We start from the raw sequence: 144,179 nt of genomic DNA on the forward strand, positions 1-144,179 counted from the left end.
GAGTCAATAAGGGCAGGGGCTGGGAGGGGGTGCTCTTTTGAGGCCAAGACCCAGCCATGAAGCCCTCTGACTCTGGAGCCAGTGTCTAGCTCCCTCGAGTTCCTCAACCTGCCGGTAGAGGACCTTCCTGTGTTGTTGGTGTGTGGTGAGGATACGGAAAGCCACCCCACACCCAGTCACCTCATCAGCTACAAAGCTGTGGGAAAGATGGATGTGACCAAAGTGCAGTGAATGCTGGATGCTGGGAAACATGGTGTGAATGGTACTGATTGGAAGAATAGGTAACAGGTCCTGGGAATGAATGCAGGGTCATCCACGGGAGGAAGGGAAAGGGTCGGTGTGACTTCAACCAGGATGCTACACTGTCTTCCCAATACAGGCTTCTAGGCACCTGGGACCTGTACAACTTGTAGAAGTCCAGTGGCACTGCCATTGTTATGAGCAGCAAGGAAATCCACTCATAATTTCCCCTCTAGAATTTTATTGATCATTGAAAAGTTATTTTACTAAAACAATTAAGTATATGCAGCATTTTATTTCTGTGCACATTTAAAAATAATTTTATTGAGTATATTGCAGAAAACTGCATAATGATGCAAATATTTCCCACAATATATCAGCTGTTGAGCTGAAGAACTCATCAGATAAAATCCAATATCCACCTTATGTTATTTCAGTATATACCCACGTATATACGAATGGATTTATCTCATTTAAAAACAAGTAATTTATGAAACATGTGGAATGCTTCTCTTGAATTTCTGGAATTTAATTTTTTTATTATTAACTTTTATGGTCGTACATGGGGTACATTGTGATATTTACCTAAGTGTTTACAATACATTTTAATTAGATTCCTTCTTCCATCTTTTTCTTTTCCCCCTCTGTCATTCTTAGAACAATTTTTCCAGGTTCATTTTTTGGGAACAATACCCACAGGCCTCACAATGCCAACAAGAGTTATATGTGACTACTCTTTCAGAAAATGGGACTGATTGGAACGTGATGGACTCTAGCAGCAACACTGCTCTCCACTACTCTGTGTGCAGTGAACAGACTTCAATAGTTGCCAAACTCCTCACACACAGGCAAAAATTGAATCACAAACCAAGGTAAAGTTCACCCAAGATTATTTCCAAAATATTTTGAGTACAGTTGTTTTCACAGTGACGTGGGTGCCTGTTTTCTTTCTGGCCAATTGTTTGTGATCACTGTGAGGAGAGCACTCTCTAGTCTGCCTCTCCTTGTGCCTTATTCTGTGTGGGTCACACTGACTCTAGCACATAGAGTTATGGCTATATTTCTGAGTTTGTCTTTTTCTACTTCACTAGTGGGACGAGAGACTGATATTCTGCTTTTGGAAAATGATTGCAATTGATAAATCTAATTTGTGCCTTCAAGGAATTTAGTCTTTTCTAGGAAGAAAAATACTGGTATTTGAACTCAGGGTCTTGTTCTTCTAGGCAGGTACTCTACTACTTCAGTCATGCCCCAACACAGAATTTAATTGTAAGAGGACAGGTGGATTGGGGCAACTTAATTTTAGACAAATATAATTAAGAAACAGAGAGAAGAGAACTCTATTGCTACATTAAATTCTTTGCAGAATAAATTACACATGAAAAATTCAAAGTGCTGATTGATGAGTTCAAATGGACAGATTTATGCAAACAAGTCCTGTGGGAGTTTTTTCTATAATTAAAAATGGAAGACCTATTATGGAAGGCAGATAAAGGAGGCAGATGGGGTATAAGATAGAACAAGGGTGGGTGACAGGAGGATGGAACAGGACCCCACATCAGAGTAAAGAATATGGTGCAGAGATGCTTTTATTCATGTAACAAGCACTCCTGAAACATCTACCAAGAGACAGGCAGTGTGCTAGCTCCTTTGAGTGAAATCAATAAATAGTTTCTGAAAAGAGCTAAGAATTGTCCATATGTACAATTAAGAAGAAATTGTTGATCAGTGATGTGGAGGAGTTTCTTTCAATGGGATCTCTGTTGATCAGCAGGATTATAAGAATTGTAGGAAGAAATGAGAGAGAACAGATTTAGATAAAAGTACAATGGTAGCTTATGTGAAAAGTAAAAGATTTATGTTGAGTTATTGTGATCAGCATTTTAAAATTGAAATCTCTTCCTTTTGAAGTCATGATTGCCTGGAGGAATGTCACACGGTTGCTGGTGTTTTCTATAGATGCCAGGTTTCACTTTGCTGGAGATGGGAATCTTGGTGGCATTGTTCTACCAAATGATGGTCAGTGTCACCAGGAACACAATGTATACACAATGATCCATTATTACGTAAATACTTAAGTCCTAACCTAGCAGATGGGTTAATGTTGAATTTGAGTGTCTAACGTTAACAGTATTGTGGGTAAGTGGTTGGGTGTTGTTCAAGGTTGAGGGTTTGTTATCTTGTAGCATAGACCATAATCTAATGCCAAGCTATTATGCTGTTGGTGAAGGTGTGTGATGTGCTTGTTGCTTGCAACCCAACAAGGGTGAAGGGTGGAAGGGGTGCCTCAGGCAACAAGCTACTTCTGCCTTGAACTAGGGGTATCCTCTCTTGCATACACATTTGGTAGCAACCATGCTATTATTTTTAAACAAATTTTCTCAGGTTACACTGTTGCACTGCAGTCCTCCTGCTTTTGACTCCTACATAACTGAAATTACAGATACACACCACCATGCATGGCTTCTTTGTGGAAGTGAGGTCTCCAAATTTTTGGCTGTGTGCCTCCAATCACAATCTTCCCAAGGTGGGATTTCACAGGCATGAGCCAGTGAGCCCAGCCCTAATCTTGTTCTTTTTCTTAAATGATAGATCATAGAACCTTTAATAATGAGCGGTTCTTTAATTTTGTTGTCCTAACATTTATCATGCATAGAATATCTTACTATTTAAGACCATTTTAATATGGAGATTCTTACACATGCATAAAAGTAGAAGAATAGAACCCAAGAATACACTACCTACCATAGCAATTATTTGCATTTGTTATTATTTGAAAGCAGTCTTGTCTTAGAAATCCATTTATATATGCAAATCATTATTGTTTTCATAAAGTACTGAACAGTTCAAATCCTGTAACCCCAGCACTCAGAATGTGAAGGCTGGAAAATCACAAGTTCAAGACCAGCCTGGGTTATGTAGTGATCCCTGTCTCAATAATACAAAAGCTCAGAACACATTAGAAGGGTGTTTTACATTCTGAATTGTATTACTTCATTTCTTAAGACTACCTTTTTATTGCTTACATTGTTTAGAAACTCAGTGAAAATAACATTTGGACAATTTTTGCAGTTACTGAAAAATTTCAACCCATTTATAAGGTAAATATATGTGAGATAAAAGGAACAAAGCTTAGTTTTTTTGTTTAGTCTTTTGAAGCAAAATTACATGTCTGTATTGAATAGGAAATGGCTTTGGGTAGGCAGACTGAATTTTATAAAGTGATTTATGTTCATTTTTATTCACATGATATAAAACTAGTTTTCTTTCTACTGGTTTGATTCCTAAAGTTGTTTAAGAAATACTTCAAGCTAAATATTTCTTGCTCAGTAGATTGGCTAAATAAACATATTTTTATTTAACCAAATAAAAGTGTTTATTTGGTAAAATTAAAAATTTATAAAAATGTTTTATCTTTTAATTGTAGGAACTGAAAAACTTGATCCCTAATTCAGCAGTGGAAACATTAACTGGAAATTCTAGCAATGTAATTCAGCTGATCTTCAGTGCATACAAGGTGAGTACATTTTCAGTTAAATCAATTTTGGAAAGACATTGTTCAAAGGCAGTAAAACATTATTTACACACAGTTAGCAAGACTAGAGAGCAATAAAATTTTAAATTGTCCATCTGGAAGAAGAAATTTATAGTCTCATAAAATCATGGCCCAGGCAAAACATTGTGTACAAATACCACATTTTCTTAATCCACTCGTCAGCAGTGGGGCATCTTGGCTGTTTCCATAACTTGGCTGTTGTGACTAGCACTGCAATAAACATGGGTGTGCAGGTGCCTCTGGAGTAACCTCTGTCACATTACTTTGGCGATATCCCCGTGAGTGGGATTGCTGGATCATATGGCAGATGTATGTTTAGATTTTCAAGAAGCCACCAAATTTTTTGCCAGAGTGGTTGTACTAGGTTTCGTTCCCACCAGCAGTGTACTAGGGTTCCTTTTTACTCATATCCTCCCCAACACCTGTTGTTTGTCATGTTTCTAAAGATGGCTAGTTTAATAGTGGTGAGGTGGAATCTTAGTGTGGTTTTGATTTGCATTTCCTTTATGGCTAGAGATGGTGAGCATTTTTTCATGTGTTTTTTGGCCATTTGAATTTCTTCTTTTGAGAAATTTCTGTTTAGTTCAATTGCCCATTTCTTTATTGGTTCATTCATTTTTGGAGAGTTTAGTTTTTTGAGTTCCCTGTATATTCTGGCAATCATTCCTTTATCTGATGTATAACTTGCAAATATTTTCTCCCACTCTGTGGGTGGTCTCTTCAGTTGAGAGACCATTTCTTTTGCTGTGCAGAAGCTTTTTAGTTTCATGAAGTACCATTGTCCATTCTTTCTCTTAGTTGCTGAGATTCTGTGGTTCTATTGAGGAAGTCCTTGCCTATACCTATTACTTCCAAAGTGTTTCCTACTCTTTCCTGCACAACTTTAGAGTTTGGGGACTGATATTAAGGTCCTTTATCCATTGTGAGTTGATACTACTACAGGGTGATAAACATGGATCTAGTTTCAGTTTTTTATAGACAGCTAACCAGTTTTCCCAACAACATTTGTTGAAGAGGCTGTCTTTTCTCCATAGTATATTTTTCAAGCCTTTGTCAATAATATGGTGAGTATAGTTGTGTGGATTCATATCTGGGTCCTCTACTCTGTTCCACTGTTCTTCATATCTATGTTTGTGCCAGTACCATGCTATTTTTATTGCTATTGGTTTGTAATATAGTTTGAAATTGGGTATTGTGATACTTCCAGCATTGTTCTCTTTGGTGACTATTGCCTTGGCTGTTTGCAGTCTCTTGTGTTTCAAAATGAGTTTTAGGGTAGATTTCCCATGTTTTGATTATGATCATTGTGATTCTGATGGAAATTGCATTAAACATGTAGATTGCTTTTGCTAGTATAGCCATTTTTACTATGTTGATTCTATCAATCCATGAGCATAAGAGATCTCTCCAGATTCTGTAGTCTTCCTCTATCACTTTCTTCAGGGGTTTGTATTTCTCCTTGTAGAGTTCATTCACATCCTTTGTTAAGTTTACTCCTAGGTATTTGATTTTTTTGAGGCTATTGTAAATGGAATTCTTTTTATATATTCTTTCTCAGTTTGTTCGTTTTTGTTGTATAGCAAAGCTAATGATTTTCGTAAGCTGATTTTATATCCTGCTATCTTGCTGTAGAAATTAACAGTGTCTAGGGGTATTTGGGTACAGTTTTTTGGGTCTGTAAGGTATACGATGTTATCATCTGCAAACAGGGATACTTTGACAGTTTCTTTATCTGTTTGTTTTCCTTTTATTTCTTCTTCTTGCCTAATTGCTCTGGCTACAAATTCCACTACTATGTTGAATAGGAGTGGGGACAGTGGACATTCTTGTCTCATTCCTGTATTTGGGGAAATGATTTCAGTTTTTCACCATTAACTATGAAGTTAGCTGTAGGTTTATCATACATAGCTTTATAATGTTGATGTACGTTCCTTCTATTCCTAGTTTTCTTAGAGCTTTTATCATGAAATGGTGATGATGTTGTTGCAAGCTTTTTCTGCATCTATTGAGATGATAAAGTGTTTTTTTTTTCTTTGTGTCTATTAATGTGCTGTATTACATTTTTTGTTTTGCATATATTGAACAACCCCTAAATTTCTAGGATAAAGCCATCTTGGTCATGGTGAATGATCTTTCTGATATGTTGTTGAACTCGGTTTGCCATTATTTTACTGAAAATTTTTGCATCAATATTCATGAAGGAGATTGGCCCATAGTTCTCCTTTTTGGAGTTGTCTTTGCCTGGTTTTGGGATGAGTGTAATTTTGGCTTCATAAAGTAGGTTAGGCAGTGTTCCTTCCCTTTCTATTTCATGGAACAGTTTAAGGAGGGTTGGTATTTGTTCTTTTTAATGGTCTGTTAGAATTCAGCAGTGAATCCATCAGGTCCTGAACTTTTCATTTTTGGGAGACTCTTTATGGCTGCTTCAATTTCATTTTGTTTTATAGATCTATTCAGGTGATTAATGTCCTCTTGGTTCAATTTTGGGTGGTCACTAGTATATAGAAATCTCTCCATTTCTTGAAGATTTTCAAATTTATTAGAATAGAGGTTCTCAGTGTAGTTTCTGAGGATTTCCTGGATTACTGTGTTTTTTGTTGTTATCTCCCCTTTTGCATTTCTGATTTTACTGATTTAGGCTTTTTCTCTCCTAATTTTAGTCAGGTTCATGAGGGGTTTGTCAATCTTATTTATTTTTTGAAAGAACCAGCTTTTTGATTCTTTGTATGTTTTTTTTGTTCCTATTTCATTGATTTCAGCCCTTATGTTAATTATTTCTTTCCTTCTGCTTGTGTTGGGATTTTCTTGTTCTTGTTTTTCTAGGAGTTTGAGCTACAGGAAGAGGATATTGATTTGAAATCTTTCTGTCTTTTAAATATATGCACTCATGGCTATAAACTTTCCTCTTAGGACTGCCTTTGCTGTGTCCCATAGATTCTGATATGTCATGTTTTCATTTTCATTAACTTCCAGGAATCTTTTAATTTCTTCTTTTATTACATCAATGACCCATTTATCATTGAGCAATGTGTTGTTCAGCTTCCAGCTGTTTCCATGTTTTTTTACTGTTGCTTTTGTTGTTGATTTCTAGTTTTCATGCATTGTTGTCAGATATAATGCATGGGACTCTTTTTATTTCTTATATTTGCTGAGGCTTGCTTTGTGTCCTAAGATATGATAAATGTTGAAGAAGGTTCCCTGAGGTTTGGTGTTGCCTGCCCTTTCATGGCTTTCTTTGCTTTCATTACTTGTGTGCAGAATTCCTTGGAAAATATTTTGTAGTGGTTGCTTGGTGGTCATATTTTATTAGAAGAGCATTGAGTAAGGTTTTCCAAGCACTGAATGAAAATAAATTCAATCCTAGGATACTCTGCCCAGCAAAACTATCATTCAAAATAGATGGAACAATAAAATTCTTCCATGATAAGCAGAAACTAAAACCATATATGATTAGCAAGCCACCACTACAAAAGAATCACAGTTTACAACATCCTGGAACACTAGCCCATGGAAAGCCTCCCTATATGGTGCTACACTGAGAAAAGCAGTGCCCTTTCTGACTGTCAGCCAACTCCAATGCTGCTTGAGTGAATCTGGAGAAAAAACAGGTGAGCATCACACACCATGTGTGACTCCCCTACCCAGACCCTGGGAACATAATCCAGTGCAGTCCCTGGGCAGACTGAATTCCTGCAACAAAACTGAAAAACATAAAAAGTGAACTTTAATCTAACACAAATGGAAGAGGTGGGGGTGGTATGCTGAACCTTCCCTGGAGAATGGGGGTGGGGCAAGGAGCCAAAATCACAGTGCTGAATTCTCAGTGAACTAAAGTGGGAAAAGCAACAAAGGTTGAAAGCAGAAGTGGGGCAACAAGCCAAGTTTCCAGAGGAGCCGCTAGCATCCAACAAAGGTTGGGAGAGGCACAAAGGCTGAGAGTGGACATAGGGTGACAGGCCAAACTCCCAAAGCAGAACAGGTGGTGGCTCCTGGAGCTGATCTCATGGGACAAAGGGCAGCATTCAAAAGTGAATTGCCCCACCTTGCTGGGGGAGGAGCAGACCAAATAGAGTTGCAGCTGAAGCACAACACAGCTGCTGCCTGGTTAAAACAATAAGAGCTCTGACCACCCTGCATAAAAACTGGCAGACTTACCTTACCTCAAAATTGTTAAGTACCCTGTGGACAGATGACCAAATACTACTCACAAGCCATTCACTTGGTGAGACCACATCAGAGATTCTGCTTGTGTGCCAGTACCAGGATTGGACACCTAAGGAGTAACTCCAGAACTTTTACCAAAAGACTGAACTTTTTGTTGCTCCTGAACCTGGTGTTCTATACTTTTTTTCCTGTATTATTAACTTCACCATAAATATTTTCTTATCCCTTTCCCTCCTTCTCCTGTGCTACAATCCATTGTTCTCCCTCCCTCTAGTATTTATACCCCTTATCATCCAGTCTCTTTGGTGGTCTTCACCTACCCCCTCTATCCTTCCCCCGACCTGACACAGCACTACCCTTCCCTCACACACATTCACCACCTGCTGACTATCCCACTGTACCAACTGTACACAACCCTAGCCCCCTGCAGTCCGTGACACAAGCACCCTCCATTGCAATGGCAGAAATACACCCAAACACATGCAAGGTCCACAAAACCCAGCAGCCCCCATACCTATTACCTACCAACTCACTCCTTTCCCTACTCCCCCTTTTAGTCCCACCTTTATCAATTTCCCAAATTTCTATATCTAGCCTAATACCCATTACCCATCCAACTCCCTCTGTTTATAGATATTATCAACAAGGGTGTTTCTATACAATATGTAAACAACTGGTTTGGCATTCAAATTATGAAAGTGTTATTGTTAAGTTACACCACCAGGCCAGGGACAGAAAGAGTATACCAACCTAGCTAACAACCAAGTTAACCACAACACAAAAATTAAAATGAGAAAGAAAACCACCAGCTAGCCTATGAAGAATACAGTTGCATAGCACCATGTGAAGTGATGGGAAGAAGAAAAAGGAATGGAAATCACTCTCTTTTTAAAAAATAATACCATACAGGATTCAATGGGAAAAGAAGAAAATGGATACCCAGTTCCTGACTCCAACAGAACAATGATAAATGTCAGTAAGAATCTCAATGAAACTCACAAAAAATATACTCAAAGAAAAAATCTTGGAAGAAATCACTGAGAAATTCATGGAAAAGGTTCTAGACATGGTTAAACAGAATGTACAATATGCATTCAACTAATTTCAAGACACCGAAAACAAAGAACATGAGAAAACACAGAAACAAATAAATGAACTCAGAGAGGACTTCAAAAAATACCCTAGTGAAACAAAGGACACTGAAAAGAGAGATACATAAATTAAAGATGACAACACAAAATATAAAAGAGGAGTTGAACAAAGATATGAGAAATCTCAGAAAAATGAACCAAGCAGAAATCCTGGAAATGAAAATTCCCTTTAGTCAAACAAAAAACACAGTGGAAGGCCAGTGCAGTAGACTAGAACAAGTGGAAGACAGAATCTCAGAGCTTGAAGGAAAACATAAATTAAAGAAAAAGAGAAGAAATTTTAATCAAACAACTCAAGAGCTGTGAAAGGAATATGGAAGAACTTATTTAATCCATCAAAAGACCAAACCTGAGAATCATGAGTATTGATGAAGAAAAAGAGGTTTAAACCAAAAGGATACATAATATATTCAACAAAACAATAACAGAAAATTTCCCAAATCTCAAGAAAGTTTGGCCAATTCAGGTACAGGGGATATTCTTGTTAAAAAACAAACACAGACAATAGAGAAAGAATATTGAAGGTATAAGAGAGAAAAAACAAATAATGTATAAAGGTAAACCCATGAAAACAACAGCAGATTTCTCAGTGGAAACCTTAAAATCAAGAAGGGCATGGAGTGAGGTATTTTGGGCACTGAAAGAAAATAATTTCAGCCCTAGGATACTCTACCCAGCAAAACTATCACTCGAAATTGATGAAGAAATAAATAGAAACTAAAACAATATATGATGACCAAGCCACCACTACAGAAGATTCTACAAGGATTTCTGCTCTCAGAAGATGAAATCAAACAAAATCACAAGAGGATAGGAAGTCTCAAATCACAAGAGAAAAAAAGACAGAGATTAGCAATAGATTAACTGCACACAATCAAATCCTTAAATGACCAAAACAAGTGAATTGCAAGAATCACCACATATCTATCAATATTAACAGTGAATGTCAATGGACTCAACTCCCTCATGAAAAGCCACCATTAGGCAAACATGATTAAAAAGGAAGATCCGACAATTTGTTGTTCACTAAAGGCCATCTTATTGACAGAAATAAACACTGGCTTAGGGCAAAAGGCTGGAAGAAGATTTACCAATCCAATGGCCCCTGAAAACAGGCATGAGTAGCAATACTTATACAAGGTAAACTTCAAACTTACATTGGTCAAATGAGATAAAGAAGGTCACTTCATACTAATAAAAGGAGAAATACAAAAAGGGAAATAACAATTATCAACCTATATGCACCCATTTTCAGTGCACCCAATTTCATCAAACATTCTTTAAAGGATTTAAAATCACATATAGACCCCAGCACAGTGGTAGTGGGAGACTTTAATACTGCTCTATCACCAATAGATAGATCATCCAAACAAAAAATCAAAAAATGAAACCCTAGAACTAAATGACACCACCGATGAAATGAACTTAACTGACGTCTACAGAATATTGCATCCAACATCAGCACAATATACATTCTTCTCAGCCTATAGAACATTCTCAAAATTGGCCATATCTTAGGGCACAAAGCAAGCCTCAGCAAATCTAAGAAAATAGAAATAACCACTTGCATTCTATGTGATCACAATGCAATAAAAGTAGAAATCAATAACAAAAACAGCAGCAGAAAATATACAAACAATTGGAGGTTGAATAACACATTGCCCAACCATTAGTGCATATAGAAGAAATGAGAGGAAATCAAAAGGTTCCTGGAAGTTAATGAAAATGAAAATACAACATACAAGAACCTGAGGGACATAGCAAATGCAGTCCTAAGTGGAAAGTTTATAGCCATGAGTGTACTTATTTAAAGGACCAAAAGATCACTAATAAATGACCTAATGCTACATCTCAAACTCCTAGAAAAGCAAGAACAAGCAAAACCCAAAACAAGTATATGGAGAGAAATAATAAATATAAGGGCTGAAGTTGATGAAATAGAGACAAAAGAAAACAAAATAAAACAAAACCCAAATAATCAATGAAATAAGAAGGTGGTTCTTGGAACAAATAAATAAAATTGACAGACTCCTGTCTAAAATGAGGAGAGAAAAAACCCAAATCAGTAAAATCAGAAAGGAAAAAAGGGAGATAACAAGAAACACCAAGGAAATCCAGGGAATCATCAGAGACTACATTGAGAACCTATATTGCATTAAACCAGAAAATCTTGAAGAAATGGAAAATTTCTAGTTATTTATGACCATTCAATACTGAACCAAGAGGATATTAACCACCTAAACAGATCTGTAACAAATAATGAAACTGATGCAGCAATAAAGAGTCTCCCAAAAAAGAAAAGTCCAGGACCTGATGGATTCTCTGCTGAATTCTACTAGACCTTTAAAGAAGAATTAATACCAACCCTTCTTAAACTTTTCCATGAAGTAGAAAGGAACAGAACAATGCCCAACTCATTCTATGAAGCCAGTATTACAGTTATCCCAAAACCAGACAAAGACACATGCAAAAAGGAGAACTTCAGGCAAACTCCTTAATAACATTAACACAAAAATCCTCAGTGAATTAATGGCAAACCTAATTCAACAATGTATCAGAATAATCATTCAGCATGACCATGTTGGCTTCATCACAGGATGCGGGGATGGTACAACATACACAAATCAATAAATGTAGTAAAGCACATAATTAGAAGCAAAGACAAAATCACTTGGCTCTCTCAATAGATGCAGAAAAATCCTTTGATAAGATTCAACATCACTTCATGATAAAAGCTCTCAGAAAACTAGGAATAGAAGGAATTTTCCTCAACATTATAAACCTTGTTTTTGACAAACCTTTATCCAACATCATACTCAATGGAGAAAAAATCAGGAATGAGACAGGATATCCACTCTCCCCACTCCTATCCAATGTAGTCCTAGAATTCCTAGCCAGAGCAATAAGGAAAGAGGAAGAAATAAAAGGAATACAGGTAGGTAAAGAAATAGTCAAAGTATCCCTATTTGCATATGACATGATCCTATACCTCAAGGATTATGAGTCAGCTTGCAACAAAGCACTTGTACACCCATGTTTATTGCAGCACTATTCACAATAGCCAAGCTATGGAAACAGCCAAGATGCCCCACTACTGACAAATGGATTTTAAAAATATGGTATTTATACACAATAGAATTTTACTCATCCACAAAGGACAATGAATTTTTGTCATTTGTAGGTAAATCGATGCAACTGGAAAACATCAGCTTAAATGAAGTTGGTCAGAGTCAAACAGCCAAAAGCCACATGTTCTCTCTCATATGCAGAATCTCAACCCAATACAAATGCAGTAGTGTTAGGAAACACTGTTCACACTACGTGGAGGTAATACAAGGGGGAAAAGGGAAACTAAGAGCTTGAGTACAGCTGCTATACTTTCTATACAAGAATGAATATAGAAACCTTAAACTGAAACTACTATAAGGAAGGGACTACTGTAGAATGAAGAAAATTAGAGGAAATAAACCAATTGTGGTTAAAATACATACATGGAAATATCACAAGGAAGCTCCCAGTGCAGCTACCTTTATCTCAAACAAGCTACAATGTCATGTTTTTCATTTTATCTTTTTTCCTTTTCCTTCAACAAAATTGGAGAACAGGACAAAAAGTCCTGCTCATGGGGAATGGTCTGCTTCAGTGGGAGGGGAAGAGATGTTGGGGAAAGGGAATAGCAGGATGAATATGGTGCAAAAATATGTACATATGTATGTAAATGCAAAAATGATACCTTTTAAAACTACTCCAGGAATTGGGGGAAGGTGATATAAAGGTAAATGGCAGAGGTAGTGAATTCATGTATGATATATTTGATACATTATAAGTACCTGTGTAAATGCTACAATGTACCCTCATGCAGCACAACAATAGGAGAAAAAAAATCACTAATTTTAGAGGTATAAATAACACCTGTGATTTGGGTTATGATATTTTGGGCTGGTGAAGTTTGATTATGCATGCACAAACCACTGGTTGCTTCCTAATCACTTTTCCCGTACTTCAGCCAATGTCCTCAGCCATAAACTTCCCCTATCCTCAGGGAGGTGAATTTGGGACTTGTTCCCCCTTCTCCACATGTGGCCATCTTGTGAATAAAGTGGTTCTCCTAAAAAACACAACAAAAGCAAACTCATTTCAGTGACTGGCATACTGCACAGTGGGCAAAACATCCTAGTTCAGTAATCATAACAGATACTTACAGTCACAGTCCTGGGTAAACGGTGAAAAGAAAAGGAGGAAATATATAACATGCTCATCTTTGAGTTCTGGGATGATGGATATATTAAATTTCTTCCTTAATTCCCTTTCCAAATATTCTATAAGAAATATTTAGTGATTTAAGATTTAAAAAGCTATGGCCACTTGAGAAATTGTAAGTATCCAACTGATGTCTGGAAATAGTGACAAGCACTGCAGTGGACTTGTCTTTTATTAAAGAATGCAAAACCGGAAACACGTATATTGAGTTGAGATTGCATGTGTCTCAACCCAGGGCTTCTGTTGGATGTTAAAAAGAGACAGTCAGTGGGAAAAGGCTGGATTTTATAATAAATTGTGCTGGAATAATTGGCTATCCATCTGGTGAGATAAAAATTAGATTTTCTCTACCTTAAGCTATATTAAAAATAAGTTTCGGATGTACTAATGACCGGAACTTAAGGAATAAAACACTAAATGAAAATTTAGGAGACTGTGTAATTTTTAGTGGGTGATACTAATGAAGACCAAAATATTTGACAGAGATTTATAGACATTCACATACAGGGAGAAAACAATGAACAAAGTCATTGCACAAATAATCTACTGTGAGGCACATGAGATGAACTAAGAGCTATGGTGCCTAATACACAAAGGGCTGCCCAAGTTGACAAAAAAGACAAGCTCACTACATATTTGAGTAAATGTTACTAACCCCCTTTCCAACCTGAATTCAGAACAAATTGAGGTGTGTGACAAAGAGAAAGGCAGATGGGAGTCAACATATCATAGTTAATATGGATATGTAGATAGCATAAAGGATGCAGTACAAGAGATGACTGTGTTCCCAATACTGGATATGAGATTTGTACAATGGGCTGACCAGTCATGACACTGTAGCTACAGAACAGACTCTTCACAGACAAGGTCACCCACATGAAAGAAAGGGAGAAGATGTGTTAATAAGACCAGGGGTCATTTAATCCATCAGCAGGTCACATGTCCACTCCTGGGGCACAGGCAGTGAAGGGGCAGAGTGCAGGATGTTCACAAACTCTTTCATGTGGACACACCATTGGGTGTGCAGAGGATATAGTCTATGCCAAAATCCAATAGAAAAACCAGGCAAAGGATATGAACAAGGAATTACATCAAGTGAGAGGAGGATAAAAGAGGAAGAGAGCAAGTAGGGAGGAAGAGAAAAGAAAAGGGTGAAAGAAAAAAAAAACTCCTCTCTTGGGTGTGTATATATGGTGCAGAAATACCTCACAAGGGAATGTCCAAAACCCAAGGGCTTGCCTTGTTTTTCTTAGATAGCTGTGTTGCTTAATTCATTATATAGATTATCTGTAACTTTAAAAATTCCCTATGAGTGAAAAGATGCAGAGATTATTTCCTCAAGAGAAAAGAACTGTGTGAATTTTCTCAAATGTAAATGCTACGGAGAAGGTAAAGTGTACAACTTTGACATGGATCATGAACTAAGAGTTTCTTGTAGATACCAACAATGGCAGTTTGGGGTATCATTGTGGCCCCAAGTCAGGTTTTGACAAAGCGAGGAAATGTTGATGTGAACATGAAGCATTCAAAGAATTTGGCTAAGGAAAAGATGAGATGGTAGCTTGAGGGAACCCAGTAGTGATGGACAGATTTTGTTTTATTATTGTATAAATGTGAGCCTATTTATATGCATTGATGATGGTGGCAGTGGAGGAGAGCAAAGGCATTCTGTGAGCAATGCCTCAGACAACACATAAGGTGGGATGGATGTAGGGATGTGTAAGTCTGTGGGTGAAAAGGGAAAATGGCTTATGGTCAGGTAGAGGGTAAGATTATATTTCCTGATCACGAAGTGTGGGAAAATTGAGAACACAGTTCAATTTTCATAATTGTCAATGATAATCTGGATGAAGTTGGAGACCAGACATTTCACCAATCTGATAGTATCCAGTAATAAATTTAGCAGATATTAGCCTCAGTTTACAAGGCTTTCAAGGCAACTATGCTAGGGTGCAAAAGATTTGTGGGAGTCAAGAATCTTTGAGTGCTGGGTATGGTGTTACCCATCTGTAATCCCAGCATTTGGGAGACTGAGGCAAGAGGATTGTGAAGTTGAGGTCAGCCTGGACTACATATCAAGACCTTGTCCTAAAAAACAAAAATAAAAATAAAGGGTGAATAAGGTATTGTGGGTGGTACAGTCTTGTGATCTCAGAACTCAGGAGTCAGGAGGGTGATATAGTCTTGAAAAAAAAGCAAAAGATTACTTCTTCATCTCCTGAGCATTTTATATACCTCATAAACTCACAATAACTGCCATTTATTTTCTGCTACCAATCCCACTAAGGTACAAGGAATTGTCTGCATCCTCCAGTCCTCAGCAATTTGGTTTAACAAGGGTATCCTTTGTGTCTCGAGGCTAACAATTATTGAATAGATTCTTTTAAAACATTGTATTATGCATTTTGTTGCTTTATTTACTTTTCAAAGAGGAATAACAAACAGTGTTAGAAGAAAAAGAAGGTGACAAAGCTATTGCTTCAATATTCAAGAACATTTCCTGTGTTTTGAGGTGAGAGCACGGTTAAGTTTGCTTAGAGCTTAGTAGATTCTGAATTCATAATTGTTATTCATCTTTCAGGAAGAATGAGTGCAGTCAGTGAACTCTTTAAGTCCACCCAAAATGTGTTTCACTTCTTTGTGTTTCTGAAGAATACATACTCAAATTAAAATGGACTAAAGACTCATTACAGTAAATTGATGTTGTTGCCACTAATATTTATCCCATACACCTGATGCAAAGGACTTGGTAGTGAGTTATAACACATAGGAATAGATGAACCTTACCTTGAAGATAAAACTGGATCTATTTGCCAATGAATATGGGTTTCAGAACAACATGTTCTGTCATGTTTTAGGATCATTCTCTTAATGTTCTAACATTTATTTAAATCTTCCTAATAAAGGATGTTTGTTTAAAGCTCTTTAGAAATATAAATGCAGTGGTCTGTGGCTTTAATTTTTAATTTTTGTTGCAATGTTTATCATTCCAGCCAATAGTTATGTACAGAAAAATAGAGCATGCATTGTTCTTCATGTACAAGAAATATTCCCCCTTCAAATCTTAGTCACCTTTAACTGACCTAAGATTATTTGTAAGAATTGAAATTCAGTGATTAAAGAGAGGCTAGTATTTAAAATACAGGAACTGTCCAGTCCCAAATATCAATTGTGCCAAAGTTGAGAAACTGTAGTCTAACACTTGCAGATAAATAGGTTTAATGGACTGGAGATGTGGCTCAAGTGGCAAAGCAGCTGCATAGCAAGCATGCAGCTCTGAGTTCAACCTCCAGTACTATCAGAGAAGAAAAAGAAAAACTATTTTTAATAATACCTTTCAGTTGCCTCATGAGTGTCAACTCATATATACAAAGCACCTGCCACATAAGATAAGAATAAAAATAAGAAAAAATAGAGGTGGAATATTAAGATTTAGAGAGGAAAATGCTAAAGTCTGAATTTCCCTTGGCAACTTTGGATTGAGTATTTATTTTCAGGACATGGAAAACTATGTTTTGTTTTGATTGTTGATATTTAAGGAATAAATTCATAATACAACCAGGTGATGATTTTCCTGTATATCTGAAGTAGAACCTTCAGGAGAAGCTGATATCAGCTACATTCATAAAATCACCCATGTTGGGAAGCTGGATCCAAGAGAAAAAAAGAGGAAATTTTTCAGTGTTACAGTTGCAAGAGAGGTGGGTTGTAGCAAGTCCAGTTGTACCTGGATGTAGCAAAGTAGAGTTTATTTGCCCTTAATGCTTGGGTTGGGGAGAAGGGAAGGTGACACTAGTTCTTTTCTTTTCCTCTCCTCTCCTCTCCTTTTCTATCCTCTGTTATCTCTTTTCTTCTTTTTTCTTTTCCTTGCTGTGTGGACAAATGCCTAGCCCTCAGAGACAATTGCTGCTAGAAGCTTATTTCTGGCTCTTTCCCATCCTGCTCTGGGACTGATGTTTGGCCTTATAATGGGAAAAAGGGCCTCATATGGAGCCTTCCAGATCTCTTCTCTTGCCAACTCAAACCCTATTTCTTGTCCCTCCAAAGTGAGAAGTATTAGTAGGATTGTTCAGAAAGTCAGCCATTTGTCTCTATATTGTACAGCTTACTCCCAGAAAGGAGCTATGAATTGGTTCCCAGAATTTTATGTCACTTTAGATATAATTTTTTTGTATTTGCTTATACTGTTTTTGGAGCAGGATTTCTTGCAGTCTGTGCTATGAGGTTGGGAAAAGTTCCTAGATTCATGGTTTGATGACATTGTCTTTGGTGTATCTTGTTTCATTCATTCCAATCTGTTTTGGAAGGAGATTGAATAAATGTGTTAATTTATTGCTGCATTTTCCAGATGTCCCAACACCTCTCTTAGTGGTTATGTAGCATTCCATAACCAGGATGAAGCTTAGTGTACTGAACTAATTGCAACTGACATCGTCCAAATGATTTCTAATTTTTCATCGTTATAAAAATGCTGTGAAAATTTTGTAACTAAATGTCTATGCACATTCCTGATCATCTTCTTTTTCAGCACCTTCTTTTTCCACCAGATCATATATGGACCCAGATAAACTAATCCCTGGATTCAGCTGCATGATGTTCCAAAAGGGATGTTCTTTACCTTCATTGCTGTTCTTCCTCTGTGCCCTCCTATGCTTCTTGAATCCTATATAGCTTCTTGCACAACACCTTCTACCTATTCTCTTTCACTTCAACAAAACTGCTTTTTTTTTTTACAGAATTCTGTGGTTCAGGGATTCATTTCCCTCAGGGCTTTCATTGTTTGACAATCAGTGTGACAGTCATTCAACTAACATACAGATTGCACATTTTGTGTATAATGTGCTACAATTTGAATGCAGTTCTTTATGGACTTACCTTGGTTTCTTATTATAGGTTTTGACCTTAATACAGAAGTTTTTTTTCTTTTATGATGGTTCAGGGTTTGAACTCATGGCTTCACACTTGGTACAGAAGCACTCTACTACTTTAAGTAATGCATCCAGCCCTTTAGGGACTTACTTTTGATGTGAAATTATTGAAAGTGTAATCTTCTTTCTAAAAGAATAATAACACACTGACTTTGGATGAAATATTTGATATGAATGCAGACCTTTTTATTGGTATTTTATTCTCCATAGCAAACCAATTCAGACTTCCTGTCTACACATGTAAATACATAAATGCTAAGCATGAAATGACAAAATAAGGATAAGTTGTTGCCTTCTTTTTTGGATCAGTCTTTGCTTTCTGGATCAGTCTTTGTATTAAGTCTACCACTGAAGTACTCCATAACAAGGTACTTTTTTAACCAAGTATCCCAAAGTACTTTCACTTTGGGGATAAAGACTGCAGCTTCTGTCTTAGGTGAGTGTGGTTTTCTGTCTTGTCTCTCTGTCTTATCACTCACTCTGGGAAATATCACCTGCTCTCTATGGGAAAGCCCAGGGGAGAGGTGGGAAAGGCCTGGGGAGAGGTGAGACAGCTGCCATGTTGTGAGTACACTCAGGCAGTTGGTGGAGAGTCCATGCACTGAAGAACTGAGGCCTTGCCATGAGCCACAGGAGCCTTCAAAAGATCCTGTACTAGTCAGCTTGAGATGTCGGCAGGTTTGTGAGAGGTCCCAAGTCAGAATTATCCAGTTAAGCTGTTCCCAGATTCCTGAGCTCTAAACACTACAAGATAATAAATGCTTGTTCTTTTAAGATGCTAAGTTTGGGGGTAATTTGTTAAGTAGTAACATATAACTACTAAGAAAGCAGGAATTTATTCACTAATTTATTGTACAATTTCAAAAATATTTACTGAGTTTCTCTAGGTACTACTTTAGGCATCGAGGACACCACACTGAACAAAAGGGAAAGTTCTCCTTCCATGAAAATTACATTCAAATGTACCATGTCATTTTTCTCCAATTTCTGAGTATTTATTTTAATCAGTTTCAGTTTCAGAGAGCAATGACTTTAGCACATACTTTAAATAGAAAGGAACATACACAGGGAATTAATTGCAATATCATTGCCATGGCAGGAATAACAGATGTAAGCTGAATGAACCCCACGAATAACATAAAAAATTAGCCCTACTAAGGAGCTACCTGTTCAGTAAACACATTGAAGCCAGAGAATCCATAAGCTGCCACATTATTCTGGGCTCCTGGACAATACTGCTATAGCTGTGATCCACACTAGTAAAGTCAGCCTTCACCCTGTCTCAGAAAAGTTAGGTGGCTCTAGAAGCAGCAGAAAAACTGCATATTGCACATATTGTATAGGTGCAGTTGCTTGGCGGGAGCTGGTTGATGCAGAAACCAAGCAGTATATGAGTCAGGAGATAGGGTCTCCATGTTGTTAGTCTCCAATACATAGAGTAAGACCCACTCAAAGACATAGAATGGGTAAGAGTGAGCCATCTACATGTTGTCCAACATGACCACAGCTGTCAAGAAATATTCAAAGGGGAAAAGGCTAATGTAAAAGAATAACAAGAATAAAGTCACTGTATTGATGACTATGCTTTGAAGAGAACTCAAGCCAAGGAGCTAAGTTGTATTGAGTACCTACTGTGTGTATGGTACTAGATTATGAATCTTTGTACTGGTATTTAATACTCATAACCTTGCAAGATAATTATTTTATTTTCAGGTATGGAAACTGAAGCTCAGCAGCATTAAATAACTTAGCCAAGGTCCCCCAAGAATCAGATAAGAAGATTTGAACCAGGTACTTCCTTCAAAGCTCAAGAAACGAACATTGCATTCTTAGTGCCACACAACATTATAATAGCTTAGAAAGCTCAGGGAGGAAAACCAGAGAAGGAAGAGAAGGAGGAAAAAAATGATGAGGAGGAGCCAAAGGAAAAGGAGGAGGCTGAGGAGGAGGAGAAAGTGGAAGAGCAGAGGATTAAGACTAGGAGGACTGATAGAAGAAAGGGATAGAGGAAGAGGAGGATAAGATGGAAGAGGGGGAGGACAAAGAGGAAGAGGAAGGAGGAAAAAGAAGTAAGAAAAAGAGGAGTAGATGCAGGAGAAGAAGAGGAGGAGGATGAGGAAGTAGAGGAAAAGGAGAAAGATCATGATCACAGAACTGCATCTGAGACTGGGATGCTGTGATACAGAGAATGAATGTACTGGCACTTTAACTATAAAGAAAAGAAAGAATATTGGACTAGTAAATGGCCAATTTAAAAATGTTCCTTTGTTGCCTCATGATTCAAAATAAAACATTAATTCATTATAGATTTAATGGGGGAAAATAAAAGAGAACATAGGCTGAACTCTGGGACAATGACCAGGGTTAGGAGGCATGCAGAAATGGATTTGTGGGACAGCTGGTGTTACATCACAAAACAGGTCCAGTCCAAGATAAACATACATAAGAAAGAGAATGCAGTATATCTGAAAAGATCATCAGTGCACACTCCACACCACAGGGCTGTTCCTTAACATTTAACATCATCTAAGAGAGTTTGCATAAGGAGGCAAAGAACATGAAAGTGGCTGGTGAACATCCTGTAGACCTTGAAGATCCTGGCTTATAAAAACTTGGCAGAAAATCTAATTGGTAAGGAACTCATAACCTGGAGCATGTGAAGCAGGGTACAAAGATGAAAATCACTGTCTACTCACTGCAGGACCTTATTCTGTACAACTTTGAGAGGGCCATCATGGTGGAGGATGTTATGAAGTTCTGGTAAAAGTCTGAACAAGGGATCATGAAAAACATTTAGGAAACCCATGAGACCAGTGTGCCCATCATGAACCTAAAGACTCACCTAGTACCTGGTCTCAACCTGGCTGCTTTGGTCTTTTCCAGCCTAATCTAGTGCAGCCCCATCATCATTCTTTAGTGTTAACAATGCTGCTCCCTACCTCTCTTTTATGCAGGCTCCAGACCAGGAGATGTTGCAGGTGTTTATTCCTGCCAAGGCAATAGGTGCCATGATTGGCAAGAGGAATTGGCACATAAAGCACTCTCTGAGGCTTGCCAGGGCCTCCATCAAGATTACTCTGCTTGAAGCACAAGAGTCCAAAGTTCAAAAGGTAATCATCACCAGACTCCCATATCCTCAATTCATGTCTCAGGGTAGAATCTCTGGCAAACTTGAGAGGAGAACTTTTTTCGTACAGGGGAGGAAATAAAGATGGAGACCCACATAAAGATGCTGGCCTTGGCAACTGGCCAGATCTTCAGAAAAGACAGCAAAATATGGTGAATGAGTTAGTTGTGGAATTTGAGAGCAGCTGATGTGGTAGTTCTAAGGTACCAGACTCCAGATGAGAACAATCAAATCATTCTTTTATGATCATCAGGCATTTCTATGCCAGCCAGATGGCTCATCAGAAGATCTGAGACATATGTGACCAGGTAAAGCAGCAAAACCAGAAGGGATAGAATGACCTCACACAGGCACTGAGGAAGTGACCAGCCCCTTAGTATTCCATTGTGTCTACAGCAACTGACAAACTGCAGAGCCAGCTCTATAAGCATGCATGAGAATGAATGGGAATCAAAGACCCTTAGGCCTACTTGGAAATCAGGTTTGTGTACTGCCTTGCAAAAGATGTTCCAATGAGGAACAATGATCTCTGGATCCCAAACACCAGATCAATTGGACCAACATGACCCACATCTCAAAATGTCACCATTGACCCTAGCTCAGAGTATTTTTACACTTGGATTGTTTAGGTTAAATCTCCTGTCCCAAGCAAGAGTACAAGTCAGACCCCAAAGGAGAACAGAAATAAAATTTCATTCATGTTTTTAACATTTCCAAGAAGGGTAAGGGACAGGGCAGTGGATTCGAAGCATTCTCTGATTTTACTGCAGGAATTAGAAGAGTCAGATAGCAATGATGAGACTGTAATTTGAAGCGACAACATTAGAAATCATGAGCAAAGTTACAGGATGGAAGAACAGACAGGGGGAACGAAGACAACAAAGAAAAGTGCCAAACAGTTCCAAGCACATTCCTGTTCTCTGGGAGGTGTATTGGAAGGTGACATGGCAATCACAGGGTAATTAAGACAGCCATGGTGACAGACTGGCAAATCTAGATGCCGGATAATCCCACATTCCTGAAAACCTAATACACATTGTTAGGTTTTGGTGAAAGTGAGTGCTCCAGTATAGAAAGCGAGCCTTGGTAAAGAAAGAGATTTTGTCACACCCCTCACCTCTGAGAACTGTAGCAAGACTATATTTTGAGAGAGGGCCTATTGTTTGAGACTCTGGTAGCATACAGTTTTAAGAACATGGAGCAATCATGGCTCAGGGAGCTTTGGTACACACTGCCAAAGCATCTGGGTAGGAAACAGCTGTAAGAGGTGGTCACTGAGAATGTGATAGTCTGATGTGCCAAAGAAAATTTGAAGCAGTGATGTCTCTGGCACCTGAAGGGCTCAATTGTCTGAGGTTCGGCTCACGCTGGCAAGGATCTAGACTTGCCTGAGGGTTGTAGCATAAACAAAACCCTGAGCATGTGGCTGCATTGTACTCAGACTATAGATCCTGCCTGGCTGTTTGTGTTGGCTTTTATGTGCATCAGAGGGTATTGAGCCCAACTCTGTGAAATTACATTATATCTCCTACTTCTTCCCTTACTCAGAGAGATGCAATACTGATCATAGTCTGAGAGGACAAAGGCCAATCTCCTGGGAAGTGCATCTCTAAAAGATGAGATGAACTTTTGATCAGAGTCTGAAAGCACAAAGGCCAATCTTTGAGAAATGCCTCCTGGTGTATATCTGCTGTCAAGTGGGTCTAATCTCCCTAGCATATGATTGCCGAATACCACAATTTCCATAGCCTCTACCACAAAACAGGGAGGTGAACCCCTTGTTGGGTCTGGGAACCTGAAGAGCAAATGAGTGTGTTAGTATCCCATCACCCATAGAGAGCACTATGAGCTCTTCACCCTGAGAAGGAGATACTGATAAATCTGTGAAGGGGCTGATAACAAAATGATTTCAAAGTTGTTTCCCCCCATAAAGGGCAAAGAGACAAGCTCATCAAAGAGAGCCCACATGCAAGATTCCATGGCAATGGGAAGAACCCACCTAACCTTTACCCTAACCCAGATTTAAAGCATCTGTAAAAGTCACCAGCCTTCACCTGATTCTGGCTCTCCTGCACTGCTCTAGGTGCAGTCTTTTCTTTCTCTAATAAATCCTATTTTATGTGCCAACCTTGTTGTCTCATAAGTCAATCAGCTGTCTCATGAGTCAATTCTTTACCAGTGAAGGCAAGATCCCTTGACACCAGCCTGCAATACCCTGGGCAACATCTGAAAATACTGAGGCCCACCTCCATGAATCACATGTTGTTGTGTGTTACCTTCTAGAGGAGTCTTAGGGACTCTTAGGTCCTTAAGTCTTAGGTCCCAGACCCTCCAATTCACACGAATTTCATAGTCTCCTTCAACACAAGGAGGTGAACTAGAGTTGGACCTCAAAGCACTGAGACATGTGTGTGTTTGCTTACAGGCAGTACTAAGTCCAGATCCTCTGAGTTTTGAATCTTCCATGGCATCCTCTTACACACATGAAAGTAAACTGTTCTCAAGGGTCTGTAAGCAACCTTACAGGCGAGAGCTTTGTCCCCTCAGTCCTATCCCAGTCAGTGCAGAACACAGTGATTTATTTGTTCCCTAAACTCTCTGCCACATTCTGGCATCACTCTGGGCATGAACAAATGCAGCCATAATCTAGGGGACCTTTGCCAGAGGGAACCTGCCCAGCACAAGTGTGTAAAGCTTTCTGTGGTCAGTAGCAGGTCCCAATAGCCAAAAAGAAAGCTTTATATTAAAACAGCCCAGAAACTGAAAATCAACCTCTCTACAAGAGACTTCAGCTACTTTCCCTTGTTCTGAGCTTAGCTGGGCTGAAGCACAATACCCTTCCATGAGAACATGGAAGAATGCTTGTCTGCTGAGCCATAAACCTGGCTCAGTGGTGAGAATTAGCAAGTCAACCAAGCCACTACACCATCCTGCCTGAGCATTCAGAATACATCAAATGAAAGATTAAGGCTGAATAAAACTCTCAATTAAAGACTTAGCCTCTCCTGAGGTGCAGCTCTCATGTCAGAGCACCTGCCTAGCAGCCCAAGTTCCTGAGTTATAATCCCAGTCCAAAAGAAAAAGTCCTAACCTCAGATTTGCAAACATCAAGCCAGAAACACAGGAAATATGGGAAAGCAGGTGCCAGAACTCAATTAAATCTGAACAACTCCACAGTAATAAACAACAATGAATTGAAATCTCAGATAAACAATTCAAAAATTATTATAACAATGATCAAGGAAATTAAAGAGGAAATAAATAAATGCTTAAATGACATCCAAAAAACACAATGAGTTGAATGAAATAAAAATGCAATACATGTCATGAAAAAGTAATTCAATGTAGATTCATAGATTCCGAAAGAAGGTTAATTTCAGAGGTTTGAAATGAAAAGCTAAATAAATCAAATAAAAAGTTCAGTTGGACCGGATCAAAAAGAAGAAAGAGTATCAGGGTTTGAAAGCAAGTTAGATTTGTTAGAACATACAAGTGAATATATGGAAAAAAACTAAAGATTCATGAAGAGAACATGCAAGAATTCTGGTAAACCATTAAAAGAAAAAATCTAAGAATCATGCACATAGAAGAAGGAGATCAGGGGAAAGCTAAAGTACTCGAATATTATTCAATAAAATAATAGCAGGAAATTTCTCAAATTCATGAGAAAGAGATGGTATCCAAGTACTGAGGGCATTTAGGTTTTTAACCTGTAAGATTTGAAAAGCATCTCACTAGGTCATACAATAAACATTAGGTATAGAGAATGGGAAAGAACACTGAAATCTGCAAGAGCAAAGTGTTAAATCACTTACAAAGGCAAGCCCTTCTGAATAAGAACAGATTTCTCAGCAAATATTAGAAGTAAGGAGAGCATGGAATGATGCATTTAAACCCTGGAAAAATAACTACCTACCTAGATTACTGTATCCAGCAAAACTATCATACATAATTGAAGAAGAAATAAAAACTTTCCTTAATAAACAAATCAAAAGCAATTCATGACCACTAAATAGTTGCTGAAGAAGACAGTTAAAAAAACACTAATACAGAAGAGGAAAATAAATACAACTATAAAAATACAGAAAATAAAACATAGGAGGAGTAAAAAGAATCAAGCACCAAAAAACCAATAAAAGAAGGAATTACTACATATCTTTTAATAATAAAACTGAATGTTAATCTTCTCTATTTTCCAATCAAAGGACAAAGACCGGGGAGACTAGATTAAAAAATAAGAACTGATCATTTGTTGCATTTAAGAAATATATCTCAATGGGTGAAGGGAAGATAATGGAGATAGATGTGGGGGTGAATTCAGCTATGATATATTGTAAAACATTTGTAAATGTCACAGTATACCCCCAGCATCACAGTAATAACAATAAAAAACTAATTTATCTCACTGGCAAAGAAAAACATAGGCTTAGGTTAGAAAGGATGGAAAAATATTTTCTAAGCAATGTAGACTGAAAGCACACTGGAGTACATATATTCAAATCTGGAAAGGCAGACTTCAAACCAATTTAATCAGAAGAGACAAGGAATGTCACTTCACATTGATAAAAGCGATGATCTAGGAGTTGGAAATAACAATTGTGAATATATACAAACTGAATGACATCTCACCAAACATTATAAAGCAATACTTCTGGACATAGAAACACAGATATATCCATAAACAATATTAGTAGATGACTTTAATACCTCACTCTTACTAATAGGTCATCAAAAATACAATCAACCAGGAAACTTTGGAATTAAACCACACTATCAGTCAAGAGGGCCTAAGAGCTAATTACAGAATATTTCACCCAGTATTCCCAGAACACACATGCTTCTCAGGAGTTCATGGAAATTTCCCTCAATTATACTGGATCTTAAGACATAAAGCAAGTCTTAACAAACACAAATAAACTGAAATGATATATTTTATCAAACCACAATTAAATTGGAATCAAACCACAATGAGAAAGTACATAATATATTTAAATACATGGAAACTGAACAGTTTACTCTAGAGTAATAAGTGAGTCATCCATGAAATAGGGTATATTAAAACGGTCCTAAAGCCAAATGAAATTAAAACACAATTTACTTGAAAGTTTGGGAGACAGTTAAGGGAGGGCTAAGATGAAAGGTGATTCCTGTAAGTGTCCTTATTAAAAAATCAGAGAGGTCACCAAAATTATTGTAATGATGAACCTTCATCCCTAGTAAAATAAGAACAAGCCAAACCCAAAAGCAGTAGCTGAAAAGAAGTAATAAAGACTAAGGCAATGAAACAAACACTTGGTTCTTTGAAAAGATTAACAAAATGGAAAAACCCTCAGAAACCTCACCAAAACAAAGAAAGAAGACCAAAAATCAAGAATCATACATGAGATAAGGGATTATAAGAAACAACAAGGAATTTGGAGGTATTTTAGGGCATATCTCAAAAACTTATGTTCTAATGAGGGAAAATTTAGAAGGAAATTGGTAAGCTACTTAATACATATGACTTAATAAAATTGACAGGGAGGACATAAACTGCCTAGACTGATCAATAACAAGCAATGAAATTTAAGAAGTAATAAAGACTTTCCCACTGGGGTGGTGACTCATACTTATAATGCTTGCTACTTGAGAGATAGAGCTCAGAAGGATCATGGTCCACAGACAGGCTAAAAAGTTAGAGAGACTACATCTCAACCAATAAATATGCTCAGTGTGATGGCATGTGATTCTCATTCTAAGCTAGAAGGGAATTGTAAATATGGTAATCGTGGACCAGGCCATCTTGGACATAAATATGAGCCCCTATATCAAAAGTAACTAAAGCAAAAAGGGTTGGAGCTGTAGAGCTCTTGCCTAGCAAAGGCAAGGTCCTGAGTTCAAACCTCTGTCTTGCTAATAAAAGTGTCTCCCAATGAAGAAAAAAAACAAGTACCAGATTGATTCACTGCTGGATTCTATCATATCTTTAAAGAAATTATACTAATGCTTCTCAAACTTTCTCAGAAAATAGAAAGGGAAGGAAAGGTGTCAAAGTCATTGGTGGTGAGGATGCAGGTAAAAACGGAATCCTTGTACACCTATGTTTGATATGTAAATTAGTGCAGACAATACGGAAATCTCTATGGTGTTTAATGAAATTATTTCACTTGCAGGAATGTGTATGAGATTAGAAATCATCCTATTACCTGAAATAACCTTGACTGAGAAAGATAAATTTCACATATTCCCTTTAATTTTCAGAATGCAGCCTTAGAGAGTGCGAAGTGGGAGGACTGTATAATGGTGGGAAGCAATGGAAGGAGCTGGGTTGGAAGTGATTGGAGGGAATACTTCATTCCAATACGATGGAATGAAGAAGGGGAAGACGAGGATAACCATTAAAATCTATAGCAGTGCACGTTTAAAAGGTGTGCCCTTCGGTTGAGGATATAGCTCAGCAGTACAATGTTTACCACACATGTGCAAGGCCTTCCCTGTGTGAGATGACAATCATTTCCAATTAAAAAAATTAATTAAGGGCCCCATATGTGAGTGACCAATTCCAGATAACCTTCTTGAAAAATTGGCAAAATTGAAATTTTCCCCTTCTCCAGGGGATTCTCCACCACATTTATGTCCTTCTAACTCTGTGTGCCCTGAATCACCATCACTTGCACAGGGAGGCACCAATGCTTAGCTGGGTTTGGGCTGACCACTGTCTCTGATTTCCATCATTCCCAGGCAGATTTTTTTTCATTGGTTTTTTTGGAGGTACTGGAGTTTAAACTCAGGGCGTGGTGCTTGACAGGCAGGCACTTTTACTGCTTGGGTCACTCTGCCAGTCCGAGATTTTATATTTGTACAGTCTATTTTAGTGATTTAGATATCAGCACTAGGTAGGGGACATGAAATCCCCTTAAAATCTCAGCTCCATGAAAGACTTGAGGGTCTCAAAGATACCCTGTCCCATCCCATGTTCTCCTATAAAGGCCGGCTTCCAGACGCAAGGGTTTCAGGGCATTGCCCACTGTTTCCTGAGGGGTGGTGGGCATGGAAGTCAACTTTGAGTTCCTGATAAACTAAAGACTGTCATCTGGCAAAACCAATAAATTGGAAAGGTTATGCTTCTGAGGAAAAAACAAAAGAAATAAATTTGCATATTTCAAATGGAGGATGTGCACTAGTTTCTTCTAAAAAATTCTCCCTTTTGAGAAATCACTCAAAAACCTCTCTTCCTGCATCTGCTAGTTGTTCATGGACACCCCGTGCAGCCCAGCGGATGTGGAAGGGGAATAAGCTGAGGGACAGGAAGATTTAGAATTTAGTTGAGTTTTCTTGGAGACTCCTGCTTCAGCATTCTGATTTTCCACTCTATTTTAAATCCAGTCATGTACTAACACTACTTTCCCACAGGCACGAGTCTGCCTTTTTTGCAAATGACATGAACACGCAGCTAATTTCCAGCATTTGACATTTGAAGGGAAAACAGCTCTCTCCTTCAGCTGAGACGTGACAGGCTGGCTCTACACATGCGCACTGTGCACCTTGGACTAGAGCCAGGTGTTGTCTCTGCTGTTGGAAGGCAGGCTCTGCATGTGCACAAGCATGTGCTTCTGTTTAGAGGCGTTGCTTGGCAATGAGAAGGCAGTTAACTGACATAACTGCTATGCTACAACATTGGAAAGCTGCTCAGTGTCTTCCCTGAATTGCTACATGAACTTGGAGCTAATTTCCAACAGTTGAAGGGAATGTAGCTCCGCCCTTGAGCTTTGACAGTGGACTCTGCACATGCGCACTGCGCACCCTTGCCTCTAGCCAGTTGAGGTCACTGTTGTCAGGAGGCAAGTGAGCAAGTGCACGCACAAGCCAGTTCTGGCGTTTATTTGTGTTACTTGGCAACGTGCACGTGCCAGTTGACAGCTGCCAAATAGCTGTACTGCCCTGTCGGGAAACTGCTGAGAGACTTGGTTCTTTCACTATTATCGCTGTATTGGTCTGACTGCGATTATCGCCATATTATTCGGATCTCTATAATCACTCTTCTGTTCACTCTAAGTGCTGTCTTGTGTTCAGGAGGAGGCAAGAAGCCGAGGAAGAAGAAGGGAAGGAAGGAGGAGAATGGGAGACAGGGAGGGTAGGAGCGAGGGGGATGAGAGCCCTGGAGAAGAAGCCATGAAGATCTTCGGCCTTAGGAGAAAGGGCCAGGAGTCCTAGCGTTCCTCCACAGTCCGCAGAGTTCCTTCCTGGGTTTTGGAAAACAGATCCGGAGTGCTGATATTCTCCCTGTACCCAAATACCTCGTTGGATACAAACCTGGAAAGATCTACAAGGCTGCACGCGAAAGCAATGTAGCCAAATTGCCGAAAGTGCTCCTTTATGGGAAAAATGGTGTAAAGGGCAGAGACAGGAAGAGCAGGTAAGGGCTGGTGGAGAGGCTCGACTGGTAAAGCACCTGCCTATCAAGCATGAGGCCCTGCTTTCAAACCCCAGTACCAAAAAAAAAAAATACCAGGAAGAACAGGGAGGGCAGGGTCCTGCTTTCTGCATGGATGTTGGACTTTCTTCCCATCACAGGGTGCTCAGCACCTAAGTCCTGTTTACCTGGGCTGGACTATAACCAAGCAGCAACCCAAGACCAAAACTTTATCTGCTTTCAGATCCCCACTAGTTACCTTAGAGAGTAGTGTATTTATTATTTAAAAGTGATGACACAACAACAGCATTTCACCATTTATTTTTAATGTACAATTTAAAAAGCCTAATGCTGTGTACACTGCAGAAAAAATGCATAAGGAGAAGAATATTTCCTGTCACGTTTCAGTATCAAAACTCAAAATTCTTCATGTAAAATCCACGATCCATTTTACATCAAGGCATACTTTTGTATGTTTGTTGTTTATATAGGGACCTTACTCAAATTTTTAAGACTGCTCTGTGTTTTGTTTTCTTTAAGTTATGGGAAACTGAATTATTTTGAGGTGTCATTTTCACTGTTCCTTAGATTTCTCATGTTTCTCAGATCCATTTCATCACAATTGGTTTAGTTCTGAAGTGTTACTCAGGTTGATCTTGGTTAGAAAACCATCTTGGCTAGCATGAGTAGGTCCATCCAGCTCACTCTCAACTGCCAGGAAGACAGTGGGTAGATAAGCCAAGGTTACCTGCAAGCTGTGACAGTGACCCAAAGGGTCCTTTTCACTGCTACTGCTATGTTCACTGGGTATTCAATTGCAAGTCTCATTTCCCCCAGTGTGAGCCCTTTTTAGGTTGGTCAACTTTGGTTAGGAGGACACAGAGAAACTATCTCTAGATAACACACACTAGTCTTCGAACCAAAGTTAAGCCACTAATTTTGAAAATATAACGCTTCATTAGCCAAAAAATAGACAAATGAGGGTAATGTAATAGAAAACCTAGAAGTACCCAATTATATATAAGACTTTAGAATTTGGTACTGCTGATATTCCATACTACTTAGAAAATATGAGTTATTCATGAATGAAAAGTACTTTAGCAGTTTGGAATAAAGCATCTAGGATGGTTTTTGTTTGTTTATTAGTTTAGGGCATTTCTGGGGATGGAAGTCAAAGCTAGGTGCATGCTATGCAACTGCTCTACCATTAAGCTACATATGCCATAGTCTGTCAAACTAGCTATGTTCTTATGTGGCAACAATACATTTCTGATGAACTATAGACTAAAATTTGTAACTAATCCAAAATAAGAAGAGAACTGGAATAAACAATGGAGTGTTTATAGACTTTAGTGGTGGTGAAGAGCACCATACTTTGGGTAGCTCAAAATTTTGCATTCTTTTTGGTGGTTGCTCTGTGGCTGAAGCCATGGCCTGGGGTTTGCCATGTACAGATTCTAACACTGAGCTTCACTGTCACATCAAAAGCATACATTCTGTATGTCAATTTTTTGAAACAGAAATTGAAGCCACTGCTCTGGATGTGGTGTACAGGCCTGTAATCTCAGCACCAGGGACAGTGATTTGGGAGGATCAGGAACTCAAGGTGAGATTGAACTACACAGTGAGGCATGGTCTCAGTAAAAACAAGAAAAATGAAAAAAATTAAAAACATTGTTTATGAAAAATTGAGGAAAAATGGATATTATACTTCTACATGTCTCTAATATACATATATGTCACATAATGTATCCTTATTTTACACAAAATTCTTTCATCTTTTATTCTCTACTAATAATTTTTTGAAATGTTTTCAATTATAGCTGTAATAATCATTTAAACTTATCTGCAAAGTGGGTACAATCATATTTTGCTTAGTAGAAATATGATATTTGTTTAATAGTACTAATGCTATTTAATTATATCTTAAAGGTGTCAAGGTGTTATGTGCTAAAAACTGGTCTAAATACATTGCATATTTTTTAATGTCAGCAATGGTTCCTTTGAAATGGCTTATTCTTTTCCTTAATCATCATTTTTGAATGAGCAAATTGAGGCACAGAAAAACTAACTGATATGTAGTAAGCAACACAGCTTAAATAGGATTCAAATCCAAGTTAAGTTAAATTCAATGGACATGCTCTTTGTTTTCACACAGGCTGTTCTTGGCCTGGGATGTAGCCCAGTGGTATAAGGATTCCCTAGTATCCAGGAGGTCTTGATTCTTTTCTAACAACCACATCTCACTCACACACACACACACACACACACACACACACACACACACACACATTGCCTGTCTTTTTTTTTTTTTCCTTTTTCTTTTATTATTCATATGTGCATACAAGGCTTGGTTTATTTCTCCCCCCTGCCCCCACCCCCTCCCTTACCACCCACTCCACCCCCTCCCGCTCCCCCCCTCAATACCCAGCAGAAACTATTTTGCCCTTATCTCTAATTTTGTTGTAGAGAGAGTATAAGCAATAATAGGAAGGAACAAGGGGTTTTGCTGGTTGAGATAAGGATAGCTATACAGGGCATTGACTCACATTGATTTCCTGTGCGTGGGTGTTACCTTCTAGGTTAATTCTTTTTAATCTAACCTTTTCTCTAGTTCCTGGTCTCCTTTTCCTATTGGCCTCAGTTGCTTTAAGGTATCTGCTTTAGTTTCTCTGCATTAAGGGCAACAAATGCTAGCTAGTTTTTTAGGTGTCTTACCTATCCTCACCCCTCCCTTGTGTGCTCTCGCTTTTATCATGTGCTCATAATCCAATCCCCTTGTTGTGTTTGCCCTTGATCTAATGTCCACATATGAGGGAGAACATACGATTTTTGGTCTTTTGAGCCAGGCTAACCTCACTCAGAATGATGTTCTCCAATTCCATCCATTTACCAGCGAATGATAACATTTCGTTCTTCTTCATGGCTGCATAAAATTCCATTGTGTATAGATACCACATTTTCTTAATCCATTCGTCAGTGCTGGGGCATCTTGGCTGTTTCCATAACTTGGCTATTGTGAATAGTGCCGCAATAAACATGGATGTGCAGGTGCCTCTGGAGTAACAGTCTTTTGGGTATATCCCCAAGAGTGGTATTGCTGGATCAAATGGTAGATCGATGTCCAGCTTTTTAAGTAGCCTCCAAATTTTTTTCCAGAGTGGTTGTCCTAGTCTACATTCCCACCAACAGTGTAAGAGGGTTCCTTTTTCCCCACATCCTCGCCAACACCTGTTGTTGGTGGTGTTGCTGATGATGGCTATTCTAACAGGGGTGAGGTGGAATCTTAGTGTGGTTTTAATTTGCATTTCCTTTATTGCTAGAGATGGTGAGCATTTTTTCATGTGTTTTCTGGCCATTTGAATTTCTTCTTTTGAGAAAGTTCTGTTTAGTTCACCTGCCCATTTCTTTATTGGTTCATTAGTTTTGGGAGAATTTAGTTTTTTAAGTTCCCTGTATATTCTGGTTATCAGTCCTTTGTCTGATGTATAGTTGGCAAATATTTTCTCCCACTCTGTGGGTGTTCCCTTCAGTTTAGAGACCATTTCTTTTGATGAACAGAAGATTTTTAGTTTTATGAGGTCCCATTTATCTATGCTATCTCTTAGTTGCTGTGCTGCTGGGGTTTCATTGAGAAAGTTCTTACCTATACCTACTAACTCCAGAGTATTTCCTACTCTTTCTTGTATCAACTTAAGAGTTTGGGGTCTGATATTAAGATCCTTGATCCATTTTGAGTTAATCTTGGTATAGGGTGATATACATGGATCTAGTTTCAGTTTTTTGCAGACTGCTAACCAGTTTTCCCAGCAGTTTTTGTTGAAGAGGCTGCTATTTCTCCATCGTATATTTTTAGCTCCTTTGTCAAAGATAAGTTGCTTATAGTTGTGTGGCTTCATATCTGGATCCTCTATTCTGTTCCACTGGTCTTCATGTCTGTTTTTGTGCCAGTACCATGCTGTTTTTATTATTATTGCTTTGTAATATAGTTTGAAGTCAGGTATTGTGATACCTTCTGCGTTGTTCTTTTGACTGAGTATTGCCTTGGCTATTCGTGGCCTCTTGTGTTTCCATATAAATTTAACAGTAGATTTTTCAATCTCTTTGATGAATATCATTGGAATTTTGATGGGAATTGCATTAAACATGTAGATTACTTTTGGGAGTATAGACATTTTTACTATGTTGATTCTACCAATCCATGAGCATGGGAGATCTCTCCACTTTCTATAGTCTTCCTCAATCTCTTTCTTCAGAAGTGTATAGTTTTCCTTGTAGAGGTCTTTCACATCTTTTGTTAGGTTTACACCTAGGTATTTGATTTTTTTTGAGGCTATTGTAAATGGAATTGTTTTCATACATTCTTTTTCCGTTTGCTCATTGTTAGTGTATAGAAATGCTAATGATTTTTCTATGTTGATTTTATATCCTGCTACCTTGCTATAGCTATTGATGATGTCTAGAAGCTTCTGAGTAGAGTTTTTTGGGTCTTTAAGGTATAGGATCATGTCGTCTGCAAATAGGGATATTTTGACAGTTTCTTTACCTATTTGTATTCCTTTTATTCCTTCTTCTTGCCTAATTGCTCTGGCTAGGAATTCCAGTACTATGTTGAATAGGAGTGGAGATAGTGGGCATCCTTGTCTGGTTCCTGATTTTAGAGGGAATGGTTTTAATTTTTCTCCGTTAAGTATAATGCTGGCTGTAGGTTTGTCATATATAGCTTTTATAATGTTGAGGAACTTTCCTTCTATTCCTAGTTTTCTTAGAGCTTTTATCATGAAATGATGTTGGATCTTATCAAAGGCTTTTTCTGCATCTATTGAGATGATCAAGTGGTTTTTGTCTTTGCTTCTGTTAATGTGGTTTATTACGTTTATTGATTTTTGTATGTTGAACCACCCCTGCATCCCTGGGATGAAGCCTACCTGGTCGTGGTGAATAATCTTTTTGATGTGTTGCTGAATTCGATTTGCCATTATTTTGTTGAGGATTTTTGCATCAATGTTCATTAAGGAGATTGGCCTATAGTTCTCCTTTTTGGAGGTGTCTTTGCCTGGTTTTGGGATAAGTGTAATAGTGGCTTCATAAAATGTGTTTGGCAGTTTTCCTTCCCTTTCTATTTCATGGAACAGTTTAAGGAGGGTTGGTGTCAGTTCTTCTTTAAAGGTCTGATAGAATTCAGCAGAGAATCCATCAGGTCCTGGACTTTTCTTTTTGGGGAGACTCTTGATTGCTGCTTCAATTTCATTTTGTGTTATAGGTCTATTCAGGTGATTAATTTCCTCTTGGTTCAGTTTTGGATGATCATATGTATCTAGAAATCTGTCCGTTTCTTTTAGATTTTCAAATTTATTTGAATATAGGTTCTCAAAGTAGTCTCTGATGATTTCCTGGACTTCCATGGTGTTTGTTGTTATCTCCCCTTTTGCATTCCTGATTCTACTAATTTGGGTTTTTTCTCTCCTCATTTTAGTCAGGTTTGCCAGGGGTCTATCGATCTTGTTTATTTTTTCAAAGAACCAACTTTTTGTTTCATTAATTCTTTGTATGGTTTTTTTGGTTTCTATTTCGTTGATTTCAGCTCTTATTTTTATTATTTCTCTCCTTCTATTTGTTTTGGGATTTGCTTGTTCTTGTTTTTCTAGGAGTTTGAGATGTATCATTAGGTCATTGATTTGGGATCTTTCAATCTTTTTAATATATGCACTCATGGCTATAAACTTTCCTCTCAAGACTGCCTTAGCTGTGTCCCATAGGTTCTGGTAGGTTGTGTTTTCATTTTCATTGACTTCTAGGAACTTTTTAATTTCCTCTTTTATTGCATCGATGATCCATTCTTCATTAAGTAATGAGTTATTTAGTTTCCAGCTGTTTGCATGTTTTTTGTCTTTACTTTTGTTGTTGAGTTCTACTTTTACTGCATTGTGGTCAGATAGTATGCACGGTATTATTTCTATTTTCTTATATTTGCTGAGGCTTGCTTTGTGCCCTAGGATATGATCTATTTTGGAGAAGGTTCCATGGGCTGCTGAGAAGAATGTATATTGTGTAGAGGTTGGATGAAATGTTCTGTAGACATCTACTAGGTCCACTTGATCTATTGCATATTTTAGATCTTGGATTTGTTTATTGAGTTTTTGTTTGGATGACCTATCTATTGATGATAATGGAGTGTTAAAGTCTCCTACAACCACTGTGTTGGCGTTTATATATGCTTTTAGGTCTTTCAGGGTATGTTTGATGAAATTGGGTGCGTTGACATTGGGTGCATACAGATTGATGATTATTATTTCCTTTTGGTCTATTTCCCCTTTTATTAGTATGGAATGTCCTTCTTTATCTCATTTGATCAATGTAGGTTTGAAGTCTACTTTGTCAGAGATAAGTATTGCTACTCCTGCTTGTTTTCGGGGGCCATTGGTTTGGTAAATCTTCTTCCAGCCTTTCATCCTAAGCATGTGCTTATTTCTGTCGGTGAGATGAGTCTCCTGTAAGCAACAAATTGTTGGATCTTCTTTTTTAATCCATTTTGTCAAACGGTGTCTTTTGATGGGTGAATTAAGTCCATTAACATTAAGTGTTAGTACTGATAGGTATGTGGTGATTCCTGCCATTTAGTTGTCTTAGTTGTTTGAAGGTTTGATTGTTTGTACCTAACTTGATGTTACTCTCTACTGTCTTGCTTTTTCTTATCCTGTGGTTTGGTGCTGCCTGCCTTTTCATGGTTAAGTTGGGTGTCACTTTCTGTGTGCAGGATCCCTTGCAGAATCTTTTGTAATGGTGGCTTTGTGGTCACATATTGTTTTAGTTTCTGCTTATCATGGAAGACTTTTATTGCTCCATGTATTTTGAATGATAGCTTTGCTGGGTAGAGTATCCTGGGGTTGAAGTTATTTTCATTCAGTGCCCGGAAGATCTCACCCCACGCTCTTCTTGCTTTTAATGTTTCTGTTGAGAAGTCTGCTGTGATTTTGATGGGTTTACCTTTGTATGTTACTTGTTTTTTCTCTCTTGCAGCCTTCAATATTCTTTCCTTAGTTTCTGAACTTGTTGTTTTAATGATGATATGTCGTGGAGTAGTTCTATTTTGATCTGGTCTGTTTGGTGTCCTGGAGGCCTCTTGCATTTGTATGGGAATATCTTTCTCTAGATTTGGGAAATTTTCCGTTATTATTTTGTTGAATATATTACGCATTCCCTTCACTTGCACCTCTTCTCCTTCTTCGATGCCCATGATTCTCAAGTTTGGTCTTTTGATGGAGTCGGTGAGTTCTTGCATTTTCTTTTCACAGGTCTTGAGTTGTTTAATTAGTAGTTCTTCAGTTTTTCCTTTAATTACCATTTCATCTTCAAGTTCTGAGATTCTGTCTTCTGTTTGTTCTATTCTGCTGGATTGGCCTTCCGTTTTGTTTTGCAGTTCTGTTTCGTTCTTTTTTCTGAGGTTTTCCATATCCTGGCAGTTTTCTTCTTTATTGTTGTCTATTTTTGTCCTGAGTTCATTTATCCATTTATTCATTGTGTTCTCTCTTTCATTTTGGTGTTTATACAGTGCTTCTATGGTTTCCTTTATTTCTTCTTTTGCTTTTTCAAATTCTCTATTTTTATTGTCTTGGAATTTCTTGAGTGTCTCCTGTACATTTTGGTTGACCCTATCCAGTATCATCTCTATAAAATTCTCATTGAGTACTTGTAGTATGTCTTCTTTTAAATTATTCTTGTAGGCTTCATTGGGTCCTTTGGCATAGTTTATCTTCATTTTGTTGGAGTCTGGCTCTGAGTTTCTGTTCTCTTCATTCCCCTCTGGTTCCTGTACTAATTTTTTGCTGTGGGGAAACTGGTTTCCTTGTTTTTTCTGTCTTCCTGTCATTGTCCTTGGTGTTGTTACTGTCCCTGTACTGTGTGTAATTAAGTATTTTCTAGCTTGTAATAATAACAATGGTAATATTGAGAATGGAAGAGTGAGCTGAGATGGAAAGCAAGAAGTTAAAGAAAAGGGGAAAACAAATATACAGAAAAGAGGGAGAAAGCAGAACAAGGTATCAGACAAGAGAGTTTCAAAGGTATAAACAGGGAGTGTTAGTGTACTAATCGACAGTAAGCTGAACAGACAATAGAGTGACAGAGAGAGGATTGAAAATCCAAGATAAAAAAAATAAAAAATAAGTATATGAAAGTAATATCTATTTATAAAAATGAATTAAAATAAAATGGAAAATAGAAAATTAAAAAAAACAAAAAAAAACCAAAAAACCAAAAAACTTCCAAGTTTATATGCAATGCAATTTCAGTCTTAATAATTTGGATGTCCGTCTCAATCTCCAGTCCTGGAGTTGGTGCCTCAGATGTTGTTCTGTAGTTGTCTCATCAAAGGGGATGCACAAAGTAGAACAAAACTACACTCACACACACACAGAAGAAAAAAAAAAAAAAAGCCCCACCAAGTGTCCCCAGTTCAAATGCAATACAGTTTCAGTAAGTTTTTCGGCTTGCAGGTGTAATTCGGTTGTTCTCTCATCAAAGGTAGGGAGAAAAAGAAAAAAAAAGCGTCCGGAGGCAGTTCTGAGAGTGGTATCTGCAGCTGTGGCTTGCCTGCCTGCTGCTCTCAGCCTGTAGCTGGTGGCGTTATTTATGCAGATCTCTGGGGTGAGCTTAGCACTCACCTGGTCCCACAGGCTTTGTTTGCTCAGAGTTCTCCTGTGCGGGGGAGGGGGGCCTCTGCTACAGGCTTTTCCCTTTCCAAGCACTGGGAAAGGCGACACTGCCCCGCGTTGTCAGGCCTGCGTGTTTGTTTACAGTTCACGTGGGAAGTGGGTCTTCCCTCCTCTCACAAGCTGTCCCGCTCCTGGTTGCTGGCGCGCCCCGCTCCCGCCAGAGCCTCTCTGGCCCGCCCGGCTCGTTTATTTACAGTCCCGGGAAGGGCTCCCTTCCCCCAATCTTCAGCGCTCAGGGCGCCCCACCCTCTTTCCAGCGTGTCTTAACTGTTCTTATTGCTTAGTACTCAGTTTCTCTTTTTTTCCCGGGTGGATGTCAGTCTGTCCAGGGGGCTATGCTGCTCTGGCCCAGGCTTGTCTGTGGGGGAACCGCGGTACCGCGAAGCTCACCTGGTCCGCGTCTTCCCAAGCCGTATGGGTGCCGGCCACTGGCGGCCCGGGGGCCTCCTCGGTTCTCCGTTTAACGTGAAGTGGAGATTCTCTGCGCCGGCTGGAGATGTGGAGGAGTCAAAGTTATGCCTTTTCTCAGTGATTATGCCTGCAAAGTGTGTCTCCAGCGTCTCTCCAAGATTTCACTATAGGAGGGTCGCTTTCTGCTTCCTCCCTCTAGCCGCCATCTTGGAATTCCCCTGTCTTTTTTGTAATAAGGAATACTAATACACTAATACGAATTGTCCTTTTTCAGAAGAAAATATTTATTTTGGTGGTAGAGGATTTGTATGCTATTCAATGTTTACAATGACATGAACAATGTATGATTTGAGATCATGCTGTGTAATTTCTTTACAATCATCTCATTTTTGCAGGACTGCTCTTCATTACGCTTATGCCTATGGCCATCCAGAAGTTGTCACTGTCTTGGTAGAGAGGAAGTGTGATATTGACTCACTTGGCAATGCTTTGATAAAGTTGGTGGACGCCAACAATTTCAGCGGGAGATGGATTTGATTTAAACACTTAAAAATGAAAAGAATTCATTTATGTAGAACTAAATGGTGAAACATGTAGAATGTTTATCTTAAATGTTTTCAACTTACAACCATTTCTTGGTTCAATACCATCAGGCCTCACAATATGAGCAGGAGGAATGTCTATTCTGTTCTGATCAAACCTGGTGCGGATCCAAATGTGAAAGTCTCCAGGGGCAACACTGCCCTCTACCATGCTGTTTCTATGGGAAACACCTCAATGACTGCCAAACTGCTTGCATATAAAGCAAATAAAGATGAGAAATCCAAGGTATAGATTTCCCATCCTTATTCCCCAAATTTTTAAATGTATTTAAATGTATACATTTAATACACGATTAAAATGTATTTTAATCGTGGGATACACATATTTAACAGAGAGGATGTATCATATAGAATGCTCAAGCATTTGAATGAAAATTATTTTGAAATAACTTATTTGTGAAAGATTTTTATTTTAAGTATTGACAGTTTGAAAATAGTATTTGAGGACACAGTTTTCTTATATATATTCATGGAAAATATTTTTGAAAACCCTGAGTTTGTAAAAGGTAAAGCTTTTGTTATTTTTGAATTATTTTTACTCCAGCGTGCTTTTTACTAATTAGAAGATTTTTTTTCCTGATTAGCATAGTACAATATAGAAAGCCTAACTTTGTCTTGGAAATCAGCTTAATCTTAAAACTCAACAATGCAAAAGTAGTTTTAGTACATGGAAATTTTGTTGCTGGGGAAAGCTGGATCAAAAGGATCCAGTTTGGGTGGTCAAGCTGAAAAGAACAAATGGAAAGGGAAACAGATAAAAATATGCAGGCAAATTTGGAAAAGAGGTAATTGAGGGAAAATATCAATAAGAGTTGTCTGTATGTTTTTGGAAACAAATTCTCACATTGTGTGTATTGATGTAGTGGTGTTCTTTACTTTGTTGGATGATGATTCTTAGTTTGAGAAAGAAAAAACTTCAATCACAAACTTTCAGGGACATTAATTTTAGGAGTATTCTGAGGAAAGCAGACTCAATCTGTAGTTGGTAATTTTAATGTATAGCCCAAGAGAAGATAAAACACTTTACTAATGTCTGTTACTGGCAGAAACAACCAATTAGGTAAGAGCCGAAAACAACTCTTATTTCTACAATGTCTTGCTGTGAGGTGGAACATATTTTATATTGTATCTTTGAGTAGTGAATTGAGGATGTATTTTGAATTGAATGATCCATGTTCTGATCCTACCAAGAAAATGAAATGCAGTTGTCTGTAGATGAAGAGTGTTAAGTAAGTCTTCTCAACTTTTCAAGTAAAATGGTGCAATTCATTGACTCAGGGATTGTTTGAAAATTTGCAAGTGCACATTTCCCCTGGAGAGTGTGACTCAGTAAATTTAATTTGGACTAGATATGGTGATTTTAAAATATTTCCTTGAGATTCTGGCACACCTCCTTGCTAAACAATACTGAATAAATTTTTGTCATATATGATCTTAGAGATCTCAAAACTTTAAGAAATCTTTAGAAGTGGTGTTTGATTGGATACTACTCCTTCCAATGTTTTAAATCCCAAAATGTTAGCTTAGATTTCATCTGTCTTCCTCTACTTCTGCAGTTTAATGAAAAGTTAAAGGAGAATTACTGGCTTTATCTCTTGGCTTACAGAATGATACCCCTTTTCTTCCAACCTTTAGTCATTCACTACTGTTCAGAAAGTCTTGAGAAATATGCTTTTAGTTGTATTGTCATAAATAAAAGTATATCTCATATAGATTTCATATCCCCTTTTTGTCATTCAGCTCACCAGCTCACTTGATGACAATTATAAGCAGGGATTGTTTTTCCTCCTGCAGAAGAGTAGCAATCAAAATTTTTTTGTCATTTTAAGCTGTGTAGTAGTTGACCTCAGAGTGTCTGTTAAGTTCATAGTCCCCTGGAATCATCAGTCTGGGAGCAATAGTCATTGACAACCATAAGCTTCATGAGAATAGATAAGAGTCCTTTTAATAGTTCAGTTTCAACTATCCTGTGAAAATAATTATTTATTTAATTAACAGTGTTGGAGAGTTAAATACAAATGGAGTATAAAATTATAGGTGTTGGAAAATTCATGAAGTTGTTATGAGGCTTTTAAATTGCATTTTGGATTGATGTTAGGCAAAGGTAAAGACACTGACATTGGATATGTCATACCCAGTTTGGTCGTGTTTCTGAAAGGGATGATTGGAATCTCTGTTGAATCATTACTTCAGGAAAAGTAAATATTAGTTGGAATATGGATGGAGAAACCCTGCTCTACAGAAGAGAATTTAGTTAATTCACTCAATAATAATACTGAATACTATTACACTGTGTTTTAGGATTTGAGGCTGTTGACATAAAACATACAGCCCTGCCATTAGGATTAGATGGGCACAATAACATGACTCCCAAACACCTGATAAAGGACACAGGATACACAATGCATGAGAAATTCTGTGACAGAAGGAAATGTCTGTGGATCCAATTAATGTTTGAGTGAGTTTTGGAGAGTACTGGGGTTCATGTGGAGGAACATTTCACATGGAAGGAGTGGCACATGTGAAAGCCAAGCGAGGTGAGAAGGAAGAGGCTACTGTGTATTTGCTCTTGTCATTATAGGTATACCTACACTGGATCCTTTAAGACTTTCAGTTCTTTTGAGAAATATAGAAAAATAATAAATTGAAACTGTTGTTTTGCAGGGTGTCCTCACACAGCTTATGCCTGCTGTAAGGGAAAACAGTCAAAGATGGCAGAATTCCTGTTTTACATTGATGAAAGTCTATATGGAATTGATAGGATGGGAAGATACAGACATTTTTCACTTTCTCAAAACCTTATTGGTGTTTCAGAGTGGGAAAAGTGACTTAAGTAGGAAATATTATATTAGTACAAAAAGATTAAGTTGTACTTATTGGAATATGGTGCAACCAGACTTCAGGTAGAAAAGCCTTTATTTAGGTTCACTAATGGAAACAATAGTGTATGATAAGATTTAATTCCACTATAGAATGGACTGTTGTTTGTTTTTCATAATCTGATTTTTTGGTTATATGTTCTTATGTTAGCTAAAGGGGTCTCATATTAGTTTTATAAATTTTAAACTTATAGTTTACTTCTTTACTCACAGTGAAATTCATCACCATTTTTTATAGTGTTTTTCACCTCTGTTTCTTTTCCCTGCTGCCTTTCAAATTCTACATGAAGTATGAGCTGGAATTGAAAACCATTTTGTATGTTAGATAATTTTTATTTTTAAATTGCTTTTGTTGAAGAATACTGATGTTATGTCATCCCTTAGTGACTGTCAATTGTATTAGCCACATATTGTTCATTTTTTCTTCTTTTACTTATGATAGGTTTTGCTGTTCTTATTTTAACTCACATGAGCGTAGGGAAGAAAATAGTTCATCATGGAAAAGCATTGCTCTTTATATTTCTGCATGAAAGCCTGGAATAGGCAGATGTTTCCTGGCCAGTCTGGGTTACATAGAACATTTAAAAAAAAATAAAAGAGCAAAAAATGTGGGAGGCATGTCTTAATTTGTAGAGTGCGTACCTAGCAAACATAAGAATTGGACATCGAAGCCCAATACTGCCAAATCTAACAACCATGAATTCTATTTAATTTTATGATAAATGGACTTCATTTGAAAATAATTTATTAGAATTATTTGTCACAAAAATATAATTTTTGTCACTAGAACAATATAAAGTATTTTATTTTTCTTAATTATTTTCTTTCCTATGTATACAATTGAAATTATGTGTTTTATGTGTTTTCAAATTCTTTAATTACAGAGATAATGCCCATATTGTTACCCTGATTTTAATTGCTTCATATGTTTAAGTGAATGACTATATATTGTTATAATATGTGGTCATAGAAGGATCAATGAGTATCTTTTAAAAATTTAATATCATTCATTTGTGGTTCTAGGGATTCCACATAGAATCTTACTCTTTGTACAAAGATAATTCAAGTTTATCCCCTCTCATCTAGAAGCAAAAAAAGTAGATATGTGAAGAGACAATTTCTCCTTCAATTAAGAAGGATAGTTTTGCTGGGTAGACTAGTCTATGTTGACAGCTGTCTTCTTTCAGGGCAGGCATTATGTCTTTCTATGACCTTCTTGCGTTTAGAATTTGTGTTGAGAAATCTGATGCTATTTTAATGGGTTTGACTTTATTTAGAAACTGCCTTATCTGTTTTGCAGCTTTCAGTATTCTTTCCTTGTTTTGATTGTGATGTATCTGGGGGTGTTTATTGTTTGTCCTGATAGTTTGGTGTTTTGTAAGCTTCTTGTACCTGGATGTTTTTCTCTTTTTCAAGGTTGGGGAAGTCTGCAGCTATTATTTTATTGAATAGGTTATCTATGACTTTACTTTGCATCTGTCCTTCTTCTATACATATGGTTCATAGGTTTGTTCTTTTCATGTTGTCTAAGATGTCTTGCATGTTCCATTCAGGTTTTTCCTTTGGAAATTTTCCTGTTCTTTGATGGATCTAATTCTTCTACTTTGTCTTCTGTTCCTGGTACTCTGTTTTCAACTTGTTCCATTCTATTTGGCATGCTTTCAGTTGAGATTTTTATTTGGGATGTTGGATGTTCATTTTAGACTGATTCTTTTTCAGGATTTCTATATCTTTATTGAGTTCCTCTTTCATATCCTGCAAGGTCTTCTTAACTTCATTCATCTGTTTGTGTGAATTCTTTTTGAGCTCTTTTAGTTGCTTATACATGTACTCTTTGGGATCAGACTCTTGTTTTTTTAATTGTTTATACATTTATTCATATGTGTACACATTGTTTAGACCATCTCTCTCCCCATCCCTACATCTCCTCCCCTCACTTCTAGGCAGAACTGTTCTGCCCTCTACTCCAATTTTGTTGAAGAGAAAACATAAGAGGTAATAAGAAAGACACAGCATTTTTGCTAGCTTGAGATAAAGATGGGTGTTCAGAGAGATTCCTAGCATTGTTTCAGTGCACTTGTGTATTACAACCTGAAGTGGTTCATCTTTCCCAGACTTCTTCGCTACTTCCTGGTCACCTTCCCATAGTGGCTTCTGTCAGTTTAAGATTACTTTATTAGCTCCTCTACAGTGGTCCTCTCAAACATTTTCAAGTTTTTGGGTTTTTTCCCTTTCTTTGTTTCTCCTGTGTGCATTCTCCCCTTAGTGTGTGACTCATGTCTTATAACATTACTGCATTTGTTTTAGGTGTATAATCTGCATATGAGGGAGGACATAGGATTTTTGACCTTTTGAACCTGGCTAATTTTGCTTAAGATGATGTTCTCCAGTTCCATTCATTTACTTGTGAATGACAAGATTTCATTCTTCTTTGTGGCTGAGTAAAATTCTATTGTGTATCAATACCACATTTTCTTAACCCATTCATTGGTAGTAGCATGTTGGCTGTTTACATAACAATATTATGAATAGTGTTGCAACAAACATGGGTGTGCAGTGCATTTGGAATAACCTGACTTGCATTCCTTTGAGTATATCCCTAAGAGTGATATTGCTGGATTATATTGCAGACCTATGTTAATTTTTTAGGAAGCCTCCATATTGTTTTCCAAAGTAGTTGTACTAGCTTACATTCCCACTAACAGTGTATGAGGGTTCCTTTTTTCTAGCATCTTCACCAACATTTGTTGTTGGTGGTGTTTTTGATGATAAGTCTTCTAACAGGAATAAGGTAGAATCTTAATGTGGTTTTTATTTGCATTTCTTTTATGGCCAGATATGGTAAGCATTTTTTCATGTGTTTTTTGGCCATTTGGACTTGTTCCTTTGGGAAGGTGCTGTTTAGTTCAGTTGCCCACTTCATTATTGGATCATTAATTTTGGGCGAGTTTAGGTTTTTGAGTGCCCTGTATTTTCTGGTTATCAGTCGTTTGTCTGATGTATAGCCAGTGAATATTTTCTTCCACTCAGTGGGTGGTCTCTTTAATTTAGAGACCATTTCTTTTGTTGTACAGAGCTTTTAAATTTCATGTAGTCCCATTTGTCCATTCTTTCTCTTAGTTGCTGGGCAACTAGTGTTCTACTGAGGAATTACCTTCCTGTACCTATTGCTTCCAGAGTATTCCCTGCTCTTTCCTGTATTAACTTCAGAGTTCCAGGTTCTTGATCCATTTTGAGTTAATACTAGTGAAGAGTGATAGGCATGGATCTAGTTTTAGTTTTCTGCCACAGATAACCACTTTTCCCAGCAACATTTGTTGAAGAGACTACACTTTTGTGTTTCCTGTTTGAGCTCATTAATCATTCTTTCTATTATTTTTTAGAATTACAAATTTAGTGTTTCCTTTTGTTCACTGTTGTTTAGATCCTTAGTGGTAGAGTTAGTTTTTGAGGGGGAACAGTTTTGTTCTTCATATTTTTGTGGTGTTGAGATTTATTCATCTGAGCTTTTTTTCTTTTTTCTTTTTTTTTGTTTTGGTGTTCTAGTCCCTTGTGTTCCCTTAGTTGGGGATTTATGAAGCATTGTACAGGACTGGGTGCTGCTTGAGCTCTGGTGTGTTTTCTTGTCTCAAAATGGGGTAATAATTGCTCAATATCAGTCCTTTTAGCTTCTTACTCTCAAGATGTTGAATTTTTTCCCCTGTTCCACACAGGGAAAAAAAGGCTCAGCTACTAAAGCTTCCTCAGGAATTGAACTGCAGCCTTGAGGATGCAGTAATCCCTGATGAAGAGCAGTTACTGTTACTGTTCCAGTATGTTTGGCTTCCAATTAGAGCAAAGATGAATCTTTGTGGTACTAGAAGCTTAAATGTAATTGGAGTGTGGTAGATCAGAGACAGAGGGAAAGTTCTTGAGGTTAATAAGAGGTGAAAATTTTATTTGGTAAGAGAGGATGGTGATTAAACTAATCTGAGGCATTAATTAACAGACAGGTGAGAGTTGTTAGAAGAGATCAGGTGAGTAATATATACATGGGAAAATGTTGGAGAAGTAGACAAACAAATATAAAGTACTCAGAGCTGAAGAACAAAGAGGATGAAGAAAAACTGGGATTCCCTTCATCTATTGGAATTCTTAGTAGTGAAGGGGAGTTGTGGAAGGGAAGAAAAAGAGAGGGATCATTGATATTTAAGGCATTGTTCTGGTGATTGATAGGTGGTTTGAATTGGGGAGAGTGGAAGAAAGGAGAGGAGAAGAGAGGTTTGGGGTCACAAACTTGCAGACATTTCTCCATGTATTCTGTTGCTTCCATCTGTTCAGGTTCCTGTAGAGTTCTGCTCACTGCCTTTTGGTCTTGGGATGTGACTTTTCAGGGCTCATAGTTTCCAGTACCTTTAGGTTTGTGGAGTTCAGCCCAGAGTTTGGAGCTATCAGCAAACCACCACCTTGAATCAGATTCCAGTGTGTATCAACTAAACAGTTGTTTAGGTCATTGAGAAAATGGCAGATTTTTGTTATGTAAACTAGAAAAGTAAAACATTGACTGTGTAGCAGATATTATTAGTTTTGGATTATAAAGTTTTAAAGTATTGAAAATGTTGCTTCCTTGTAACAACAGTATCATTGATATGTATTGTGCGGTCAATAAGTTCTTGATGAATGCAAGAATGACTAGTTGAATAGATGAATGATGCCTGTTGAGGAAGTTCTTTAGAAAAATTAAATCTCTAATTGTTAAAGTAGGTTGCCGCAATTTCTTAGGTCTTTAATTTTTATTTTTATTTAAAAATATTTGCAAGCTGGGCGTGGTGGTCATTCCTGTAATTCCAGCACTGGGAAGGCTAAAGCAAGAGGATTTTGAGTTCTAAACCACTGTGGGCTACATTTTGAGATGATACATTATAATATGCAGAAATTATTCTTAATTATAAAGAAACATAAATGATAGTGTGGGTTCATCTTCTATTAAGTCACTTTTAAAAACTTGAAGATAAATATTACTTTCCACAGCATGTTGTGAACCATGTATTGTGGAGCCAGAATTCCTGAACCTGGAGTCTGGGTTTGCCACCAACCAGGTGTCTGGGCTTGGGCAAGTTCCTTGGCCTTCCTATGCCTAATTTCTGCCTCTTTAAAATACTACAGGTTGTCAATCTCACAGTAGTGTTCTGAACATTAAAATGAGATTTACATATGTGCAATGTTTACAGTAATGTGTAATAATTCCATAGTAGGCCCTGTAGCATCCTAACTGCTATTATCCTTAAGAGAGAGTTTGTATCAAATTATCATATGTGAACTAAAGAAATATTTTGCAAATGGGTTATATAGGAATAGAAGAAAAAATGCTGGTATATTTTTGACTGCCAAATAATGTTATGCTTTTCCTTTTGCTTTGAGTGACAGAAAGTTGGATCTGAATTTCTTCTTTATTATGTTATTAAGAGCAGTATTATATTTGTCCCTTATATTATTCTTTTTGTTTATAGTTGAATCCTCCTCAAGAAAATTATCTCATTTGGAATAGATTATGAATCATTTGAATAGGATGAAGGAAATAAAATGTAGATATTTAATATTTAGTTATTCTTTATATTTGGCATAGTTAATATTTGTCTAAACACATTTTATGTTTTTCCAGGCTTGCAAAGAAAACTTCTAGTGCAGAAAACAAGGTACAGTAAAAATAATAAAAAACAGTACTTATTTTAAAAGTGAAGTATAATAGTCATTATTATATTATAAAAATAAATAGAAAGTATAGTGAAAGAAATAAAAATTAAAATAGGCTATTTTATATGTAGAGGCATTTATTTTGAATATGTGAGAAAGTGATTAAGAGACAAGTTAACCTTTTACTTAAACGAGCTCTTTACAGAAGTACCCGCATTTCAGTTTATAAGAGGATGAATAATTGCCAGTTTTATACATATTTAGTACATGGAATAATATTTAGGACACATCTGAAAATAGTATTATATATTGTACAGGACCAAAAAAAGTAATTTCTATGTAGGATTATCATGCATAACTGAGCCATCAGAAATAACATCAGAGGTTAGTGAAGAGCCTGACTGTGAGGAAACATTGCTGCCAATCAAGCTGCTTGGCATGCAGAGTAAAGGTAGGATCACTGTATAAATATAAGTCCTTTTGATGCATATTATAATGTGTGTACATAGCATAGTGGTGTGCAATAGAACACTGATATCTTATAGTGCTGATCATGTCACAAATGTGCTTTACATGAAATTAGAATGAGATCTACTGTCCATTCTCAGTGAAAGAACTATGATCATCCTCATTTACTTTTCTGAAAATTGAAGCCTCCAGGTCTGTTATGTTAATTATCCTCATCTATGCCTTTATCATTATTGGATCAGGTAACAATTGTTACTACTTGGAGTACTGCAGCAACCTTAGCACTGTTTTTCCTGCTACCCACCCACATCCTGTGATTATGGTCTGCTCTGCAACCATCATGATATCATTTGAAAATTCAGGACTCACTGTTTTTATCCCTTGCTTAAAGCCTTCTATTAGTCCTCATGCCTTAGTTTTAAAAATCTCACTGCTCTAAGTTTATCTTGCATCTCTCTTCATCCCAACCACTGTCTTAGATGTCTGTACTTTCAAGAAAGATTGTTTTAAATAATTTTAGTGAGGTATGTTTTTATTTGATTAAATATATATATATATATATATATATATATATATATATATATATATATATATATAGTAAGGTTTGATATATCTATCACACTTGTTTAATCACCACAATCCAGATATTTAACTAATCCAAAGCATCATCCATGAAAGTCTCTTCATGACACTGTGTTCCATTATGTAGAGACTATCAATTTGTTTTCCAAAGTATTTGTAACATTTTCTATTCCTATTAGACATATATGAGGCTGTCAGTGACAAGACATAAATGACATGTTCATTTGAGGCAAAAATAAAGGAAGAGTTAATTGAAAAAGAAGAGCCATATAATAAAGAACTCAAAGTGAGAAAAAAAAGTGAAATCTGTCTTAGGAGAGCAAATATGAGATTGATGTCATCAAGAGGAAACTTGAATGAGCTAAATTAGTCTTGTGTAAAAACTTCCTATTTCTAACTATATTTCATCAATATTACTTAAACTATCATATATATCATTATATATGTATATTCAGTCATTTTTTCACATAAAACAGGGATATCATCTGAGAAATGTGATGTTTGGCTCTTTGATCCTGTGAAATATCATAATAATGTACTTATACAACCTAAGATATCCACCATGTCCCTAGGCCATGCAGTCTCCTGGACCAGCATTGCACATGCTGTCCATGGTTGACTGACACATTGTTGAGCAGCACATGGCCATTATGTACACAGAGCTGAAAGTGTTTATTGTTAGTCTCTATGCCTAATTGATGTTCTGAATTCCTTTCTGAATGAAGCAATAGAAGATAAATTGTATTTAATCACTAAACTATATATTAGTTGGCCATTTATGTTCAAATACAGATTTACTTGCTTTTAAAATATAATGAAGGTAGTCAAATGTGATTTTGTCATTTTTATTAGCATATATTCACTGTATGGGGAGGATTGATTTTGATAATTCTGAATAACCTTACATTGTACATTGTTTTGATCACCCTCTCCATGTCCCCCTCAGCCCCCTTCCTGCCCCACTTGAAACAATTGCAAAAGATTTCATTTTCTATTTTGTATAAGTATATGAACTACATCAACCATATTCCCTCACCTTCATATCTTCCATTCACCCTTACCACTCCTACAAGTACCACCCCTCCTTAAGGTACCTATTTTAATGTCATGTCCTTCATTTTTTTATGTCATTCAATGCTTATTTTAATTCCATCATGATCCAAACAAACTTATTAATACTCATTATTATTATTGTTGTACTGGGTGTGCATTGTGACATTTACAAAAGTTGTTACAATATATCATAGTCAAATTCACCCCCTCCATCATTCTCCTTTGTTCTCCCCTCCCTCCATTTCTGGAATAGTTTCAGCAGGTCTCATTTTTCCATTTACATGCATGTGTACAGCCTTTTTACATACATGTGTTACCAACCCCCCAGACAGGACCTGTTCTTTCTTCCTGTTCTCCATTTTTATATTAAAAAATTGTGTTTGTTTAACATAGGGTGTTTCATTGTGACATTTCCATGCATGAATGTATCATAACCTGAATTGGTTCATCCCTTCTGTTTTTTTCCTTTCTACCTTAGTGCCCTTTTCTTGGTGATTTCAACAGGTTTAAACATTCTACATTCTTGTATAGGAAGTACATCAAAGTCAGTTCCCCATGGGCTTTCTTGATGTATCTCAGCTATGAATATACTATATTTGATCAGTTCAATATCCTCTATTACTCTCTCTTACACTTTCCCTCCCGACCCTATTACTCAATAGCATTCAGTATGTGCTCTTATTATACCATCTACTTGCACAGATGCAATGTTTCTTAATACTGTTGACTGTCTATCATTCTCATATCTTTTACCTCTTTCCCTGAGTAAACATATTGTCACTTAAAAAATATATATATTTTTTTTTTGGTTGGTAGTATGCATTTGAATTCAGGGCTTCATGCCTACTAGGTAGGTGAAGGGGTCACTGTTTCTTATGCTCCCTCCATTGCTGGGTGAAGCTTTTCTTTCTCACTACTTGGTTATTGCTGGACCTAACTGGACTGAACTGGGGGCAGGGGGTGACTAGAGATGTAGAAAAGACACAGGATAGACAGACAGACAGATAGAAAGTTGGGGTCAGGTGTGTTGGGCATCTGGGTGGAGACACCCGACCCTAATTGCTTCTTTTCTCTATCTTGATTCTTTAAGGCATTTCTCCTTGTAGTTCTTTAAAACCTTGCTTAAAACCTCTTTCCTTAGGCTCCCACTGTCCCATTTGCCCTTAGCTTATCTTTTGCTTAACTGCTCTTAAAGTCTTTTGCCCCCAGGCTTGCATTGTCTCATCTGCTCTTTAGCCTTCATTTTTTTATTATAATTCATTTATTCACATATGCATACATTCTTTGGATCATTTCTACCCCCTCGTTCCCCACCCTCTTCCCCCCTCCCCCCTCGCTTCAAGGCAGAACCTGTTTTGCACTTTTCTCCACTTCTATTTAAGAGTGGAAATAAGCAATAATAAGAAAGACATAGAATTTTTGCTAGTTGAGATAAGGGCAGCTAAACAGAGAGATTCCTAGCATTGCTTTCATGAACAAATGTGTTACAACCAAGGTTGATTCATCTCTAACATATCTTTACACTGGTTCCTGATCCCCTTCTCATGTTGACCTCTGTCGCTTTAAGGTTTCTGTATTAGTTCCTCTGGAGAGGAGACATCAAATTCTTTCATGTTTTGGGTTTTCTACGTATCTACATACCTGCCATATGTGTTCTCCCCTTTCATATGACCCAAGTCCAGCGACATTGCTTCATTTGCACTTGATCTAACATCTGCATATGAGGGAGAACATATCATTTTTGGTCTTCTGAGTCTGGCTAACCTCGCTCAGCATTATGTTCTCCAGTTCCAACCATTTACTTGCAAATGATAAGATTTCATTCTTCTTCATGGCTGAGTAAAATTCCATTGTGTATAAATACCACATTTTCCTGATCCATTCGTCAGTAGTGGGTCATCTTTGTTGTTTCCATAACTTGGCTATTGTGAATAGTGCTGCAGTAAACATGGGTGTGTAGGGGCCTTTGGAGTAACCTGTGTCACATTCTTTTGGGTATATCCACAGGAGTGAGATTGCTGGATCAAATGGCAAATCTATGTTTAAATTTTTAAGAAGCCTCCAAACTTTTTTCCAGAGAGGTTGCACCAGCTTGCATTCCCACCAGCAGTGTATAAGGGTTCTTTTTCCCCACATCCTCACCAACACATGGTGGTGGTGTTTTCAATGATGGCTATTCAAACAGGGGTGAGGTGGAATCTTAGTGTACTTTTGATTTGCATTTCCTTTATGGCTAGAGATGGTGAGCATTTTTTCATGTGTTTATTGGCCATTTGAGTTTCTTCATTTGAGAAAGTTCTATTTAGTTCATTTGCCCATTTCTTTATTTGTTCATTGATTTTGGGAGAGTTTAGTTTCTTAAGTTCTCTGTATATTCTGGTTTTCAGTCCTTTGTCTGATGTATAGCTGGAAAATATTTACTCCCAATCTGTGGGTGGTCTCTTCAGTTTAGAGACCATTTCTTTAGTTGTGCAGAAGCTTTTTAATTTTATGTAGTCCCATTTGTCCAGGAAGTCCTTGCCTATACCTATTACTTCCAGATTGTTTCCTGCTCCTTCCTGTATTAACTTCAGAGTTTTGGGTCTGATATTAAGGTCCTTGATCCATTTGGAGGTGTTAGTACTACAGGGTGATAAACATGGATCTAGTTTCAGTTTCTGGTAGATGGATAACCACTTTTCCAAGCAATATTTGTTGAAGAGGCTGTCTTTTCTCCATTGTATATTTTGGGCACCTTTGTCAAAAATAAGGTGTGTATAGTTGTGTGGATTCATGTCCAGGTCCTTTATTCTGTTCCCTGGTCTTCATGTCTGTTTTTGTGCCAGTACCATGCTTTTTTATCACTACTTCTTTGTGATATAATTTGAAGTCAGGTATTCTGATACCTCCATCATTGCTCTTTTTGCTGATTATTGCCTTGGCTATTTGTTGTCTCTTGTGTTTCCAAATGAACTTTAGGGTTGATTTTTCAATCTTTGTGATGAAAGTCATTGGGATTTTGATGGGAATTGCATTGAAAATGTAGATTGCTTTTGGTAGTATAGCAATTTTTACTATGCTGATTGTACCAATCCATGAGCACAGGAGATCTTTCCATCTTCTGTAGTCTTCCTTAATCTCTTTCTTCAGGGGTTTGTAGTTCTCCTTATACAGGTCATTTACATCCTTTGTTATGTTTACTCATAGGTATTTGATTTTTTTGAGGCTATTGTAAATGGAATTGTTTCCATATACTCCTTCTCAGTTTGTTGTTGGTCCATAGAAAAGCTAAAGCCTTGGTGCTAAAACTTGCAAACAGCTGCCTACAACCTGCATAGGCATACCTCTTAAAGTCATGCACTAGTCGCATGTTCTCTTTGGTTGTTCTTTAGTTTTAGCTTTCTTAAGGCCTATGTATGAAGTTCTTTCTCAGCTTTGCTTTCTGAATCCTATGTTAAAGTTCTCAGTGCAGACTTTCTATCAACCCCTCTTTAGCATTTTCCCTTCAACAATTCTTTTCCCTTCAGCAATTTTTCCCTTCAATAATTCTTTTTCCTTCCAAAAGATTCCCACATCAAAAGGCCCAAAGTAAAATCTTCTTTCCAATATTCAAAGGCAAAAAGCTCCCCAAATCAAAAAGCCAAATGCCAATCAAAAATTCCAAAGGCCCAAAAGCCCAATGTAAAGCCCCAAAAGGCAAAAGCCCTTAAAGGGCCCTCGCCCTCCTTCACTGGGCTTTTTATAAAAGTGGCAAACAGGGTGGAGCAGAGGCTCTTGGTGGGGGCATGATATTGTAACAGGAGAAGCCTGCATTCCTGATTCTCTGAACACAAGCCCAGGAGACACAGCTGTTCTTCCTTTCCCTGTTTTATGCCTGAGGGCTGTGCCTATCTGGGCCTACAGGTAAAAGCAATTAACTGCATCTCACCTTGCTTGTGTGTAGTTCTAATAGGCTTTAATCCTCTCCCCACACGTAGGCACTGTAGCATTTCAGCCACTCCAGCAGCCTTTCTTCTGTTGGGTAATTTCGAGATATGGTCTCTTGACCTATTTGCTCATGCTAGCTTTGAACAATATCCTCCTGATCTCTGGCTACTGAGTAGGAAGGATACAGGCAAGAGCCACAACATATTTTATATGTAAATATGTATAAGATCATGTTTGTTTTGGTTTAGATGTTTCTCTTTTGGATCTATCTTCTACATATGAGAGAAAATATGTGGCCATTGTCTTTCTGAATCTGGCTTACTTCACTTAAAATACTATTTTCTAATTTCATCCATTTACCCACAAATGACATAACTTCATTCTTACTTATGGCCAAATAAAGTTCCATTGTGTATATATACCACATTTTGTTAATCTATTCATGGGTTTTAGGGCATCTGGTCTGTCCCCGTATCTTGGCTATCAGTTACATGCTACTTAGTACAGGAGCTGCCATTTGCATTGGGCTACATGATCATTATCCACTGAGCTGTCCTGAGAGAAATTAAACTATAAATTATTATGGGTGAATGAAAATACTCTTGGCTAGAGGGATTAGTGAGAAATTCATGAACTAGTGAGGATGAATTCCGGATCTCATGTTCTCCATTTGCTGCCACATTCTAAAGTGTGAGAAATGATCGAGTGCACCTTGAATGGGAGACCTCTTCCATTGGCATGTCCCCTGCCTAAAAGATCCATTTTTTTAGAACATAGACTAGAATCCTAATACTAATGTTATTATAAAGTATTACATATAGCTCTCTCTTTGTATTGAAAACTTCTCAGTGCTTTATGCAAGTTTTCTAATTTAATCTTCCAAACAGTTCTATAAGATAGAAACTATTATCACTACTGCAAAAATGATGACACCAAGACCGAGAAAATCAGGCTGCTCATGACCCCACAGCTAGTAACCTTGGAGCTTGTATTCAGACCATGCATACTGGTCCCTGCACAGATATAGACTCTTATTGCATGAGATATCAAACTGTCACTAATTCATCCTTTTACTTTTTATCACTAGTTTCAGAGTAACAATTATATGTAGTAATACTTTAATTCACAATTAATATGGCGGTGAGTTGAATACAAAAACATAAATCACACCATAGGTATTTTTTCTTTTATACCCTTTTACAATTTTTTTCAGTGTGAAGGTATCTGATAAAATATACTTAAAAATAATACGTTTTGGTCCAAGACTAGGGCTCCACAAATATTTCTGTAAAGGGTCGCATGGTATGATAAGGTACTCATGGGCCATGGGATCCCTACTAAAAGAGATCACTGAATTCTGTATCACAAGAGAAACTACAAACAACATGCATATGATGCATGCAGAAAAAGAAACAGGATGGGAAGATTTGTGCTAGATTATTAGTAGTGATTTTTTCCTATTTGTTTTAGTTGCAGAAAACAGAGGGTGAACACACGAAGACTGGAGAATGTGCTGAGGAGTGGCACGATAACCTTCAAAGTATAATTTAAAGCAGCATACAAAGTAACTTGAATGTTTATAAAGCAATTAAAATTTGTATAGCAGTATATGAATTAAATCATTTGTGATGAAAAGTATACCTGTGTGAAGCCAGGGAGAAATTTCTGCTTGACTTTGTCTGAAATGCATAATTTATTGCTAGGGACACAGCTCCAGGGTAAATTGCATATATTGTATTATTATGATATTCACCAACTGTCACTCTCACCTACTGGTGTCAACCCTAAAACACAGTCCCTATTTGAAAATCATGTCATATTGTACTTTTGTTCAGTGTAGATTCCACATATAAGCAAAAACATGGAATTTTTTCTTTCTGAGCTTGGCTTATATTGCTTAACATCATGTTCTCCAGTTCCATCCATTTTCCTGCAAAGGACATAATTTAATTTTCTTTATGGTTGAATAATGCTCCATAATATATATGTACACATTTTATTTATGTAATCAGTGGTTGTTGGGCAGTTAGGCTGTATCCATATCTTCTCTATTATAAATAGCGCTGCATTAAATATGGGGGTGCAGATATCTCATCTGTGTACTTACTGCCATTTTGACTGGGGTAATAGGAACTCTCAGTGTTGTTTTGATTTGCATTTCCTTTAAGGCTAATTATTTTACATTGCCCATTGATACTTCTTTTTTTCTGAAAACTACCTGTTCAAGTCAATTAACCATTTCTTCATTGGATTATTTGTTCATTTGGTGTTTAATTTTTTGAGCTTTTTATATGTTCTGAATATTATTCCTTTGTCTGAAGAATAGTTTGCAAGGATTTTTCCCCATTCTTTAAGTTGTCTTTTGAGTCTGGAAATTGTTTTCTTTGATGTGTAGAAGCTTTTTATTTGATGTAAGCACATTTGTTAATTCTTATTCTTACTTGTTGAGCTATTGGAGTCCTATTCATGAGGTTGTTTCTTACATCTGTGTATTCCAGGGTTTTCTCTGTGCTGTTCTATAGTACTTTCAGTTTTTAGGTCTTACATTAAAGGTCTTGATCCACTTTGAATTGATTTTATTCCAGGGCAACCGAGGGATCTAGTTTCAGTCTTCTACATGTGGATATCCAATTGTCCCAATATCATTTGTTTTACAGATGCTCTATTCTTCAATACATGGTTTTTGTTTCCTTGTCAAAGATAAGATGACTGTAGCTGTGTTGCTTTACTCTGGCCCTTCTGTTCTGTTCCACTGGCCTTCATGGCTATTTTTGTGTCAATATCATATTGTTTTGTTTAGTAAGGGTCTATCATAAAATTTAAAGTTAAATATTTTGTTACTTCCAAGATAACTCATTTTTGCCAGGGTTGCTTTCACTTTTTCAGCAATTTTATGCTTCCATATGAATTTTATTTTAGTTTTTTTATTTTAATTTTCTGTGGCACTAGAGTTTGAACTCAGAGCATCATGCTTACAAGGCAGGTGTTCTGCCACTTGAGCCATTCTGCCAGTCCAGTGAAAAATGTAATTGTTATTTTCATGAGAATTGATTGACTCTCTAGAGTGATCTTGGTAGTGTAGCCATGTTCACAATATTAATTCTGCCATCAACATGGAATGTCATTCACCTTCTAATGTCTTCAGTTTCCTTTTCAATGTTTTATAGTTTTCACTGTAGAGGTCTTTCATCTCCTTAGTTTATTCTTAAGCCACTTTTGAGGCTACAGTGAGGGGAATAGTTTTCCTGATTTCTTTAGCTCCCTGTACAATGTTTCTATACAGAAGAACTGCAGATTTTTGTATGTTGATTTTTATATCCTGCTACTCTGCCAAACGTGTTATCAGGTCATAAGATTTTATGGAGTCCTTAAGTTCTTTAAAATATAGAGTCAAATCATCTGAAAATGGGGATAATTGGAGTTCTTCACTTCCTATTTGTATCCCTTATATTTCTTTTTTTCCCTTAGTTCTCTGGCTGTGAGTTTCTCCAAATATTTTGAGGAGTATTGGTCTTTGTTCTTCTTTAAAATTCTGGTAGAATTTGTCAGTGAATTCATCTGGGCTTATGCTCTTTTTTGTTGGTACCTTTCTTTTAGGGCACTGTAAGCAACTGATAGCCTCTTGAGTAAATATAGACAGTCAGATGCGTCTACAAATTTATCCACTTTTTCTAGATTTTCCATTTATTAAACATAAACTTTGCAAATATTCACTAATGGTCCACTGGATTTTCATTGCTATTTGTTGTGATATTCCTTTTCTCATCTTTGTGCATTATCCTTAAAACAGAATTAAAAACATGATGCAGTCATCAGATAGTCTACATTTCATATTTTCAGAATTTGTAATTATCTTTGAGCATTTATTTTGACATTATGTGGAATTTTCAAATGTGATCTGAAAATAATTTTGAAGTATATACATATTTACATGTGTATAAATGTATATATATGTGTATAAATGTACATATATGTATATATATATATATATACACATCATTGGCTGACTTTAGAAGACCCTTAGTTAATACATACAGTAAGACAGCAAAAAATGAATACGGAGCAAAATTTCTCTTTGTGTAGTGTGAAAATATAGGAATATTTTAGGAAATACAAAAAGTATCTGTTACTATTTGTTTCAGTAGTGAAACAGTTTAAGAACAGGGTGACTTAATTCACAAGCACTCTACCATTGAGCTACCTTCCAGCCCTCAACTTCTTTATATTCAAAGGACACTACGTTGTCTTATGGCTGAGAAGTTGAAAATTACTCCATAATGTTCTCTGTTTCCTTACTGAGGAAAGGAAAATTAAGATTTAATACTAAACTGATTTAAAAATACTCAAAGCTACCACTCTCAGAATCAGCTAATTGAAATCAGGTAAAATTTCTCATTTTGATGATCATATCAAATATTTCCAGTGGTTTTTCAGGTATTACACTTCACATCCTATATGTCTCCTTCCTTCAATTCATCTCCATTCCCTAACACGAGGGAAAATTCTAAAGTGGCACACTTGAGGACTTGTGAGAATTTGGAATTGAAGGAAATTTAAAAAATCTTCTTCCTTAACATTTGCAATATCTGTATTTAAGTCATATTGCTGCTTTCCATTCATATTGCTGGTAATTAAAAAATCAGTGTTGATATTTATTAGATTCTTACTTAAAATAGTCTTTTTTCTGTCACATAATTTGTTGTTTCTTACTATCTCTTTATAAAATGCATTTTTCTCCATACTGTTCTCTAAATAGTGTCCAAAATTGAGGGATTTCCAACAACATTTACTTTCTTCATGAATCTGTGTCTTGAATAGTGGCTGGTGAGGAAAGTTTAATTTTGTGACCCTCCTCTTTCTTAGGGATAGGTTAAAGGTTAGGGAGCTGGAGTCATCTGAAAGTTTGTGTTCCCCATGTCTGCTTTTTGCAGTGGATATTGCTGGCCTTGCAAAATAGTTTCTGCCAGGTATCGAGGGGGGTGAGGGAAAGAGGGAGGGGGCAGAGTGGGTGGTAAGGGAGGGGGTGGTGGCAGGGGGGAGAAATGACCCAAGCCTTGTATGCACATATGAATAATAAAACCATAAAAATTTTAAAAATAAATAAATAAATAAATAACAAAAAAAAAAGATATTGCTGGCCTTGTTTGATAGCTGTTTGCTAGGCAGCTGTTCACTTGGCTCTCTTTCTGATCTGAGCATTAACACACTTGACATTAACACACTTGGCTCTCTTTCTGATCTGAGATTCTTTACAACACATGTATTGGGTTCCAAGTGCAAAGGTAAGGAATCATGTGGCATTCCTTATATCACAATGTATTCATTATATTGAACCAAAGATGGGCCTATATTCTACCATATTATGCTATTAAAGGATGACATGTCCTAAAACCACCACATTCTCACTTTTAGCCAGAAAGTTTTCTATTCAGCCATTTGAAAAGTGCATTTGTAGTTTACAATTCTCATTTATTATGGCTTCAGTATCAAACTTTAAGAGTGAGCAAAGGGAGAAGAGTGGGCGAATGGGGGTAGGGGGTGAGAAATGGCCCAAACAATGTAGACACATATGAATAAATGAATAAATAAAAAAGAGCAAGGTGTTAAATCCTTAACACTTCAGTTAGGGATGGGGATACTTAGGTTGAGGTTACTACAGTATGGAACCCTGAATGCAGTTTCTCCATATATGAAGAAAAAAGAAATTAGGAACCAAGTTATCAACCACTCATACACACACAAAATTCTGCTAAACAGTAAAACCCTCCTATCCTAGGAATGAAAAGGGGAGGTATCCAAGGAGGTACTGATATTTGGGTCCTCCATATGGAACTGATACTCCATGGATCTTTCTTTTACACTTTGGACACTTTGTTTTATTCTTTTCCTAAGAAATAATATTTCTTAGAGACTGAATAGTTTTCTCAGTCTATTTCCTCCCTGCAAAATGTCCAAAGTCTAATGGCATCTTTCATTTTTTTTACTGTATTATTTCTTTTAAGTTGAAGCTAAGAAGCAGTATTTTTATTACTACAATTTCCTTAAGAACTTTGAGTCTTCTGTGAATTTCATTGGGATTCATACCACTAAAAAAGCCATTTTCCCCAAACCCTAAGAAATAGCTTTTTCCTGCTTTACTAGGACAAGATCTTTATGAATTTTGTCCTCACAAGATCCTTCTGGGAATACGTAGAACCACCTTAAAGTTTGTGAAGTGTTTACCATGAACACTTGATCCTTTGATCATGTCTTCCCTTCTGGACCCTGGATTTGTCCAGAGATATATTTATTGCTTCTTATGCCAGAAGCAATATATTTTAATTATTTTGCATTCTGATATGTGGTGAGCTACACATGAGAAAGAGATGTTTGAACACAATCAATCCTGATTCATTTATATTTAATCATTTTTGTTTACCTCATACATCAATTTTACCCACTGCTGCGGTATAGCGAGAATTCCCTTTCACCAGGCTTTACTATCATCTTCACTGGCTTTGATGTCCTTGTCAGTGTCTTTGATGGCTGCAGGTTTCCACTGATATCCATGTGAAGCTCTTTTGGCTTTCTTTTCTAGGTCCTTTATTCTTCTGCCTACCTTCTGGTCTAAAGACATCCAACAAGATTCAGATTTCCATTTTTAAATGGCAGGAATTCATATTTCCTACCAGTATTTATACCAGTTATTCACATGTAATGAATGACACACATCCAAAGTTGGTGTCTCAAAGCCACATTTACTGTGTTCACAATCTGTATTGTGACTCTGAGGAAGCCCATTTCTTCTGCCTTTTCATCATCTGAGGACTGGAAATATCAAAGTCATGTTTATTCACTAGTCTGGCCATTGAAGCAGGATTTTGACCTGGTCTTTACCAGAGGAAGTCAGATGGATCAGCTAGTGGGAGATTCACCATGTTGCTTGGGTTTCCTCACAATGTCATTTCTGGATTCTAGTGACAAGCTTCCTTGCAAAAATCAGGTAGAAACTATGTAACATTTTCTAATCTGCCTTAGAAATAAAACAGCAGATTCACCATATTCTATTGACTAGAAAGCAGTTACTTAGGCTGGTTCACACTCATGGCAGGCAATTTCATAGTAGAAATGTCAAAGAATATGCAGTCATGTTTTATAATCTTCCCTCTATATTCTTATTATATTTTAAGGAACCTAATTCAGTACAAGTTAGTACTTTGAATTACCACCAAATTTTTGATGTTGTTACTTTTTCTTGGTAAACTCCTTAATTTTGTGGAATCATGTAATTAAAACCTACTGATATTAACTCATTTTTGTTCAAAAATGAAGGGATCACATTACAAAACTTTTGTACTGCCACATGTCATCGTTCCTCACTGAGACTAATTATTTTTGGCAGATTCATATAAAACACTTGCAGTTCACAAAAAGGATTATCACATCAAAATCTCCACTTTGAAATTTCTTTAATTAGAGTTATTTTTCTAAGAGGGGAGTTAGAATCATTTTAAGAAGAAAAGACCTAAAACAAATATAGAAAAAGTAATTTTTAAGGGCAAGTTCTAATATTTGTGACAAAGATCATGTACATAGAGATTTTTTGAGCAATTCAAGGGACCACATCCTATGTATCTGATGTAGACTACATTTTATTGCTTGTGACTTTATGTCAATATTTATGATTGGCTTTGTGTTAGACCATTTTCTGCCTACAGCCTTATTTATCCAACTATATTCATTTATTCATGCATGTTGCTGATGTTATAGAATAATTGAAAAATGTATCTTTGATGCATCAAGTGCTGGATAAACAAAATCAGTCCTTTCAGCAGGAGATACTACTTAGAACAACTAGAGAAAAACAACTTGAAACACTATTGGAGAATCAGAACAAGTTGGAAGAAGAAGCAAAAGAACTCAAAAATTATAAGGAAAAAAATATGGTATACCATGATCAGATAGAACAGTACAAAAGAGAGGTTGAAGATAGAGCAAAACAAATATTATCACAAAACTTTGACAAAGTCAATCAAGTTTTGCAGATAAATATATCTGTAGTGTGCTTTAATTGATTTCACTGTAAATTATATTTTGATGTATCCATTGTATTTTTCTTGTCATTCCCTTGTAGTTAATTAAAATTTCTGTTCCTCAAGTGAAATATTTCAATTTCAATTGGCATGATAGACTGAAATGGAGGTAGAGTGATTACAGTGTTCTGGGTAGTAAAGACTGGGGAGAGATCCTTAAAATTGAGTGACTGCCCCTGCCTCTTATCTGAGAATGAGCTCTGTAGAAATAAAAATGGTAGTGTTTACGTTTCAATACTGAAGAAAGTAATAAGGAGAGGAAGGGGACGACAGAGAAGCTGGGTAAAGAAATGGGAAGCCGACCTTCCGTCCATAAGGAAGACCCACCTGCAGGCCACCGGGTGACTGTACTGTTAAGGGGTGGGAATTTACAATGAAGAGCTCAGAAGTGAGCCATTACCGGCCATTGCAGAGGCCTGGTGGTTTCATAGAACATTTCTTGGTGGCGATTATTAGCATCATAATGGTTTCATAAGAAAAGTAAGAACACTCTGGAGCAGACACCAAGTTTTGTTAGCGGTCAACAAATTCGATTTCTACTTAGGTAGCGATGAGTGTGCATCGCTCCCCCTGGCCGAAAGCATGCAGAGGGGACGACAGGGGCCAAGCCCCTTGGCGCCCAGCTCCGCGCGTGTGTCACTTCCGTTCCCGGGAATGCACATCCGGGTCAAGCTGAGCCTCCTGCTCTCTGTGACTAGTGGAGGTGATGCGCTGTCCGCTTTATTTCCTCCTGGTGAGAGCTAGCCACGGCGTCCACCGGCAAAGAGCTACCGGTGTCCTAGGCAGAGGGGACCTGGGGACGGGCAGTGGCGGTGCCATGCTGCTGTGGGCTGGCGACTTTGCCGCTGTGCTTGCTGCTCTCTCTGAGGAGCGGTGCCCGCCCAGCGCTGAGCGGCCTCCCCCAGACGGCCACCCCGTTCCCCGGCTGGCCTGCCCACCCTGCCGGGGAGGGTGGAAGATGCCAGTGAAGAAGAAGAGAAAATCCTACGGGGTGGCAGTGGCAGTAGCGGAAGACGGAGGCCTCAAAAAGTGTAAAATCTCCAGCTATTGCAGATCCCAACCCCCTGCTAGACTAGTAAGAGGAGAAGAGATTTTTCAAGAAAGAAGTGCCTGGCTTGGTTTTATGAGTATGCAGGTCCCGATGAAGTTGTAGGACCAGAAGGAATGGAAAAATTTTGTGAAGACATTGGTGTTGAATCAGAAAATATTATTATTTTAGTTTTAGCGTGGAAATTGGAGGCTGAAAGCGTGGGATTTTTTGCCAAGGAAGAATGGTTAAAGGGAATGACTTCATTACAGTGTGACTGCACAGAAAAGTTACAGAACAAATTTGACTTTTTGCGCTCACAGTTGAATGATATTTCATCGTTTATGAATATATACAGATATGCCTTTGATTTTGCAAGGGATAAAGATCAGAGAAGCCTTGATATTGATAGTGCTAAATCTATGTTAGCTCTTCTGCTGGGAGGACACGGCCACTGTTCTCAGTCTTTTATCAGTACCTAGAGTATCGTGTTATAAACAAAGATCAGTGGTACAATGTATTGGAATTTAGCAGAACAGTTCACACCGATCTTAGTAACTACGACGAAGATGGTGCTTAGCCTGTTCTTCTTGATGAATTTGTTGAGTGGCAAAAAGTCCAGCAAACATCATAGCAGGAAGTATTGTGAAGAAAATGCGTACTTTTTTCATTCCCACGTGTATACAAGCTAATAAGATGAGGGAAAAAATAATCCAAAGGGTGTATTTTCAGTCATATGAAAGACTTCTCATAGTAATTTTTTTCCTTTTTTTAAAGGAAGTTTTCTTGTTACATGTGATAGGCATTGAGCCACACCTCTTATGAGACTGAATATTGATGTTTTTGTTTCAAGTTATGTTTTTAACATTTATTTTCAGAACAATAAAGATTGAGATTTGTGACAAAGGCCTTAAAGTGAAGATGTCCCTTGAGTGTCAGAGTGGTATTTATTTTTGTAAATTTGAATTCTTGAATTTTTGAGGTTCTCAGTTACCATGGATTTATGGAATTATAAAGATTGTAAGCCATGACATTGTGTTCGGCTAATGGTATGGCTCCTTATATTCAGCCTTGCACAGTTGGGAAGAATAATTAACCTGGACTTGTGGGATAATGATGTTTTGATGCAGCTAATAGAAAACATTTTTAGATAATTGAAATTGCTCCAACCTTTGGTTGTGGGTTTTTGTAAAAGTTGCCATGGTCTTATGCACATACTTTAACTAAAGTGTTGAGAATTGGAAAGATTATGTCCACTTAGTTTATTTCCTGAACATTAAATAGTATTTTCAATAAACATATTGAGAATGCTCAAAAAAAATCGGCATGATAAATACATTGATATTTCTGAATATGCATTTTCATTAGAAAATTATATTTTAAGAATTTTTTCATAAAACAAGAGTATTAGGAAGAAAATAAAATTTTGTGGTGTGGAAATTGTAATACACACTTGAATTTTTAAAAGTTTTTAAAATTGATTTTGCTATGCTTTGTGTTAATATGTTACATGGGTAACAACCTCATATCAATTCAGAGATAACTATACCAGTCATTGTAACAGCATTTGCTTAGCATGCATGAGGCCTAGTGTTCAATCCTCAAATCAAAAGAAGATTGAAGTTTTTTTTTTAATGAAATTTCAAATAAAATGCGATTTTCATGGATTATACATATTTTGAACTCTACCATCACTTCATATTCAAATTTGCTCTCTAAATCACTTGCTCAAAACTAAGGTAATCAAACATACAACAATTGTTAAAGATAAATTTTGAAAATATATCCTTTTCATTTTCCCTAGAAAAGAACAGAAGCTGATGAAAATTTAAAGCGGTCAAGAGAGAGTCAAATTACTTCATTTAAGAGTCAGATGGAATTGAAAGGTAAAGATATGAAGTTTGAGCTCACTAAACAAATCTCAAGCGGTTTCTCTTCAATCAGACAAAGAAGGCTATGAGCAAAGTTATCTTAAAGAATCTGAAATTAGAAAACACTTGTCAGACCAACTAAATAAGTAAATCAAAAGAGACTCACAGGGAATAAGTTAGGCTGATGAATTTGGCATTAAATCATCCTTTTTAGTGAGAGTGGTTCATGAGATTAGTGGGAAGTAAAGTCTAACTAGATAATAAAGATATTATATAAAGATATTTATAATAAGGTTATTATAAAGATAATAACAATAATTAGATATTTTTGAATTAGAAAATAAGTCAGTTAATTTTCTTTATAATACTAACCCAAGATAGTTATTATTTTTACCCCCATTTTTGGGGTACATGTGACTTTTACCCCTTCATATTTTCATAAAATTAATCATATCTGATAGACTCTCAGCTAAGTAATTATTAACCTCATTAATTAAGAAAGTTGTGTTTTTATTTACTTGCTTGTCAGTATTCCCTTACAGAATTTTAAAAGTTCAATTCATTTTTTTAAACACTACAATGTAAACCTAAATGTTCTAGTATTAACATTACCACTCCTCTGGGCTCATTATGCCACTTGATCAATTGACTCTCCTGGATTCTGATTGTTAGTGTTACCACTACAGGGAGGCTAGAGACAAATTGTCCTGTAGAGTGATAATAGGGAAGGACTGACACCTTCATAAAGGGATGTTTTACTCACAAAGTAAGTATGACAATTCCAAGTGGAGGTGTTTGGAAGACAGAAAGGGCAGTTTCTGCCTCAGATATCTCGGGAAGGATGTTATGAACTAATTGCCTTGGAGCTGCTTAGTTCTTTTTGATCACCTACTCAGCTCTCTCCTCCCCTAGAGTTTCCTGCTCTGTATTATCCAATGCTTGATTTCTCAAGAAATGTATACATCATGAAAGCAAATGCTTGTAAATGTCTTGGTAAGAAGTTTTAAAAGTCCAGAACTGCTTTATCAGATATAAGAATAGTATCTTTTTCTAGTCATGTTTTAATTGTATTCATTTAAGGACTACAATATGTTATTTTATTAAATTTATGCATAGTGAAATGAATATTGAAGTTCAGCAAATTACTTTATCCATCATCTGACATAGTTACTCTTCAAATGTAAGCATGTTAATAGTACTCTCTCAAACTCTCAAGTAGAGCCCTTCCCAAAGGCAGCACTGATACCTTTTGTGCCAAACACCACTGGCAGCCATTTCCCTCCTTCTTACATTGCTTGAATTACTTATTAGGTAAGAATACCACTAGAAGCACACACATATCTTTTTTATCATTTTTAATTTTTTTATTTGGATATAATGGTTGTACAAGGAAGATACATTGTGATATTTACATATGTGCTTGCAATATATCATAATTAAATTCACCCATGCCAACATTCTCCCCATCCTATCTTCCTGTAATTTAGACCAATTTCAACAGTTTTCATTATTGTATTTTCATACATGAGTACAAAATACATCCACTAAATTCGCACTTCACCCTTTTCTTATGTCCTTTCCCATCCCACAAGTGCCCACTCTTGGACAAGACCTCTTCTACTTTCCTGTCCTTCATTTTTTAAGTGCATACTGATAGTTGAAGGGAGTATTGCTTTTGTATTTCAGACCTGTATATATTGTGCCTTAGTCAGATTAATCCTCCTTTACTTCCTGTTTTTCTGTTGTTCTGCTCCACAATTATTTGACAGCTTATAAGATATTACATTATATTCATAAATAGATGAAATGTTCAGTATTATTTTGCTGTCTAACATTCTCTTTCCTTCTCCTGCCTCATGGTCTCCTCAGACAGACCCAAAATATATGTATTTATGTGTACATTTATCTGATGGATCCAGCTTCCACATATGAGGGAAAACATTTAACCTGTGACATATTGAACCTGGCTTACTTTGCTTAACATTATGGCATTCAGTGCCATCCATTTACTTGCAAACAATATAATTTCATTCTTCTGTATGGCCAAATAGTACTACATTGTGTATATATATATATATATATATATATATATATATAGCTATATATATATATAGCATTGTCTTAATCCATTCATCATTTTTGGGGCCCAAGTGATGTTTCCAAAACATGATTATTGTGACTACTGCTATAATAAACATGGACGTACATGTGACTCTATAATATCCAGCACAGATTGCTTCTGGTCTATGTCCAGGGGTGGTATCATGATATTGTATGGTAGATTTACTTATAGGTTTTTGAGGACTCTCTATACTTTTCCATAGAGGTCATAATGTTTACACACTCACCAATGGTGTATAAATGTTCCTTTTCCCCAGCATCTTTTCCAGCATTTATTGTTGTGTGTGTTATTGATAAAAGCCATTCTTACTGGAGTGAGGTGGAATGTTGATATCATTTTTATTTGCATTTCATTTATAGTCAAGTATCTTGAACATTCCTTCTCAGATTTATTGGACATTTCTATTTCTTCTTTTGAGAATTACCTTTTCAGCTCATGTGCCCATTTATTCAGTGAGTCGCTGGTCCTTTATGGGGTTGGTTTTTTGAGCTACCTGTTTATTCTGGTAATTAATTCCTTGTCAGATGTATGGCTGCCAAAGGTTTTCTCCCATTCTGTAAGCTGTCTCTTCAGTATAGAATATTTCCTTTGCAGCTAAGTTTCATCAGAGCCATTTGTCAATAATTTCTCTTAATTGCTGAGATATTGGAGTTCTCATAAAGTTATTACGTACCTATGCCTATAACTTAAATGTATTTCCTATTTCTAGTGTAATTTCACAGTTTCAGATCTTACCTTAGGATCTTTGATCCTCTTTGAATTGATACTAGTACAACATGAAAGACTAGCTTCAGTCTTCTAAAAGTGGATATCCAATTTCCTCAGTACCAGTTTTGGAAAAGGTTATCTTTTCTCCAACACATATGTTGGGCTCATTTGTCGAAAATCATGTGGTTGTAGCTGTGTGGGTTCGTGTCATTGTTTTCTGTCTTATTCCATTTATCTTCATGTATGTTTTTGTGCCAATATCAGGCTGTTTTTATTAATATGGCTCTGTAGCATAGTTTGAACTTCTTAAGAATAAATTAAATTTACAATTGTATAAGTAGGCATATTCTAATACATGTTCAGTAGTAAAACATAGTTTATTGGGAAATTTAAATTACTCAATGATTTTTTTAATAAACTGCCCATTCCATAGTATTAATTTAGGGAAAATGAGATACTAAAACTGTGCATTTTGCATTTTTGACAGGATTAACAACAGTCTAGTGGAAGACAATAACAAGTTTCTTCTGGAGAGATCACAGGTCACCATTTTACTCAACACTCTTTAGACAAGCCCTATCCCAGAGTGCACTTGTGTTGGGAATCTTCATAAAGTTTGAGGTTTAACTGAAGTTATAATCAAAGATCAGAGTGTGGTTCCTACTTCAAACCAAGGTCTTCTTTAAATGAAAGATAGAGAACTTCCAGAAGTGGGTAAGTATACAATGTCCTGTAGTTTGGGTTTCAGATTTCTGCTATAACCCTTATTTTTAAATTGGTGAACTATTGAGTCATTATGTAGATTTATGCATGATACGATTTTCTGTATTCAAAGCAACTTGTCTCCCCTTCAAAAATTTCTCCAGAGTTCTAAATTTGGATGTGTGATCATTTGCTAACTTGATCAAATGAATGTAATTAATCAGATACATTTAGAATTTCTTAAATGCATGTAAACAAGATTTTAGATGAATGTGACTGCCTATAACTATGTAGTCTGAGATGTACTGTGTTGGCAAAGATAGCCTTGCCTTCAAGTGGTGGAACAATTGAAAGGCAAATTTTATGGTTGCATCATAGAAATAGTTACAGTTAGGCAAATTTTAAGGTGCCATAACAGAGTTACTAATATGAGATAACTAATTTTAGGCAATGCTTATGGTTCCATGATAGAGATAAATACTGTGAGGTAAATTTTTCTGGGTCATCTGAGCTATAACTATTGTGAGGAAAAGTTACAGTGCCATCACACAGGTAACTACAGTGAAGCAAACTTTAAGGTACTATAAAAGAGGTAATTTCTGTGAGCCAAAGGTTTCTGTGGCATCATAAAGGTTAAGCAATTTGAGAAAAAGTTTCTGGATCCATCATATAACCTAATTACTGTGAGTTAAATGTCATGGTTCTATTACAGAGGTAAACACTATGAAGTTAATGTTATGGTGACATCATAGAAGTAATTACTATGAGTCGAAATTTGCAGTATTTACATAGATATAAACAATTTTTAGTTAAATTGTCCCATGTCATCAGAGATGTAATCACTGAGAGGCAAACAATATGATGTCATCATACATGTAACTAATGTGACAAATTTTCTAAGCCTTCATAGATATTAGTAATGTGTGAGGCAAAAATTATGATGCTATTATAGATTATCTATAATATCTATAGATATTATAGATTATCTGTTGTGAGACAAATTTACAATGCCATGATAGAGGTTACTAATGTGATGAAGTTTTCTTTGGGATCATAATTGTAACCTATGTGAGCCAGGGTTTGCAGTGCCATTGTAGACAGGAACTACTGGAAATCAAAGATTCCCATGTCATAATAGATGTAACTACAGTGAGGCAAATGTAAGGTGCCATCAGATAGGTTACTATTATGAAAGATTTCTATGAGATCATAAGTGTAAGTAATTTGAGCAAAAGTGTATGGTGCCATCACAAAGATAAATACAGTGAGGTAAAAAGTTATGATGTTTTCATAGATGTATCTCCCGTGAGCAAATGCCATGATGTCATCATGTAGGTAAATGCTATGAGGTAAAAGTAACAGGGCAATCATAGGGATAAGTAGTGGGAGACTACTTTTATGGAGTCATCATACATGTAATTATCATGAGGCAAGACTCATGGTCCATTGTTGCAGATACTAATGTGAATCAAATGTTATTATGAAATCTTAAAGGTAACTGCTGTGAGGTGAAGGCTATAGTGCATTCATAGATTGAATAGTGTGGGGTAAAGGTTACGGTGCCAACATAGAGATACCCACAGTGAGGTAAATTTCTGGGGCCTTCATAGAGCACACTAATGTGAAACAAATGTATAGGTGCTATCATAGTGGTAATTACTCTGAAATAGTGGTTATGGTAACATCAGAGAGAGTGCTAATGTGAGGACTGTTTTCCTGGCACCATAAATTTAACCTTTCTGGGGCAAATTTAGAGTGCCATCACAAAAGGAACTACCATGAGGAAAATGTTACAGTGCTGTCATAGACAATAAGTACTGTTGAGGAATAACAGTTATAAGAGGGGTAACTATAGTGAGACAAAGTTTAAGGTGCCATAGGGGAGTTTACGACCATAAGTAAAAGGTTTCTATTGAATCATAAAGGTTAATAATTCAAAGTAAAGATTCTGTTGCCCTCATAGAGGGTGATTACTGTGAGGCAAATTTAATGTGCCATTCTAGATGGAAATACTGTGAGATAAAATGTAGGAAGCCATCAAGGAGGTAACATTTTCAGGCATTATTTTTGGGTGCCAACATAAAAGTAACATATTTCAAGGTATGGTTTTGGTGCCATCATATGTATAACTAGAGTGAGGCAAAAGTTTCTACGCTATCATAAAGGTAACCTCGAAGTGGCAAGAGTACTGGGCAAACATAGAGGTACCTACTATGCGATAAAGGTTACAGTGTGTTTACAGAGGTTTCTACTCTAAGGTAAATGTTTCAATGGTATCATGAAGGTAAATACATGAGATGTAAAAGTCATGGGGCCATGATAGATGAAACTAGAGTTAAACTAAGTTTACAGGGCCATTATATATGTATCTACTGTGAAGTAAAATTTTCTGTGCCATCATACAAATTTGTATTGTGAAGCAAAATTTAAGGTGCCATCACAGAGCAAACTACTGGGAATAAAGCTTAAGGTGACATATAGATGTAACTATAATGAGGTAGATGTTGTAGTGCATTATAGAGGTTTCTACTATTTGACAGACGTCTCTGTTGCATCATAAAGGTGACTATGGTGAGGTAATATCTGTGGTGCAATCACGTAGATTAGTTAATATAAAGCACAAGTCGTGGTGCCAGCACAGAGGTGCCCAATGTGAGGCTGAGTTACACTGTTATTATAGAAGGAACTACTGTGATGCAAATTGCCTGGTGAATTTTTGGAGTAAACTAGAGAGGGGCAAAAGATAGGTGACATCCTAAAGGAAACTACCATGAGGCAAATGTGTGGTTTCCGTCATAGAAGTAATTAACATGAGACAATGGTTACAGAGCCACCATAGAAGGAACTACAGTGAAGCAAAAGTTATGGAGCCATCACAGAGGTAACTACTTCAAGGCCTAAGTTATGATTCCACCCCAGAGGCACATAATGTGAGACAAATCTTATGGTGCTATCATAGACAAAAGTACTGTGAGGAAAAGATTACCTTGACATCCCAAGTGTAACTACTGAAAAATAACTGTTACAGTGCATTCATAGAGGTTTCTTTTGTGTAGCAAAGTTTTCTGAAGCATCATAAGGTACCAATGGTAAGGTAAGTTATATGGTACAATCATTAATGTTAAATACTATCAGATAAAATTTATAAAATTTAATCATGTCAATCCAGATGTAATATAAAATAGAGTTACAGTGCTATTATACAGGTAAATACAGGGAAGTAAATGTTACAGTGCAATCATAGATTGGAATCACTTTTTGGTAAAAGTACATGCTATCATAGAAGTTACTATGAGGCAAAGACAAAGTGACATCTTAGAGGATATTACAGTGAGGCAAAAGACGCTGCCCATAATAGAGGTAACTACTGTGAGGCAATGTTGTGATGACATCATAGAGGTTATAAATGTGAGGAAAGATTTCCTTGGCATCATAAAGATGAGGCAATGGTAGCAATGTGAGAATAGATGGGAACTTCTCAGAGGCAGAGATTATGAGGCCATAGAAGGAGCTACAGTGAGGCAAAGTTTAAGGTGCCATCTGACAAATTAGTGCTGTGAAGCAGAAGTTTCCATAGCATCTTAAAAGTAATTAATTGCAGGTAAAATTTATGATGTCCTCATAGTTGTATTTACTGTGTGGTAAAAGTTATGATGTAATTAAAGAAGAAATTACTGTGAGACAAAGTTACAGTGCCATCATATATGTACTATTGCAAGGTAAATGTAACAATACCATCATAGATATAAGGTTATGGTACCATCATAGATATAACTCTTCTGAGGCAAAGGTTTCTTTGCTATCAAGAGACTACAACTGAGAGGTAAATCTCATGGTGCCATCACAGGGGTAACTATGTGAGGTAAATATTACCATGACATCTTAGAGTTAAATTCTGTGTGGTAAAGGTTATGATGCATTTATAGTGGTAAATATTATGGTAAAAGTTATGGTACCAACATAGCGGTATCCTCAGTGAGGTAAAGTTAGGGTGCCATCAGAGAGTAAAATTATGTGAACCAAAGATAAAGGTGCCATCAATGAGGTAACTACTGTGTGTGGCAATGGTTACAGTAATACTATAGACAGTATTAATGTGAGTATTTATTTCTCTGGCATCCTAAACCCAAACATTGTGAGGCAATGTTTATGTTGATTTCATAGATGGTAACTTCTATGAGAAAAATTTAGGTGTCATCATTGATGGAACCACTGTAAGGAAAATTTAAGTGTTATCATAGATGGAACAATTGTGAGGGAAATGATAAAGTGTTATGAGAGAGATAAGTGTAGGAAGGCAAATTTTAAGGTCTATACAAGAGTTTATTACTGTTAAGCAAAGTTTGTGTGGCATGACAAAATTAACTAATTGGTTGTACAATGTATGTTGACAACATAGAGTGTAATTAGTGTGATATAATATATAAGGTGCCATCTTAGAGGCAAATACTGTCAGGTAAAACTTATGGTGCCATCATAAATATAACTACTCATCAGACATAGTTTATGATGCCATATTGAAGGTAAATACTTTAAGGTATATGTTACAGTGACATAATAAAATTAAGTACTGGGAGGCAAAGGTAATGATGCCATAATAGAGATAACTACAGAGAGGCAAAAATTAAGATTTCATATTAGAGGAAAATGCTGTGAGGCAAATATTATGGTGACATCACAACCCAACTAGTGTGATGAAAAGTTTACTGTTGACATCTTAAATGTGAATAAAGTGAGACAAATGTTACCATGCTTACATAGAGAATAATACTGGAATTCAAAGGATTCCATGGCATCATTAAGGAAAGTTGTGAAGGGTAACGTTTATGGTGCCATCATATGGTTTAAATAGTTTGAGCTAAGATGTGTGGTACCAACACAGAGATCCCCATTGTTAGATAAAGTTACATTGCCACTATAGAGGTCAATATATGAGATAAATGCTACAGGGCTAATTTAAAATCTTTTAAAATTATTGTACTGGGAGTACATTATGACATTTAGCAATGTTCTTGTGATGTATATAATAGTTGAATTCACCACCTCCACCATTCTCTTTTATCACTCTCCCCCATCCTTGGAATAGTTTCAAAAGGTCTCATTTTTCCATTTCATACATGCGTACATATTTCCACTACATTCAATTCACCTTCCCACACCCTTTCCTTTTATCCCTCACCTCACACTGGTACCAATCTCCAAACAGGAGCAGATTTTCCTTCCTATTCTCTGTTTTTGAAAAACAGACATTTTTATTTGTTTAAGATAGCTAATGGGGTGTTTCATATTGACATTTCCATGTATATATGTATTCTAACCCAAATTATCCCATCCTCTCTACTTTTCTCCTTTCTACCTTGATCCCCTTCTTGTGGTGATTTTGATAGTTTAAAAAATTCTGTGTTCATTCTTTTTTTTTTTCAACATATTAACAGTTTTTTTTTCATTTTTCTTTTATTATTCATTTGTGCATACAAGGCTTGGTTCATTTCTCCCCCCTGCCCCCACCCCCTCCCTTACCACCCACTCCGCCCCTTCCCTCTCCCCCCCCAGCAGAAACTATTTTGCCCTTATTTCTAATTTTGTTGTAGAGAGAGTATAAGCAATAATAGGAAGGAACAAGGGTTTTTGCTTCTATGTTCATTCTTGTATAGAAAATATATCAACCATGTTCACCTTTTTAACTTCCTCCTTTTACCCTCCCCCTGCCATTCACGACCTCCTTTTAGCATGACCTGATTTTATAATATTGCTTTCATTTGTATTAGCTCTATATTTCAAATATGAGAGAAAACATGTGGCCATTGGATTTCTGAACTTGGCTAATTTTCCTTAAGGTGATGTTCTCCAGTTCCATCCATTTACCTGCAAATGACAAAATTTCATTCTTCTTTGTTGGTGAATATAGTTCCATTGTATATAAATAACACACTTTTTAATCCATTCATCAGTTGTGGGGCATCTTGGCTGTTTCTACAGATTAATTATTGTGAATAATGCTGCAATAAACATGGGTGAGCAGGTGTCCTTATTGTAACTTGACATGTTCCTTCAGGTATATTACTAGTAGCCGTGGTATTTCTGGATTATATGGTAGTTCTAGTTTCAATTTTTTAAGGAGCCTCCCTCCTGTTTTCCACAGTGGTTGTATTAAATTACATTCCCACTAGCAGTGTATGAGAGTTCCTTTTCCTTCACATTCTAGTCAACATTTTTTGTTGTTTGTGTTCTTGTTGATAGCCAGAAAATTCTAACAGGAGTGAGGTGGAATTTTAATGTGGTTTTGATTTGCATTTCCTTTATAGTCAGGAATAGTGTGGTTTTTGGTTATTTGGACTTCTTTGAAACACCTTTGTTCAATTTACTTTCCCAATTATTCACAAGTCATTGATTTTTGGGGGGTGAATTTAGTTTTCTTGAGTTACCTGTGTATTCTATTATTACTCCATTGTCAGATGGCAAAGGCATTTTCCCATTTTGTGGTTGCCTCTTCAATTTTGTGACCATTTCTTTTGCTGTGCAGAAGCTTTTAAGTTTCATGTAGTCCCATTTGTCAATATTTTCTCTTAACTACTTTTCCACTTGAATTCTATTTGGAATGTACTTGCCTATGCCTACAAGTTCCAGTGTATTCCCCACTGTTTCCTGTACAGTGTCATCATAGATGATAAGTATTGTCTGGCAAAGGTTAGGTACAATTATAGAGGTTAGTAATGTATGGAATGTTTTCCCTGGCATCATAATGGTGACATATGTAAAGTCAAGTTAACAGTGCCATCATAGGCAGAAATTACTATGAGATAAATGTTGAAGTATGGTCAGAAATGGTAAATATGGTGAGGTAAAAGTAAATGTGTCATTGTACAGGTAACTGATGTGAGGCTAAATTAAGGTGACATACATATAGCTATTGTACAAAGCTTATGTTGCCATCATCATGGGTAATTGCTGAGAGATAAATATTCAGTTACTATCCTAGAGGTTAGTATATGAACTGAAAGTTATGATACCATTATAGAAGTCACATACAGTAGGAAAGTTTATGGTGCCATCATAACTATGATAAGTCCAAGTTTGTGTCAGCAGGGCTCTGCTGGCTCACTCCTGTAATCCTAGCTACTCAAGAGACAGAGATCAGGAGTATCTCAGTTCCAAGCCTGACCAGGCAAATAGTTTGCAAGACCGATTCTCAAAAAAAAAAAAAAATTCTGATGGGAATGGCTCAAGGTATAGGCCCTGAGTTTAAATACCGGTACCACCAAAAAAAGTTTCTGTGTCATCATGAGGTAATGAGATAATTTCTGTGAGGAAAACATTACATATCAGTATACATATAAGTACTGTGAGGTAACAGTCACAATATATTTTTTATTTTACTGGGGGTATAATGTTACCTATACACAAGTTTATACAGTATATCATAGTTGAATTCATGCTCTCTCCCCTGCCCCATCCCTGGAATAGATTCATCAGGTCTCATTTTTCCATTTACATACCTCTGTACACAATACCAGCACCATGTTCACCATCCCACAACTTCTCTCCTCATTTTCTCCCCACACAATGGTACTAACCTCCAGAGAGGACCTGTTCTGCCCCCTTATTCATCATTTTTACTCAAAAAGACAATGTTGTTTGTTTATATATCCACAGAGAAAGTTTCCTAACCCAAATTGGTTGATTCCCCTCTATTTTTCTTCTTTCTTAGTCCCCATCTTATGGTGATTTCAACAGGTTTAAAACTTGTATATCCAGTCTTATACAGGAAGTACATAAACCATATTCACCTACCTAACTTCCTCATTTTCACTCCCTCTCACATTGATGGCCTCCCTTAATGAGTTACAGTGCTTCCATGACTTCATAAAGGTAACTAATTTGAAGTAAAGATTATGCTGCAACCAAAGGGAGTAATTCCTTTGAGATAACTCTTCAGTGAAAACAGAGGTAAATACTCTGAAGTAAATGTTTCTATGCTTTCTTAGACATAACTACTGTGCAGCAAGTGCTACAGTGCCTTCATAGATGTAAATACATGACATGAAAGTCACGGTGCCATCATAGAGAAATATTTTGCCTACAATGAGAAATGTTTACACAGCCAACAAATATGAAACTACTGAGAAGTGAAGTTTTCTAAAGCTCACATAGAGATTTCTACTGTGAAGCAAAGTTTAAGATGCCTTCATATCATTAATCACTATAATGTTTATGGTGACATCATAAAGGCAGCTACTCTAGGTAAATGTTATGGTCCCTTATAGAGGTTTCTACTGTGAGGTAAAACTTTCCCTGGCATCATAAATGTAGTTGAGGTGAGGTAACATTTGTAGTGACAACATATTAGTTAATTCCTGTAAATGTTATGGTGTCAACATAGATCTACATATTGTTAGGTAAATTTAGTGTGTCATTATAGAGGCAAATGCCATGAGGAAAAGTAATGGAAACATCTTAGAGAAAACTATAGTGAGGCAAAAGAGAGGGGACATTATAGAGTTAACTACTATGTGGACATATGAAGGTGTCATCACAGAGGTAATTAGTGTGAGACAGTGGTTATAGAGTCATATAAGGATCTACAGTGAGGCAAAAGTTACAGAGCCATCATGGAGGTAACTCCAGTGAGATAAAATTTAAGATGTCATAAAAGATGTTATTACTGTTAGGCAAGATTATTATGACATGATCAAGGTGTTGGCATAAAGTATGTGTTGCCAATTTATAAGATAATACTATGAGCTAAAATACATGATGCCGAAATTGAATTACCATTGTGAGACAAAATGACAATGCTTTTATAGAGGTAAATACTATGAGGTAAAAGTTGCAGTGCTATCCTAGATGGTTACTACATTTTGATGAAAGTTAGGGGCCATAATAGAATTTACTAGTATGAGGAAAGTTTTTTGGTATCATAAATGTAACCTGTGTGAGACCAAGTTGACAGTGCCATCATAAACAGGATCTAATGTGAAGTGATTGTAATTGTGCTATCATAGATAGAACTATGGAGAAGCAAAGTTTAAGGTACCATAAGAGAATACTTCTGTGAGTCAAAAGTTTCTGCAGCATTGTAGTGGTAACTAATTTGAAGTAAAAGTTATGGGACCAACATAGAGGGTAACAACTGTAAGTGAAATGTTATGGTGCCATAACACAGGTAAATACTGTGAGGCAAAGATTATGGTACCATCATACGTATAACTATGTAATGCAAGCTTTCCTATAACATCATAAAGATTTTAAGGCAAAGTTTACTCTGCTATCATAGAGATTACTACTGTGTGGCAAATTGTATGGTGCCATTGTAAAGTTTACTAATGTGAGAGAAGTTTTTGCTGGTTTCATAAACTATGAGAAGCAAATTTTGCAATGTCATAAGAGAAAGAAAATACTCTGAGACAAATACTTTGGTCTCATCATGGAAGCTACTACAGTGAGGCAAAGTTTAAATTGCCACAAGAGTGCTTACTACTACGTGGCACAGTTTCCTGTGGCATGATAAAGGTAACTAATTTGATGTAAATTTTATGTTGCCATCATAGAGAGTAATTACTGTGATATAAATGTTACACTGCCATCCTAGAGGTTCATTCTATGAGAAAAAAGTTATGGTACCATCACAGATGTAGGTACTATGAAGTGAATGTTATTGAATGTTATGGTGCTTTCACAGAGGTTACTGCTAAGAAACACGTGTTCTCTGTCACCATAAAGGTAAACGTGAGAAAACGTTCACAGGCTAACCATATGGATTAATTACTGTGAGCTATAAAGATTATTGCATTAAAACAATGGTACACAATGTCAGGTAAGATTTCAGAATCATAATAGATGGTAACTACTGTGAGGCAAATTTAAGGTACAATCATAGCTAGAAGTATTGTGAGGTAAATATTGGTGCCATCATAGCAGTAAATACTGTCAGGCAAAGGTTATGGAATCATCACTGAGGTTGCTAATGTGATGCACTTTTCCTTTGCTATGTGAAGCAAAGTTTACAGTGTCCTCACAGAGTGTAACTACTGTGAGGCCAACATTACATGCCATCATAGATGGAACCACTCTGTAGCAAATGTTATAGTGCAACAATAGATCATTAATGTGAGGAAAGGTTTCTTTGGCATCATAAAGATAACCTATGAAGAGGCAAATGTTGCATTGGTTCATGTACTACTGTGAGGTAAAAGACATGGTACCATCATAGTGGTAACTGCTCTGAGACAATGCTTATGGTGCCATCATAGAGGTAACTCCATAGGCAAAGGTTATAGTGACAAGATATATGTAGCTAATGTGATGCAAACTTTTCTGTGCCATCACAAAGATTATAATTGTGAAGCATAATTTGCAATGCTATCACAGGAGTAAATACTTCTAGGCAAAGTTCATGGTAACATCATGTAAGTTACTAATGTGATGAATCTTTCTCCTGCCATGATAACATTAACCTCTGAGAGACAAAACCTCTGGTAAAGATTACAGTGCAATTCTAGACTAACTACTGTCAGGCAACAGATTCTGTGCCATCATAGAAGTTTATATTATAAGGCAAAGAACACAGCGCCATCACAGTTGTAAATACTGTGTGGTATTTATTCTGTGTCATCATAGAGATAACTATATCGATGCATAAGTTAGAGTAGCATAATAGAGGTAAACATTTTCAGGTAATTTTTACTGTGCCATCACAGAGGTACTTATGCTGAGGCAAAGTTTACAGTGCCATCATAGGTGTTAGAAGATGTAATCACTCTGAGAAAAATTAACATTGCCAACATATACATACCCGATGTGATGCAGAGTTTTCTGTGCCATCATAGAAATAAGTGGCTGTGAGGTAACAGTTATGGTGCCTTCCTAGGGGTAACTAATTTGAGGCTATCACTTGAGGTGTAAGTAATTTATGATGCCATCTGAGAGGTAACAATGTGTGAAAATGGTCCCCTTGCATCATATAGATAATATCTGAGAAGCAAAGATTATAGTGTCATTGTATGTATGAAGTACTGTGAAAATACTACATGGTAATGGTCACAGTGCCATCCTTGACTGTATAAACTTAAAGGCAACATTTTTGTACTATTGTAAAGATTATTACTGTGAAATAAGGTCACAGTATCTTTATAGAGGTAAATGCTATGAGGTAAAAATTACAGTGCCATCATAGTTTACTTTTTGTTAGGCAAAGATTATATGTCAAGATAGTGGTACTCTCTGTGAAGTAAAGTTACAGTGCCATTTCTATATAAATATGGGAAGTAAAGATAACAGTGCCATCATTTTAGTATGCCATCATAGCAGTAAATATTGTTAAGTTATAAGTTTCAGTGCCATCATAGACGTGACCACAGTGAGATAAGGTTTATGATGACATCAAACACGAAACTACTATGAGGCAAAGGTTTCTATGCCATTATATAGTTAACTACTGTTGGGCAAATTTTATTGTACTAAATTTTTTAGTTTAGTAGAGGTAACTAAAGTGAGGTAAAGTCTACAGAGCATCCAATAAGAATTACTCTGTAAGGAAAAGTCGGTGACATCAAAAGGTAACTATGTGAAGTTAAGTGCATCATAACATCACATATGTTAATTAGCATGATGTAAGGTTATGGTGCCAACAAAGATATCCCCACTGTGGGGGAAAATTATGGTGCCATCATAGAAGAAAATACTGTGAAATCATAGTGGAACTACTGTGAGGCAAAAATTAATGTGCCATAGACGAGGTTAAAATGTAAGATAATAGTTTCTATGCCATGACAAAGGTAACAATTTTTTTCCTTTATTGTTGTGATGGGTGAGTATATATTGTGGCAATTACACAGATTCTTACAATGTATCAAGTGTATCATATATGAATGCACCTCCTCAACCATTCTCCTTCATCTCCCTCTCCTGGCATAGTTTCAACAGGTATCATTTTTGCATTTACTTACATACATACACATTTTTGGCACTGTATTTACCCTCCTACACCTTTTCCCAGTACCTCCCCTCTCCCACTGGTGCCATCCTTGCTCCCTGGGCAAGTATTGCTCTGCCCTCCTGTTCTCTGATTTTGTAGAAGAAAAATGAGAAAAGAGAAAATGTAAAACATGACATTTTAGCTTGTTTGAGATAAAGGTAGCTACACAGGGCCTTTCCTTGTGATATTTCCATGTATGTATGTATTATAACCCCAATTGGTTTATCTCCTCAAATTTTTTTCATTCTACCTTATTCCCTTTCTTATGGAAGTTGTAGTTGATTTAAGATATCTATATTTTTTCTTGTATAGAAAGAATATCAACCCTATTCAAGTTTTTAGTTTTCCTACCCCTCCCATGCATGACCTCCTTTTATTGTGACCAGTGTTTCATAATATTGCTACATTTGTGTTAGGTCTATATACCACAAATGAGAGAGAACATGTGACTCATAGCCTTCTGTGCCTGGTTAGTTTCACTTAAGATGACGTTTTCCAGTTCCATCCATTTACATGTGAATGGCAAAATTTCATTGTTCTTTGTGGCTGCATAAAATTTTGTTGTATACAAATATGACATTTTCTTAATCCATTCATCAATAGTGGGGCATCATAGCTGCTTCCATAGCTTAGCTATTGTGAATAGTGCTGCAATAAACATAGGTGCACAGGTGCTTTTGTTGTAAGCTGACTCAGTCTGTTGAGTATATCCATAGGATTTGTATTGCTGGATTGTATGGCGGTCTATTTTTAGGTTCTTAAGGAGCCTCCATACTGTTTTCCATAGTTGTTGTACTATCTTACAATCCCATCAGCAGTGTATGAGGCTTCCTTTTCCCTGAATCCTTGCCAACATTTATCATCATTTGTGTTCTCGATGGTAGCAGTTCTAACAGGAAAAGGGTGGAATCTTAATGTGGTTTTGATTTGCATTTCCTTTATGGGCAGGGATGGTGAGCATTTTTTCATGTGTTCTTTAGCCATTTGAGCTTCGTCCCTTGAAAAGGCTCTGTTTAGTTAATTTGCCAATTTCTTCATTGGGTCATTGATTTTTTTGTGAGTTTAGTTTTTTTGAGCTCCCTCTACATTTTGGTTATCAACCCTTTATAAGATATATTGCAGGCAAAGATTTTTCCCATTCTGTGAGTGGACTCTTCTATTTAGAGTCCATTTCTTTTGTTGTACAGAAGCTTTGTAATTTCATATAGTCCTATTTGTCCATTCTTTCTGTTAGTTGCTGAGTTACTTGGATTCTACTGAGGAAGTCTGCTTATGCCTATTGCTTCCAGTGTATTCCCTGCTCTTTCCTGTAGTAGTGTCAAGGTTTCAGGTTGTATATTAAGGTCCTTAATTCACTTTGAGTTTATACTTGTACAGGGTGATAAACATGACTCTATTTTCAGTTTTCTGTATGTGGATGTTCAGTTTTCCCAACAACATTTGTTGAAAAGGTTGTCTTTTTGCCATTGCATGTTTTTGGTGCCATCATCAAAAATTAGGTAGACATAGTTGTGTGGGATTATATCCAGGCCTTCCATTCTGTTCCGCTCATCTTCCTATCTGTTTTTGTGCCAGTACCATGCTGTTTTTATTGCTATGGCTCTGAAGTATAGTTTGAAATCAGGTATTGGGAAAACTCCAGTGTTGCTCTTTTTGCTCAGTACTGCCTTGGTCTTTTGTGTTTTGAGATGAACTTTGGTGGTGATTTTTCAATCTCTATGATGAATTTCATTGGGGTATTGATAGAAATTTGGTTGAACATATAGATTGCTTTTGGAAATACAATCATTTTTACTATGTTGATTCTATCATCTGTGGTCTTCAATTTCTTTCTTCAATGATTTGTAGAATCAGAGGTCATTCACATCCTTTGTTAAGTTTATTCCTAGGTATTTGATTTTTTAAGGCTATTGTAAATGGAATTGTTTTCCTATATTCTACCTCAATCTGTTCATTGTTGGTATATAGAAAGACTGCTGAGTTTTATGAGTTAATTTTGTATCCTGCTACTTTGCTGAAGCTGTTCATGGTATCTTGCAGTTTTTTTAGGTCTTTGAGGTATATAGTTATCTCATCTGTTAATAGGAATGGTTTAATTTCTTCCTTACCTATTTTTATTACTTTTAGTTCTTCTTCTTGCCTTATTGTTCTGGCTAGACAATAGGGTGACATTAAAAAGGTAATTGCTGTGAGGCACAGGTTATGCAGTTTCAGCATAAAGGTAGATAACCATGAGATAAAGTTAATTGTGCCATGATAGAGTCATCTACTGTGAGGAAAAGGTTTCTGTGTCATCATAGAGATAAATATTGTGAGGCAAAGATTTAATTTAATCATTGAAGTAACTAATGTAATATAAGTTTACAATACACACATAGATGTTTTACTGTGGGGCAAAGGATTCCATGGTCACTGTTGTAAAGTTTATAACATAAAATGCAGGTTAATTACTGTGAGATAAATGATAGTTTTCAAAAACAGAGGCACCCAATAAGAGTTAAAGTTACAATGCCTTCATAGAAGTAATTAATGTGAAGAAAGCTTTCCAAAGCATCATAAATGTAATATACAAGAGTCAAGGTTGATGGCATCATCATAGATGGCAACAACTGTGAGGTAAATATTAAAGTTCTGTCATAGACAGTAAATACTGTTAGAATAAGTAGGTGTCATCTAGAGGTTTTCAATTCATCATGAAGATTGTTAATTTGAGATAATGTTTATAGTGATATCATAGAGTAAAAAAGTCCTGTAGGGAATGGTTACTTTGGCATCCTAGAAGTAAGTGCTGTGAGAAAAAGCTATGGTAACTAATGTGAAGCAAAATTATACAAGTAACTACTGCAAGGCAAAGCTATGAACTGCACCTTCATAGAGGTATTGCTGTGAGGCAATAAGTTCTGTGTCATTACAAAAGTAACACTGTGAGTAACGTTTAAGGTGCCATCATAGAGGTAAGCACTGTGGAGCAAATATTACAGTGCTATCATGGATATAAATATTGTGTAGCAAAGTTTTTTGTGCCATCAAAGAAGTGACTGCATTTAGGAAATGATAACATTGCCATAATAGATGTAAATATTATGAGGTAAAATTTAGAGTAGCATCATATGGTAACAACTGAAAGGCATATTCTACGTGTCTGCATAGTGATGGCTATTTGAGGCAAATATCTGTTGCCATATGTGATATCTTCTTAGAGGCAAAGAGTAGTTGCCATCAGAATTAACTACTGTGTGGTAAAGTTTATGGTGATATCATAGAGGTAACTTTTGTGAAGTTATTGTTACTGTGCAATAATAGAGGTAGCCACTATGTGGAAAAGGCTACACAGTCATTATTGAGCTAATTATTGTGATGAGGTTGTTATGGCTTCATAATAGAAGTAACTACAATGAGGAAAGATTCTGGTGCCATCATCAAAGTAAATACTGTGAGGCAAAGTTGATGGTAATTAATATGAGGCAAAGGCTATGGCACATCACAGAGTTTTCTTCTATGAGATAAAAGTTGCAGTGTATTCATAAATGCTTCAAATGTGAAGGAAAGTATTCTGTGATATAAAAAAGGAACCATTATGAGGTAAGTGAAAAACTGTGAGATAAAGGTTATGCTAAATATACAGGAATCCACTGTGAGTACCAGTTATTGTATAATCAGAGAACAAACTACTCTTAGGCAAATGTGAAGGTACCATCATATAGGTAACTGCTCTTAGGCAAAGATTATTTCACCCCATAACTACCATTAAAGGAAAATTTTCTGTGCCATAATAGAGATGGTTACTGAGAAGCAAAGACTGTGGTGGTATTATATAGGTAACTACTGTGATGGAAATTAATGGTCACATCATCACAGAGGAAACTAAAATGATGCAAAAGTTAGGTGCCCTCATACAGGTAACAAAATGAGGCAAATGTGAATGTGCCACCATAGAGTTAACTACACTGAGGTAAATATTATAATGTCACCTTAGATGTTACTACAGCAAAGAAAAATTTTCCACAGCATGTTAAAAGTAAATACTGTGTGAAAAGGGATATGGTACCTTCAGATAAGTTCTGTGAGTCAAAATTATAATGCCATCGTAGATATAAATACTGTGGAGTAAATATCATGGTGCCATCATAGAAGTAACTACTCTCAGGCAATAGTTATATTGACCTCATAGATATAAATCCTGAGATATAATGGTTATCCTGTGATTTAAAGTGTCATCATAGTGGTAGCTACTGTGAGGCAAATGTTAAGGGACCATCATAGGAATTATGACTGTGAGGAAAGCTTTCCTAAGGCTTATAAAGGTAACCTATATAAGGCAAAGCTTATGGTGCCATCGTAGGCTTCACAACTATGAAGCAAATGTTTCCATAGAATGATAAATGGAACTATTGTAAGACAAAGTTTATGATGCCATTATAGATGGTAAAGACAGGGAGGTATATATTAGGTATTGTAATAGGTGTAACTATTTGAGGCAAAGTTACAATGCCATCACAGACTGTATGCAAGTGAGGTAAAGATTCATTGCCATCAAAAAGATAACTACTCTGAATCAAAGATTTCCCTGGTATCATAAAAAACAACCTATGTTATGCAAAATTTACAGTACCATCAGAGACAGAAACTAATTTGGGGTAAAATTTGCATTGTTATAGTACAGTGTAGTTACTGTGATGTGAGGCAACTGTGTCTCACATCATGGAAATAGTTATTATAAGAAAATTCTTAAGGTGCCATCATAGAAATAACTACTATTTGTTAAAGTTAATGGTGACTATTGGAGATAAGGACTGTGAGGCAAAGTTAACAGTGACATATTCGAGGTAACTATGGAGAGGCATAGTAATGATGCCATAAGGATACAATTAAGGAGAATTTACAATGACATCTTAAAGGTAACTAACATTAGATAAAACTTATGGTTCCTTTATAGAGCTTTAACTATGAGGCAATGATTGTGGCAGGACCTAAAATATAAGTACTGGGAGGGACATGTGATAATGTAGTCATGAAGTTTTTATACTGTGAGGTAAAGGTTATAGTGCATTCATAGAGGTAAATAATATGAAACATATTACCTGTTGCCATATACAATAATATCTATGAGGCAAACATTTCTGTGCCATCAGAGATGTAAATATGAGGGGGAAATTATGTTCCTTTATAAAGGTAACTACTGTGGGGGAAAGGATATGGTGACTTTTAGAAAAAAGTATTGTGATATTAGAAAGGTGACATTGTGGAGGTAACATGAGGCAAAAGAAAAGGTACCATCATAGATGTAATTCCTATGAAGCAATGGATATATAGACATGGTAAATGGAACCATGGTGTGTCAAAATTGTAGTGCAATCAATGAGGTAACTTCAGTGAGACAAAGTTTAAGGTGTTGTAGAGAGCTTAACTACGGAGATGAAAAAATTATGACATAATAAAGATTAACTTGAGGTACAGATTTTGTGGCTTCATAGATGGTAACTCCTATGAGGTAAAGTTATGGTGCATTAATTCATGTAAATACTGAGAGGTAAAATTTACAGGACCATTATATAGGTTAATGACTGAGAGTCAAAATTTATCATGGCAAAACAAAGGTACCCACCTTGAGGAAAGTTACAGAATCATCATGTTATAGTGCTATGACAGAGGTAAATATGTGAGGTGTAAATTATGGTACCATTGTAGAGGTATCTACTGTGTGGCATATATTATGGAGTCACAAACATAGCTACGGTGGCAAAGTTTTCTGTGACATCACAGAGATTACTTCTGTGTGGCAGTTTATGTTGTGATTATAGAGGTAACTAGTGTGACACAAATCATACAGGGCCATCCTAGAAGTAACTACTGTGAGGAAAATATGGTACCATCAAAGAGATAAATACAGGGAGAGAAAAAGCAATGGTGCCATCATGGAGTTAACTACTTTGAAGTAATTGTTACTGTGCCATCATAAAGGTAACTAGTATGAGACAAAGGTTACAGGGACATCATACACATAACTAATGTGACTCAGTTTTCTGTGTCATTGATATAAACACTGCAAGACAAAGATTACAGTGCCATCATAGAGGTAACAATTGTGAGGCAAAGTTTATGGTACCATCATATATGGGAATACTGTGAGGTAACTGTTACAAGGCCATGCTAGACTGTAACTACAATCAGCAAAGTGCCATCATAGACATTACCTATGTGGCAAACTTCAAAATGCCCTCTTAAACATAAATGCTGTGAGGTGAAACTGAGGGTGTCTTCCTAGACCTTATTGGTGTGAGATAAAGTGTATGGTCTCATCACAGTGGTACTCAGTGTGAAATAGTTACAGTGTCATTTTAGAGGTAAAACCTAAGAGGTTAAGATTACAGTATCATCATGTTATTTAACCATCATAGATGCAAATCTTCTGAGGTAAAAATCACAGTGCCATAAAAAATTTAGCTGTTGTTAAACAAATGTTATAGTGTGATTACTAATGTAACTATAGCAAGGCAAAGTTTCTGTGGCTCATTAGAGATTACTACTGTATACAAATATTACAGTGTCATCATAGTGGTGAGAATCTTACAGGGCCATCAATGAGTAACTACTGCAAGATAAATATTAAGGTTACATTTTAGATGTAACCACTGTGAAGTACATTCAGAGAGGCAGATACTGCAAGATAACTTTCTGTGACATAGTGGTAACTAGTGTGAGTCAAATCTTACAGGGCCTTCATAGAGGGTAATTCCTCTGTGGTAATGGTTTCAGCAATACTGGTAAATACTGTGATGTAAAGGTTACTCTGACATCATAGAGGTAACTAATGTCAGGAAATGTTTACAGTGCATGATAGATGTTTGTTCTGTGAGGCAAAAGTGATGGTACCATCATAGATGTAACTACTGTGAGGTTTAGTATACTGTGAAACATACATGTAACTACAGTGAGGTAAACCCTGTGCCATCGTAGTGATTAATACTTTGAGGCAGTTTATGGAACCATCCTAGGATTAAATAATGTGAGTTCAGTATATTGTGAGATTAGAGAGGTGACTGAGGCAAAGGTTATGGTGTATAAATAGAGATTTTACTGTCTGTGATAACTTTGTAAACCTTGCTTCACTGTACTTACTTTTACGATGGAACAGTATCCTTACCTCACAATACTTCCCTGGATAATGACACATAACTTATGTATTTCAGAAGTTACAATCATAGGTTTTACCATACTTTGCCTCTAATATTTACCCATTTGTTAGCATCTAACATTAGTCTCCCAGCAGTTAGGATGTATGGTGGCATCATTAATTCTAACTCATGATAGTCACTTTTATTCTGTTATGTAAATTTTTGCCTCACAGTATTTACCTTCAGTATGGCACCTTAACACTTGCCTTACAGTATTTCCATTTATGATTGCACTTATTATTTGCCTCACTGTAGTCACCATCTATGACAGCAATGTACTTTTTATTTCATGGTATTTTATGCCTGAAATGATGCCATAATATTTGTGTTACAAATGTTTCCTTTATGATGCTGGTTTAGCCTTTCTTCATATCAGTAAACTCTATGATGGAACTTTATTTTCTCTCACAGTAATTACCTCTCTGATAGCACTGTAATCTTTGCCTCTCCATAGTTACTTGAATGATGCCATTGAAATCTTTCCTCAAAGTAGTTACCTCTCTGATGACACTGTAACCTTTGCCTCACCATAGCTACTTGAATGATGCCAATGAAGTCTTTCCTCAAAGTAGTTACCTCTGTTTGTCACCATAACCATTACCACACAATAATTACCTTTATGATAGCTCCATAAACTCTCAATAGTTATTTCTATGATGGCATCCTATCCTATACTTAACATTAATTGCACTTATGATGACATTGAAATATTTCCCTGAGAGTTGTTAACTCTATGCTGGCACTTTACCTTTGCTTCAAAGTAGTACCCATCTATGATGTCACCATATGTATGGTCCAAATAATTGTTTCTATGAAGGCACCTAATATTTGCCTCTTAGTCATTATCCTGTGATTGTCCTAGAACATTTACCTCTCAATATTGATATGTGTGATAGCAATGTAATCATCCAAATAGTAATGATAACACTGTAAATCATGCCTAACGGTATTTACCTTATGATGGCACCATCACCTTTGCCTCACAGTACTTACCTCCATGATGACACAATAAACTTTACCTCATAGTATTACATGATGACAAGGAAAATATTGCCTCTCAGTAATAACCTATTTGATAGCAAAGATATTTCTTTTGCCTCACAATACTTACCTGTATGATAACTCCATAACTTATATCTCATAGTAGTTACTACAACATTTACCTCAGAGTATTTACTTCAATTATGGCACCATGACTTTACCTCACAGTAATTGCCCTCTATTATGGCACCATAAATTTTTCATCAAGTTCGTTACATTTATGGTACCATGAAATAGGTTGCTATACCTCATTAGCATCTCAGAAGTCACCTTAAAATTTATTTCACATTGGTTATCTAGATGATGGCCCTGTAAGTTTTACCTTACAGTAATTATCTCTATGAAGTCATAGAAAAATTATCCTTAAAAGATGTACATGTATAAAGACAGAATAACATTTGACTCACTATAGTAATTTATAAGATGGTTCCATAACATTTACTTCACAGTAATTACTCTCTGTGATGCCACCATAAACTTTACATAAAATGTGTTACTTTTGTCATGCCACAGACACCTTTGCCTTACATTAGTAACCTCTCTTATGGTACCTTAAAAAGTGTCATACTGTAGTTCCTCTGTGATGGCGCCTAACCTTTGCCTCACTGTAGCTATCTCTGTGAGGGCACTGTAAACTTGGCCTCACAGTAGTTACCTCTATGATACCACCATAATTTTACCAAAGAGTGGGTACACTTGGCTGGCACCACTACCTTATATACCATCATTAACCTATATGATGGTACCATAATCTTATCTTCACAATAGTTGCCTTTGATGCCAGAGAAAAATGTTGCCTCAAACAACAGTTTTAGTGGATACACATAAGCTTTATTTCATTGTATTTAACTCTACTATGTCACCGTGAAGTTTACCTCACAGTATTTATCCACATGATGGCACAGAAACCTCTGTATCACAGTAGTTACCTGTTTGATGGCACAGAAAAATTTGCCTTGCATAGTTACATAAATTATGGTACTTAAATTTATAGTTGATGTTTAGCACTGTGATTGCATCCTAACCCTTTCCTCCCATTTGTTACTTCTACAATGGCTGTATAACTCACAGTAATAAACATATATGATGACACCACAAATACTACCTCACCTTAGTCATATTTATGACACAATGGAAAACTTTTCCTGTGCAAAGAGAGTAGTAATTTTCTTCAATCATGGAGAAAAGTACTATTAGACAAAGGTCACAATACCATGATAGAGGTAACTAGTCTTTTGCATTCTCTGCATGCTTGGGTGCAAGGTCAGGAAAAATGGAGAGATGAATATTTATAGAAAAAAAGAATACATAAGTAGAGCACAGGGTAAGTAAGAGTGTAGGAAAAAAAAGGGATTCATGTGGATTTTTTTTTCTGTGAGAAACATATCAATACAACTTGGCATCATTTTTTATTAACCAAACATATAGTTCAATATTTTTATGGAGCCAGATATTCCAAGAATTGTCATGAATTCTGCACACTGAAGGGAAAATATCTTTACAGATAAATATTTAAGATTTTATTTTTTGTCATTTACATCATTCATTAGTATGTTTGTACACTGTAGACTGTTTTTAAAGGTTGTTTTTTCCTTTATTCCTTTATCCTTGTCATATTTTTTAGGATTCCAACATTACATTTTTTCCATATATTGCATTTTTTCTCATGGTGATTACTTATTTTGAAGCATCTTTAACTAAATTGACCTTATGGATTTTGTGGAAAAAAATAATAAATTGTGAAAAACCATTGTGGGGAATTAAATGTGTACCCAAGCTTAAGGAACAGATTTTTACAGTCACCCCAGCTTGATCTGGATTGCCTTTGTTTTTCACCATCTGGTTAGTGATTATCTTCTAACCAGTATAGATACCTAAATATGCTCTCAACTACAGTTTTAGCTGGAAAACTCACTTTTATGACCAGCCTGCTTTCAGTTTTCTAAGTTTTTTCTCTTCATTATCTTTGCCCTATCTCCCCCCCCCCACACACACCATTTCACCATGTAAGAGAATTCAAGAATGTCTTTATTTCACCAGGCAAGATCATCATGCTCCTCTCCTAATCTCACTGTCCCTGTGAATCAAAGAATATCCACCACATCAGCAAATGAAGGAATTTCCAGGAAAAAGAAAACATACAACTTAAAGACTCACATGGGCCATCTGGAACTAAGCAAACACAAGTCTACAATTTGGACATAAGACATAATTCAGCATGTATATCCTAAAGCCTGTGTTCTAGAGCTTTCTTTTAGAAATCTGTCTATTTCCCTTAGGATAAGTCTGTAGGGCTTTTTTGAGCAGTAAGTCATATGGTCCTCATTTTGCCTTGCAAAATCAGTAAACTTTTACTTGCTTTTCTCTAAAAACCTGTTGTCATTATTTGAGCAATTGCTTAAATTCAAGGGACAGAACTTCAGGTGTCGACTTTTGCACCCGGCGTGGGACGTGGAAAGGGTTTTTACCCTGAACACCTAGATACTGAGGGAATGGATGTTTATAGGAACCCCTCACACCCATCTAATTCTGGGTCTGCTGCAGTGCATTTGCTGGTGTATAATAAGAGGGGATTACTAAGTGACACTCTCAGCAACTGCCAGAGCCAGATTTTGTTTCAGGTAACTCCATTTTCTCTTTTGTGAATTGTGCACACAGAGTTGATGCTGATGGAATGACTTTGACAAAAAGTAAAAAGGGACTGACATCTTAGCCAAGCTTGGATGAGTCTACAGGGGTATACTCTGTGACCCCTGGATTCCACCTATTTGAGAGGTCCCCTTGTAGATCTACTGCCAGAAAAAAATCACAGGTTAAGTAGAAGTAGGCAACCTAGGAGATTCATTCCCATCTAGTGCCTTCCTAATTTGTTGCAATGTACTAATTTGTTGGCCTTTGTTTGGGGGAAATTCCCTTTTGTTTGGGTGATTTGTGTTTTTGTGTTGTGTTTATTATGGGAGATGTTCATCTATTCCATCTGACAGGCCTCTGGAATGAATCTTAGCAGAGTGGTCTACTTCAAGTTATAATCCAAAGAAAATTTTGAAAATTTTTTGCAAGATAGCCTGACATATGTATATTTTAGGAAATGAGGAGAGATGTTCTTTGAGTGGAACCTGGAATTATTACATGAACTAGTAGTTGGACCTATTTTGTTAGAAAGTAAGTAAATGGGATGAAAGTCCATATGTACAGGCATTTATTCAGGTGTATAATAAACAGGCTGAGAAGCTTGGAATTAAGTTGATTTTTCCAGGAAAGTAATAGCTTCCACTGAATAAGGACAGCCTTGTCCCAGAACATTAGGTCAAAGCAGAAACAATTAATTTGAATATAATGAACCTTTTTAATCTGGGATATCTTGAAGGCTGAACCACCTGGCCCTTTTCTTTGGCTGCTCCAGAGTTGCTGGATGGCCTCCTCCTGAGTGAGTGAAGGTGAATAATGGGGGTGAAACTCAGCTGATCTGGTAACATCTGGGCTATGATGGCCAGACTTATTACAGCAGGCACCAGGAGGGACATATCAGCAACCACAGGTTCAAGCTTTCACTAGGAACATTCCTAATTTCTCTGGCAATGAATTGTGACAACACAAGTAAAATGTGTACCAATGAAAATCAGTAGAAACATAATGCCCAGAGTTTTGTTGAGGGCTAGACACAGATGCCCTCTGCCTAGCATGTACTGGAATTGTAGACTCTCACAATTTTAAAAAGTGTTCAGAATGAAACACTTTCTATAGATAGTTTAGTGATAATACCCTGTGATGGTGGGAATATTCCTGAAAGCCAATTTCAAAGATGCCAGGCCAAGAACAAATTTGCAAGCAGAACATTCTGAAGATAGATTTTACCAAGTCTCATGCCCGATGTTAACTATTCTCTACACCTCAGAAAATTTACCTTTCTTGCCAGAAAACAAAATTTCTTTTTCTCTGGACTTCCTTATGCATAATGTTTCATAACTGAATGTAAATTACTAAATAATAATTGAGAACAATGATGAAGGACACGCATATAAAAAGAATATAGTTTGTTAAAATTTTCAGAATGCAAGTTTATCCATAGTTTGAGAATGTCGAAAACTCTATTTAATATTTCAACAATTCATAAATATATCTTTCCTCTTTTAAATGTCTGTCACCAGAAATGGTGGAATTATGAGCATCATGAGTTTATAGCACTGGCAGAAAGACATCCTTCTGCTAGGAAAGTCCTAGCATGATTTGCTTTACACTAACAGTTAATGTCAAATAAAATTAATTTAAAACTATTAATATAGTGAATTTGTTTTGCATTTTCATAGGTTATTTTTACTTTGGAAGAAACCAATGGATTTGTCATGGAAAATAGAAAAAAATCAGTAGTAAAACCTGACCAGGAAGTCTTAACCTTCTCTCTGTGTATATATGAACTTATATAGAGTTGTTAAGACTGAAATGACCTAATAATTTCTTTTTGAGGTAATATAGATTGTCAGAATGAATTCCTGATCCATAAAAATGCCTTTGTTATGAAACCTAATGGGCCAGGTACTGCTGTCTCATGCCTATAATCATAGGTATTGGGAGGCTGAGATCAGTAAGATCTTGGTTTGAGGACAGCACAGGCAAAAATATTCCCAGAGACTTCATCTCTAAAATAACCAGAGCAAAATGTGCTGGATATATGACTCATGTGGTAGACCACCTGCTTTGTGAGCTCAAAGTCCTGAGTTCAAACCCCAGTTCCACATAAAAATGAAACCTGAGAGTAGTCTAGTAATTTTTACATCCTCTGCCTATCCTTATTCTAAAATTTAATTAAGGTGTGTCTATTATCTTGATTCTACTTTTCATAATACCTCCCTCACTTAATTTAAGAATGGACTTAGCTGTTGGTTTGAGATGTGTATTCTTTATCATACTAAGAAAATATTCTTCTATTTCAATGTGGCTATAAAATGAAGAAAGGAGGTTACTGAGTTTTAACAAATGTCTTTGTTGTGTATATTGGAGTAGTGCACTGTATTGTGAATATAATATAGATATGTATAAAATATATATAATATATGTTATAAAATATATATAACATATAGTAATTATATACACTATACATAATTATTCAACTTATACAGTAGTTAATATTCAACTGTTCTTTTGTACACTTTGCATGTGGAATATTGTTCTTTAATTATATAATTGTTCTTTGCTGATTGAATTTGATTCTATGTAGTGATATACATGATTTTTGTGTTTCAATTCATAGTAACAGTCTCTCCATTTATTTAGGTCTTCTTTGCTTTATTTCAAGCATTTTAAAATTTTTATCATTTAAACTTATACATGATTTTGTAAATTTATACATTGACATTTCATGTGTCTGAAGTGACTACTAATGGCATTATGGTTTTCATATGTTTGTTATGAGTAGTAGATATATAATTAATTCTTGTATGTTGATCTTAGATCTTAAGAGTTTTTTAAAGATTCCTTGGGATTTTCTACATAATCATGTAATGTTCAAAGGACAGTCTTAACTCTTCCTTTCCAATCTGAATCTTTGTATTTTTTATCTTGACTAACTGTGCTTGCAAAAGTTTTCAGTGTTATTCTGAATAATAATGGTGATAGCAGATATCTATACTCCATTCCAATTACTACTTCTTGACAAGGGTAAAAAGAAACTTCATGCTTGGCTCCACCAACACGCTTGTAGGAGAATTGTAATGTCACCTGACACTGTAAGATAGGTGGTGAAAATTTGCTCTCAATTGTCCACAGACTCTACCTTGATGGAGGAAATGGAGAGTTAGTTTTCACTGACACACTGATTTTCAGTCCTGCTGGCATATTGGTGAAGAGTATTTCCTCTGGTATTGGCTCATATGAGATGGGTTTTCTCTGGAAGCATTTGTGCTAGGTGAGAGACACCTGTACATCGGTTTGGACAACATATATTACCCTATTTTAGAGTGCAAACCTTTTTAAAGTTTCTGGGTGTCTAAGCATTGTGTGATGAATTCTTATTTCAAATATCATAATTTTCATATTTAGTATTAACTTTTTATTCCTGTTAAGATATTTTATATATCTGCTGCTATGATTATACCACTTTACTCATTCTTTTTCTCTTTTGCTGAAAATTATTCTATTAATAGCAGATTTAAAAAAATTCCCATGTAATAATTCCAATGTCTAGTAGTCATAGTGCTGGCTTTTACTATTTTATCTGTTGACTATAGATCTTATTCTCTGCTTCTTCATATGTTTTAACAGTTATTGGATTTCTGGTGTTTTAAAATTAAAGAACATTGGAAAAGAAGATATAATTTTGTTTTGTTTACTGGGAAATACTTGTTTTTTCCTTTATATGGCAGTGAAAGTTAAGGAATAATCAGTTACAATCCTCTATGAATTGAATTAATGTGGAACTGGTCCATAGTTAACCTTTAGGTTGAGTTCTCATTTCTCTGGTTCAAAATATCTGCTATTTTTGCTGTCCCTGAAGGATGATTTATTTAATCTTGTTATTACTTGAGCTGTCAGGAGTTTGGACATCAATTTTAAATGCTATTTGATACATTTTGGTTATATCTGGCAGGTCATCAACATGCAATCATATCAAGAAAATGCAAGATGGAGTTTCTCTGATTTCTAGCCATTCACTTTTTACAGTTGTATAATCACTACCACAATAAAAGTATGACACATTTTCATGATCTCAAAAACTTCCACTCTACCCCTTCATGGCAAATTCTCTCCTCCTACTTTGGCTTTAGTCAATGAATAGTTTTTCACTATAGCTTTGCATTTTCTAGAATTTCATATAAATATAGTCATATGCTAGGTAACCTTCTTTGTTCAGCTTTCCCCAGTAATATTTTTGTGGTTTGTCAATGTAGTTCTATTTATCAGTAGTATATTATACTGTATGCTACTCCACAATATATCCATTAATTTACTAGTTAATAAACATTTTAATTATTTATTGTAGCTAGTTTGGCTATTGTGAATGAACCTATAATACTTACAAGTCTTTCTGAGAACATATGTGTTCATTAATCTTGGCTATTACGTAAGAGTGGAAATGTCAGGTTACACCATATGTTTTACTTTATGAGCAACTTTCAAACCTGTGATTTGTCTTCTTCCAAACCATGTATGAGAGCACCAGAAGCTTCACATTCTTAATCAAACTTGGTATTATCAGTTGTTTTTGTTTCTGCCCTTTCCAATGTGTATGTAGACCTCATTTACCACCACCTGTTTGACAAAATGTGTACAGAGAGGGAGTGGTTTGGGGGGAGAAATCTGGTTAGGTGCAATGATTTCTTTTTACTGTTCAAGACCATGGCTAACCTGTATAGCTATCCTTATCTCAACCAGCAAAAACCCTTGTTCCTTCCAATTATTGCTTATACTCTCTCTACAACAAAATTAGAAATAAAGGCAAAATAGTTTCTGCTGTGTATTGAGGGGGGGTGGGGGGGAGTGGATGGTAAGGGAGGGGGTGGGGGCAGGGGGGGAGAAATGAACCAAGCCTTGTATACACATATGAATAATAAAAGAAAAATGAAAAAAAAAAGACCATGGCTAAGTGGCTGTCAAAGGCTGAGTGGATTTTTCCCCGTCTCTCCCAATACTGTTTGTCAATAACAGGCCTGCCTTTAGGCTGCACACACTAGGCCAAGTGCCATCTTACATCCAACACACCATGTTTAGGTGTGCATTTGACTTTGGATCTTTGTTCATCTGTAGAGCTTGTTCTGTGGAATTCAATTTTTAAAGTCCTCCTTATGTTCTCTCCTTTTCAGTATCCTCAATGAAAAGCATGAAATTATTTTATATATTTTTTGTAATGTTAACACTAGAATGAAAGCATCTAATGACTTTTTACATACTAATTCTAAGTGATTGTTTTAACCTCCTTCTAGGAGTGCTACTCAAAAATTAATTTCTGTTTCATTGTCCTGATTTGGACACATGGCTACCATAATTGGTAAATAAGACTGGAAAGTTATTAGTATTAGTATTAGCATTAGTGATAGTGTTAAAGTTAGTATTTGTTTATATGTCTTTCCCAACAATACTGAGATCCAGGTAGTTAGAAAGAAAGGTATAATTAATATATGGTAGGAAACTAGTAGTCTGATTATAATAAATTTAACTTATTTAATAACAACTGCTATTATCATATTTCTTGATGATTTTAATATCCATGTAAAAGAGCTTTCCAAATTACTATTAAGTTCCATTAAACTTAAATTATCAAATTTTTATTTTTTTAATGATAATTTTTAAATAAAGCTAGACAAAATGAAGAAACATATATATACATATGTAAAATAATACTGTGCCTACTATTTGTTTTTTCCCCGTTACTGCTGTTCTAGGTGGGGTTTGTTGTGACATTGACAAATGTTCTTACAATATATCAATTACATCATACTTGAATTCATGCCCCCACTGATCTCCTTCATCTCTCCCTCCCCCAATTCCTGGAATAGTTTCAACAGATGTCATTTTTGCATTTATATTTATATGTGTGTGTGTGTATACATTATTTGCACCTTTTTCACTTTCCTACCCCCTTTCTCTGCCACCTCCCCCCTTCCATGGGTACCAACCCTCCTCCCTCCTGGGAGGGGCTGTTCTGCACTTGAATTCTTTGAGTTTGAAGAACAAAAAATATAAAAGATAAAAAGAGAATTGATATTTTTGCTTGTTAGAGGTAAAGATAACTACATAGGAAGTTTCCTTGTGTTGTTTCCATGAGTGTATGTAAACACCTGAATGTGGTTGTGCTCTCTGTACAGGAATGAATATAGAAATCTTAAACTGGCCAGGGTCACCATGGGAAAGGGACTAGGGAGAAGTGAAGAGACTAGAAGAGATGTGCGTATCATTTCATAACGCACTTTGACTTTTAAAAATAGCTCATGATCATGTTTCCTTTTTGAAAATTTTAAGACTATTTGGAAGGTTAAAACTGATTAGTTATTTTCACCAGGTGTTCTAATTTTGCTTGAAAAATAAAGTATTTCTATGTAAGATTCAAAGTTTTATTTATAATATTGTTTAAATAACATTATCAATTTAGATTCTTTACCTACAATGTGTGTCAAAGATAAACCAAGTTATGTTAAATTTGGAAGCTGCTGTGTTTTCCTCAGGTTTTCTTTGTTTACCATCTTTGTTCTTAAAAGTAGAATCAATCTCTTTCTGTCTATCTCTGTTTCTGTCTGCCCCCCTTTCTCCTCCTTCTCCCTCTCCCTTTTGTAATTATTTGTTGTTTTCTCTTCATTATTAACTCTTTTCTGTTTAATGCATCTTTGAGTGATACTTGGATATAAATATCTTTACTAAACTTTGTTTTTTAAATATTGAATCTTTCTCTTTACGAATATTTCTAAAATGTTGTTTAAGTTCACTTTGTAAATAGCATATAATTCAATTTTGTCTTTAAAACAAAAGTAATCATTTGTTCATATTGTCCATTGACACAGAATTATCTGTCAAAACACTTATATCTTATACATTTCATCCTACTCATGTTTTCTGATCAAATACGTCAATGTGGTTTTCTCTGTTTATTATGTGGATGATGCTGTTTCCTTATCCATTTTTCTTTAGCATTTCTGAGATATAAACTGTTAATACAAATTATTTTTTGATTCAAATGTGACACACATTCACCATAAGAAATTCAAACACAAAAATATACAGGGGAAAAAAGTTCTTATTTTCTTTACTCCTGCTACCCATTGTCATTTCTCACAGGTTGTTGATAATGGAATGTGCATTCTATTAATAAGTATTCTGTGTATGTATAAACTCCATGTATATACACTTATTTCTTTATCCATTTCATCTGTCTCTGGACATTTGCAATGCTTTCACCTATTGTTTACTGTGAAAAATGTTGTGATGAACATGGTTATGCAAGTATTTCTTAAAGATCTTGCTTTGTTCATTTGATTTGTACTGAGAATTGGGATCACCAAATAGTATGAAAACGGTATTTTTATAGTTTTTTAAGAACCTCAACACTGTTTTCTGTTATAGCCACATCATTTAACATTCCCATAAACATTCACACAGGTTCCCATTTTTCCACATCATCACCAACACTTGCCATTTTCTGTTCTTTTGAGAGTGGCTGTTCTGGTGGGTATGAGCTGATAGTTCATTGTGGATTTGATTTTAATTTCCCTCATGAAGGGTGACATTGAGCATCTTTAAAGTATGTGTTGGCAATATGTGTGTCTTCTCTGGGGAAATGTATATTCAAGACTTTTGCTCATTTTGCTATTAAGTTAAAATTACTTGATATTTTTGGCATTAACCTCTCATCCTATAAAATATTTGCAATTATTTTCTGTATTCTGAAAATTTCCTTTTCTCTTTGTTGATTTTCTTCTTTGACTCCCAGAAGTTTTGAGGTTTGATATAGTTTCAATTGTCTATGTTTTTATTTTGTTGTGTATGATTTTGGTCTCATATCTATGAAATCATATCTAATTTCAATGTCTTGAAGCTTTCCTAGTACTTCCTCTTCTAGAAATTTAAGAATTTCACATTTTGTGTTTTTTGATTTTTAGTCCACTTTGAGTAAATTTTTGTATTAGGTGTAAAATGAGGGTCAACTTCATTATTTGTATGTGGATATTCAGTTTTTCAACACCATTTGTTGAGAAGACTGTCCTTGCACTATTGAGTAATCTTGGCACCCTTGTCAAAATCATTTGGTCATGTATGTGAAGGTTTCTTTATGTGTTCTCCATCTTGTTCTACTGGTCTCTTTGTCTATCATTATGACAGTACTACACTATGTTAATTTCTGTTCCTTTTTAGAATGTTTTGAAATCAGAAAATGTGAGGCCTCCACTGTTGTTATGTTTTCAAGATTGGCTTGATATTCATGTCCCTTGAGATTTCATATGACTTTTATAATTACTTTTTCTTTTTAATATTTGTATATCTTTCCTCTTTTTTAAATCTAATTGCTGAAAGTAAATCATTCAGGACAGTGTCAAATATTCATGGTGAGAGTGAACTTTACTGCCTTGTTCTTGATCTCAGAGGAAAAGCTCTCAGTTTCCCCCCTTGGACAGGAGATGATAGCTGGGAACTTTTCATACATGGCTTTTTATGTTGAGGCAGTTTTCTTCTAGTCATAGTTTTTTAAATGTTTTTATTATGAAAACATGCAGAACATCATTAAATGCTTTTACTGCATGGATTGAAATAATCATGTTTTTTTTTGTCCTTCACATTACTAATGTAACATATTAACTAATTTTCACACTGAATTACCCTGCATTATGGGAATATATTTTCCATAGCTCTTAGCTGAATAAGTTGGCTGATTTTTTACTCCGGAGCTCTCTACTGGGTGTCCACAGAACTCTGGCGTCTGTGGTGCTGTACTCAGTTATAGTGCTGGCACTCTGCCTCGTGTCTACATGAGGTACTCGGGCACTGAGGCCAAATCTCAGGGGTCCTCTGCCGGGTATTCTTTCTTATTGTACCTAAAATAGAAACCTGTCTCTCCATCAGTCCCATAAATTCAGAATGTGTGTTATGTTTTCTTTCTTATTGTACATAGAATAGAACCCTGTCTCTCCATCAGGCCCATAAACTCAGAACATACGTTACATTTTGGAAAATGTCTGTTTAAAGGGATTATGTCACTTCAAGTTTCTTCCATCAGTTTATGGGAAGACTAGTTTCCCCATAATCTCCTCAGTTGTGTGTGTTGTTGCTTTTTGACGTTGTGTAGTCTAAAAGGTAAGAAGTAGTAGATTACCTGAGTTTATATTTTATTTTATATTAACCATTTAGCCAGACATGGTGGTCATGCCTGTAAGTCCAGCACTCCATCAGGCTAAGACAGGAGGATCTCAAGTTCAATTGCTGGTCAACCTGATGAATTTCAAGTCAGCCTGGGCTACGCCATTGGACCCTGAAATCCCCAGACAGAGGGATTTCCAGTTCAGTTCCAGCTCTTGAGATGAGCTTGTGACCTTCCTGGATCACCATCCAGGGGGCTGTGACATGCACAACTATCACCATGGTCATTTTATTTTATTTTATGAGTGAGGTTGAAAATCTTTCCTTGTGATTGACAACCAATTTCATGACTTTTTGCTAACTTCTACAAAATTTTCTTCAGCTTTCCACAGTTCTTTGTATATTAATGATATTGACTTTTATTTGCAGTGTATATTTTCATTTTTTATAATTTTGCTTATAATATGTTTGATAATACAAAGGTCATTCCTATATCTACCACCTCCCCTTCTTCACTCTCTTCTTTCCCCTACTCTTCCTGTTACTCCTCTCTTCTAATTGTTAAGTAGTCAAAATTATACATTTTATGTGTCAAAGGTATCAATTTTTACCATATATGCATTTTTGACTGTAGAAAAACTTTTCTTAAAGTTATAGGTGAAAAAATTCACACTTTTTCTTATAGTACTTTTATAGCTTCATGTTTTTCGCTAAACTTACAGAAGTTCATATTGTATGTGGTGAGATGAGTGAATCAAATTTGTCTCATTCCAAACAACTTGCTAGCTGTTCAACACTGTTTGTTTCAAAGACATTTTTATCCATTGATTCCTTTAGGATCACATCCTGGATTTCTGTATTCCTCTGTGTCTTTTCTTGGATGTTTGTTTCTGTTCTATGAGTAGTCCGATTCATATGTCATGATGTGATATTAAATTTTAGCTAAAATTAGGTATAATATTTCACTATCTCCCAGGAAAATATTTCTCACAGTTTTTGTGTTTTCCTTAATGTAGTGAATTGAGTTGTACTTTCTCAAAATATAAGTCCTAAGCTTAATTACTTGTGAATTTTATTCTATTTGAAAATTCTACTTGTATATATAATTAAATTAAGGATATATAGAGAGACATAATCATGTCTGATTGACCACATAGGCCCTAGATTGAATGACAATTATCTTTATTAGAGGCAAAAATGAAAAACTGAAAAAAACAGTGCCATGTGAAGACAAAAAACAGAGATTGGAGTCATGCACCCACAAGCCAAGTAATATTCACAACCACCAGAAGTTGGAAAGAAGAGAAGAATGGAATTCCCCTTAGAACCTCATAAAGGAGAAGAGCCCTCCTGACACCTAGGTTCTAGATTTCTGGACTGGAGTAATGTGAAGAAATGTTTATTTTGCTGTGGGAGACTGAACCCAGGTCTTTGTGTTGGTTAAGTATGGGTTCCACTGCTGAGTTATACATTAAGACCCCAAAGTTTTGTTTTAAAGGACCCAGTTTGTTCTTTGTCATGTCAACCCTTGGAAACCTAGATTCTTAAAGTGGGTTTATGTCCTGATAAACCGAGTATAAGTTGAAAATATCCTAAGTCGAAAAGGCATGTAACACCCCTAACCTGCCAAACATCATACATTAGCTCAGCCTACCTTAAATACACATTTACATTAGCCTGTAATTGGGCACTTCACTAACACAAAGCTTATTTTATCATGAGGCATTGAGTGTCTTATTAATCTATTGAATACTGACTGAAAATGAAAAACAAATAGATTTCATTGGATGTCATTTCTGACTGGGAGCCATGACTTATGCTGCTGCTGCCCAACATTACATCATAATAACAAAGTGCTAGCCTCATAACAAACAAGATTCAAAATTCAAAGTACAGTTTGAACTAACAATGTCAAAGCAATCATATTGAACCAACCACTTGTGCTTATGGAATATAAACACAAAAATAGAGCTAATAAACTCAGTAAATTTGAGAGATATAAGGTCAGCATGCAGAAATAAATTTTATTTCAAAATAATTACAATGGGAAATTTGAAAATAAGTTGATAGCACCCAAATAAATTAACCAGTAAGTTGAAAGACATATACACAGAAGACTATGAAGACTGCTAAATGAAATTAAAGACAAACCTAAATAAACGTGGAGACACTTAGCATTCATGGAATGTAAGACTCACTATTTTTAAGAAGACAATGCCTCTCAAAGCAATCTGTAGATTCATAGAAATCCTCCTCAAAATCTCAACAGTGTTTTTGCTAAAATGGAAAAACAAATCCTAAAATTCACATCCAATCTTAATGGTCAATAAATAGACAAACAGTCTTGATGAAGAAGAAACAAGTTAAAAGGCTCATGCCCTGATTGCAAAGCTTACTGCAAAACTTTAGAAAATACTATGACACTAGCATGAAAATTTTCTTATAGATCAGTGGAATAAATTAGAGACTCAAGAGATACACCTTCATATATATGATGTCAGCTGCAGAGTTTGTAGAAATGCCTTTGGTGATACTGATGAAGTTTCTATTCCTACCTTTTTGCATTTTTTTTAGCAGTACTGGAGTTTGAAAGTTTTGCCATGTGCTTGCCAGGAAGGTCTCCACCATATGAGCCACACCTCCCAGCTCTTTTTGCTTTAGTTTATTTTTCAGATAATGTCTCATGATTCTGCCAGGACTGACCTTGGACTGCCATGCTACTACCTTTGCTTCCTTTCTTACTGGGATTACTGGAATGTACTACTATGCCTAGCTTATTTCTTGAGATAGGGTCTCATTAACATTTTACTGGTTGGTCTTGAACCACAATCCCCCTATCTCTGCTTCTCACATAGTTGAAATTACAAGCATTACCACCATTGTAATTTTTCTTTTTAAAATTTAATTATTAGCGTATTTTAGTTGCATGTGAATGGTTTCATTGTGATATTTCCATACATACATATAATGTTCTTTTATTATATTCACCCCCACTGTTACTCTTTCTTATCCCCCATCCCTCCTTTTCTCACAATTTTAAATGGATTTCATTATGTCCTTTTCTTATGTGCACAAAAAACACTTTAATCATATTCTCCCCTTCTACCTTCTGCAGTTCCTACCTCCAATAGCCTCCCTTTTATGTTCATGCCTTTTGTTTTAAATGTAGATTCTTCACAGGAGAGAAATGTATGTTATTTGTCTTTCTGAATCTGGCTTATTTCACTTAACATGATGATCCCCATTTCCACTTTCCTGAAAATCATATAATTCCATTCTTCTTTATGGCTGCATAATACTCCATCATGTATATATACCACATTTCTTCATTAATTTTTACATGGCTTTAAAATCACGAAAGCATGTTGAATTTTGTCGACTGTGTTTTCTTTTCAACTGAGATAAGCATGTGTTTTCTTCCTCCTTCTACTGATGTCATGTATTAAATTGATTTTTGCATTCCATGAATCAGTTTCACTTGGTTATGTTGCATAATCCTTGCAATTTCTTAGTATTTGCTGCAAATATTTGCACCCATGTTTATACGTGATGTTGTTCTGTTGTTTTGTTTTGATGTCTGTTTGTCTTTGGCATCAGAGAATGCTTACCACACAGAATGAAGTCAGAATTATTCCCTCCTCTTCTATTTCTTTTAAATTTCCAAGGCTTGATATCAGCTGCTTCTTAAAAATATTTCATGTGATTTACCAGCAATGATGATAAGTCACAGCTTTACTTGGTCAAGAGTTTTCTGATTACTTGTTCATTCCCTTTACTTTTGTGATTGCACTCTTCCATTCACACGTTCTATTTATTCTATCAACATTGGTAGTTTGTGTTTCTAAGAATTTTTCCTTACAGGGTGATTACCGCACTTATGAACATAGTGTGGATGATAGTATTATAATGCTGCTTATTTCTTTAAGGTCATTAGTAATGTCTCCACTCTTTTTCCTGATATTAATAAGTTGAGTTTTCTCTCTTTCTATATAGTCAGTTTAACCAAGTTCTTCCAATTTTGTTGATCCTTTCAAAGATCTAACATTGGCTTTATTAATCTCTTTATTAGTCCTACAGTCCATCTTTCATTTATTTCTTCTCTCAGCTTTGTATTTTAAAATCCTTCTAGCTTTAGTTTTTTTTAAACATTTTATTTTGTCATTTTTACATTTACTTACATATATATACATTATTTGGGCCACCTTCTCCTTCCCCCCCCCCACATTTGAGCCTATTTATCTAATTTCTTTTTTTGTTTATTTTCAGTTTAATTTGTTCTGTGTATTTTAAAGTGAAAGTAAAAATATACAAACTACAGAAACTGTATAGTATTGGCCATTTTTAAAACAAAACACTAATCATTTATGCACATTCTCATCTTTAATTTTACATCTTGCTATACAAAGGTAATAACACACAAAGAGATTCTAATTCCTTATAAGCTCTTTGTGAAGAAACAAGATAACGATGCATTGTAGTACAATACATATGGTTTCTAAGAAACCACAGCAGCAGTATTTGGTGAATGGTTATGCACAGAACTGACTTGGAGGTGTGTTAAACATCCCTCACAAAGCAAGTAGTACATGTACACTAACATGGAAAATGTAACTGTTCTTAAGATAACTCCTCATTTACACTCTGGGACACTTTAAAAGCAAAATATATAAAATGCTGTATTTAAAGACTCTATAGCTGAATACTATTCTACTAGTCCCTTGGGAGTCTTTACATTTTGAGGACTGGTCATGGGCAAGTGAGCTTCAATTATATACAAAAACACTTAATTTACAGTCAAAATCTACTTATGTTGGCTACATATTACACTAAAATATACCTGTTGAGAAAAACTTACTTAAAAAAACCTTCAGATTTGACATATAATAACTGCAAAAACTGTTAGTCTTAATAGGATAAAATCACTAACTTCACATCTTTCAACATGTGCCAGATAGGATATTTTATGAATTCATTACCTTATATATTCTAGACTTTCAAAAAATAATATTTGAAATGGCTCTTTACCCTCATACTAAGGAAATGAGTGAACATGTCTGTGAAATGGTTGCACAATATATAACGGTATTTGTTTCCAGTCTAAAAAGCCACTAAGTTCTATAGTTAACTTGAGGTAAATATTTAAAGCCTCATTTAACATGGTCACACAAATATTTAGTGTATTGGCACTTAAATCTAAATAATGCTATCTGCTATATAGGCAATTTTCACAAAAAGTTTCAGAGGCAAAAGGAAATGTATTTGATGTGGTGGGTTAAGAAATAAATACAAAATTCTACCTGAATCTTCAATTTTAGAATCCTAAAAAATAGCATACTTATCACCATCATTTTCTGGAACGATTCATGCACATTCTACTATTTCCATGTGTTTTTAATGCTCATTACCTTTCAAACTTAAAATTAACCACAGGCTTATCCTCTTCTCACTGGAAGGCTGAAATGTACTTGGGATGCAGTCTGCTAAACTCAACTACAAAAACACTAAAACAAAACAGGAAAAGGGACAGAAATATCATGCCACATAAACAATTCTGTATTAACAACTATTTCTCTTCCCTCTCTTAGCCTTAGGAATACATATGATGGTGAGTGGGCTGCACAAAAGGTTTAAAACAAAGGGTTAGTTTGTAGACTCTTCCTAATGGCATCAGTAATTTCTTTTTACTCTCCCCAATTGAGAATATTAATATACTTTTAGAGATTTTCCCAAGTTAAGTAGATTTAGAAATATCCTATAAAATAAGATAAACTTGAAGTCTAGGTGGTAATAAATAATGCCCAACATGTATAGGTTTACATGGATTATTTTGACTGTGACTTGCTAAGGGGAGGTCACATAAGAGAGGGGGAGGATAAAAGAAGGAAGTTAAGAAGGTGAATATGATTGATGTACTCTATACAAGAATGAACACAGAATTTTTAACCCTGTTGAAATCACCATAAAAAGGGGACAAAGGTAGAAAGAAGAAAAATAAAGAAGATGAACCAATTCAGCTTATATTACATATATACATGGAAATGTCACAAGGAAACTCCTTGTGTAGCTATCTTAAACAAACAAAAATGTTATCATTTTCACTTATAAAAATCCACGTGGAACATGTCCCGTTTGGAATGGTTACTACCAGTGGCAGTGGGAGGAGGTGAGGAATGGCATGGAAGGGTGAATATAGTGAAAATAATGCTGTGAATACATGTATGTAAATGGAAAAATGGTACTGTTGAAACTATTCCAGGAATTGAGGGAGGAGGATGTAAAGAAGAATGATGGAGGAGATGAAATCAAGTATGTTACATTTGCTGTATTGTAAGAAAATATGTAAATGCCACAATGTACCCCCACCCAGCAAAACAATAAAATAGGAAATATGTTTTGGAAAATAAGAGTTTTGTAGTAACTACAGATTTTTGTTGGTAGGGTTACATCGGCAATCATTTTTTAATACTGACACAACAGAAACTCACCAGCTAAAGTTTTTCAGCAACTGTTAGCATCTGAATCTTAGATACCCACGACAAAACACAAACATAAAAAAGAACTCAGAGCTCAAAGCATCACAATATGAAAAAATCTAATGTAATATCCTCCCAGTATCAAGATGTTTTGGAGCATTAATTATTTTTCTAATGGCCGTTATGATGTGATATTTACTTCATATATTTCACATTAAATTAATGCTAGAAACAATGTCATTTTTTTGGTGTACACAGTCACAGTAAATCCAGTAAGTCAATGAAGACTCAGCTCTGCTGGGCATCTTCCCCAGCAAATATACAAAGTTCTCTGAATTCCCTTTTAGGATGTCCAAAGGGCCACAGTATCAGCAAAAATTGTTCAACAGAAATACCGTGTTTGCTTATTCTGAGAACCCATTAATTGGGTAAAATGCACTATTGCATCACTAAGAAAAACTACTGCCCATTAAACTTTGACATATGCCCGTATCACAGAAAATGTTTATTTTTAAATAGGGCTTTAAAAGTTAAACAGATTTTTTCACACCTATCTTGTGAATATTAAAGAATGTGTGAACCAAATTGGGAAACTTTTAACTCTAACTTCATACTCTTCTGAATCACTTTTCAAATCACAATCACCAATGTCTGCATTTTCCCACACAGGGTCCTGAGTGTCAAGAGAACTGGTGATTCAGCCTTTCTTGAAAGAGTGCTCCAAACCTCCCTTCTGTCTAATGGCAGCAGGAAGCTTTGGATTAAATGCTGTTTGATGTCATAATGACAGTCCTGCTGCTTGCATGAATAAGTCACATCAGGCTCTTATTGCTTCAAATTTTGTCTTACTGATTCCAAAGATCATGGCAATTTCTCCCACCTTCAACTGCAATGTTTGGTGTGTGATAGACAATCCTTTTGAGCACATCTCACTGACAAAACATAGTACAGCTTGATCTACTTGTGAGTATTTTCCTTTCTTACATCCCAAAAAATATTTTGTTGTTGTCTTACAACAAATTATGGAATTTCAGTTATTCTTTCAAGGATGAATATTTGCTTCACTAATATCAAATGTGTCTCTGCCCTGAGGCTCTGCTTCCTTGCTTTTCTGCATATGCAATAACCTTTCCTTTCAATGCTAAATCATAATGTAACCTTCTTGAAGCCATTTTTAAATTCCAACTCAACCTGATATGTTTGATACCAGGGATACACATTTAAAGCATGATAATGCAACAAGCTGTAAATTCACACATGCACAAGCTAGGATGAGGACATGGCTATCACCTGGCTGACAGTAATGAGATGCATCCCAATTGCAGAAAGTGAAAATGTAAAGGAAAGAGTATGTTTCACAACTAATAAAATTTTTTTTTCCTGCCTGAAATGCTTAACAGATTCCTGTCATTGCAAAACAAACAAACAAAAAGACCCCAAGAACCAAAGCACAAGCGTGTTAAGCAGAGAGAGAAGCAAAAGACTCTTTAAGATGAATTTTTCAGTGGTTCAATTTGGTTTTAATTCCATCTATTTCTATAGGACTCACATGTAAATGCTTTTTGAACTTGAATATTAAATCCAAGTACAAATTTTTCAATCCCTTCATTCACTTTAAAATGACCTCTGTCACTGAATGCAGAAGTTCACAATTGCCATCTGTCCTGTATGGTGCCTGGGGTCAGTGCCTTCATCAGTAGGTGCCCTGATTTTATCCCGTGTGGAGAAGCTGATGATCTTGTTCCGTTTCAGACCCATAGGGCCCATGGTCTCCCTCCTAGGATACAAACAAATTTAGATGAGAATAGATGTCATTCAAAATGCCAGCCACAGTACTATTATCAGCGTGGCCATGAACACCAGCAGCATCAGCTGACCTTGGGCCACATCATGAGGGCAGGAGGGAGGTCGCCTCTGGGTGGTGGGTGCAGAATTCAGTGCTGTGGCAGGCCTCAGTGGCAGTGGAAGGCTGAGGTTGCACTGTATAGAGCAGACAGAACATGGGAGCGAGGGAGGGAGAGCAGTAAACCAAGGTCACTCTACTGGCTATTGCTCAGGGGAGCCAGGCCTACAAGCCCAGGGTCCCTGGAGGACACTGATGATCTTCCAGGGCAGAAGGGAAAGGGTGAGTGTGCAGCCCTTGTTGCTAGAGGATGATCTCATGGCCTACGTAATTTCTTAAGAGTAAAATTAAAACTTTCTTCTTTTTAATGTAGCTATTTACAGGTATACATTTTCTTCTGGACACTGATATTTGCTGAAATTCGTCACTTTTGGTAGTGTGTTACTTTTTATTATTGTGACAAAATTTGTGATAGAAACAATTTAAATGAAAGAGAATTTTGTTTTGGCTCATGGGTTCCAAGGTCTTAGTTCATGGTCACTTCGTTGAGGAAAGAAGGAGGTGGGGGGCAGGAGGAGGGAAAAGAGAGGCCAAAGACAAGGTATAACCTCCCAAGGGCATGGCTCCATGGACTCACTGTTTTCAACTAAATTCCACCTTCTAAGTTTTGTCACCTCCTAATAGTTCCTGCAGTTATCAATCCATTAATGGATCAATCCATTGATAACATAAAAGCCCTCTGATCCAATCTCATTCCAGAAGCTTGGAAGCTTGCCTTTACACATAGCCTTTGGGTGGCAATGCAGATGCAAATCGTAACAGTAGGATATATTTTTGTTCTTAGTCATCAGCGTGCAACATTTCTGTGTCCTCCAGGAGAGTAGAGGGTGCCAAAACTCATCTATCAGTATTTTATAGATTCCTTCATGTTCTTTTTCCATTACTTGTGATTGTTTGAGGATCTGCTTAATTTCCTCATATTTGCAAATTTTTCAGTTTTTTTATGAACCCTAGCTTCATTACTTTATGATCAGAAAACATAACTATCACCATTTCAATCTTTCTAACTTTATTGAGGCTTATTCATGGCCTTAACATATCCTGGATTACATTCCACTTACACTTAGAAAAATGCATGTTCTACTGCTGCTGGATGGAATGTTCTGTTCTATGTATGTCTGCTGACTATAGGTGATTCCTACTGTTACTCAAGTTCTTTCCATTATCATCTTCTCTTTAGATGTTGTTCTTTTAAAAAGTTTTATATTGAAGTCCCTGATAATTAGTGTTGAACTGTATTATTTTCCCCCTTTATTTTTGATAATCTATGCTCCATATATGTTATGGGTTGGATAGAAAATGAAAAGGTTCATGTGTTAAATGTATATTCAAGAGCTAGTGGTACTACTTTGGAAAGTTGTGGAAACTTTAGAAAGTGGGCCCTAGGGGGAAAAGGAACCCTCTTACACTGTTGGTGGGAATGTAGACTAGTACAACCACTCTGGAAAAAAATTTGGAGGCTACTTAAAAAGCTGGACATCGATCTACCATTTGATCCAGCAATACCACTCTTGGGGATATACCCAAAAGACTGTGGCACAGGTTACTCCAGAGGCACCTGCACACCCATGTTTATTGCGGCACTATTCACAATAGCCAAGTTATGGAAACAGCCAAGATGCCCCAGCACTGACGAATGGATTAAGAAAATGTGGTATCTATACACAATGGAATTCTATGCAGCCATGAAGAAGAACGAAATGTTATCATTCGCTGGTAAATGGATGGAATTGGAGAACATCATTCTGAGTGAGGTTAGCCTGGCCCAAAAGACCAAAAATCGTATGTTCTCCCTCATATGTGGACATTAGATCAAGGGCAAACACAACAAGGGGATTGGACTATGAGCACATGATAAAAGCGAGAGCACACAAGGAAGGGGTGAGGATAGGTAAGACACCTAAAAAACTAGCTAGCATTTGTTGCCCTTAACGCAGAGAAACTAAAGCAGATACCTTAAGGCAACTGAGGCCAACAGGAAAAGGGGAACAGGTACTAGAGAAAAGGTTAGATCAAAAAGAATTAACCTAGAAGGTAACACCCACGCACAGGAAATCAATGTGAGTCAATGCCCTGTATCGCTATCCTTATCTCAACCAGCAAAAACCCTTGTTCCTTCCTATTATTGCTTATACTCTCTCTACAACAAAATTAGAAATAAGGGCAAAATAGTTTCTGCTGGATATTGAGGGAGGGGGAGAGGGAGGGGGCGGAGTGGGTGGTAAGGGAGGGGGTGGGGGCAGGGGGGAGAAATGAAGCAAGCCTTGTATGCACATATGAATAATAAAAGAAAAATGAAAAAAAAAAAGAAAGTGGGCCCTAGTTGACATAAGTAGGCCACTGGGGGCATGGATTTGAAAATTATATAAGGTTATCCTTTCTTCCTCTCTGCTCCCTGGCTGCTGTGGGGTGAACATTTCTGTTCCACCAAGTCCTCAGTCATCATGTCCTGCCTCCTCACAGGCAGAAGGAATGCAGCAAGCTGACATGGACTGTTACCTCTGAAATGGTGAAGCAATACAAATAATAACTTCCTTAAAATATTTATGTAAGGTAATTTGTCACAGTGATGAAAAATATCTAACACAGAAAATTGGTTCCAGAGAACTGGCCTTGTAGTGCCAAAGGCCTTTGGAAATGAACTTCACTTATCAGCCAAACACTCCCAAACTTTTGTATTTTTTCAAATTGCAAAATTTCTGTGTCCTCCAGGAGAGTATAGGGTGCCAAGTACTGCCAGTGCCCTGAAGTAAGCAAGACAGAATCTGATTCTATGAGAAACAGAGGGAAAACTTGGGGTGTTAGGTGGAAGGTCCAATTCCTTCTTTTCTCAGGGAGATGCTGGGAGTTGATCTCCCAGTCACTCTATGTGAAGGAGGGAGAAGGTCTGTGGCAAATGCCTATACTCTTGATCAGGCTGCACATTTTTTCAACTCACTGATTTGATCTTTGCCATGCCCACGGTCTAGTAAATGCCACTTCGGATCAGTTGTGAGTGACTGCCCAATTAGTTGGACCCTTTGTTCTCTCTGTAGTTCATTGAGGGAAGAAATGTCCATATGTCCATGTAAATTTCCAGAGTCCTGTGAATTTCCTATCCTACGAAGGCAAGGTTCCAAATGCAACATTGTCATAATTCAGACCCTCACGTGGCAGAAAAGTCAGGACAATAGGTTTGAAGACTCACCCATTGCAGGGAAAAACTAGGAGGTAGACATTAATTAATGCCTGGTTATTCTTCTCTGAACATTGGAAGTGTTGATGCACCTGTTTAAAACTGCCTGTTTCTCGAAAGAAGTTGAACTGACCAAAGTAAAGTATACACACAGAGAAATCCCTTTGAACATTGGCTTTGGAATTAACAAGGAAATACAGGTCTGGAAAGTAGGTAAAGTGTATAGTGGGATACTTGCAGAAGGGGGGGTTGAATCAATGAGATGAAGGTTACAGGAATATGATTAATGGCCTGCAGAGGCATACGTGAAATAGAACAGTGAAACCTCTTAGAATTGCTTTAAGTGAGGCTAGGAGGAGGTCAAGTTGGGGAGATGGTGGGAATAATCAAACCAATGTAAATGTAAGACTATTCAGAATTGTGACAATGAATTCCCCAGCACAACGAATATATGTTCACATAATTTACAAAAAAACTGCCTGTTTCTCTGTGTTCTGTATGGATCCAGCAGCATCATAAGTGACTCTGGGACCATGGATTATGAATTTTTGTTCTAAAGTTGTAAGTTACAAAGCAGTAAATCATCTCTACATAATGAACTAAAGCATTACCTCTCAATGCAATAGTGTGATATTGAAATACATTTATAAAGTTATATTTATTGGTTAGTACATTTTGATGATTGGAAATTGTAAGACTTAAATATTATAATGTACCTCATGTAGAATTTTATTTTTAAATATATTTATTAGAACTTTATTTTCAAGATTTTGGAATCTGTTTTTAAAAATGTCTAGTATTTTAAAGCTTAAGCTTACTAAAATTAATAGAGGATTACATGTAAATGAAGAAAATGTTCCTAGGTTTTAAGGAAGTGAGAGAAATACTAAATTTTCTGCACGGTATATTTAATTTTTGTGTTCAGCCATGTTCTGAGCCCTAAGTGATGCTTGGGTCAGAACTGATACTTCATGGATAAGAAATCATAGGAATGACCACATACTCACCTTCCATGCATTGCAGGAGTTGAACTTGTCATTAAGTTTAACTACTCACTAACTTTTTCTTTTTTGTTCCTTCTTCTTTAAAAACATGGTTTCAGCAATATATCAATCAAGTAGAGGAGGCAGATCATATTGTCTCCTGCTTAATATTTTGAAATGTTTGAAAACCAATTTGAAGTGTGTATAAGTTAATTTTTGTTTAACAGTTGTTACTTATAATCTTTTAGTTTGCATAAGAATTAGTGGATAAAAAAATGTTTCTCAGGAATCTCCTTTGTAGCTACTTTTTTACTAGCTAAAATGTCAAATTTTTCATGTTCTCTTTTTTTCTCTTACAAAATCAGAAAACAGGAAGGTAGACCAAGTCGTGCCCAAGGTAGAGGGTTTGCACCAGTGGGATGGGGTAGGTATTGGGAAAAAGGGATAGGAGGATGAATACAGTAAAATAACATTTGTATGCATGTAATAAATGTAAAAATGATACCTGTTGAAATTACCCCCTCTAAACGGAGGCAGGGGAGGTGATGAATGAGAATGGTTGAGGAGGTGAATGTATCAAGTATGATATACTTGATACATGGTAAGAACCTGCCTAAATGCCACAGTGTACCTCCACCCATCACAACAATAAAGGAAAAAAATGTTTCTCATTATTTACATGATATAGTCATGCTCAGATCTAGTACTCCAAGTTTGATTGACATATTCTTTCTCCTAAAATTGAATAATGAAAATTTAACAATTTTTCTTTTCCTAATTTTCTTTTTTTTTTTTTTGATCTTCATTAACTTTATTTCCGTAGTGGTAAAATAGCTATAGAGTACAGACCCAGGGAAGATGCCAAAAGTGAAGAACTACATGAGTTCACTCATGTGGAGAGGAAAGCTCAAGGGTGCCTTAGCCAGTGTAGCCATGCTTCAAAACAGGAAACAGGATTTGGAGGACTTGTGCACATATCATTCTTAGCAAAATGGGAACCTCAAGTGAATGAATTGAATACAAGGGATTTCTGGGGCATTTCCTAAACTCCCAGTCTTAACTCTGAGCTCTTGTTTGAAGTGTGGAGAACAGGACTGAGGCCTCTGAGTACTACTATAGTTGTGGATACAAGAGAGGGGCTGGGCTCCCTCCGTCTGCAGGGGTTCAAGAGGTCAGGATGATTGAATATAAATCTTTTTAGAACTCTTCCCAAACAGGATCCCAGGGATTGGGAACAAAGTACTAACTTCAGCCTTATGCCATTATTTTATGCCTGTGAAAACCATTACGCTTTTCAACTGTGGAGTACTTCCTAAATCTCAGCATCTTCCCATGTCTCACGGAGAATATTTTGCCTTCCAAAGAACCTTTCTATAAATCAATTATCTGAAAGTCCCTAAATCTTAAGGATTAAGTTGCCAAAGTAATTTCTAGAAGGAAATAGATATTACTTACTGTGTATAGGATAGGCTAAGAGGGGAGGAGCAAAAAGTGTGTTTCATGCCATTGGGAACTTAATTTAGGGATTTTTTTTGATCATTTAACTTGGCCTGAAGTTGTGAAGTGTTTTGTCTTGAAACGGTAGAGATAAAGCTGAAAAAGTATTGGAAGCTTTTCCCGTGTAAAATAATTATGTTCGTTCAGTTTAAATAAAACCAGTCACAGTTTAGGAGGCCTAGCTTCCTGTGAAATGAGAGAGAAGTCAGCACTGATTGCAGAAATCTGATTATAACAGATCCATCCTTAAAACCATCACAATGTGCCCAGCCCTGTGCAAGGTGAGGGGAATAAATAGGATGAAGCCTATTCTGGGACTTTACATGATGGGCCATGGTGGACAATAAACATACAGTAAAATAGGTTGTTGTAAGAAGGGCTCTGAAGGAAGTAATGTCTTGTCACGCGTGCACATGGGGTAGACTTCTGAGTCGTGGTGGTGTCACTTCTAGATTCTCACTGTGTTGAGCCAAGGCGGGATGTGGTTGCTTCCCCAGGCCAATGTAAGGGGCCATGTCAGACTCTAACCTTCTGTGTCAGGCTGAATTGCCCACCGCCCAAGACCCCTCCCGCAGAACTTTTGGAATCATCCCTGATTCTCTGGTAGCCCCAACAAGGGAGTGGTGGATCATGAACCGTGGAACTAAGAGTTTAGAGGAAATGGCAGCATTGTGGAATAAATAACTGTAATGTGTGCTGTCTTGCCTGAACCCTAATTGGCTCTGATTTCGCAGGCGAGTTGCTTTTCTTGGAAGCAGTACAGCCAAAGGGAAGAGTGACTCTGGGATGTCCGCTTGGAAGAGGAGAAGCTCAGGTTGCCCGAACTGGATTAGCCCTGGGAATATCCCTGGAGGCCCCGCCCTGCCCCGCCATACCCAATGGGCTGCTGGCCCCAGGTCTGAGCTCCAACCCCGCCTCGCTGTGGGGGAGTGGCCCCATAAAAGGCATTTGTGGCCTCCTCTAGGGGAATGACATTTGGGTCTTGTCTTTGTGGTAAAAGGCTCCTTACTGCAGGGCCTGAAGCCCAACTGGGCTGAGCCTTGTAAGGGTTTGTTTCCTAAACAAAGGTGTCATAAAGAAAGGGTGGGCGTGACAGGGCAGGAGCTGTGCCAAGGTGAGCTAGGGAAGCTGCCAGAAGGCATTACTCCCTTGACTCCTACTGAGTCTGTGACTCTGCATGACATGTCCCTGTTGCATGTCATGTCCCTTCTAGGTATTTGGGCCCCAAGGCTCCTTCTCATGTCGTTAGAGTTATGGTTGTTGACCCAGAGTTTTCCCATTCCGAAGAGGGCCCAGGACTTGGTCCAGCTGACCTCCGAAGCGCCTGGGCCAACTGAGCCCTGGTCCTTACACTCCTGGGACCTCCTTCCTGGCTCGCCCGAGAAGCTCACACCCCCGGCAAACCCGGGGGGCTTTGATTATCTGGGATCATCTGCTCCCTCGCAGGTGCTCTCCCCACCTCACTTGTTGACTGACAGTTTGCTTCCTTTCCTGGACCAGGAATCTGCTAGGCAGCTGTCTCCAGAGCCAGATCAGTTTGCTGTTGCACACAAGGAGCTGCGTGACAAGCTAAATCTGCCTGAGAGACCCCCAGAAGCAGTGCCCATGCCCAGTGGGGAACAGAATCAGGCCCCAGCTCTGCCTCTTCTACTCAAAAGTAAGACTCAGCCTGTCAGTCTAGATCAGGCTTCAGATCAAGTATTTGATGTATTTGTTCCACTTCTTGATCATAAGAGATCAAAAAGAAAAATGTTTATTGGTTTACCCTGGAGACTGAAAAAGTATGTAGCTCAGCATCACGGACTTGAGGACACTGTGGTTGGAACTCCACACCAATTTGCAAACCTTCAGCTTCAGACACAACCCTTGCAGGATGATGACACAGATCCAGGTCTGAGCACAGCTGATTCTGACAGCCCTCCTCTGAAACCTCAGGAGAGCACAGACGAGCCTCCAGAGCCCCTTGAGCAAGTTACTAGAGAACATTTATCAACTTAAAAAAATTTGTATATTTAAATAGCACACAGACATAAAATTGTTGATTTTCTCTAAAGTTAATATGCTATTTTAATATTATTCTTTAGAACTTTTGATATTTTAAATACTTTAACACTAGTTGGAAAACACTGGTCTCTTCAAGCATTTTTAGTTCCATTTTGGAAGAGACTAAGACTCTCTATGTAACACTAACATAAAAGATGATTTACATGGTAGCTTTAGTGATTAGCTGCTATTCCAGTCTTCCCTTGTTAATGTCTACAATTTATTCTAACTCAATAATCTTAAAGCTTGGGTTCTTTAAAGAGAAGAGGCATACTCATTTGGAATATAAAATTATAGGGTAAAGAGAGAAACTGTATCTATCCCTTAGAACCTTCTCATTATTTTTCCTTTTGGCCCAGAGTAGAAGACTTTCATAGTCTGGACACACTTTTGTTTAGAGTTGACATAACTGCCACTGGAAACGTGTAGTAGTTCTTTGACTATGGCATATTGGTTAATATATTCACAGAGTAGTGAGGTTCGCCAAAGTCTTCTATTTTTCCACCCTCTTGCAAAATTTCAGCTCATATTCTGCCTTCTTATTTTTTAAATCTGTGAACCTATTTTCATTTTATTTTTGGCAGTACTGGTGTTTGAACTCAGGGTCTTACACTTTCTAGGCAGGTGATTTCATTCTGATTCATTAACATTTTTGTCTTCCTCTCTTTTTGTTACATTCATTCATGGTACTTGATTTGTCCCAAACACTGGCCTCCAAATTCTTTGACTTTTTCATTTGTATTACCCTTGGTCTGTACTCCCATTCACATTATTTACTTTGTTGTTCACCAAACTTCTTCATTTTCAAAATCATTCATTTAAATAATTTATATTTCTTATAAATTTATATTACTAGATTAGAATGTGTGTGTTTGTATTAGGAATCTACCTCTTTAGGAGACTCTTTTAAGGGCTTCTTAGGCATGGTAACATTTGAATATCTTAGAATAACCTTTTTACTGATGAGATTTTATTATTGGTATGTGTGTTGAGGTTAATATCTGTCCCCATGATGAACGAACAGAAATATGATGAAGCTATCAGAGTGTATGGTGAACTGCACATTGAAATGTTGGATGAACCTATAATTTCACCTTTTCAGAGTTGTCCTGATGGAACGAGTGTCCACAGGTGTCTTTGATGAATTCTCACAGCTGTCACTTCCACTATATATTTAGTCCCATACCATCATCTGTCTTGCATGAAAGGATTTATTTTCAACTAAATCCCTCCAGGGAAATATCATATGTCAGTTTTATCTAGAGACAAAAATAATATAACAATTTGATTAGGGAAAGACTTATATAAAGAATTTCCATAATAGAAGTATACCTACAAAAGGTTACTTCCTACTATAGGAATTTTAGATATAGAGAACAGCTTCTTCCTTTAGGATGTGAAAACAAATAGAAAGGAACAAATCTGAATGCCCCTGATCCCCTCTTCTTCACCCAGGACTAAATTCCAGACCTTCTGAAGAGGAAAGAGTTCTCATCCATAAGTGGTATGGAACTTTGCTGGGGTTCTATGATGAAAATTAATCTCACTGGAGATCTGCCAGTGAGTCATACATTGGAAGCTAGCTTCCGTGGTGGTGGGAAAAGACATCTACCAGGGAGATGTTGTACCTCTTATTGGGAAGCTGTCCACAAGGATTCTTCAATGGGCAATTGTGCTAAAAAAATTCTGGGTGATGTTATCTATCCATAGGCATGTGCCCTCCCACAGAACTTGTCAAGAAGCCATCATGAATGCGATGCCATTTAAACTTCCTGAGATTGGACCCTGCTAGGTATATCACACACCGTCATAGTAGTAAGCAAAGACAAAGGCGGTAGTTTCTCCTTCCTCCAGTGCCTGCCTAGGACATTGTACTGATAAAAGGTGGTATTATGTCACCTGTCAAGGAAGAAATACTCTACTATTACAAGTAAGACACTGAAGAATAGATTTTAAGTTGAGAGGCAATAAATTGACACTTGTAACTAGTTGATACATCACTTTTTGTACTTAATTTATAATTAACGATTCTTCTTTGGGATGCAAATATAGTTCCCTTAAGTCTCCTGATCCCCTTCTCCCCCAGGTCTATATCCCTATCTATACTTTCCCTACATTTAATTTAAGATTTCCCATAAAGTGTTCAACATTTACTTCCTGCTTCTTTTCATATCTTTATCCAATTCCAGGTAGTAGTCATTAACTGGAATTGGATTAAGATTAAAAAAAATGAATACTCAATCTGGAATTCCTTATGCTAGAATTTTTCTTTCCACACCTCAGGCCTTTTTCTTGACTTTGTTTTTTGTTTATTTGTTTGTTTTACTTGTCATGATTTCTCTCCCATGATAAAATTTGAACACATTTACATTGATAGATCTTTGTTTTACCTTTTGAAAACTCCCTGATACTCTCAATGACCCCTACGCTTCATATATCCAAATATTTTTATTTATATTTACTGTTTCTAGGTTTTTTTACTATGGATTTGGACACTCATTGTTGAACTTCCTTTAACTAGATTTATGACCTTGAATATTCACTATAGTATGTCATCTTATTCTATGAAACTTTCTTTTTTTTTTCACTTAAAGATATTTTATTTTATTTTTAATTTATTTTTATTATTTTTTAAAAAGATATTTTAAAAGAATTTCTCCATATAAGTAGGCATTCTTTTCAATAGTTTTTTTTTTTTAATTTTATTTATTTATTTTTCTGACTCTCTCCTCTACCCATTTCTTTTTAGAATACAAGGTTATGCCAAAGGGCTTCAGATACCAAAAGTGTCTAAGTTTTTCACATCTAGATTAAAGAACAGTAGCTCCATTGAGAGTCATAGTCTTGGAGAACAAATTATTCTTTCTATAATATGTCAGAGTAAGGATAATCTTAGAAAAAATAGGTGTAACAATTATTCTATAATTACTCTTGCAAATATTTTGAGTTGTCTGTATTGTTATTTGACTTGCTTAAAGTTTTTTATATTTCAAAATAGTAAACTGAAGATTTAATATCAGTTAACATGTAAAATTACTCTCATTTGGCTATGGTTCTACTAGTATGTGAGAGTCCATATAAGTATAAGAATTTGTAAAGTATAACAGCTTTTGACTATAGCTACAAATAAGAATAATATTAAAAAATAACTCAAATTTGATAAAGGAAATAAGGAATTGTGTCAGGGTGTGCAGGAACACCCAGGGCACTGAGGAGGTCTTACTGTCTTTGTACTATTGGGAGCAGTCCCCTGCTCTGAACAGTGAGCCACCATAATGGTGCTGGAACAAAGGGAACACAGGAAGAGGGCTCAGCCAGCCAATGTCACAGCCTTGCTGGAGGCCACCATTGCTTCATTTGATAGGAAATTTCAGAATTAGTTGAATGGTTCAAAAGAAAGTTTTCTTTTTAGAAAGGGGAGTTGGGGTGGTTAGTTCTCCACAGCCAGTTTCTTCTGATCCACTCTCCATGGGGACAAAGAAATGAATCCTTTCATACTGGCTGAAGGGAATGTTTAGCTTGGAGCCTCAGTGAGTTCCTCCTCCCAGAACTTGGAAAGGACATAGCCTGGAATTAAAAGGAAAGGTCAGGAGGGTGGAAAAGTTTACAGACACCTTTGTCCTCAAGCCAGTAACTGGGCATTGGCCTGCTGGTCCCAGTTTGTGACAGAGGTCACCTCAGTCTGGGTCTCCCCCTCTTGCTAAGGGTAGTGTTTAGTCCCATGCTGGCAGCCTTACTTGGCCTTGCGAGGCAAAATGTGTTTGGCAAGGCAGCTCTGCAGCAGTTGAGCTTGGGAGTTGGCAAGCCTACCCTGCTCTGAGAAGGGAGTTTCTGGACTGAGGTAGCGGTGCAGAAGCCAGCTGTAGTGCCTTGACCACGGTGAAGTTTCAGGACTCGCCGGGCAGTAGGCTTGTGGAACATGCACGCAGACTGCAACAGCAGCTTGTTATTCTTGTCCCACATGTATGCCACCTGATATTCAAGCCCACCACATCATCCAGAAAGACCAGTGCCATTCCCGGTTTGCAGTGCAGATTGTTCATGGTGGGCTGTATAACTCGTGAGTCCCACTGCAGGCTGAAGATGTTGCTTGGGATCCAATCGAAGTTGGCAATTTGGTAGTGGAAGAGGATCGGGTCCGTCCCACTGCACCAAGTCCACCAGCTCTGCCTGGTCTAGGTTTGACAGCTTGACCTTGGTGTTATGCAGGGACCCTAAGAGGCTGTTCTTAGAGAGTTCAAGCTCACTTCAGTAAGGCTGGGCAGCAAGCACCTCAGACTCATCACAATGCCCACCCTCCAGTGCCCAGCGTGCAGTTCCTCTTGTACCTGTGCCCTCTGCTCACCTGGAACCTCTATCCAGGGCAGTGCCTGCAGCAACACGTGGTGCTGGAAGCCCAGCAAGCACGCAAGGTAGTAGGACTGGACCTTGACCTGGATCTGTTCTGGATTGATGCCATAGTGCATGGCTCTGGTGCCCTCAGCAAAGCGCCTAGAGCTCTTGCCTTCTAAGGCCCCCACATGGGCACCACACTGCTTCCTCAAGGACCTTGGGAAAGCCCTGGGGTGTCATGGTGAGGAATTTAAACTCTTATTTTTTGATATACTAAAACTTTTTGTTATTGATTCTTTAACAGGGATAAAGAAGAAGACCAATAGCACTGGAAAGTTATGTACCTGTAGAGCAATAAATTGAAGGTGATAATGTATAGCTGTTTGACCTTTAGAGGATTTTATAACTATACTAACACTTGAGACTTATAGTTTAATTTTTTTTTGGTTATATAATTATGTAATGGTAAACTTGGAAAATATTCAGTAGTGAGTGATATTTCAATACAAGTTTTATTATATTCTAGATTCTGGGAACACCAAAATGAACACTGTACAATTTTGTTGTTGTGCATATGAAATTCACAGTTTACAAACACATTATGAATCATTCTAATACAGTGTATCACATAATGAAGGTATGTGTAATTAGCAGTGAGCTTATAAAATGGACAAATTTATTCTGCATGAGGAAGTTAGGGAGATTTTGGGAAGCCATAAAGCATGATTAGGACTTAGTCATTTGAAGGAGGAAAATATTTGTCATTTTAGAAGAAGATAATACCACAAAGAAACAGGGTGAATAGATAATTACAACTGGATTGGTATTAGAACATGACATGATCCATAGGGATAAACTTGTTTATAGGAATGGGTGCTGTGTTAAAGCACTGGGCCTTTTTCTCACATGTAATAGGGAAATGCAGAATGTGTTTTGTAGCAAAATGACATGGTTATATTTAATTTTAGAAAAATAATTTCAGGAGTCGCTGTCAGACATCTAGGAGTGAGGTGTCTCTGGGGCCAGGGTCTCGCAGCTGCAGCCATGATGAACGGTCTTGTTTTAGGAATCTTTTCCAGAGACAAAGAAGATGGCATGCCACAGTTTACAAGTGCAGGAGAGGATTTTGATAAGTCAGTGGCTGGAAAGCTTAGAGAAATTTTGAACATATCTGGACCACCTCTGAAGGCAGGCAAAACCTGAACCTTTTATGGTCTACATCAGGACTTCCCCAGTGTGGTGGTTTTTGGCCTTGACAAAAGGACAGCTGGAGTCAATGACCAGGAGAACTGGCACGAAGACAAAGAAAACATCAGAACTGCTATTGCAGCTGGGTGCAGGCAGGTTCAGGACCTGGAGCTGTCATCTGTGGAGATGGATCCCTGTGGAGATCCTCAGGCTGCCGCAGAAGGAGCTATGCTTGGGCTCTATGAATATGATGACCTAAAGCAGAAAAAGAAGATGGCTGTATCTGCGAAGCTCTACGGAAGTGGGGATCAGGAAGCCTGGCAGAGAGAAGTCCTCTTTGCTTCTGGGCAGAACTTGGCTCACCACTTGATGGAGACACCAGCCAATGAGATGATGCCAACCAGATTTGCTGAAATTATTGAGAAGAAACTCAAAAGTGCGAGTAGTAAAACAGAGGTTCATATCAGACCCAAGTCTTGGATTGAGCAGCAGGAAATGGGTTCATTTCTAAGCGTGGCCAAAGGGTCTGATGAGCCTCCGGTCTTCTTGGAAATCCACTATACAGGCAGCTCCCGTGCAAGTGAAGCACCCCTTGTCCTGGTCGGAAAGGGAATTACCTTTGGCAGTGGTGGTATCTCCATCAAGCCCTCTGCAAATATGGACCTCATGAGGGCTGACATGGGAGGAGCTGCAACCATATGCTCAGCCATCATGTCTGCTGCCATGTTCAGTTTGCCCATTAATATTGTAGGTTTGGCCCCTCTTTGTGAAAATATGCCCAGTGGCAAGGCCAACAAGCCTGGGGATGTTGTTAGAGCCAGGAACGGGAAGACCATCCAGGTTGATAACACTGACACAGAGGGGCAGCTCATCCTGGCTGACGTGCTCTGTTATGCACACACCCTTAATCCCAAGGCCATCATCAATGCTGCCACTCTAACAGGTGCCATGGACATAGCTCTAGGGTCAGGTGCCACTGGGGTCTTTACTAATTCATCCTGGCTGTGGAACAAACTCTTTGAGGCCAGCATTGAAACAGGGGATCGTGTCTGGAGGATGCCTCTCTTTGAGCATTATACAAGACAGGTTAAAGATTGCCAACTTGCCGATGTTAATAACATTGGAAAATACAGATCTGCAGGAGCGTGTACAGCTGCAGCATTCCTCAAGGAATTCGTGACTCATCCTAAGTGGGCACATTCAGACATAGCAGGTGTGATGACCAATAAAGATGAGGTTCCATACCTGCAGAAAGGCATGACTGGGAGGCCCACAAGGACTCTGATTGAGTCCTTATGTCGCTTCAGTCAGGACAGTGCTTAGTTCAGGTACTTTGGGGCAGTGGCATGGCTCAAGTAGTGAGGTGCCTGCTTAGCAAATGTGAGGCCCTGAGTTCAAACCCCAGTACCACCAAAAAGGAAAAGTGATTTCAGATGCTCCTAAAAATCCTCTTCTGTCTTAAACTACACAGTTGGGCTTCAGGATATTTTTGAATGGATGAAAACCTTTTAAAGATAACAAGGGAAATATTTAAAAATGTAGAACAAAATGAAAATTTGGCTGCCTTGATTTTTTTTTATTTTATGCAAAGATTTATAAAGGTAAAGATAGTATCTTGCTTGGAAAGAGTTTTAAGATCTATATGTGCAATTTTTTAAAAAACTTCTGGTCACTTCAGAATGTTATGTTACTTAAAAAATTGTACTTCAAGTTTTTGGTGCTAGGAAAATGGACAAAATAGAAGCTACTATGCAGTTGTCAGAAAAAATAAATCCATCTTCTTGTGCAAAAAAAAAAATAATTTCAACCACCTTGTAGAAGTTAGATCTGGGGACTAGGAATAAGAAAAAGAAGTTTTTATTTCATTTCAAGTGTGTGGTAAATAGTAACAGTAGAACACTTGTAAAAGAAAATCAACAGGCTTGAGAAATATTTACTTGATATAGTTAGCAAAACTTGCTGAGTGAAAGAAAAGAAAGTTGATAATTTCATCAACTAGTAGAAATAAATATAAGAGAAGAAACAAGGTCTGAGGATGTAGCTCAATGTTCAGCACTTGCTAGCATACACAAGTCCCTGGGTTTGATCCCCAGTACTGCAAAAAAAATAATAATCATTACTTTCATTCTTTAAGATACTAAAATTAAAGTGCCTGATAAGAAGAATTCAGAGTTGGAAGCTGTTGATTTTTCTTTTTCTTCAGTGATTTATTAAAAATAAGAACTACAGAAAATTGTTTAGAAAAGGGGGAGGAAAATAAGAAAGAGTCATAGGGGATGAATTTGATCAAAGTACATTCTATGCATGTATGAAAGTATAACAATGACACCCCTTTGGGCAATTGATATACACTAATAAAATCAAAAGAAAACCCATGCAAATTAACTAAGTTATATAATTATAATTTGAAATTTATAATGGTAAAATACTTTAAATTATTTTAGAGTGCATAAAAACTCACTCAATTGCAGAAATTACAGATGTTTCTCCAACTAAACTATGTACATATCCATTCATTTTACATTATTGTGTTGACAGCCTCTATTTAGTGCATAAAAAATTATAATTTAAAGTAGCAGTTGTTCTGGTAACAACACAGATTCCCAGAAGTGAAGAGTCATGGAGTTCAGCTAGCTATGAAGCACATATTAAAATCTATATTTAAGGCTGCATGAAACAAAAAGTGACTCATTTTTGAGCAGTGCCATTCTAGCACTTGGAAGAGAGACTTTGAATTGTGATTATAACATGCTCCTGAAATGACTGCAGTTCCTCATGGTGGCCAAGTGATAAGTGTAAAAGATAATTTGTATATTTTGATACTAAGAATTATAGATCATCTCAAATATACTGAGGTTCTCACTGAAGCTGAATACTTATCAATTCATGAACATAAAGAGTGGCTAAAACTTATTTGACATTTTTCTGATTAATGCCAACAAAAAGGAGAAATTGTTCATTTAGGGCCTACGGTAGTAAGAATGAATTTTAAAAATAATGTAATATATCTGATGGAATTATGGATTATAAGTGGAAAATAAAACTTGGTTGGAAAAGATTTCTTATAATTAAGCCCCATTTCAACTTTAGCTTTAAACTCCAAAGTTGCCATGTTTCAACAAAGCATAGCTGAATATTCTACAGCATATCCAAATTCTACAGAACCTTCTGATCCAAGAGCGTTCAGGCCAACTGTGGTAGAAAGGAAACTATATCTTCAGGAGTAATGAAAGCCTCTGCTGCTCAGTCTTCCTCAAACACTGAGTTTTGTCTCATGGACTCAAGGTGACCTTTAGGACTTCTTTGCATTCCTCTTTGTGAAATTGTGGCCAGTCATTAAGTTGAAATCATCACTAGGGCCCTTCTTTGTTTTCCTTCATTATTATGAGTTGTGTTTTCTGGTTTCTGAATACTATTTCATGTATTTTTGTCCAGTACTTAAGTAGTTCAATGTAGAATGGTTCCTGATGTTCCATCACTGATGGAAACAGAAATCCCTGTGCAAATTTATGGATGAATGAAATACAACTTCCATTGACAAAACCAAATTTTGAAACAATCAAACTTTGGGTTTTGTTTCTGGTTCTTTTCCTACTTTTAGTTAGGTTGTTTGTTAAAGATAGCTTTCATTTTGAATGTAGGTTTTTAGTGATATAAACTTCCCTCTTAGTTCTAATTTTGCTGAATTCCAAGATAGTTTTTCATTTCCCTTTGGATTTATATTTTGACCCATTGTTTGCTCAGGGGATTGGTGTTTTAATTCCACATATTTGTGACTTTTTATCAGTTTTTTCACTTATGGTTGAGTTCTAGTTTTGTACTATTGTAGTTAAAAAATATTCTTGCTATGATTTCAGTCTTCTTAAATTTACTAAGACATGCCTTGTGCATTAACACAATATCCATCCAGAGGAATGTTCATGTTCACTTGAGTTCAAGGTTTATTCCCCTACTTTTGGATGGAATGTTCTGTATCTGTTCCACTTGTTCTGAAGTGTAGTTTAAGTCTTCTTCACTGATGTGCTGTCCGAATGATCTGTCCATTGTTGAAAGTGATGTATTTACAGAACTGAATGTACATCTGTCTCTCCATTCAGATGTATTAATACTTGCTTCATATATTTAGGTTCTTCAATGTGGGTGTGCATGTACTAGAAATTATTATATTGTCTTTTGTTTTATATAGGTTCATACTCTGTATTCCATAATGAACCTCAAATTAGTGATCCTCCCATCTCCTTCTCTTGAGAGTTGGCAGTACAGGCACATGGCACCATGCCTGGCTTTGTTATATTGTCTTGATGAAATGATCTTTCACCATTGTATAATGAAATATTGTAATTGTCTTTTGGTAATTGAGCTTAAGTTCTCTTGTCTGAAAAAAGTATAGTTAGCTCCATTTTGGCTTGCATTTGCATGACATATCTATTTACTTTCCACTCTAAAATTATTTTACTTTTCAAAATTTATGCTAATAAAATAATACTTAAGATTCTTAGGATCTGAGCATGTAGTTCAGTGATAGAAAATATGCTTAGCTTCTGGTTCAATACGAGGAAGCCCAATCCAACAAACAGAATAAAAAATGATTTTTCTACATTAAAGCAAAAGAATAGTGTTTTAAGAATTTATTTTATTCTTTAAAACAACAGTATTGTTAACATAAGAGAAAATAGTGTAAATTATGATATTACTTCCAATTAAGAAAAATATCTTCCCCATTATGCAGATACTAAATCACACATAGTATTTTGTTTAAAACATTAAAAAAATAAAGCCTTCATATATTTATGTCATTCAATGGGAAATTTGTAAAATAAATTGTATCGCATACGAGTTCAACCAGAAATATCTATTTCTATCCCTTCACTTTCAGTCTAAGTGTCCTTAAAACTGTTCTGAGGCTTTTGTATGCATCATATAATTTCTATAAACTCAACCCGTCCTATTTTTTGCTTGTGTTTACCATAACGCTAAAATGTAACACTTGGTAACCATACCAATCGGTTTGAGCTGATAAAAATACTATTTGAATTGATTGTAAAATCTATACTTTTACTACCCCCATCCATCACCTCGTTTTCTTTTTATTATTATTATTCATTTATTCACATGTGTATACATTGTTTGGGTCATTTCTCTCCCCGCCACCTTCCCCCACCCTCTACCCCCTTCTGCCTTCAGTTCCAGGCAGGTCCTGGTCTGCCTTTATCACTAGTTTTGTTGAATAAAAGAGACAAGCCTAATAAGGAAGACTAAGTGTTTTTACTAGTTGAGTTGAGGATAGCTATACAGAAATATTCCTAGCATTGCTTTCGTGTACACCTGTTATGACCCATGTTGATTCATCTCTAACTGATCTTTACCCAGGTTACTTATCCCCTTCTCATGTTAACTGCTTTGCTTTAAGGTTTCTGTATTAACTTCTATGGAGTGGGAACATCAAACGCTTTTATGTTTTGGGTTTTCTACCTATTTCTATATCACCCACATGTGCTCTCCCCTGTCATGTGGTCACAGTCCAACCACATTGCTGAATTTGCCCTAGATCTAAAGTCTGCATATGAAGGAGAACCAATTTTTGGTCTTCTGAGTTTGGCTGACCTTGCTTAGAATGATGTTCTCTAGTTCCATCCATTTACCTGCAAATGATAACATTTCATTTTTCTTCATGGCTGAGTAAAATTCCATTGTGTACAAGTACCACATTTTCTTGATCCATTCATCAATACCGGGGCATCTTGGTTGTTTCCATGACTTGGCTATTGTGAATAGTGCTGCAATAAACATGGATATTCAGGTGCCTCTAGAGTAACCTGTGTTGCATTCCTTTGTGTATATCCCAGGAGTGGGATTGCTGGATCATATGGCAGGTCTGTGTTTATATTTTTAAGAAGTCTCCAAATTTTTTTCCAGAGTGGTACCATCTTGCATTCCCACCAGCAGTGGATTAGGGTTCCTTTTTCCCTGCATCCTCACCAACACATGTTGTTGGTGGTGTTTTTGATGATGGCTATTCTAACAAGGGTGAGGTGGAATCTCAGTGTGGTTTTGATTTGCATTTCCTTTATGGCTAGATACGGTGAGCATTTTTTCATGTGCTTTTTTGCCATTTGAATTTCTTCTTTGTAGAAAGCTCTATTAAATTCAGCTGCCCATTTTTTAATTGGTTCATTGATTTTAGGAGAGTTTACTTTCTTAAGTTCCCTGTTTATTCTGGTTATCAGTCCCTTGTCTGATGTATAGGTGGCAAATATTTTCTCCCACTCTGTGGGTGGTCTCTTCAGTTTAGAGACCATTTCTTTTGTTGTGCAGAAGTTTTTAATTTTATGATGTCCCATTTGTCCATCCTTTCTCTTAGTTGCTGGACTGCTGCAGTTGTATTGAGGAAGTCCTTGCCTATACCTATTAGTTCCAGAGTGTTTCCTACTCCTTCCTATAGTAACTTCAGTGTTTCAGATCTGATATTTAGGTCCTTGATCCATTTTGAGTTGATACTAGTGCAGTGTGATAGACATGGATCTAGTTTCAGTTTCTTGCAGATGGATAACCACTTTTCCTGGCAACATTTGTTGAAGAGTGTCTTTTCTTCAATGTATGTTTTTAGCCTCTTGCCAAAACTGAGGTGGGTATAGTTGTGTGGATTCATATTTGGATCTTCTGTTGTGTTCCACTGGCCTTCAAGTCTGTTTTTATGCCAGTACCATGCAGTTTTTATTGCTGTTGCCTTGTAATATAGTTTGAAGTTGGGTATTGTGATACCTCCAGCATTGCTTTTTTTGCTGAGTATTGTCTTGGCTATTTGCAGTCTGTTTTGTTTCCAAATGAACTTTAGAGTAGATTTTTCAATCTCTGTTATGTAAGTCATCAGGATTTTGATGGGAATTACATTAAATATGTAGATTGATTTCAGTAGTAGAGACAATTTTACTATGTTGATTCTACCAATCCATGAGTATGGGAGATCTTTCCATCTTCAGGAGTTGGTAATTCTCCTTGTAGAGTTCATTCACATCTTTTGTTAAATTTACTCCTAGGTATCTGATTTTTTTGAGGCTATTGTGAATGGAATTGTTTCCATATATTCCTTCTCAGTTTGTTTGTTGTTCGTGTATAGAAAAGCTAATGCTTTTTGTAGGTTGATTTTGTATCCAGCCACCTTTCTGTAGCTGTTTATGGTGTCTAAGAGGTTTTGGGTAGAGTTTTTGTGTCTTTAATGTATAGAATCACATCATCTGCAAATGAGGATATTTTGAAAGTTTCATTACCTATTTGTATTCCTTTTATTTCTTCTTCTTGCCTAATTGCTCTGGCTAGGAATTCTAGTACTATGTTGAATAGGAGTGGGGATAGTGGGCACCCTTGTCTTGTTCCTGATTTTAAGGTGAATGGTTTCAGTTTTTCACCATTAAGTATGATGTTGGCTATAGGTTTGTCATAAATAGCCTTTGCAATATTGTGATACATTCTTTCTATTCTTTTATCATGAAGTGGTGTTAGATCTTCTTGAAGGCTTTTTCTGCATCTATTGAGATGATCAAGTGGTTTTTGTTTGCTTCTAGTGATGTGCTCTATTACATTTGTAGATTTGCATATGTTGAACCATCCCTGCATCCCTGGGATGAAGCATACTTGGTCATGGTGTATGATCTTTCTGATGTGTTGTTGCATTCATTTTGCCATTATTTTATTGAGGATTTTTGCATCGATATACATTCAGGAAATTGGCCTATAATTCTCCTTTTTGGAGGTTTCTTTGTCTGGTTTTGGCTTCATAGAATGAGTTAGGCAGTGTTCCTTCCCTTTCTATTTCATGGAACAGTTTAAGGAGAGTTGGTATTAGTTTTACTTTAAATGTCCGATAGAATTCAGCAGTGAATCCATCAGGTCCTGGACTTTTCCTTTTTGGGAGACTCGATTGCTGCTTCGATTTCATTTTGTGTTACAGATCTATTCAGGTGATTAATATCTTCTTGGTTCAGTTTTGGTTGGTTGTAAGTTTCTAGGAATCCATCCATTTCTTCAAGATTTTCAAATTTATTAGAGTATAGGGTCTCAAAGTAGTCTCTAATGATTTCCTGGATTTCTGTAGTCTTTGTTGTTATCTCCCCTTTTGCATTTCTGATTTTACTGATTTGGATTTTTTTCTCTCCTCATTTTAGTCAGGTTTGCCAAGGGTCTATCAATCTTATTTATTTTTTCAATGGACCAGCTTTTTTTTCCATTGATTCTTTGTATGGCTTTTTTGGTTTCTATTTCATTGATTTCAGCCCTTATTTTAATGATTTCTTTCCTTCTGCTTGTTTTGGTATTTGCTTTTTCTTGTTTTTCTAGGAGTTTGAGCTGTCCTATTAGGTCATTGATTTGAGATCTTTCTGTCCTTTTAATATATGCAGTCATGGCTATAACCTTTTCTCTTAGGACTGCCTTTGCTGTGTCTCATAGGTTCTGGTAGGTTGTGTTTTCATGTTCATTAATTTCCAGAAAACTTTTAATATCTTGTTTTATTTCATTGATGACCCATTTTTAACTGAGCAATGTGTTGTTCAGATTCCAATTGTTTGCATGTTTTTTACTGCTGTTTTTGTTGTTGATTTCTAGTTTTAATGCATTGTGGTCAGATAGAATGCATTGGATTATTTCTATTTTCTTATATTTGCTGAGGCTTGCATTGTGTCCTGAGAAATGATCAGTTTTGGAGAAGGTTCCATGGGCTGCTGAGAAGAATGTGTATTGTGCAGAAGTTGGATGAAATATTCTGTAGACATCAGCTAGGTCCATTTGATCTATGGTACAATTTAGTTCTAGGATTTCTTTATTGATTTTTTGTTAGGATGACCTATCTTTTGGTGATAAGGGAGTACTAAGGTCTCCCACTATCACTGTGTTGGAGTTTATATATGTTTTAATTCCTTCAGGATATATTTGATGAAATTGGGTGCATTGACATTTGGTGCATATAGGTTGATAATTATTATTTCCTTTTGGTGTATTTCCCCTTTTATTAGTATGGAGTGTCCTTCTTTATCCTATTTGATCAATGTAGGTTTGAAGTCTACTTTCTCTGAGAGAAGTATTGCTACCCCTGCCTGTTTTCAGGGACCATTGGCTTGGTATATCTTCTTCTAGCCTTTCACTTTCAGCCAGTGCTTATTTCTGTTGATGAGGTGGGTCTCCTGTAGGCAGCAGATTGTTGGATTTTCCTTTTTAATCCAGTTTGCCAGTCAATGTGTTTTCGTGGGGGAACTTAGTCCATTAACATTCAGTGTTAGCATTGATAAGTATGTGGTGATCCCTGTCATGTAGTTGTCTTTGTTGATTAAGTGTTTGATTATGTGTAGCTGAATCAATGTTACTCTTTACTTTCTTGCCTTTTCTTCTCCTGTGCTTTTGTATTGCTGCCCGTTCATGGTTTTGTTTGCTTTCATTATCTGTGTGCAGAATTCCTTGGAGAATCTTTTGTAGTGATGGCTTGGTGTTCATATATTGTTTTAACTTCTGCTTATTGGAAGAATTTTATTGTTCCATTTATTTTGAGTGATAGTTTTGCTGGGTAAAGTATCCTAGGATTAAAGTTATTTTCATTCAGCACTTGGAAGATCTCACCCCATGGTCTTCTTGCTTTTAATGTTTCTATTAAGAAGTCTGCTGTGATTTTGATGGGTTTGCCTTTGTATGTATGTTGTTTGTATTTTCTCTCTTAAAGGCTTCAATATTCTTTCTCGAGTCTCTGTACTTGTTGTTTTAATGATAATATGTCATCTGGTAGGTCTATTTTGGTCAGGTCTATTTGGTGTTCTGAGAAATTCCTATACCTGAATGGGCATAGTTTTTTCTAGATATGGGAAATTGTTATTATTTTGTTGAATATATTACACATTCCTTTTGCTTGCACCTCTTCTCCTTCTTCAATGCCCATGATTCTCAGATTTGGTCTTTTGATGGAGTTGGTAAGTTCTTGCATTTTCTTTTCACAGGGCTTGAGTTGTTTAACTAATAGTTCTTCAGTTTTTCCTTTAATTGCCATTTCCTCTTGAAGTTCTGAGATTCTGTCTTCTGTCTCCTTTATTCTGCTGTAATACCCTTCCATTTTGTTTCGTATTTCTATTTCATTCTTTTTTTCTGAGGTTTTCCATATCTTGTGTTACTTCTTTAATATTGTCAATGTTTGCCCTTAATTCAGTTCTCTCTCTGCTTATGGTGATCTTTGTTTCAGTTTGGTGTTTGTTTAGGACTCCTGTGATTTCATTTATTTGTTTCTGTGTTTTCTCATATTCTTGAGTTTTGTTGTCTTGGAATTTCTTGAGTGCTTCCTGTACATTTTTGTTGACCATGTCTAGTAGCATCTCTATGAAATTCTCATTAATTACTTGTAGAATTTCTTCTTTCAGGGTGTTCTTGTGGTGTTTGTTGGGTTCCTTGGTATAGTTTATCTTTGTTTTGTTGGAGTCATTTCGCTCTAAATCCTGTACTACTTTAGTTTTGGGGGGAGAATGGTTTCCATCCCTTTTTCTTCTTCCCGTATTTCCACTAGGTACCATTTCTGTCCCTTGACTATGTGTAATTTGGTATTAAGTGGGTTACAATATTAGTACTAACAAAAAAACTGAGAGAAGGGTAAAAAGGAGAAAGAGAAGGAAGGATAAAAGGAAGAAAGAAGAGAGGGTAAAAAAAAGAAAGAAAGAAAAAAACATGGGAAAAATAGCGGGTGATCAAACAGCACCCCAGGCTGCCAAACCCTTAAAGAAGAGAGAAAAAAAAATCACCAGTTCTGGAACAGTAGGATTGCAGGCTTAGTTGTTTTTAGTTGTTTAGTGTCCAGTCCAGTCTGTGTGTGTCTCTTAGGCATGCTTGGAGCCCTCTAGTGGTGGCCTGAGCAGGAGACTAGTGGAGTGGTTATCTGGGAAGCCTGTGGAGCTGAGGCCGCTCCGACCAAGGGTAGGGCTCCTGGTAGGCTGTGGATGCTGCTGACCCACGCCAGGATGGTGCCGGTCCCAGCGGGGCACGGCTCCAGTTGTTCCACATGGAGCTGGAGCCCAGCAGGGCCTGATGGGTGGGGGAAGTCCAAGGGGTGGGAGTCTAGTTATCCCACATGTAGCTGGGGCTCAGCAGGGTCTGAAGGGCAGTGGGCTCTGTTGGGGGGTATCCTGGCAAGCCCTGGGAACTGGGTCCGGGCTGGGGTTCAGTGTGGACAGGTGGCGGGGATCCCAGTGGTCATGGATGTGGCAGCATGGCCAAGGGGTGTGTATTCCAGCGTGGTGTGGGTCCGGATGGCTGGAAGCCAGCGTGGTTGAGGGGCGGGTATCCGCCATGTGTGGGTCTGGCGCGTGGTTGTGGCTGGCACAGGTTGAGGGACAGAGAGCCCGGAAGAACCGAGCAGTGGCTCTGCAGACCTACCAGGCGGGGATTTGGCAGGTCGGCTGTTCTTGTATTAGATCCTGGCGTGGAGAAGCCTCCCATGATCTAAGTGTTTAGAGGGCCGTGTTTCTGGCTCTCCCTGATGCTTTACCTCAGTCAGGGGTGTCTCCAGCTTCTCGCAGGGTCTCTGGGTCAGGAGCTCACAAGGTCTGCGGCTCTGTCTCTGTCACCATCTTGGATCTCTGTCACCTCGTTTTTGATGTCACAGTATCTTTTCACTATATGCATCGCTTAATAATTATCTGTAGACATATATTAATGATTTTTCTCTCTTAAACTTTATTTTATAGATACAAAATATTTACACATCATTGCAGTATTAGAATATTCTGAGTTTGACTATATTTTACTCACATTTTCCAAAGAATTTTATAATTTTGTATGTATTCATGTTAAAATTTAGTATCCTTTACTTTGTGATTGAAGAATTCATTTAGCATTAATTATAAGGAAAGGCTGGTCATAATGAACTTTCTCATTTTTTTTTGTCAGATAAAGTGTTTATCTGTCGTTTGTTTCTGTAGGATGAGTAAATTATTATTCACTGGAACTATTTTTTTCCTCTGCAAACATTTTGAAAATTTCTTGTCACTCTCTCCTCACCTGCAACATTTCTGCTTAGAAATCTAATAATAGCTTTTGTGGAGAATTCCTCTATATGGAAATAACCTTGCAAGAGCCTTTATTAGTTTGGATCTTGACTTTGTCTTTGAGTTTGATTATAATGTTTTGGTGAAATCTTTTTGCTTAACCTTGATTGGAAATTTTTTAGCTTCCCATACTTGAATGTTTATATCATTCCCCATCCTTGGGAGCATTTTTAGCCAAATTTAACTTACATAAATGCTCTACTTGCTTTCTCTTCTGTTACTTTTTAATTCCTACAAGGCAAACATAAATTCTCTTGATGCTGCCCAAACCCCTAGACTTTCTTCATTCATTTTCATTCCTTTTTTCTTTTTTCCTTCCTGACTGCATATTTTCAAATAAGCTTTGAGATTATAGATTCTTTTGTTCTACTTAATCAGTTTTGCTGTTGACACTTGCTGGTGTAGCTTTTATTGTATTTATTGCATTCTTTAGCTACAAAATTTCTATTTGGTTCATCTCAATTATTTTACTTGCTCTGTTAACCTGTTATTTTCCTGCATTTTGTGAAGTTAAGTATCAGGGCTTTATTATGCCTTCTTTAAAATAATTATTCAAATGCTTCATCAAGCATTTCATAGTTATTTAATTTGGGGACAAAAACATGGTATTTTTTTATGGTAACATGTTTCCTTGGTTTTTCATGTTTCTTGTTATCTGCATTGATGTCTGTGCTTTTGATGGAGACCTGAGACTTTATGGACTGTTTTTGGTGCAATAAGATATTCATTTAAGATGCTTGAGAGCATGCTAGCTAGGTGTGGTGTGGCAGTTCAGGATCCAGTGAAGGTGCAGTAGCTTCACGTACATGTAGCTCATTCTTCTGTGGGTGGCACTGGTGAAGATTTCAGGCATCTTCATTGCCCAATAGTGTGGACATGTGCAGTACAGGATTATCAGTGTCTTTCATAGCACAAACTGTTAGGATTCTCCTTACCATTTTTTTCCTTTCCTTGAGGAAGCTGTAGCAAGGAAGATACATCCTGGTGACAGATATATCATGCAGTCCGCTTGTAATGATTGTGAGGAGTGGTATCTGTGGAGTTGCCAGAAATTTGGTATCTGGACTATAGGTGCTTATGTAGTATTACAAACTTCTAAAGCACAGAGATTTCATATTTTACCTCCTTCCTTTATCCCTTCTTCTTTTCCTTCCTTTTCTTCTGTGCATCCTTCTTTTATCATTTATTATTCCCATTACACATATTAAAACTTTTGCAGTTCTTGGATTTTTTTCTTCCTTTTTCATGATATATTCTCTTTGTGTTTCAAATTGAAAAATTTCTAATGACCAGACATCATGCTTACCAGTTCTTTCATTGCTTGTGTCACTGATATGCATCAAACATATTACTTGCTTCTGTCACAGTGTTTTAGAGTTTTTAACATTTGGTTTTAATTATGTATCAGAATTTTAATTTTTCTGCTAACATTATTCATCTGTTCTTGCATGTTGTCCAATTTGTCTTTAAATCATTTAAAATATTACATGTTGTTGTTTTAAATTTTCTTTGATAATTTTAAAATCTGGGTCCTGTTTGAATCAGGTGCTCATAATTGCATTGCATCTTCAGGCTATATTTTGCTTTATGTATGCCTTGTAAGTTTTTCTTGTTAAAAGCCAGATAGGATGTAGAGTAAAAGAACTTAACATCCTTCATTGTAAACTTTTATTTTTATCTGTCTAGGAGTTAGCCTGTTTCCACTGCCTACTGTCGCTGTAGATATCAGAGACTATAGTGTCATTTCAAGTCCTTATTTTATCTACCTTATTATTTTATTGCCTTAGAGACTTTATTTTTAAAAGAATGTGACTTTTGCAGGTGTTTCAGCTAAATATTTTTAATTTTTTAAATTTTATTGTTTTTACATTTACTCACATGTGTATACATTGTTTGCACCATGTCCCTCTGCTCCCACTTCCTGGCAGAAACTGTTCCACTCTCTTGTTCTCCAGTTTTATTGAAGAGAAAATGAAAGTAATAGTAAGAAAGACGTAAAATTTTTACTTGCTTGAAATAAAGATAGCTATACAGGAGATTCCTAACATTGCCTCTATAGACATGTGCATTGCAACCACATTGATTGAGCTCTACCTCACCTCTTCTCTACTTCCTAGTCTCCTTCCCATAGTGGCCTCTGCCAGTTGAAGATTACTATATTCTCTCCACTACAGTGAGCAGATCAACCACACTCAAGTTTTAGTTTTCCTTCCTTTTCCCTATTCCTCCCATGCACATTCTCCCATTAGTGTGTGTCCCATGTACAATAATATTACTGCACTTATTTTACATCTATAATCTGCTTATGAGAGAGAACATGCGATTTTTGGCCTTCTGGGCCTAGCTAACTTCACTTGAGATGATGTTCTCCAGTTCCATTCATTTATCTGCAAATGATAATATTTCATTCTTCTTCATGGCTGAATATAATTCATTGTGTATAAATATCACATTTTTTAATCCATGAGTTGGTAGTGGGGCATTGTGGTTATTTTCATAGATTGGCTCTTATGACTAGTGCTGCAATAAACATGAGTGTGCAAGTGCCTTTATAATATCCTGAGTCATATTCTTTTGGGTATAACCCTAGGAGAGGTATTGCTGGATAATATGGCAGATCTATTTTTAGTTTCTTAAGAAGCCTCCATATTGTTTCCAAAGTGGTTGTACTAGTTTATATTCCCACCAGCAATGTATGAGGTTTCCCTTCCCCTAGACCCCCCACCCTTGCCAACGTTTTTATTGTTGGTGTTCTTAATGATAGCTATTCTAACAGGAGTGAGGTGGAATCGTTAATTTTGATTTGCATTTCCTTTATGGCCAGGGATGGTGAGCATTTTTTCATGTGTTTGTTGGCCATTTGGACTTCTTCCTTTGAAAAAGTTCTGTTTAGTTCAGATGCCCACTTCTGTATTGGTTCATTGATTTTTGGGGAACTTAGTTTTTTGAGCTCCCTGTAGAGTCTGGTTACCAGACCTTTGTTTAATGTATAGATAGCCAATATTTTCTCCCTCTTGGTGAGTGTCCTCTTCAATTTAGAGACCATTTATTTTGTTGTGTAGAAGCATTTTAATTTCATGTAGTCCCATTTGTCCATTCTTTCTCTTAGTTGGTGGGTGGCTGGAGTTCTACCAAGGAAGAACTTGCTTATACCTATTGCTCCCAGAGCATTCTCTGCACTTTCCTATACTAACTGCAACATTTTGGGTCTGATATTAAGGTCCTTAATCCACGTTGAGCTTATACTAGTATAGGGCGATAGGCATGGATCTAGTTCCAGTTTCCTGTAGGCGGATACCACTTTTCCTAGCTCTTTTTTGAAGAAGCTGTCTTTTCTCCATCATATATTTTTGTCATCTTTGTCAAAAATAGTGTGGGCTTAGCTGCGAGGGTTCATATCTGGGTCCTCTTTTCTGTTGCACTGGTTTTCATTTTTGTTTTTGTGCCAGTACCCTGCTGTTTTTATTGCTATGGCTTTGTAGTAGAGTTTGAAGTCATGTATTGTAATTCCTCTAGCATTGCTTGTTTTGCTGAGTATTGTCTTGGTTATTTGTGGTCTTTTGTTTTTCCAAATGAACTTTAGGGTAGATTTTTCAATCTCTGTGGTGAATGTCATTGGGACTTTGATGGGAATTGCCTTGAACATATAAATTGCTTTTGGTAGTATGGCCATTTTTACTATATTGATTCTGCCAATTCATGAGCATGGGAAATCTTTCCACCTTCTGTAGGCTTCCCGAATCTCTCTTCAGTGGTTTGTAGTTCTCCTCTTAGAGGTCATTTACATCCTTTGTCAAGTTTATTCCTAGGTATTTGATTTTTTCAAGGCTATTATAAATGGAATTGTTTTTCTTTCTCAATTTGTTCCTTGCTGGTGTATAGAAAGACTGCTGATTTTTGTAAGTTGATCTTCTATCCTGCTAATTGCTGAAGCTATTTATGGTGTCTAGGTGTTTTGGGGTAGGGTATTTGGGTCTTTGAAGTACAGGGTCATGTCGTCTGCAAACAGGGATACTTTGACTATTTCTTTACCTGTTTCTATTGGTTTTGTTTGTTTTTCTTGCCTTATTTCTCTGGCTAGGAATTTGGGTACTACATTGAATATGATTGGAAAGAGTGGGCATCCTTGTCTCATTCCTGACTTTAGGGGAAATGGTTGCAGTTTTTCCCCATTAAGTATGATGTTGGCCATAAGTTTGTCATGTATCACCTTTGTAATGTTAAGGAACATTCCTTCTATTCCTAGTTTTCTTGGAGCTTTTATCAAGAAATGGTGTTGAATCTTATCAAAGGTTTTTTCTATATCTATTGAAATGATCAAGTGGTTTTTGTCTTTGCTTATTTTAATGTGCTGTGTTTCATTTATTGATTTGTGTATGTTGAACCATCTCTGCATTCCTGGAATGAAGCCAGCTTGGTCATGGTGAATGATATTTTTGGTATGTTGTTGAATTTGGCTTGTCATTATTTTATTGAAGATTTGTACATCAATATTTATTAAGTTAGATTGGCCTGTAGTTCTCCCTTTTGGATGTCCTTGTCCAGTTTTGGAATGGGTTTAATACTGGCTTCATAGAATGAGTTAGGCAGTGTTCCTTGCCCTTCTATTTTGTGAAAAATTTTAAGGAGTGTTGGTATTAGTTCTTCTATAAAAGTTTGGTAGAATTCAACAGAGAATCCCACAGGTCTTAGACTTGTCTTTTGCTGCTTAATTTTCATGATTGTTTCCAGTCAAATCAATGCTACTCTCTGATTACTTGTATTTTTTCCTACTGTGGTTTTGTTGCATTCATCTTCTGTGTGCAGAATTTCTTGTAGAATATTCTATAGTAGTGGCTTGGTGGTCATAAATTGTTTTAGTTTCTGTTTATTGTGGAAGATTTTTATTGCTCTGTCAATTTTGAATGATAATTTTGCTGGGTAGAGTATCCTAGCATTGAAATTATTTTCCTTCAGTGCCTGAAATACCTCACTCCTTCATAGTTTTAAGATTTCTTTTGAGAAATCTCCGGCTTTTTTGATGAGTTTACCTTTATATGTTATTTGCTTTTTCTGTCTTATGTACATCAATATCCTTTCTCTGTTCTCTGTGTTTGCTGTTTTAATGATAATATAACATGTGGAGGTTCTATTTTGGTGAAGTTTGTTTGGTGTCCTGGAGGCTTCCTGTACTTGAATGCCAAAACTTCCTTGAGATTTGGGAAATGTTGTGCTACAATTGTATTGAATACGTTATGTATCCCTTTGGCTTCTACCTCTTCTTCTTCAATGTCCATGACTCTCAGGTTTGGTTCTTTGATGTAGTGACTGAGTTCTTTCATATTCCTTTCACAGCTCTTAATTTGTTTGACTAAGATTTCTTTTGTTTTTTATTTAATTTCTGTTTTATATTCAAACTCTGAGATTCTGTCTTCCACTTGTTATAGTCTGCTGGAGTGGCCTTCTACTTTGTTTTTTGTTTGACTAAAGGGATTTTTCATTTCCAGGATTTCTATTTGATTCTTTTTCTGACTTTTTCCATGTCTTTGTTCAACTGCTTTTTTACATTTTGTGTTGTCTTCTTTAATTCATATATCTCTTTTTTAATAGTGTCTTTTCTTTCACTTTGGTGCTTGCTGAACTCTCTGAGTTCATATATTTGTTTCTGTGTCTTCTTATGTTCTTTATTTATTTTGTATTGAATTTTTTTGAGTGATCTTGTACATTTTGGTTAACCATGTCTATTATCTTCTCAATGAATTTCTCAGTGATTTCCTCCATGATTTCTTTTTGTTGTGTGTGTGTGTGAGAGAGAGAGAGTCACTAGGCCCTTAGTGACATTTATCATTGTTTTGTTGGGATCAGGAACTGGGTATCCATTTTCCTCATTTCCCTCTGAATCTTGTATTGAATTACTTTTGTGAAGAGAGTGGTTTTTATCCCTTTTTCTTCCCATTGCTCCACGTGGTGCTGTACTACTATGTGTTAGTTGGTGGTTTTATTTGCCTGTTTTCTTTCCCTTGATTTAATTTTTGTGTTATGACTGACTTGGTAGTTAGTTAGTTTGATATGCTCTTTCTGTCCCTGGCCTGGAGGTGAAATTGAGCAATATCAAATTCACAGGTTCAATGCCAGACCTGTTTACATATTATTTAGAAAAACCCTTGGTGGTAATATCTATAAACAGTGTGTGTTGGGGGTAATGGTTATTAGGCTAGGTATAGAAATTTGGGAAATTGATAAAGGTGGCACTAAGGAGTTGCATGTAAAGGGGTGGGTGGATGGGAGAAGAGATATGGGGGATGTTGTGTTTTGTGGCCCTTGTGTGTATTTGGGTGTATTTCAGTTGTAGTGTAGGGCATTTTTGTCAGGAGTTCTGGGGGACTGGGGTTGTGTACACCTGGTACAGTAGGTTCATCAGGGCAGTTAGTGTGTGGAAGAGGGTGTAGTAGTGTGGTGACAAGTTGGAAGAAGATGGGGGGAGTTGAAGATGAGAGACAGAGTGGGTGAGAAGGGGCATGAGGACTAGTTGGGAGGGAGAACATTGGATTATAACACAGGAAAAGGAGGGAAAGTGAAGGGGATAAGAATAAGGATAAGAAAATACTGATGGTGAAGTTAATAATACAGACAAAAATGAAAACAAAAATACAAAAAATACATTGGAAAGAACACCAAGTACAGGAACAACAACATTTCATTTTTTTGGTAAAAGATCTGGATTTATTGTTTAAGTATCCAATCTTGTTTTTGGCATAGAAGTGGAAGCTCTGTTGTGGTTGCACCAGTTGACTGGTTTGTGAGTAATATTTGGTTCCTTCTGTCTATAGGGTTAGTTGCAATTGTGAGGTGAGGTAATACTGCTAGTTCATGCTGGGTGGTCAGAGCTATTGTTGTTTTCACCAAGAGGAAGCTGCATTGCCCTTCAGCTGCAACTCTGTTTGGTCAGCTCCTCCCCCAGTAAGGTCAGGCAATTCAGTTTTGAATGCTGCCCTCGGTACTGGCACTAGGAAATCAGCTCCAAGATCCACCACCTGTCTCACTTTGGGAGGATGGCCTGCTGCCCCAACCCTGTTCTCAGCTTTTGTGCCTTTCCTGACCTCTGCTGGGTGCTAGCAGCTTCTCTGGTAGGTTGGCTTGTTGCAAGGAGCCAAACTCTTAGTGCTGAATTCTCAGTGAACGAACATGGGAAAAGCTATACATTCTTGTTATTAAACAGGAGCCTAACTGATTTAGTGAGAAAGTATGCAAAAACAGGATGTGTTCTAAAATCCTACACATAGGTAGCATTCTTTCAGTAAGAATGTATCCCTGAGTCACTTGCAACCTTCTCAAGTCCTCGATCTCCACCCACTTTGCTGATATAGCCCACTTATGTATCTTCTTTTGGAAGTGTCTGCTTCAACATAAAGTTATCATAGCTTTCATACTATGTACCTAGATCATACTCAGCCCCAAGATCCTCTCTTGTCTCCATCCTTCTTCCCACTGGTTTTCCCTATATTGTCTTCCTGAAGCTTTCATGTCTTTATTATGAAATCTATTCTTCATATGAGAGGAAACATGTGGTATGTATCTTTTTCAGTCTGGTGTATTTCACTAAACATGATGATCTGCAGTTCCATTCATTTCCCTAAAGTGATGTAATTTCATTCTTGTTTATGACTGAATAAAATTCCATATGAATGTGTACATATTTTTTATACATTCATCTATTACAGGGCACACAGACCAATCTGATAATTTGTCTATTTTGAATTGTGCTACTATATGCAGATGTGCAGAAATCTCTTTTATGTGCTATCTTTGATGTCTTTGAGTATATCCTCTTATCTAGTTGCATATTCTATTATCTTATATTTCAGAATAATATTATATAGTTGAATGTTAGGCTTTTTATTAAACCTTAAAGTTAATTCTGTATAGTAGCTGCTTATTCAATGTGGCTTTTCTATAAAGGTTATCTTTCTCTTAGAAGAATTTTTGTGTTAGCTTCTAGAAAGATAATTTATATGTAGTATTCATATGGTTATTTTCTATATTTAAATAAATATTGATATAAAAATAGTTTGAAATCATGTATTTGAAACAATTATCAATAGGTAAGAAGACATAAGTGATGGACAGAATATAGACAGCAGGATTGGAGGAGGTGAAAAACTTCATTATCTCTATCAGCTAAAAGGTTATATGTTAGTTTTGAGTTTTTAAAATATATGAAACTTTTTAAAACTCTTCAGTGAAATTATCTTTGTTTCAACTATATATTAGTCTGGAAACACCTCCCATTGTTCCTTAAAGTCTATGGACCATTCAAGTTCAGTTTGATTCTCCTTTATGCAAAGACAGCTCTCTCTCTCTCTCTCTGTAATATATATGTATACATACATACATATATATATATATATATATGTAAAGAATATATATGTTTGCAGATTATTTTGAAGCTTCTTATATTAGGACAGTGTTTGTATATAGGCTGTTCACAGGTATTTTTCACGAGCAAGGTACATTTACTAGCAATGTTACCCAATGAGGTTTTGTATTCTGTAATACATGGGTATCTTAATCTCATTTTTAAAGCTATTCATATAAGAATTTGAGGAACAATCATTGGATGATTCCCCAAGCTGTTTCACTTAGTAATGAAAGTGCAGTGTTTTCATCTATTCTGCAATAGACTGAAACCAAGTTGAAATTTCTAAATTAAGGTGATCATGAACTATTCTTCCTGGGAACTGAATTTCCTAATTGTAACATTAATAACAGTTGATATGTCTTGTAATCCTTAACCATACCTAGGGAATAATTTTAAGTCATAATCTATAACATTATTAGATTGCTTTTAAAATACTGCTTTTAATTTCTACAAAACTACAATATGATCCAGGAACTACATTACTGTACATGTATCCAAAAGAGATGATTTAGTATGTTGAAGAACATAAAAGTCCATGAAGAGATAAATGGATAAAGAGAATGGGATACACACACACTTACACACACAGCAATGCCATTTGGCATGATAAAATAATGAAATGTTGTCATTTTCAACAACATGGATGAATATGGGGTACATAATATTATGTAACACAAGCCATGAACAGAAGGATAAATACTATTACTCAACATTGTCTTGAAATTCCTAGCCAGCAATATGACAGGAAGAAGAAATAAAAGGAATACAGATTAGAAAGGAAGGAGTCAAACTATGACTATTTACAGACCACAAGATGTTGTACCTAAAATATTCAAGAAGCTCAACCAAAAAACTCCTAAATACCATAAACAGCTTCAGCAAAATTGCAAAATACAAAATCTGTCTACAAAAATCAGTTGCTTTTCTGTACACCAACAATGAATAGACTGAGAAGAATATAGGAAAATTATTACAATTATAATAGCCTCCAAAAATGAAATAACTAGGAATAAACTTAAAGGATGTCAAAGATCCCTACAAGGAAAACTAAAAAGTAGATGAAAGAAATGGAAGAAAACTACAGAAGATCTCCCATGCTCATGGATTGGTGGAATCAAGATAGTGAAAATAGCTATGTTACCAAAAGCAAACTACAGGTTAAATGCTATTTCCATCAGACTTCCAATGACATCCATCACAGAGATTGAGATTGAAAAAATCAACCCTAAAGATTATTTGGAAGCACAAAAGACTGTGATTAGTCTAGGCAATACTGAGCAAAAAGAGCAATGATGGAAGTATCACAATACCTAGCTTCAAACTATACGATGGAGCCATAGCAATAAAAATAGCATCGTACTGACACAAAAACAGACCTGAAGACCAAAATAACAGAATAGAAGTGCCACATACAAATCCATGTAACTACTCCAATCTGATTTCTTACAAGGTGCCAAAAATGTACAAAGGAGAAAAAGACAGTCTCTTTAACAAATGCTTTTGGGAAAACTGGATATCTGCATGCAGAAAAATGAAAATAGATACA

General features: G+C 36.5%; 1 long non-coding RNA gene and 3 pseudogenes across 4 annotated transcripts; all 4 read left to right on the plus strand.

Annotated features, from left to right (window-relative positions):
• Positions 1-20,653: 20,653 nt before the first annotated feature.
• Positions 20,654-21,791, plus strand: LOC141417251 (insulin-like growth factor 2 mRNA-binding protein 1; annotated as a pseudogene).
• A 7,458-nt stretch (positions 21,792-29,249) lies between these two features.
• On the plus strand, positions 29,250-96,239 carry LOC141417461 (uncharacterized). 4 transcript variants are annotated; one of them, XR_012442023.1, is made up of 6 exons: positions 29,250-29,821; positions 31,339-31,424; positions 48,066-48,099; positions 65,010-65,091; positions 68,394-68,620; positions 90,839-96,239. It is a non-coding gene; the product is annotated as an uncharacterized lncRNA (long non-coding RNA). The 4 variants fall into 4 exon arrangements; XR_012442024.1 differs by lacking the exons at positions 29,250-29,821; positions 31,339-31,424 and adding an exon at positions 39,248-39,771; XR_012442022.1 differs by lacking the exons at positions 31,339-31,424; positions 48,066-48,099.
• Positions 63,041-64,112, plus strand: LOC109678441 (DCN1-like protein 5 pseudogene; annotated as a pseudogene).
• A 25,719-nt stretch (positions 96,240-121,958) lies between the features above and the next one.
• Positions 121,959-123,902, plus strand: LOC109677739 (cytosol aminopeptidase pseudogene; annotated as a pseudogene).
• Positions 123,903-144,179: the final 20,277 nt, after the last annotated feature.

Source organism: Castor canadensis, chromosome 15 (assembly GCF_047511655.1).
Source record: "Castor canadensis chromosome 15, mCasCan1.hap1v2, whole genome shotgun sequence".
Taxonomy (NCBI): domain Eukaryota; kingdom Metazoa; phylum Chordata; class Mammalia; order Rodentia; family Castoridae; genus Castor; species Castor canadensis.